This window comes from Marmota monax, unplaced genomic scaffold (genome assembly GCF_021218885.2).
Source record: "Marmota monax isolate L192 unplaced genomic scaffold, Marmota_monax_Labrador192_F-V1.1 WCK01_AAM20220418_F8-fsc00161, whole genome shotgun sequence".
Lineage (NCBI taxonomy): Eukaryota > Metazoa > Chordata > Mammalia > Rodentia > Sciuridae > Marmota > Marmota monax.
The window spans coordinates 2608135-2752313 of record NW_026693511.1 but is presented as its reverse complement, the minus strand read 5'-3'; the positions used below and the strand labels follow the sequence as shown (position 1 = coordinate 2752313).

The window sequence follows — 144179 nt, the reverse complement described above, 5'->3', positions numbered from 1 at the left end:
TTTAAAATGTGAAATATTAAGTTAAACTTAATTGTTCATTGATCTATTTCGTTTTTGCAATGTGATAAGGATTGAACTTTGTTTTCGCCAATGAAAAGCCAGTTCTCTCTATGCCATCTAATTAACTCATTCATTTTCCATCCATTTAAAGTACCATCTTTATCAGATGCTAAATTATCATTTGAAGTAATTATTTCAGTTTAGGACTCCATCCCTTTATTCTCTTAGTAGCCAAATGTGCCCTCATAACATAAGGGCTGGCAAATATCCCATAGATTCCACATCATTTCTAGGGAAGGACATTTAATCTAAGATGGACCAATAAGAGCCCTATTTGGGGCTTTTGTAATAGAAAATCATCATGTTCTGAGGGTTCCTGAATGTGGAACTGTCAATAATCCTGTTGAGAAAATGTGTTTGTGTAAAGAAAACAAAGATACCACATGGAAACATTTGAGAGATAGACGAGGTCTCAGTGTTGCATAAGACCAGAATATTGATACCTTTGTTAGATATCCCAAAGGACCTACACCATTGTGTTTATGTGTTTTCATTTTAGTAATCTGTCTGACTTTTGTTTCATTGAATTTTTTGTTTTTGCTCATGCCAAAGGGGATATTACTTGTTATTATGACTTTATGCTTTTAATAGAAAGCAATCACTTTAAATTTTTTGAAATTCTTCCCTCTGTGTTTTTAAAATTTATTTATTTATTTTAATTAGGTATATATGGCAGCAGAATGCATTTTGATTCATTGTACACAGTTGCAGCACAACTTTACATTTCTATCATTGTACACAATGTAGCATCACACCATATGTGCAATCAAACGTGTACCTAGGGTAATGATGTCCATCTCATTCCACCATTTTCCTGTCCCAATGCACCCTCCCTACCCTCCCTACCCTTTTCCCATTCAAAGTTCTTCCATTTCCCCCATGACTACCCCCTCCTTATTATGGATCAGCATCCACTTATCAGAGAAAATATTCTGCCTTTCGTTTTTGGGGATTGGCTTACTTTGCTTAGCTTATATTCTCCAACTCCATTCATTTACCTGCAAATGCCATAATTTTATTCTCTTTTAAAAGTGAGTAATAGTCCATGTGTATATGTACCACAATTTCTTTACCCATTCCTCTATTGAAGGGCATCTAGTTCACTTCCACAGTTTAGCAATTGTGAATTGTGCTGCTAAAAACATTGAAGTGGCTGCATTACCAGAGATGCTGTTTTTAAGTCTTTAGGGGATACAGGCCTAGGAGTGGGATAGCTGGGTCAAATGGTGGTTCCATTCCAAATTTTCTAAAGAATTGCCATACTGCTTTCCAGATTGGTTGCACCAATTTGCAGTCCCACCAACAATGTATGAGTGTGCCTTTCCCCCCACATCCTTGCCAACATTTATTGTTGTCTGTATTCTTGATAGCTGCCATTCTGACTGGTGTGAGATGAAATCTTAGAGTAGTTTGATTTGCATTTCTCTAATTATTAGAGATGTTGAACATTTTTTCATATGTTTGTTGATTGTGTGTATATCTTCTTCTGAGAAGTGTCTGTTCAGCTCCTTAGCCCATTTATTAATTGGGTTTATTTTTTTGGTGTGAAATTTTTTAGTTCTTTATTTATCCTGCAGATTAGTGCTCTATCTGATGTGTATGTGGCAAAAATTTGCTCCCAAATGTAGGCACTCTGTCCACCTCATTGATTGTTTCTTTTGCTGATAAGAAGCTTTTTGGTTTGAGTCCATCCCATATATTAATTCTTGATTGTATTTCTTGCACTTTAGGAGTCTTGTTAAGGAAGGTGGGGCCTAATCTGACATGATGAAAGTTTGGGCCTGCTCTTTTTCTTTATTAGGTGCAGGGTCTCTGGACTAATTCCTAGGTCCTTGATCCACTTTGAGTTGAGTTTTGTGCATGGTGAGAGATAGGGGTTTATTTTAATTTTGCTACATATGGATTTCCAGTTCTCCCAGCACCATTTGTTGAAGATGCTATCTTTTCTCCAATGTATATTTTGGCACTTTTGTCTAGTATGAGATAACTGTAATTATATGGGTTTGTCTCTGTGTTTTTTATTCTGTACCATTGGTCTACCAGTCTATTTTGATGCCAATACCATGCCATTTTTGTTACTATAACTTTGTAGTATAGTTTAAGTTCTGGTTTGTGATATCTCCTGCTTCACTCTTCTTGGTAAGGATTGCTTTGGCTATTTTGGGTCTCTCATTTTTCCAAATGAATTTCATAATTTTTTAATATTTCTATAGGGAATGACATTGGTATTTTAATTGGAATTGCATTCAATCTGTATAGCACTTTGGGTAGTATGGCAATTTTGACAATATTAATTTTTCCTATCAAAGAGCATGGAGGTCTTTCCATCTTCTATGATCTTCTTCAATTTCTTTCTTTAGTGGTGGTTTTCAGAGGTCTTAGACCTCTTTTAGAGGTCTTTCACCTCTTTTGTTAAGTTGGGTCCCAAGGTGTTTTTTTTTTTTTTTTGAGGCTATTGTGAATGGGGTAGTTTTCCTAATTTCTCTTTTAGAAGATTAATCAATGATGTATAGAAATGCATTTAATTTATGGGTATTGATTTTATATCCTGCTACTTTGTGAATTCATGTATTAGTTCTAGAAGTTTTCTGGTGGAATTTTTTTGATCCTCTAGGAATAGAATCATGTCATTGGCAAATAGTAATAGTTTTGAGTTCTTCTTTCCTATTCATATCCCTTTAATTTCTTTCATCTGTCTAATTGCTCTGGCTAGAGTTTCAAGGATTATGTTAAATAGAAGTGGTGAAAGACAGTATCCCTGTCTTGTTCCAGTTTTTAGAAGAAATGCTTCCAATTTTTCTCCATTTAGAATGATGTTGGCCTTGGGTTTAGCATAGATAGCTTTTATAAGGTTGAGGTATACTCCTACTATCCCTTGTTTTTTTAGGGTTAGAACATGAAAGGGTGCTGTTTTTTGTCAAATACTTTCTCTGCATCAATTGATATAATTATGTGATTCTTATCTTTAAGTCTATTGATGAGATGAATTATATTTATTGGTTCCCAGAAGTTGAACCAAACTTGCATCCATGGAATGAACCCCACTTGATTTTGGTACACAATTTTTTAAATATGTTTTTGTATGTGATTTGCCAGAATTTTATTGAGAATTTTTGCATCAATGTTTATCAGGAATATTGGTCTGAAATTTTCTTTCCTCTATGTATCTGTGCCTGGTTTTGATATCAGGATGATACTACTTCATAGAATGAGTTTAGAAGGAGTCCTTCCTTTTCTATTTCATGGAATATTTTGAGGAGTATATGCATTAATTCTTCTTTGTAGGTTTTGTAGAACTCAGCTGTGAATCTGTCTGGTCCCAGGCTTTTCTTGGTTGGTAGGCTTTTGATGGCGTCTTCTATTTCGTTGCTTGAAATTGATCTGTTTAAATTGTGTATGGCCTCTTGACTCAGTTTAGGTTGATCATATGCCTCTAGAAATTTGTTAGTGTCTTTGAGGTTTTCTGTTTTACTGGAGTATAAGTTTTCAAAATAGTTTCTAATTATCTTCTGTATTTCAATAGTGTCTTTTGTAATATTTCCTTTTTTATCACAAATTTTAGTAATTTAAGTTTTCTTCCTCCTTTTTGTTAGAGTGGCTAAGGGTTTGTGAATTTTATTTATTTTTTCAAAGAAACAGCTTTTTGTTCTGTCATTTTTTTGAATTGTTCCTTTAGTTTCAATTTCATTAATTTCTGCCCTGATTTGAATTATTTTCTGTCTTCTACTACTTTTGGTGTTGCTTTGTTCTTCTTTTTCTAGGGCTTTGAGCTGCAATGTCAGATCATTTTTGTTGTTGTTGTTGACTTTTTCTTCTTTTCATGAATGAACTCCATGCAATGAACTTTCCTCTTAACACTGCCTTCATAGTGTCCCAGAGATTTTGATAAATTGTATTGGAGTTCTTATTTACCTCTAAGAATTTTTTAAAAAATTCTTAGAGGTAAATAAGAAGACCCTGATGTCTTCTGTTATCCATGCATCATTCAATAGCATATTGTTTAGTCTCAAGGTGTTGGAATAGCTTCTAATTTTTATTTTATCATTGATTTCTAATTTCATTCCATTATGGTCTGATAGAATTCAGGGTAGTATCCCTGTTTTTTTTTTTTTTTTAATTTGCTAGACTTGCTTTGTAGCATAACATATGGTCTATTTTGGAGAAGGATCCATGAGCTGCTGAGAAGAAAGTGTATTCACTAGTTGATGGATGAAATATTCTATATATGTCTGTTAAGTTCAAATTATTGATTATATTATTGAGTTTTATAGTTTCTTTGTTTAGTTTTTATTTGGAAGATCTATCCAGTAGTGAGAGAGGTGTATTAAAGTCACTAAATATTATTGTGTTGTGATCTATTTGGTTCTTGTATTTGAGAAGAGTTTGTTTGACATACATAGATGCTCCATTATTTGGGGCATAGGTATTTATGATTGTTATGTCTTGTTGATGTATGAATCCCTTGAGCAGTATGAAATGTCCTTCTTTATCCCTTTTCACTAGCTTTGGTTTGAAGTCCATTTTATCTGATATGAGGATGGAAACCCCTGCTTGTTTATGTGGTTCATGTGAGTGGTATGTTTTTCTCCATCCTTTCATCTTCATCCAGTCTGTGGATCTTTTCCTGTGAGATGAGTCTCTTGAAGGCAACATATATTGGGTATTTTTTAAATTCAATCTGTCAGTTTATGTCTTTTAATTGATGAGTTTAGGCCATTCACATTCAGGGTTATTATTGAAATATGATTTGTATTCCTGGACATTTTGGTTTATTTTTGGTTTTTAACCTAACTTGGTTTCTCCTTTGATTGGCCTTTCCTTTAGTGCCACCCTTTGTGATTTTCACTGTTGTTTTTCTCCTCCTGAAATATTTTGCCTAGGATGCTCTGTAGTGTAAGCTTTCTCACTGTAAATTCTTTTAACTTTCTCACTGTAAATTCTTTTTAACGTTTTTTTTTTATTATGAGAGGTTTTTATTTTGTCATCAAATCTGAAGCTTAATTTTGTTGGATATAAGATTCTTGATTGGCATCAATTTCTTTCAGAGCTTGGTATATGTTGTTCCAGGATCTACTGGCTTTGAGGGTCTGGGCTGAAAAATCTGCTGAGATATGAATTGGTCTCGCCCTATATGTGTTGTGATTCCTCTCTCTTGTGGCCTTTAAGATTCTATCCTTATTCTGTATGTTAAGCATTTTCATGCTATGCCTTGGTGTAGATCTGTTGTAATTTTGTATATTTGGTATCCTGTAAGCCTCTTATATTTGGTTTTCCAATTCGTTCTTTATGTTTGAGAAATTTTCTGAAATTATCTTATTGAAGAGATTATGTATTCCTTTGGTTTGAATCTCTGTGCCTTCCTCTATCCCAATAACTATTAGATTTGGTCTTTTGATATTATCCCATAATTCTTGGATGTTCTGTTCATGTTTCTGACCATCTTCACTGTGTAGTCAACTTTATTTTCCATATTGTATATTATGTCTTCATTATCTGACATTCTGTCTTCCAAGTGATCTAATCTGTTGGTGATGCCTTCTATTGAGTTTTTTATTTGGTTTATTCTTTCCTTCATTTTAAGGATTTCTGATCGTTTTGTTGTTGTTGTTGTTGTTGTGTTGTTTTGGTTTCAGTATCTCTAACTCTTTCTTAAGTAATCTTTTGCTACCTGTATTTGCTCTCTTATCTCTTTATTGGTGTGATCAGTGGTTGCCTGTATTTGCTCTCTTATCTCTTTGTTGGAATGATCAGTTTTTGCCTGCATTTGCTCATTTAGGTCAATATTTAAATCACAGATCATTTTATTTATGTACATTCTGGACTCCTTCTCTAACATTTCATCAACTGTGCTGTCCATGGATTCTGTTATTATAGTATCCTGGTTTGTTTGAGGCATTTTTTTTTCCTTGTGTTTTTTCATGTTGCCTATGTGTCTTTCTTTCTTGCAGTGCAGATCTGAGGTATTACAGTTTCTACCCTATAATCTTATACTATCCGTGCAGTTTATCTGTACTTAACCTTGGTGTTGGGCTTCCAGTCCCTGTTGGTGACCATGATGTATACTCCTTCAACTATAGGTGGTCGGCAAAAACAAAGGTAACTCATGATATCAGTAGGGGTATTCCAAGATGGATGCAATTTCTTTCCAAGATGGGGCTGAAATCATGGGCCTTACACTGGCTTTGGGCTGCCTGTTTCAAGATGCAGCTGCTTCTAGACCCTGTCTGTAGTTGCAAGGTGGAGGCTACTGCGTGGGGAGGGCTATGGTGATGGCTGCAATGTCCCAAGATGGAGGTGGGTTAGGCCTGGGCTCCAATGGGCTCCCTCGCAAGCAATCCTGGGCTGGGCCTGAGCTCCAGCATGAGTCTGCCAGTTGGTGGTGCTGATCAGAGCTACCCTGAGCCTGGGTTCCCATGCAGGTCAGCAGAGATAGTTCTAGGCCAGGCTCTATATGTTGTTGTTTTTTTTTTTTTAATTTTTTAGTTGTGGATGGACACAATACCTTTATTTATTTATTTATTTTTATGTGGTGATGAGGATTGAGCCCAGTGCCTCACACATGCTAGGCAAGTGCTCTACTACTGAGCCAGCCCCCTCTATATGTTTTTGTTGTTAAATATATTATTTACATTCTACTTGTTAGTTCCCCAACCCCCTCACATAAAACAAATTGGCATTCTGATTGGATTTGCTTTAAGTATCAGGTATCCCCAAGGTAAAACATTTTCCCTTAGTGACCTGAGTCTTTCCTAGATCAGGACAGGTTTTAGGGATTTGTGGGGGCTAAGGCTTCAACTGTTTTCTCCCTCTTTAGGACTGGCCTTCTGTACTGCCCCACCATCCTATGGAGACAGCTCCTTGGGCCCTAGTCTTGTCTTCTCTCTGCCTAGTGGTTTTAGCATGTGTCTCTGTTTTCAGCAAATAGAAGCCTCAAGCAGTGGCTAAGGTATTTCTAGATTTTCTTTCTACCTGCTTAGAAATGTCTTCAGGCTTCCACAATTGGGCAGGTATGGAAAATTCTATTTAGAGCAGATGTTTCTACTCTGAATGTGGAGACAATTATGAGCACTCTCTTTGGGCTCTAACATTAACTTATTTGACTATCTGAACATTATTCTAACCCCTGCTAGGTATACCCTCTCACCTTAGTAACATATACTAACTAGATTCTCACTCTTGTTAACTAGCCAATAGCTTTTCAGCTGCTATCTAACTGAACCCAAGTATCTAGTACAGATGAATGGATGTAAGCAATCTTACAAGGATGAATAATGAGCTTATATTTCTCCCTCATCCTCTAGGGTTCTGGAGTCCCCACCTTTTCCTTTCTGGAACACATTCAAGGGTTTCATAACAGAAAATGAAGAAACACATTATTTATTAATTAAGCATACTACACCTAGCACCCTATAAACACTTCTATGTCGCGACCCCTCGCCGGCAAGGGAAAACACGACACAGGATTCTTCTTTCAGCAGTTTATTCAGGCCTTGTTTCATGTATCATCTTCTAGTGACCCCCCGCCGAGCGCCCAAGCACAGCCTAATAAAGTCTCCCGCATACCAATCCCAAGCTGCCACGTGGACCTTTCTCATAGGGTGGGAAGGGATTGCATGCCAATTCTCCATATTAGGAGTTGTTTATCACAGGCCACAGTGGAAGCCGGCGCCATCTTCTAATGGCGGCCACGGTCTAATTAGAATGGCTCACCACACTTCTATATAAACTTTTTGTTCTTATGTGAACTGCATCATTCTGGGGAGTATGCCAGTAGCTTTCATCATATTCTCAGAATAGTTGTTCTTGTCCACAGCCTAGCTGCACTAGGGAAGTAGGATGGGTTGCCAAGAGATTGAAGAAAATACCCAGAAATGGCATGTGAGACATAGGGTTTATTAAAACTTACTAACAGGGAGAGTCCAGTGACAGCCAGCTGAATGAGTAGCATTCCATACCCTGTCACTATGCAGGGAGTGCTATATAGCTCAAGCTATAGAAATGCTAATATGGTCAGTTTGTTTTATTTGTATGACCAGTATTCCAAGGGACAGCTGCTTTTGACATATATGCAGAAAAGAATACTTCTTACAGATAACATTTGCTTCCCAATTCCCATTTACATATGAGAAAGTCAGTGCTCCTTCAGATAATACTTATCTATATATTCTGATCTCAGCCCCACTTTCATCATTCCCTTGACTTGTCTAGAATTTTGGAAATGAAAAGGAGCATCTCAGGGACATGGTGTTTTGATGTACCTTCTTTTTCAAGGGTCATATAATAATCAATAATCCAAGAACAACAGCTCAGAAGAGACTCCAAGGAAATTCTAAGGTGTTCTGAGCTACCCTAAAATACCACTTCACTGCTTCTTCAATTTGCCCTGAGAGTCAGGTTTGAGAGTTAGAATTGAGGATCAGAGCTTCATTTTGGATTACATGATCAAATGTGGACAAGGCAGTTGCTCTATGGTAACTACTCAGTATCCATAAGAAGCTTATGTAGATGGCTTCCAAGGGAGTCCTTTTGACCCTTTCTTGCATGGTGATCTCTCTTGGCACAGGATAATGGAACATTCTCTCCATGGTGCACATAAGGCCCTTCTTTGTGAGCTGAGAGGTAAAGGACAAGATACCAGGTGTCTTTCTGCGTTAGTAAGAAAATTGCATCTTTGGGAAAGATAGCTTTTACACTCAAACTATTGTTGAGATTTTTCCAAAAGAAAGGGGTCACAAAGATTTGTTTTTTCAAATTGTAAAAGGAGAAATGCTAGAAAGAATCTGGCTGTTTATTGTATTACTCTTGTTAAGAGTTTCAAGAGAAAATTTGTCAAATCAGAAGAGATATTCTGACCTGGGTTAATTTTGTGTAGATAAAAAAACCAATATAACCCATGCATGGTGGTGTAGGTCTGTAATCCCAGAGACTCAGAGGGTTGAGACAGTAGATCACAAGTTCAAGGCCAGCCTCAGCAATTTAGTGAGACCCTAAGTAACTTAGTGAGACCCTGTCTCAAAATCAAAAATAAAAAGTAAGGTCCTGGGATGTGACTCAGTGATTAAGTGCCATTGGGTTCAATCCCCACTAACAAAAATAAATAAATAAAATACTAATATAAATATTTCAAGTATTATATGCTTTATGTGATATCTCTAGAGACTTACCAATGCCCCTCTGTGACAATACAGATGGTCTCTCTCTGACTTACAGTGGTTTTACTGTTGTTTTGATTTTCTGATGGTATGAAAGTTATATGCATTTTGTAGAAAACATACTTCAAGTCTGAATTTGTGTGTGTGTGTGTGTGTGTATCTGTGTGTGTGTTACTGGTGATTGAACCCAGGACCTCACACATGCTAGACAAGTGCTTTACCATGGAATTGCATCTCTACCCCACTTCCCATTTTTAATAGACTCTTTCTTAAAAAAAAATACTTTTTAATTGTCAATGGACCTTTATTTATTTATATGCAGTGCTAAGAATTGAACCCAGTGCCTCACACATACTAGGCAAGAACTCTACCACTGAGCCACAACCCCAGCCTATCTCTGGTCCTTTTTATTTTATTTTGAGACAGGGTCTCACTAAGTTTTTCAGACTGGCCTTGAACTTACAATCTTCCTTCCTCAGCCTCCTGAGTAGCTGGCATTACAAGCATGTACTTCAATGCCCAGCTCAAATTTGAATTTTTCTCTTTTCCTGGGCTAACAATATGCCTCAGAGAGGTAGCTAATCCCTCCTATCATGTGAGGATATAGCAAGAAGGTGTCATCTATGAGCCAGAAAGTAAGCCCTTACCAGACATTAAATCTTTCAATGCTTTGATCTTGAATTTCTCAGCATTGATAACTGAGAATTTTCTGTTTATAAACTAGCTGGTTTATGAAATTTTGTTATAGCAGCCAAGTGGTCTAAGACAATGTTGTACTTATACTAATGGTGAAGTAGTACCCATTGACCCAACCTATAAACTCTAGTGAAAGTATCACAAAACTAAAACCAATACATAAGGGAATGGAAGCAAGTTAGGACTAAAGAAGAGTCAACAAATGGAAGAAGCGAACAGCAATGGGTGAGTCTTCTATTTTTATAGCTTTTTTGCCTGTAGAGCTGATCTGGGGGATCCTGAAGCTCAGGTATTAACAGTCTTTCTGGCTAAACCAGAGGAAAAATATTGCGGCTTCCACAACAACTGTAAAGCAATAAAGGAAATCCAAGAAAGGAGATTCACAGGGGAGGAACTCCAAATTCTGCCCATAAAAATCAGCTGATACATCTAAATGACACTTAAATTATACATTCCAACTAGGCCACTTAGGCTGAACAAGGGTTTCAACTGTTGCCCACCATCTAAGAGGCAGAGTTTTGAATTTGAATCTAGATAAGTGAATAAATTATTAAGACAAAAATGGATAAAGTTCAGAGGAACAAAATAGAGCCCAGAGTCTCTACTATATATTCACAATGTCCCAATCACTAAACACATGAAGAAGAATAATACAAACCACTTTCACAAGAAAAGACAATAGAGGCCAATTCTAAGATGGCCAAGATTTTTACAGGTAAATTAAAGTTATTTCTAAAACTCTGTTCAAGGACATAAAAAGAAATTTATTCATAAAGAATGAACAAATGAGAAATCCCAGCATAGAAATATAAATTACAGAAGAAGAACCAAATAGAAATTCTAGAACTGAAAAACATATTATCTGAAATAAGAAATTTCAAGATGGAATACCATGGATCAGATTTACCTTCCTACCTGAAACAGCAACAGAAAGATAAAAAGTGTGAATCAATACATTTCATGACACTGGACATTAGGTGATGGAGGACAGATCCCTGAGATATGAAAACTAAATAAGTTCTAATATTATTGCAATTTTCTGCCTTGAGAGACTTTCCAGACCACAGAAAAGTGAAAGACATTCCAGGTAAAGTCAGACAGATTCCTGAGTTGAGAAAATTAAGCTGAGAGTACAGAGAGATGAAGATGGTGAAAGTTCACAGTGAAGTGTACTGTTGAACTACACAGAACACTAGAGATCTGAAGGCTTCCCTCATTCAGTAAGCAGCAGATAAGTTATAGGGGTATACTATAAACTCCAATTAAAATAAGAATTCCAGATAATAAACTAATATATGAGATATAATGGAATCATAACGATTCCAAAATGAAGCAGAAAAAGAAAAAAACAAGCAATAAATAAGAGAAACAAACCAAAATGATAGAAAATTATTATCATATCAACAATCACATTAAATGTGGATTATCCAAAAACTGCAGCTGCTCAGGAGGCTGTGTGGGAGGATCACTTCAGTCCAGAAATTTGAAAGTAGTCTGAGCAATGACTACCCTTATCTCAAAAATAAATGAGTAAATAAATAAATACATGAAACAAAACCTCTAATTAAAACTCATAGAATATCAAATTGGATATTTAAAAAGTAGGATGCAACTCTATGCTGCCTAAAAAAAATCAACATTAAATATAAGGACACAAATAGGTTAAAAGTAAAAAAGGATTTTATAAAAGATATACCAGCCTGAAGTAACTAAAGTATCAAACAGTAAATTTAAGGGCAAAGATTATTACTAGGAATAAAGAATCATTATGAAATCATCATGGAATCTCATCAAAAGGAAATAAGTCTGAAATAATTATTTTTTTTTTCCTATCCTCTACCATCCCCCCTCCCTCCCCTCCCATCTTCTCTCTCTACCCCATCCACTGTAATTCATATCTCTCCTTGTTTATTTTCCCATTCCCCTCACAACCTCTTATATGTAATTTTGTATAACAATGAGGGTCTCCCTCCATTACCATGCAATTTCCCTTTTCTCTCCCTTTCCATCCTACCTCATGTATCTGTTTAATGTTAATCTTTTCTTCCTGCTCTTCCTCCCTGCTCTGTTCTTAGTTGCTCTCATTATATCAAAGAAGACATTTGGTATTTGTTTTTTAGGGATTGGCTAGCTTCACTAAGCATAATCTGCTCTAGTGCCATCCATTTCCCTGCAAATTCTATGATTTTGTCATTTTTTAGTGCTGCATAATACTCCATGGTGTATAAATGCCACATTTTTTTTATCCATTCATCTATTGAAGGGCATCTGGGTTGGTTCCACAGTCTAGCAATTGTGAATTGTGCTGCTATGAACATCGATGTAGCAGTATCCCTGTAGTACGCTCTTTTAAGGTCTTCTGGGAAAAGTCCAAGAAGGGCAATAGCTGGGTCAAATGGTGGTTCCATTCCCAGCTTTCCCAGGAGTCTCCATACTGTTTTCCAGATTGGCCGCACCAGTTTGCAGTCCCACCAGCAATGTACAAGAGTACCCTTTTCCCCACATCCTCTCCAGCACTTGTTGTTGTTTGACTTCATAATGGCTGCCAATCTTACTGGAGTGAGATGGTATCTTAGGGTGGTTTTGATTTGCATTTCTCTGACTGCTAGAGATGGTGAGCATTTTTTCATGTACTTGTTGATTGATTGTATGTCCTCCTCTGAGAAGTGTCTGTTCAGGTCTTTGGCCCATTTGTTGATTGGGTTATTTGTTTTCTTATTGTTTAATTTTTTGAGTTCTTTGTATACTCTGGATATTAGGGCTCTATCTGAAGTGTGAGGAGTAAAAATTTGTTCCCATGATGTAGGCTCCCTATTTACCTCTTTTATTGTTTCTCTTGCTGAGAGAAAACTTTTCAGTTTAAGTAAGTCCCATTTGTTGATTTTTGTTATCAACTTTTGTGCTATGGGTGTCCTATTAAGGAATTTGGAGCCCGACCCTACAATATGTAGATCGGAGCCAACTTTTTCTTCTATCAGACGCAGAGTCTCTGATTTGATATCTAGCTCCTTGATCCACTTTGAGTTAACTTTTGTGCATGGCGAGAGGAGGGGATTCAGTTTCATTTTGTTGCATATGGATTTCCAGTTTTCCCAGCACCATTTGTTGAAGATGCTATCCTCCCTCCATTGCATGCTTTTAGCTCCTTTATCAAATATAAGATAGTTGTAGCTTTGTGGATTAGTCTCTGTGTCCTCTATTCTGTACCATTGGTCCACCCTCCTGTTTTGGTACCAGTACCATGCTGTTTTTGTTACTATTGCTCTGTAGTATAGTTTGAAGTCTGGTATCGCTATACCGCCTGATTCGCACTTCCTGCTTAGAATTGCTTTTGCTATTCTGGGTCTTTTATTTTTCCATATGAATTTCATGATTGCTTTATCCATTTCTACAAGAAATGCCGTTGGGATTTTGATTGGCATTGCATTAAACCTATAGAGAACTTTTGGTAATATCGCCATTTTGATGATGTTAGTTCTGCCTATCCATGAACAGGGTATATTTTTCCATCTTCTAAGATCTTCTTCTACTTCTCTTTTTAGGGTTTTGAAAGTTTTCATTATATAAATCTTTCACCTCTTTTGTTAGGTTGATTCCCAAGTATTTTATTTTTTTTGAGGATATTGTGAATGGAGTGTTTTTCCTCATTTCCGTTTCAGAAGTTTTGTCGCTGATATACAGAAATGCCTTTGATTTATGCGTGTTGATTTTATATCCTGCCACTTTGCTGAATTCATTTATTAGTTCTAGTAGTTTTTTTGTAGACCCTTTTGGGTCTTCTAGGTATAGAATCATGTCATCTGCAAATAGTGATAATTTAAGTTCTTCCTTTCCTATTTTTATGCCTTTAATTTCTTTCGTCTGTCTAATTGCTCTGGCCAGTGTTTCGAGAACTATATTGAATAGAAGTGGTGATAGAGGGCATCCCTGTCTTGTTCCAGATTTTAGGGGGAATGCCTTCAATTTTTCTCCATTGAGAATGATGCTAGCCTGAGGCTTAGCATAGATAGCTTTTACAATGTCGAGGTAAGTTCCTGTTATCCCTAGTTTTTCTAATGTTTTGAACATAAAGGGATGCTGTACTTTGTCGAATGCTTTTTCTGCGTCTATTGAGATGATCATATGGTTCTTATTTTTAAGTCTATTGATGTGGTGAATAACATTTATTGATTTCCGTATATTGAACCATCCTTGCATCCCAGGGATGAATCCTACTTGATCATGGTGCACAATTTTTTTGATGTGCCTTTGTATCCGGTTCGCCAGAATTTTATTGAGGATTTTTGCATCTATGTTCATCAGAGATATTGGTCTGTAGTTTTCTTTCTTTGAGGTGTCTTTGTCTGGTTTCGGAATCAGGGTGATGTTGGCCTCATAGAATGAATTTGGCAGAGCTCCTTCTTTTTCTATTTCCTGAAATAACTTGAAAAGTATTGGTATTAATTCTTCCTTAAAGGTTTTGTAAAACTCCGCTGTATACCCATCAGGTCCTGGGCTTTTCTTGGTTGGAAGTCTTTTGATTGCTTCTTCTATTTCATCTATTGTTATTGGTCTGTTTAAGTTGTGAGTATCCTCCTGACTCAGTCTGGGCAAATCATATGACTTAAGGAATTTATCAATGTCTTCACTATCTTCTATTTTATTGGAATATAGGTTTTCAAAATAATTTCTAATTGTCTTCTGTATTTCTGTAGTGTCTGTTGTGATATTGCCTTTTTCATCCCGTATGTTAGTGATTTGAGTTCTCTCTCTTCTTCTCTTCATTAGCATGGCTAAGGGTCTGTCGATCTTATTTATTTTTTCAAAGAACCAACTTTTAGTTTTGTTAATTTTTTCAATAGTTTCTTTTGTTTCAATTTCATTGATTTCCGCTCTGATTTTAATTATTTCTTGCCTTCTGCTACATTTGCTGTTGTTTTGCTCTTCCTTTTCTAGGGCTTTGAGATGAAGTGTGAGCTCATTTATTTGTTGGTTTTTCCTTTTTTTGAGGAATGACCTCCAAGCGATGAATTTCCCTCTTAAAACTGCTTTCATTGTGTCCCATAGATTCTGATATGTTGTGTCTGTATTTTCATTTATCTCTAAGAATTTTTTGATTTCTTCCTTTATGTCTTCTGTAACCCATTGATCATTCAGTAACATATTGTTCATTTTCCATGTGATGTAGGATTTTTCCTTCCGTCTTTTATCATTGATTTCCAGTTTCATTCCATTATGATCAGATAAAATGCATGGTATTATCTCCACCCCTGTATATTTACTGAGGGTTGCCCTATGGCATAATATATGGTCTATTTTTGAGGAGGATCCATGTGCTGCTGAGAAAAAAGTATATCCACTTGATGATGGTTGATATATTCTATATATGTCAGTTAAGTCTAGGTTGTTGATTGTGATATTGAGTTCTATAGTTTCTTTATTCAGCTTTTGTTTGGAGGATCTGTCCAATTGTGAGAGAGGTGTATTGAAGTCACCCATAATTATTGTGTTGTGGTCTATTTGATTCTTGAACTTGAGGAGAATTTGTTTTATGAACGTCGCAGCACCATTATTTGGTGCATAAATATTGATAATTGTTATGTCTTGTTGGTGAATGTTTCCTTTTAACAGTATATAATGTCCTTCCTTATCCCTTTTGATTAATTTAGTCTTGAAGTCAATTTTATTCGATATGAGGATGGCCACCCCTGCTTGCTTACGAGGACCGTGTGCATGGTATATTTTTTCCCAACCTTTCACCTTCAGCCTGTGTATGTCTTTTCCAATCAGATGTGTCTCCTGGAGGCAGCATATTGTTGGATTTGTTTTTTTAATCCATGTTACCAGCCTATGTCGCTTTATTGGAGAGTTTAAGCCATTAATGTTTAGAGTTACTATTGATATATGGTTTGTACTTCCAGCCATGCTTGATTATTTACCTTCTTCTTTTTTTTTTTTTTTTAATTTAGTTTGTTTCTCCATGGTTAGCTTTCCCCCCGCCCTCTGTCTTTATAGAGGCACTTCCCACTGATGGTTTTGGTTATTGTTTTTCATTTCTTCCTCGTGTAGTGTTTTGCTCAAGATGCTTTGCAATGCTGGTTTTCTGGCTGCAAATTCTTTTAGCTTTTGTTTATCATGAAAGATTTTTATTTCGTTATCGTACCTGAAGCTTAATTTTGCTGGATACAGAATTCTTGGTTGGCATCCATTGTCTTTCAGTGTTTGAAATACATTGTTCCAGGATCTTCTCGCTTTCAGCGTCTGTGATGAAAAATCCGTTGTTAACCTTATTGGTTTACCCCTGAATGTAATCTGCCTCCTTTCTCTTGTAGCTTTTAGTATTTTCTCTTTGTTCTGTATATTGGATATCTTCATAACAATGTGTCTTGGCGTTGGTCTACTGTGATTTTGTGTGCTCGGTGTCCTGTATGCATCTACAATTTGTATATCCGTTTCCTTTTTTATTTCTGGAAAGTTTTCTGTAATTATTTCTTTCAGCAGGTTACTCATTCCCTTGGTTTGAATCTCTGTACCTTCTTCTATCCCGATGACTCGTAGGTTTGGTTTCTTTATGTTATCCCATATCTCTTGGATGTTTTTCTCGTGGTTTTTAACCAGCCTTTCTGAGTTGGCTAGGCTCTTTTCAAGATGATATATTTTGTCTTCATTATCTGATGTTCTGGCTTCTACTTGCTCCACTCTGTTAGTGATACTCTCAATTGAGTTTTTAATTTGGTTTATCGTTTCCTTCATTTCTAGAATTATTGTTTGGTTTTTTTTTATAATCTCAATCTCCTGATAAAGATGCTTAACTTCTTCTTTTATCTGTCTATGTAATTCATTTTCAAAGTGTTCTTTCACTGTTTGGATTTGCTGTCTCGTATCCTCTTTAAGGTTCCATTCCATCTGTCTAAGGTATTCCTTGAGTTCTTTATATGACCATTTTTCTGCTGACTCTAGGTCCTCCTGAATATTTAGGCTGTCCTTCATTGTTTGTACTCCTTTTCTTCCTTGCTTTTTCATGCTGCTCATGTTACTTCTTGTTCTGTTTGACTGCTGAGTTACTGTTTACTCTTATAGATTTATTTGATGCTTGAGAGGAAAGATATTAGAAGGGAAGGGAAGAAGTCACTAAAGAGAATGAGAGTAGGCAGGTAGAATTCAAGGAAGGGGGAATAAGAAGATTGAAAAGAAATGAAAAGACAAAAGAAACAAGAATAACAAAGATTAGATAATAAAGAAAGAAAGAAAAGACGAAAAAAAAATTTTAACAAAAATAATAGTGATAATAAAAAATGAAAATTAAAATTAAAATAATAATAATAATAATAAAATAAAAAAATTAAAAAAATAGAAACATTGAAAAAAAAATTAAAGAACAACAACAAATAAAAATTGAAAATGAAAGAAAAAGAAGAAAAAAAAAGAAAAAGAAAAGAAAAGAAAAAATGATAATAATAATAATAATAAATGCAGTCCTAGCGTTCTATTAACTTCTCTTCCAGTAGGTGGAGCTGTGCCCACTGGGCCAAGCTTCTCCTCTCAATAGGTGGGAACCATTCACTGTGCAGCAGCTCTTTCTCCTAGACTGGGCGGGTCTCCAATCCTGAGTGTCTAGGGCCTTGTCTTGTGTTTCCTCAAGCCAGGCCGTGCTCACCTGTGGCGCTCACCACAATACTGGCTACACGCCAGGTCTGCTGCTCCTGGGAGCCCTGTTTTCATGAACACCTGGGCTCACTCTCCCTGTTTGCCTCCCTCAGACCCTAAGTTTGTAGAGCTTGGGGCTGAGATCCCCCAGCGAATTTGCTTGCCCTCCTGTAGCCACGCCCCCGGTAGCTGGTGCAAGAGCCCTCAGTTGTCAGCACTGGTGGGAGCGGTAGCCGGGAGTTCCGCGCCGCGAGTCCCGCGCCACTCCTGATTCCCTCGGTCTCAAGTCTGAAATAATTATGCATGAAATAACAGAACTTCAGAGTACACTAAGCAACAACTGATAAAATTGCATTATACTCCCAGATTTTAATACCACTTTCCAATTGATAGGACAATTAGTCAATCAGTAAGAAAATAGAAGATTTGAATAATGATATCTATCAAATTGTCTTAATGAACACTCCACCCAATAACAGCCTAATACATATTTTGTTAAAATATTCATGGAACATTTATTGAAACATGTTTTAGTCATGTTTAGTTCATTTATTGAAACATGTTTTAGGCTATGTTTTAGTCAGTTTTTTCACTGCTGTCCCCAAAGGACCTGATGAATAATTTTAGAGGAGGAAAAGTTTATTCTGGGGCTCATGGTTTCAGAGGTCTCAGTCCATAGATGGTCAACCCATCATGCCTTGGAGCATGAGATGAGGCAGAATATCATAGTGGAAGGGTGTGGTAAAGGAGAGCTGCTGGAAACATGGCACCAGGAAGCAGAGAAAGAGAGAGCTCTGCTCAACAAGGACAAGCTATAAACCCCAAAGGCACGCCCCTCCCCACCAGGAACCCCCCTCCTTGAGTCACACCCTACCTGCCTACAGTTAACACTCAGTTAATATCTATCAGGGGATTAATTCACTGATTGGTTTATGACTCTCATATTCCAATCATTTTGCCTCTAAACTTTCTTGCATTGTCTCATACATGAGCTTTTGGGGACACCTAATATTTAAACCATAACAGGCTATACTCTTTGTCATAAGATTAGCTCAATAAATTTAAAAGAAATGAAGTCATGAAAGGTACATGTTCTGACCACAATGGTATTAATAAAGGATATTGACATATTTGGAAACTAAACAACACACTTTAATAACACATGCGCGTGGTTTGGATATCTTCTCTAAAACTTATGGTGAATTTTAATTGTCAATGTAATGATATGGTGAAATGGGGACTTCAAGAAGTGATGAGGTCATTTTATTAATGTCTTAATAAAGGGACTTTCAAGAGTGCACTCTCTCTATGCTTCTATGTGAAGAAAAATTGTTCCTCCCTTCTGCAGGAAGCAGCATTCAAAGTGCCATCTTGGGGTATAGCCTGGACCTTCATTAGGCACTAATATGCCCGTGTCTTGATCTTGAACTTTTCTGTCTCCAGAACTTTGAGAAATATATTTTTGTTCTTTACCCAGTCTGTGGCATTCATTATGGCTGCACAAAATGTAAAGACTGATAGACCCAACCTGATATTTTCTTAAAATTGGGCATCTCGCCACAAAGCCATGAAAAGATAATTTCGGCTTTACTATAAATTACTGCAAATTCTGAACCTGCTTGGAATGCCTGCCCGTGCCTTGAACTCACCCATGCCTGGCTCTATGACCAGATAGCAACCCTCTCTGAAACTTTAGTGATGCCTCACAAATCTTGGCCTTCCCTGGCCAGACAACGACCCTCTCTGAGGCTCTAATGGTCCTCATAAATTCTGATGTTGGGGCCAGCAAAAAAATGTAAACTACCATTAGTGTGATGCTTGTCAGAGTTCTGTTATCTGTAACCCCCCTTTGTGTAACTTTCTAGGCTATAAAGCTGGGTTGCAGGAAAGCTGGGGTGCTGTCTTGTTCCCACCGTTTTGGGAGGGAAAGGCAGCCCGGCCGGTCAAAATAATAAGCTTGCTTTAATTTGATTTTAATTGGAGTCAGTGGTCTTTTCTTGCGTCCTGGTGTAACAAGACAACATATGTAGTAGGCAGAATAAAGACCTTCCAAGGATATTCATGTGCCAGTCCCTGGAATATTTGAGTGTGATTGGTTACATGGCAACAGAGAATTAAAATTGCAGATGGAATGCAGGTTGATAATCAGATGACATTACAATAGATTATCCTGGATTATCTGGATGATCCCAATATAATCACAAAATTCTTTGGAAGCAGAAGAGGAAAGCAGAAAAGTCAGTTTTGAGTCTGCGGGAAATGTAACTTTAGAATAATGATTAAAGTAACATAGTACCACTAAATTTTAAGGTATAAAAAGGAGTGATACAAAGGGATATAGACTGACAAAAAGTCTCAAAGACTAAATATGAGACAGCTTCTTCATCTGGGCATGGTAGTGCATACCTGAAATCCTAACAACTTAGGAGTTTGAGGCAGGAGGATCACAAGTTCAAGGCCAGCCTGAGAAACTTAGAAAGACCCTGTCTCAAAATAAAAAATAAAAAGTGATGGGGATTCAGCTCAGTGATCGACTGCCCCTGAGTTCAATCCCCAATACCAAGAAAAAGAAGGAGAAGGAGAAGAGTTTCTCCAACCTGATAAATAGCACCTATGACCCAGGCACAGTTGGACATGCCTGTAATCCCAGAGGCTTGGGAGGCTAAATCAGGAGGATCACAAGTCCAAAATTAGCCTCAGCAAATTGATGAGGCCCTAAGCAATTTAGCAAGACCTTGAGTCTAAAAAAAAATATATAAAAAAGGGTGGGAATTTGGCTCAGTGGTTAAGTGTCCCTGGTTTCAATATCCAGTATAAAAAAAAAGCAGCTCTTATGAAAGACATATCATATTAATTGTGGCAGACTGAATGCATCCCTCTAAGGTTATTACAAGACAAGGAAGTTCACTCTCACCACTTCCATTTAACATTGTACTGGAGGTTTTAGTTAATTCAATATTACAAAGAAAATAAACTGAAAGTGCTGGTTTTTGTTGTTGTTGTTGTTGTGTTCCTTCTGAAATTGGTATTGGCAATGTTATAATATTAAGAAATGAGACTTAAAATGTGATTAGCCCATGAGGACTGCTTTCTTGTTGTCTTAGTTTATTTTAGGCTTTAAAATAATAACTGAGACTGGGTAACTTATTTTTTAAGAAAATAAATTTATTTCCCACAGTTCCAAAGGCTGAGAATGCCAACATTAAGGCTCTGGCATCCATTGAGGGATTTCTTCCTGCATCCTTACATGCTGGAAGGCAGAAGGGCAAAGAGCATTAACACTGTGTTCTTACATCACGAAAGAGTGGGACAGTAGCTAGCTAATGCTGGGTGAAGCCACCTTTAAAAGGGCCTCACTCCCATTAACGATAGAGCTCAGCCTTTATAAAGACTCCATCTCTTAATACTATCACATTGGCAATTCCTAAATTTTGACAATGTATTCAAATAGAAATGAGATTAAGGCCTTTATAAAAGAGGCTTCATACAATGTTGGCTTGCTTGCCCTTTAACCTTCTGCCATGTGAGGACACAGTGTCTTTGTTCTCTGGAGGATTCAGTTAATAAGGCACCATATTGGAAGCAGAGAATAGAACTCACCGGACAACTGAACCTGCTGGCACCTCTTTTCTTGGACTTGCCATCCTCCAAAACTATGAGAAAATAGATTCTATTCTTTATAAACTACTTCATCCCAGATATTTTATTGTAGAACCATAGACTAAGACAGAAAGTATTCACATTGAAAAGAAATAAAATTATCTTCATTTATAGATATTCTTCATTCATAGAATCACATGATCATTGTGATTCTGCTGATTTCTAATAAAATTCAGGGGAAAATATGCTATAACTAATCTACATTGTACAAAGTTTCAGGCTATAAGATCAATGTATAAAAATTTAAAAATCAAAAATTTTCACATATTTGTCAACATATTTTCCAATTTTCAAATTATAGCCATCTCTATCATGTGAAGTGATACTGGTTTTCATTTGCTTTTCCATAATGTAGAGCACCTTTTTTATGTAATGCCAATGAATAAGTAAAAACATAATATGAAAATACAGTACCATTAAGTAACAAAGCACAGGAAATGCTTAGAAATGAATCTTATAGAATGTATTTATACTATAAACTATAAAATAGTGGTGAGAAAGGTTCTAGACTTAAGGAAAAGAAAATTATATGTAAACTGTTTGATAGAGTACAAGAATCAATATGTTAAGATGCCAATACTCCCCAATTTATTTCATCAAGTTTTAAAAAAAATTGTGCACCAAAGAACACTAAAGGGACAAGAAAACCCACAGGGTTAATATCCAAAATGCATGAAGAGCTACAATTCACCCATAAAAAGGCAAACAACCCAACTAAAAATTGAGTGTAGGATTTGAGTAGACATTTCTTTTTTTTTAGTTGTAGATGGACACAATATCTTTATTTTATTTATTTATTTTTATGTGGTGCTGAGAATCGAACCCAGTGCCTCACATATGCTAGGCAAGTGCTCTACCAGTAAGCTACAGCCCCAACCCCATGAGTAGACATTTCTTCAAGGAAAGTTAATGATGTCATAAAAAGGAACTCAACATCACTAATCCGGGAAATTCCATTCAAAATCATAATGAGACACCACTCTACATATGCATTAGGATGGCTGTTATTTTTAAAAATTCAAAACAAAAAAAAAACAAGTCTTGGCATAGATATGAAGAAAATTGATCCCTGTACATTGCTGGTAGAAATATAAAATGCATCTTCTGTGTAAAACAGTATGGCAGTTCCTCAAACAACAGCAGCAGCAAAATCTAAACATGAAATTAGCATATGAAATAACAATTGCACTTCTGTGTATATACCCAAAAGAACTAAAAGTGGAGACTCAAGAGATATTTTTACAACAATGTTCATAGCAACATTATTCACATCATCCAAAAGGTAGAAACAACCCATTGCCCACTGAGGGTCAACAAATTATGGTGTATATATACACAATGTAACAACCTTCAACTTTTTAAAAGAGTTAAATTCTGACACATACTACAACATGGACATAATATTTTGATATCATTATACCCAGTGAAATAAACCAGATACAAAGAGGCAAATATTTTATGGTTCTATTTACATATGGTACCTAGGATACTCAAATTAGTAGAGATAAAAATAGACTAATGGTTACACAAGGGCTGAGTGGAGAAGGGAATGGAGAGTAATTGTTAATGGATTTGGAGTTTCAGTTTGGGAAGATGAGAAAGTTCTGAAGATGGATGAAGGTAATGATTGTACAACAATGTAAATGTACTTGAGGTACTTAAGAGTAGAATAGAATGGTAAATTTTATGTTTTGTATGTTTTGCCACATGTAAAAAGTACAGATGAATAACTATAAATCTTGCTAAAATTTAAAAAATGCTAGAGTATCTGTATTAAGTTTAGACAAAGCTGACTTCAAAGCAAGGAAAAGAATTAGTGACAAAGAGGAGCATTATATAATGACAAAGGAGTCAATTTTCCAGAAAGGCATAACAATCCTTAATCTTTGCTCACAACAGAATGTAAAACTATATGAGGCAGAAACTGAAAGACTGCAAAAGGAAATAAATGAACCCATTATTAAAACTGGGGACTCCAACACTCTTCTATTGTAACTGACCAACCCAGAGACAGAATCAGTGAGGGTATAATGGGATTGAACAGTACCCTCACTCAATTATATCTAATTAACATTTATACAATATCTCATCTAACCACAACGGGATATACATTCTTTTCAAGCTCACATGGAACATTAACCGAGATAGATTCCATTCCAGCAATAAAATAAACCTTAGCAAATTAAAAGGAATACAAGCCATACAAAGCATATTCTCAGACCAGAATGGAACTAAATTAGTAAATTAGTATGTAGCCAAGGCTATGAATTGGCTATGTTATGGTTAGTGTAGCCAAAGTCAGAAACATTCTGATTCAGTGTATGCACTAAAGGTTATAAACAGTTGCTTGTGATCATGCACCCACTTATGTAATCTGTTGGCAGTATGTCTTCTTTGTCTGGCCTGCATATAAAAAAGGATTATGGAAAAGGCTCAGGGGAATAAATGGAACTGACAGGAGCTAAATGGAAATGGCTGGAGCTTAAGCTGGAGGCAGTTGCCACCTCTGAATAAAGCATGTTTACTATCCTAATTGCCTCTTGCATTATCTTTCATCTGCCAGGATCCCAAATTTGTTTCCCAGACCTGACAACACTATGCAACTCCTAGAAAAAAATGTAGGGTCAACACTCCAACATGTAGGCTCAGGCATTGACTTTCTTAATAGAAACCCTGAAAGTTCAGGAAATCATGTCAAGAATTAATAAATAGGATGGCATCAAATTAAAAAGCTGCACAGCAAAGGAAATAAGTGTGAAGAGAAAACCTAAAGAATGGGAGAAAATACTTGCTAGCAACTCTTCTGACAGAGGATTAATATCCAGAATATATAAAGAACTCAAAAAACAACACTAAAAACCCAAATAACTTGATTAATAAAAGGCGAAAGATTTATACGATCTGAAGAGAAACCAGAGTATATAACTTGATTAATAAATGGGAAAGTGAACTAAACAGACACATCTTCAAAAGAAGAAATACAAATAGCCAACAAACACATTAAAAAATGTTCAAAATCATTAGCAATCAGGAAAATGCAAATCAAAACTACATTGAGATTTCATCTCACTCTAATTAGAATGGCAGTCTTCAAGAATACAAATGATAATAAATTCTGGTAAGGATATCAGGGAAAAGGTACATAGTTGGTGGGACTGCAAATTAATAAAACAACTTTGGAAAGCAGTGTGAAGATTCCTCAAAAAACTAAGAATGAAACCACTATATGACCTAGATATTTCACTCCTTGGTATTTATCCAAAAGAACTAAAATCAGCATACTATAGTGATATAGGCATACCAATGTTAAAGCAGCACAATTCACAATAGCCAAGTTATGGAAATAGCCCAGGTTCCCATCAATAGATGAATGGATAAAAAAATGTGATATCTATACAAAATGGAGTTTTACTCAGCCATAAAGAAGAATAAAATGTATAAAAATTGAGGAACATCTTTTTAAGTGAAATAAACCAGACTCAAAAATTCAAGGGTCAAATGTTTTCTCTCATATGTGGAAGCTAGAGCAAAATAAGGAAGGAAAAGAGTAGTCCTATGAAAATAGAAGGAAGATCAGTGTAGTAGAGTAAGGATTGGAAAAAGGAGGAACTGCAGAATTAAATAAACCAAATTATGCTATGTTCATATGTGAATATAATAGTGAATTTCACATTATGTATATCTATAAAGCAATGATTAAAAAAACTAGAAATAAATAGAAGGATTAGAGTAGAGGAAAGGGAATGGGGGAGGAAGAAGGGGAGGGAAAAAGGAAGTAGCAGGGACTGAAATGGAGCAGATTATTTTCCATGTATGTATGATTACATCAAAATGAACCCCAATAGTATGTACAATTATAATGCACTAATAAAAATATTACTTTAAAAGGCTGAATAATATTCCCCTAAATGTATATGCTACATTTTCTTTATTCAGTCACTCACCAATATGCACTTTGTTGGCTGTTTTCTTACAATTGTAAATAATTCTGCAATAAACACATGAGTGTAGATATCTTTTTAAGATCTTGATTTTAATTTCTCTGGATATGTATCCAGAAGTGGGAATAGTGAATCATATGTAGTTATATTTTTAATTTTTTCAAGAAACTCCATATTATTTTTCACAACGACTATACTAATTTATATTCCCACCATCAATGTAGAAATGTTCCCTTTTCTCCACAAACTTGCCAACATCTATTATCTTTAATCTTTTTGATAGTAGTCTTTCTATCAAGTATAAAGTCATATCCCATTTCCCTGATGATTAATTTGCATTTCCCTGATGATTGGTGATGCTGATCATTTTTCATATACCTATATTTATATGTCTTCTTTAAAGAAATGTTTCTTCAAGACCTTTGCCTATGTTTTGCTTCCTGATATTGAATTATAGAAATTTCTTAAAATTTTTGGATTTAGTCACTTATCAGATATACAGATTACAAATATTTTCTCTCATTCTACATATTTACTTTTTAATTAATTAATTTTAATTAATTCTATTGATGGTTTCCTTCGCTTTGTAGTATGTTGTAGTCCCACCTGTGTGCAATTTTGCTGCCTAGGCTTTTGTTATCCTACCCAGAAAATCACTGCCAAGATCAATGTCAATTTCTCAGTAAATGGAAGGACATGGAGACTATTATGCTTATGGAAAGAAGCCAACCCCCCAAAACCAAAGGTCAAATGGTTTCTCAGATATGTGAGTGCTAACACACGAGGGAGGGAGGGGAAGAATTGAAGTTCAGTGGATTAAACAAAGGGGAATAAGGGAAGGGAGGGAAGATAGGAATAGGTAAGGCAGTGGAATGAATCTGACATAACTTTCTTATGTATGTATATGAATACACCACAGTGACTCTAACTATTGTGTACATCCACAAGACTGGGATCCTACCTAGAATAATATATACTTCATGTCTGTATAAATATGTCAAAATAGACACTACTGTTATGTATAATTAAAAAGAACAAATTAAATAAAAAAATAAATTTTTAAAAAGATCATCAATGTCAAGGCACTTTCCTCCATGTTTTCTTCTGGTAGTTTTTGTTTGTTTGTTTTGGTTTTGTGGACTGATCCCATGTATGTTTTACCATGAGTTATATCTCCAGTCCTTTTTGTTTTGAGACAGGATCTCACTGAATTTGCTAAAGCTGGCCTTGAATGTGTCATCCTCCTGCCACAGCCTCCTGAGTTTCTGGGATTACAGGTATGCACTACCACTTCTGGCCTCTTCTAGTAGTTTTATAGTTTTATGTCTTACATTTAAGTCTTCGAGGGGCTGGGATTGAGGCTCAACAGTAGAGCGCTCACTTAGCACGGGCAGGACCCGGGTTCAATTCTCAGCACCACATAAAAATAAAGGCATTGTGTTGTGTCCATCTACACCTAAAAAATAAATATTAAAGATGAACAAATAAATAAGTCTTCGATCCATTTAGAGTTGATTTTTGTGTACTGCATAATTCAAGGGTCTGACTTCATTCTTTTGCATGTATATATCCAATTTTCACAACACCATTTGTTCAGGAAACTATTATTTCTCCATTGTGTATTCTTGGCATCCTTGTGAAAAACCGGTTGACTGTATATGCATGGTTTTATTTCTGGGCTATATATTCTGTTCCATTGTTCCATATGTCTGTCTTTGCGCTAGTATCATACTGTTTTGTTTGCTATAGTACCATAAAATATATTGAAATCAGGAAGTATGATGTCTCCAGGTTTGTTCTTTCTCAAGATTACTTTGGTTAGTGTGTCATGATCGAGTGAGATTTATTCCTGAGATGCAAGTTTGGTTTAACATATGCAAATCAATAAGTATATTGCACCACACTAACAGAATGAAGGTTAAAAATCACAGGATCACCTTCATAGATGAAGTAAAGTCATTTGACAAAATTCAACACTGGTTCATGATAAAAGCCATGCACAAACTAGGTATAGGAGAAATATAACTCAACATAATAAAGGTAACATGACAAGTACACTGCTAACATTTTCCTCATATGAAAACTTTTCCTCTAAGATCAAGAATAAGAGTAAATTAAGAAAATAATCCCATTTACAATGGAATAAAAAAAGAATAAAATAGTTAGAAATGAACTTTCCTGAGTTATTGAGAGACTTGTACACTGAAAACTACAGAACATTGATGAAAGAAATTTAAAAAAAACACAACCAAGCAGAAAGACATCTTTAACTCCATAGATTATAAGCTTAATATTGGTTAAATGTTCATACTACCTAATGTGACCTACAGATTTAATGCTATTTCTCATCAAAACTCTAGTGACCTATTAAAACAGAGGTTTCTTTTGTCTGTTTGTTTTTTGCTGTTTGGTCTTTTTGTTTGGTTGGTTGCTTGGGGTTTTGTTTTGTTTTGTCTTTCTTGGTACTGGGTTTTGAATCCAGGGCCTTGCATATGAAGGCAGGTACTCTACCACTAAGTTATACCCTCAGCCCTTAAAACAAATAGAAAAAGAATTGCCAAAATTCACATGGCACTCTATGTGCCTGTGAAAGTTTGGCTAGTGGTACACTGTCCCAGGAACCCTGACCATCACAGTAAACTTGCCTCAAGGTGATTACACCAATCAGATCTGGCTCAGAAATCATCCTAGGAAAGCTGCTGCCCACTCTGTGGCTTCTGTGACAGTTGACATTATGACTATAGGTTCACTGATACCGCTGTTCCCTCTCCTCCCATTCCCCAATGGTTGTTCCTCTAAACCAGAAACCTCAGCCCTGCCTGGAAAACAAGAAATGTGGAGGAAGCTGTTCCTTTTTGGACAGTGTCTCCTCTCCCTACAGGAATTTCCTGAAGATTTCAGAAGATGACTCTGGAAAGGAGTCCATAAAATGGACCATCGTAGGTTTTCACGTGTCCAAAAATGTATGGAATTGAGTAGATTTTGTGTAAGGGTATACAAGTACATTTTTCTGAACATGCATTAAATTCTGCAAGAAATTTGTAAATTTCAATAAGTTAAGAACCACTTTCTCTAAGGATATCCTAAGTAATCTCTGGAACATTTCTGGATGATTTCAGCGAGAATCTCTGAGGACCACTGGTGCAAGTACCAGAGTTTAAAGGCCAAAGAACCTGGAGCCTGATGTTCAAAGGCAGCCGAACAAAACACACCCCAATTCAGAAAGAATAACAGAGAGAAGTAGTTCCTTTTCTTCTGCTTTCCTGGTCCATCTAGGCCCCTAGTTGATTGAATGGTGCTGTTCACATTCAAGGTGAGTATTCACCCTGGTTTCACTGATTTACATACCAATGTTTTCTGGAAACACCCATATAGATACATCCTGAGTGCTTTACTGTTTCTCCAGGAAGCCTCCAATCCAGTCAAGTCAACACTCAAAATTAACAATCACACTATCCTTTGTTTTTTAGCACTTTCTTATTTTCTGGCACTACAAGATGTTGCAGGCTTGTCATACATATATTTCCTGAGCCAACCCTAGAGTCAGCCATTTTTCTAAGGAGCCCTGGTTTCCTTTTTTGGAGAATGGTATTAGAAACCAAGATCTAGGAACTGGATGAACTCATTACTCTAAGGTTTTGTGGCGAACAAAGCTAGACCATAATACACCACACCTCAACTTAAGGCATCAGCACGGTGTTTATCCCTGCATTCCAGTCTTGCCTTCTTAATTATTTGTGACTTCTTTCTCCAACAGTGAGAATTCTGGCTGTCATCAAACAATGTCCATTTACTTAACCTCCATATAAAAGTAAAGCAATTTTTCAAATACATGAAGTGCATGTTACATGCACTCTTTTGATGAACATACGTATCAACAAGAGTACAGTGTTTTTGTAAAGTTCCTTTTGTCTTCCAGTTTTTAGCCAAGATATTTTTTGAAGTTACAAAGTTCCTTTTTGCTCTTTCCCTTTTATGGAATTATGCCATACATTTAGAATTTGAGTAGATTATTTGTCATTCTGTATTCCATCCTGATATACTCAGATATCCTGGTTGATTTTTAAATTTTACATATGTTAAACTTCATTCTTCTTGATGTATACTATGTAGGTGTTATGGGGTTAGAGTCATGTATTCACTACTTCAGTACAATACAGAACAGTTACATCTCCTTAAAAATTTCTCTGTGGAACCAGAGAATATATTGGAAATTCTTCTGTGAAATTTTGGCACAACTGGGAGCAAAGAAAATATATAATTATTAGGAAAGGAAACATAGTCAAGAGGAGTTTGGTTTGAAGATAAGAAAGATGCCACATGGTATACGATGATGGGAATAGTCAAGCAAAAATGGCAAAATTGATAATATTTGAAAAACTGGCTGGAGCATTAAGAGATAATGAGATCCAGCATCTCGTTGCAGGATTTCTTCACAGCAGTGGTTCAACTATGGTGAAGAGGTGGGCAGCAGAGGCAGATGAGTGAAATCTGGAGGAAATCTGGAGGCCTCTTTTGATCACTTCCATTTTCTTATCAAAGCAGGAAGCAAGGAAGGTAGAGATGGAAGAATTGAAGACAAGGAGGAAAAAGGATGGGAGATTGAATAGATCATGTAAAAACAGAATTATTAAAATGAGGATGGCAGGCATGGTTCTGTTTCCCACCACTCATGTTTCATTTCATTGTTATAGCACAGAATAGAATTGGATTTATCCAAAAAATAGGAAAGGAAGAAATTAAATTATCACTGTTTGAAGATGTTATGATTTTGTACCAAGAAGATCCAAAAAACTCCAACAAAATACTGCTAGAGCTAATAAACAAATTTAGTAAAGCAGCAGGTTACAAAATAAACATATAAAAATCAATAGCTTTCCTATATATCAAAAGTCAATCTGTTGAGAAAGAAATCAGAAAAACAATTCCATTCACAATACCCTCAAAACAAAATACCAAGGAATAAATCTAACCAAGGAGGTGAAAGCCCTCTACAGTGAAAACTACAGAATACTGGAAAAAGAAATTGAAGATCTCAGAAGATGGAAAGATTTCCCATGTTCATGGATAATTAGAATTAATATTGTTAAAATGGCCATACTACCAAAAGCAATATACAGATTCAGTGCAATCCCTATCAAAATACCAATGATGTTCCTCATAGAACTAGGGAAAAAATTCTAAAATTCATTTGGAAGAATAGAAGACCCAGAAAAGCCAAAGCAATCCTAAGCCAAAAAAGTCAATGCTGGTGGCATTACAATACCTGACTTCAAATTATATTACAGAGCTATAGTAACAAAAACTGCATGGTACTGGCATAAAAATAGACACAGAAGAGTGTTACAGAATAGAAGACATGGAGATATACCCACACATCTACAGTTATTTGATCCTTAACAAAAGTGCTAAAAACATACATTGGAGCAAAGACAGCCTTTTAAACAAATGGTGCTGGGATAAATGGTTATCTATATGGAGAAGAATGAAACTAGATCCTTATCTCTCTCATTGCACAAAAATCAACTCAAAATAGATCAAAGACTGAGGAATGAGAGCAGAAACTTTGCAACTCCTAGAAGCAAACATGGTGTCAACGCTCCAGGATATAGGCACAGGAAGATTTTCTCAATAGGACCCCTAACGTTCAGGAAATAACACCAAGAGTTAATAAATGGGATGACATCAAATTTAAAAGCTTCTGCATAGCAAAGGAAACAATTAGGAATGTGAAGACAGGACCTACAGAATGGGAAAAATTCTTTGCTAGCTACTCTTCTAACAGAGAATTATTATCTAAAATATATAAAGAGTTCAAAAAACTTTACACTAAAAAATCAAATAGCCCAATTCATAAATGGAGAAATGAATTAAACAGACACTTCTCGAAAGAAGAAATACAAATGGCCAAAAAATATATGAAAAAAATGTTCCACATCATTAGCAACTAGGGAAATGCAAATAAAAACTACACTGAAATATCATCTCAAACCAGTCAGAATGGTAGTCTTCAAGAGGAGTGATATTGGCCAAATTATCTTGATATATTATGCATGGTGTACTGTACAAATATGTAACAACAAATTCCATCAGTATGTACAACTATAAAGCACTAATAAAATATGAAAAAAGAATTCAAATAATAATAAAAAATGGAGAGAATGGAGGAAAAGTAACATTTTTACACTGTTGGTAAAAGTGTTAATGTAGTACAACCACTTTGGAAATCAGTATGGAGGTTCTTCAAAAGACTAAGCATGGTACTACCATATGATCCATATAGACTATACCTCAGTATTCATCCTGAAGAATTAAAGTCATCATATGACAGTGATACATGCATACCAATGTTTATAGCAGCACAATTCACAATAGCCAAACTATGTAACCAGCCTAGGTGTCCATTAACAGATTAAGATAAAGAAAGTGTGAGATATAGTCACAATGGAGTTTTATTTAGTCATAAAGAAAAATAAAATTATGTCATTTTCAGGAAAATGAATGGAACTAGAAACCATTATGTTAAGCAAAATAAGTCAGACTCAGAAGGGAGTTCTTTCATTTGGAAGCTAGAGAACAAAAAGGAAAAAGGTGGGAAATCAAAGAGAGATCAATAGAGGGAAAGGATCAAGGGGAAAGAGACAGGGAGGAAGGGGGGGTATGCTGGGGAGTGATTTTGGTTTAATTATATTGTTATATTGTGTGCATGTATGAATATGTAACAAAAAATCCCATCATTATGTTCAATTATAATGTACCAATAAAAATGTTAAAAATAAATAAAAGAATTTTATTTATCCAGGGCTCCCATCTTACCAAGCAGATGATGAAGTAATGGGGAGGTGTGTGAGTTGAGGAAGTATGCAAGAGACCAGTGCCCATGATTGGCCATCAAAAATGATTGGTCATCATCAATCATTCAATTGATGCATCAGCACTGGACTTTAAGCTAGCCTGCTGGAGACAGAGAAGTTATTAAGGCAGGATGAAACAATGAACAGGAAGTAAGATCAGATTGGAGGTGCTGGTAAAGTAATAGAAATTTTGGTTCAGGGCAATAGATGAGGTAGCCTGGAAAGATAGGAGGTAGTGGTGCAGATTAGAATGCCACAGGGGTTGCAGTCCTCATATCTGTCAAGTATGATGGGATGAAGGCGGGGAGTGAGAAGCTAAGGTAAGGCAGAGTACAAGAATAGGCTTCCTGGGCCCAAGAAGATGTTAGAAGGATCATCTACCTGTGTACTGAAGTCTCCAAGAAGAAAGAGGGAATAATGTTGGAGGAGTTAAAACATTCCAAGCTCTTCATATATAAGGGGAGTATGTGTCATGTTAGCCTCCCCAGAACAGCACAGAGTGTAAAGTGCAGGGTGAATATCTGTAAATGCTGAGTCTGACAAGCTCACTGTGAAATGAAATGGAGTATGGGGGTCTCTATTATTAGAGTGAGCCTAGTTATGTGGCATAGAATTGAGTCCCCAGGTGCACTGGTGCAATCATATTGAAAAGAAACCCTGCAAGACAAGAGGAAGATACATCCTCTGACCAAACTTTCTAAGTTTAGCTGAGACCAGGATTAAAGGGACTCAAAAACATTTCCTCAGGAATGGGTATGGCAAAGCTGCGCACAAAGACAATTGCAGAATGCTGCATTCCTTCAAGGAAAATCCTTTTTTCCAAAAAGAAGGGCGAAGCAATTCAGGCCGGGGCCGTTTATCCTTGTTCTGAGAGTCTATCGGTCCCGGCAAAAGAGGGCAATAGAGATCCAAAGAACTAGAGGAATCCTTCCCTGGCTCTGCCGTCTCTAAGGACAATGAAATGGACGCCAAAGGAGTGAAAAATCCATTCAGTGAGTCGGCGGCTGTGGGACTCAAGGCTTTCGAAGGGTACTGACACGGTGACTAGGTGGACTAAATGTACCCACTTCCGCCTTTCGTATAGCACTGTAGCCCGGGCCTTTGTCTGGGATTCAAGCACGCGCGACATCCTCCACTCCGCACTGACACGGCGGGACATGCGGTTCAGCAGAGTTTCGCCCGGGCGGGGCGGAGCGCGGCTGGGTGGAAAGAACCACGCAGACGGCGCTTGCGCTCACACTCAGCCAATCACAAGACTTCCTTCCGGCATTTTCCTCTGAAATTGGTCCCTCTGTAGATATCTTTCTTCTGTTTCTTGTTTTCCACCCGAGAGCCAGCGGGTGGTGCGAATTTCCGTTTCCGGTGGCGTCCATGTGGAGCTGAGGAGTAGCAGTTGTGAACCCGGTAACCGCCGCGGGTTCGGGTCGACGAGTTTGAGGGCTCTGGGTCTCTGGGAGGATACTGAGTCGAGATCGTGGTACGGTTCCCCCGGGCAGTCTTGTGCTCTGAGGTCATTGAGGAATGGCGGAGTGAATTTGGCAAAAATCCCGGACCAGGAGGGAAGGTGGCAGGGAATGGTAGTTTCGTGGCAGGATGGTCCCAGCGGCGACCTAGAGTTTATCCAGCTTTCCAAAAAAAAAAAAAAAAAAAAAGAGGGAGGTAGGAGGGAGCCCGTACAAGTAGGATAAAATTTACTTCTCTGGCAGTTAGAAAATATGCCCGTCTAGCACATGCAATTGGACGGCCATTAAAATATTTTAGACGTTTTAGTTTAAGTTAGAAATTAAAATTTTAGTTTAAGTTAGAAAACCATAAAATCAGTTGATGTCTAGGCTTGAGCTGTCCAGTATGTTAGCCACTAGCCGCATATACCTATTTAAATTTGGAATTAAATTTATTAAAATTTAGATTCTTTTTTTTTTCCAGTTTCCCTAAGTATATTTTCCCATACAGTAAAACTTGTGGCTTACTGTATGGGAAAATACAGATAGAGAATCTTTTCTTTTTTTTAATTTTTTATTGTTGGTGAGAATCTTTTCTTTTCTATTTTTTTTTTTTTTTTTTTTTTGTGGTGCTGGGGATTGAACCCAGGCACTCTACCAACTGAGCTATATTCCCAACCCATCTTTATACAGGAGTGGACACCTCTGATATTGACAGGACACTTAAGATGAATAAAATTTAACAAACATAAACGGTATCCTTAGCAGAGATAACTGTTGTGATTTATGGCGTAACCGAGAGAAGTGAAATAGAGGGTGGTATTAAGTAGTTTCTGCACCTGTTGGTTGAATAAATGCATCATCTTTTCATAAAGAAATAAGTGGAATTAACTGTACAGGCACACCCCTGCCCACCTCCTTGCCTTCATTGTAAAATACTTCCCCCACCTTTCCATCCCATTCTGTATAGTTATTTGTGAGTTGATAAATAGCCACTATGGAGTCGAAGGATCAGAAGAAACACAGAAAGAAACACAGTGGGCCCAAAGCTGAGAAGAAAAAGAAACGGCATCTGCAGGATCTTCAACTTGGAGATGAAGATGATGCCCGGAAGAGAAACCCCAAAGCTTTTGCAGTTCAATCTGCTGTGCGGATGGCTAGATCCTTTCACAGGTATGTTTCTCTGAATTCTGGTGGTTCTTCTATTCTTTCTTAGGTGGTGGGAGACAATATTTGGCTTTCTGAGCTTTGAAAGACACCTGCATGCCATGTCTTACTAAAACATGAGAAGCCTTTCCCATAGAAGCAGCCTTGCCTCCAGCATCTGCCCACTGTGGTTATTTTTGCCCAAGAAAAAAGAATTTACAGAATTTAATTTATAATTTTTTTCCCTAAGTTTTAACAATCTGTGATGTTATGTGCATTTCCCCCTAAAAAATTTTTACATAATTCTAAAATTGTAACATTAATACTAAAGTAGCTTTATTTAGGGAATCCTTATTGAATGCCCACCAGTGTTTTTAAAACATTATTTAATCAAATCTATCAACAGCCTTAACAGATTAAGAATTATTTTTGTCCTTAATGAATAAGAAAACAGGTTTTACCTCCTCCATCACATAACCAGTAAATACAACAGTCAAATTGATCTCCAAAACCTCTGCTTTTATTTGTTATGACACACTGCCTCAGTGTTTATCTTTTGTTTTCTTTTAAACTATTAAATTTAACTCTTAAAACGATCAGATTTAAGATGTATTTAATTTTCAACTCACTTTACTTTTTTAAAAATTTTTTAGTTGTCTGTCGATGGATCTTTATGTGGTACTGAGAATTGAACCTAGTGCCTCACACACTTTATCACCGAGTTACAATCTCAGCCCCTCAACTCACTTTACTTTTGAAGTCATCCTGTTACATCTTTACTGAAAGCAGTTACTTTGCTTGGGGTGAGAAGTTAATAAGTTAACAACAAGTTAATTGTATCCATGTATTTTTTCTGTTCTCTCTATAAAATCTGTACTTAACAAAGTTCTAACCTTTATTATTTTGAAAGTGAATTAATTTATTTTTACAAATAGGACTCAGGATTTAAAGATCAAAAAGCATCACATTCCAGTGGTTGATCGAACTCCACTAGAGCCCCCACCAATAGTGGTAGTGGTGATGGGACCTCCAAAAGTTGGAAAGAGCACTTTGATACAGTGCCTCATTCGGAATTTTACCAGGCAAAAGTTGACTGAAATCAGAGGCCCTGTAACGATTGTGTCAGGTAGGTTTTGCTGCCACATAGCAGGGGTTGTCACCTGAGTGACATACATATCTTTTTGTTTTCTTGAGTAGAAATTGTTAAAGTAATATTGTCACATTGTATTCTTTCTTTTGTGCTGATTTGATTGTAGCTTCAGAAAAGGATAGGTTCCTAGAGATAATGATATATGTGTACACCTTACCTGATTGCTCTGTTAGGTTTGCCAAGTGTTCCTTGGAAAGGCTTAGCAGGCTTAGGTAGGCTGGTCAGGTAACCATGGGCATTTTTTTTTAACAGGTAGTAAGTACCACTGTGCACATGCACACCCACTTTCCCTCTTAAAATTCATTCTTGTGGAAGTGAAAGACATTTTCTTTTTTCCCTTTGATACGTTGGAATGATAGTGAATTTTCCAAGTGGAAAATAAAATAGCAATGGTAGAATCTGAAGTGTCTTACAACAATAATATAGTTAGGCCTTTTTTTTTTTTAATATTTATTTTTTAGTTGTAGTTGGACACAATACCTTTATTTTATTTATTTATTTTCATGTGGTGCTGAGGATCAAACTCAGGGCTTCGCATGTGCTAGGCAAGCAGTTCTACTGCTGAGCCACAACAACCCTAGCCCTAGTCAGGCCTTTTAACTGGAAAATAATCATTGTTCCATGGATTTTTCTGTTGCATTAGATTTGAGGATGTTTTAACTGTAGTGATCAAGTTAGAGTAATTGGCTAAACAATAGGATCATAGTTATCATGAACTCTGTCCAGTCACAATTTTACCTATTTGAACATTTTCATTTATCTGGGTAAACTTGGTATTATTTTAAAATTAAAGAGAGAACATGACAAATCAAGGTGGGATGTATTTTATTTTGCCAGTTTTCTCACATAAAAATGAACTTCTAGCATATTCTTATAAATGTACTTGTTATATTAATGGATATAGTTAAAGCATTATAATTAGTTAGTGAACTAATTAATTACCTTTTCAGGATTTTTTAAAAGTAATATGTTCATTTTTTTGCTTATAGGTAAAAAACGCAGACTCACCATTATTGAATGTGGGTGTGACATTAACATGATGATTGATCTGGCCAAAGTAGCCGATCTGGTAAGTTAATAGGGGCAGCCTGGGTTTCTGATGAAGATTTACAAAAAATGTCATAAGCTATTTATCCCATGTTGAAAGGGAGAATATTTTGTGATTATTAAATCAGTAAATGTGATTGAATTAATAATTGTTATTCTAATTATTACTAATAATTGTAATTATTGCTAATAATTGTTATGATAAAAATGGTATGCACTTGATTAAATGCATTTTAAGATCTAAAAGCAAACCACAGAATGGGGGAAACTTTTAATGAACATAGCCAATAAAAGCTCATTAGTGTAAATATAAGTGTGTATGTGTGTGTGTACCTTTGTTCTTAGTGTTAGTGTTAGACCTTTGTTCTTAGTGATTATGGTAACATAAGTACATGGATTGCCCTAATGAAGCGGTCATAATTTATTAATGGAAAAACTAGACATTTAATAATAAGAATGTGGAAAACCATCTTCAATTGTATCTGGAAAGTGATAATGTTCACTATTTATGATACTCGGTTGACTGTCTTATTAACTAGCATGATAGGATGACATGACTGTTACTTTCTTTTTTTCCCCCCCAAATTCAGCTCTTTCTGGAGAATTGTTTATTGACAAAGATACAGATTTTGTCCTTTCCCCTAGGAAGACTCCTAAAATAATATTAAATACAAGTAACACAGATTTTTAAAACCAGGCCATTTTAATTTCAGAAAATTAAATAGCATCCCCATTTTGAACATGTAATGCTACCAATAGTAAAAATAAATATTTATTATCAACACAAAGTAGTATAAATTTACTAAACCTTGTGTTTTGAAATGATTGAATTAGTACTTTCCTAATTAAACATGCCTATTAAAAAAGAAGGCTTTTGTGTAAATCTTGTTAAGATTTTTTAAAAGGATTACACATTTGGTAAAATATTCAAAAGTGTACTGTAGGATTCAAACATTCATATTTTCTCTTTCTTGGCTCTGTCCCTGGTATCTTAGTTTACCTCAGAAGAGTATCTTTCCAGATACATTTAAACACATGTGTAACCATTTATAAACAAAAATGGTAGTTTATTATATAAATTACTCTGTGCTTTGCTTCTTCACATAATATATGTGGATGTGTATAATCAGTAACTTTTATAGCTCAACCTTATTCTTTTTAATGTAGTATTCCTTCTATGGATGTACCATAATTTAACCTGGGACTTATGTTGATTATTCCACTCTGGGTTGTCAGAAAGCTTCTTAAGTCATGTGGAAAAGGCCTACATAATACATGGATTTGTGTATGAACATGCGTATGTGGATATTGGGGGTGTAATACAGACTTAGTTCACGCAGATGGCAGCTGAGTGACTGTTTGCTACCTTGTCTTCCTGATTTTACAACCAGCTACTTGTCTTTTGGTACACTGTGGGGTCAAATGGGTGTCAGGATATTCTAATATTTGATAGCCATCCTACCCATCTTTGCCTTGTTCCATTGTCATTGGAGAACTCTTCTTGCAGATTCTAGTCTGGTGTGTGCAGTGGCTGTGTGCCTGCTCACAACACTTAGTAACCTGCCTTTGTGTGATTTGTGCACACAAAGATAAGCCTTGTGAATGTTAGGCACATCCCATACCATTGAGCTACACCTCCTTACCTGTTTGTGTTTTTTGATATTTTTAGTTAGCTACAAAAAGATGAGAATAAAATAGAGTCAATTTATCAATTGAAAAAAAATGATTTCTGAGTAATTGAATGATACCAGTTAACATGCAAGATAGAACTTTTCTGTTTCATACTTCCTAGCCAAAAAAAAAAAAAAAAGGTTGATATCCCCCCCCCCCCCCCCCCATGAGACAATTGAAGCTGTTATCACTTTGCCCACTTTTTGGATGTTAAAGACAAGTGTTTGCCTTCCTTACAAAAAACTTCATTTCTTGAAGTCAGGATTTTTGTAAAAGGGCCATATTTGGCCCAGCTTTTTCTGAGTTCTTTCTCATATATTTGGATTTTTGAGATGTAAATTTACGTCCTGACAGGTATATCCAGTCAGAGGGTGCTTTCACTGTCAGAGTGCTTCCTAAGGGCCACTGAGTTGAGTCTAGTGCAGAAATCACATTTTCCTGCAAAGGGCTAAGGAATACGTATTTCATACAATTGCTATGGCTGCTATTTAACTCTGCAGTTGCAGTGCAAAAGCAACTGTAGATGGTATGTAGATGAATTAACGTGGCTATGTTCCAGTGGCACTTTAGTTACATCAACAGGTGATGGACTGAATTTGGCCTGTGGGCTATGTTTTGCTTACCCCTGCTTTGAGAAATTTTATATTCTGTTTTTAGGTTCTCATGCTTATAGATGCCAGCTTTGGGTTTGAAATGGAAACATTTGAGTTTCTGAACATCTGTCAAGTACATGGCTTTCCTAAAATTATGGGAGTTCTTACCCACTTAGACTCCTTCAAGCATAATAAGCAACTGAAGAAGACAAAGAAGCGATTAAAACACAGATTCTGGACAGAAGTCTACCCGGTAGGAAGAGAAATTATTTGAATTAATCCTTTTAAAATATAACGAAGGGACATTAATAAACATCTTTATAGGCTTGGCTTCCTGAGTATCCTTTATGCATCTGTTCTCAGTCCCTGGACTATTTCCCTTCAGAGAATCTTTAATCTGGGCCCCTTATCATATTTCATTTGTCTCTGTTATCTGCCATAACAGGTAGTGTCTGTCTTATTTATGGGGTCATAATTTAAAGCACAGTAGAAGTTTTCCCTAATGAAGGACCAGGAACTGCAACTTTTGTCTTCCTTCTGTGACTCTTCAGTCAGAATCTTTTTTCTGCCTGGGAGTCTCATTGTCCTCTTTTTGCCATGCCCAGATAGATGCCACTACTTGACTGGAGAGCAGTCTCTTCCTACGTATCCCTTATACAACAAGTCCTGAAGAAGCCCAGGCAGGCTCTGCAAGCATGAGGATACTGGATTGCCAGTGGTCTCCCTTCTCAGGATTTTGTCTTATTTAGGGCCTTTATTTTGGCACCATATTGACCAGAATTTAACTGAAATTTAATTTTCATATATATTTTTTTTTAATATTTAGGGTGCGAAACTGTTCTATCTTTCTGGAATGGTACATGGAGAATACCAGAACCAAGAGATTCACAATCTGGGCCGTTTTATTACAGTTATGAAGTTTAGGCCTCTCACATGGCAAACTTCTCATCCTTATATCTTGGCAGACAGGTAAAAATAAATGTAAACTTTTTCCCCCAGTCCATGTAAAATTTAAAGCTAAAAAGGTTAGTAAAACAAAACTGTAATAGTGCTTAGTTTTATTTTTCTAGGATGGAAGATTTGACAAACCCTGAAGATATCCGAACAAATATCAAATGTGACCGAAAGGTGTCTCTTTATGGTTATTTACGAGGAGCACACTTGAAAAATAAAAGCCAAGTTCACATGCCAGGTATCCTCTTTCTTGTAGAACTCTTGAGATGACTTCATTTCTCATGAAAATTGAAAAATGTCCAAACAATTCTGAGCTACTTTGCCATAACCTGGGTATGCATCAACTAGCAAATGTGTTAGTGGATGCTGGTGTCATCTAACTAGAAAGGTACAGTTCTACTATTGAATAATGCTCTTTACAGAATCCTAAGCCTTTAGACTATGGGACTTTTTTTTTTTTTTTTAAATGGTTCTGGGGCTCGAACCTAGGGCCACATGCATGCTGGGGAAGCATTCTACCACTGAGCCACATCCCTAGCCCCAGTCTGTGGGACATTTTTACTTTAAGTTAATACTGGTTGATTTCTAGTCAGCTGAAGTCACTTCCTGGGTTCTGTCTTCTAGGTGTAGGAGATTTTGCTGTGAGTGATGTCAGTTTCCTCCCAGATCCCTGTGCTCTTCCTGAACAGCAGAAGAAGCGCTGTTTAAATGAAAAGGAGAAGCTGGTTTATGCACCTCTTTCTGGAGTTGGGGGTGTGCTGTATGACAAAGATGCTGTCTATGTTGACCTTGGTGGCAGCCATGGTTTTCAAGCATCGGTAAGAGGAGTCTTTACTCTGAACTCTTTCATTCTTTCTGAGCTGCTTTTTTTATGATAGTAATTAATGTATTTTGTTTTTATTTGTTGAAGCTTCTTCTCCTTATCCACACTTGTAATAAAGGTCCAAATGCATATTTTATATATGTAGAAGAACATCAGGCAGTTTCAGTTTACCAAGCAGAAAGGAAGAATCCTGACTTCCTATGGGCCAGTGTGGCACCTCTGTACAAACAAGTGTGTTTTTCCTCTCTTTTTGGTGTTTTTCTCATTCAGAATGATCTGGTTCTGTTTTTTGAGATTTTATTTTTAGTTTCGAAATGGGATTTTTATTGAGTTAAGATAGTGCTTTTCAGCCAGGCATGGTGGCACACACCTGTAATCCCAGCGACTTGGGAGGCTAAGACAGGAGGATTGCAAGTTCTAAGCCAGCCTTAGCAAAAAGCAAGGTACTAAACTCAGTGAGACCCTGTCTCTAAATAAAATACAAATAATAGTACTGGGGATGTGGCTCAGTGGTTGAGTGATCCTGAGTTAAACTTCTGGTGTCCCCCCCATCCCCCCACCCCTGGCAAATAAAGAACAGTGCTTCAGAAGCACTGGGACCTACGGTAACTATTTAGATGATATACTCTATGAACTTAGAAAATTTTAATGAAGGTGGGAATTAATTTCAAGTGTTATCTTTGACAGGAGGAGGCAGGACCCACCAGTGAATTGGTTCAAAGTCTTATCACCGCACATTCCACTATTGATGCCAAGATGGCTTTAAGCAGAGTGACACTTTTTTCTGATTCTAAACCTCTGGGGTCAGAGGAAATAGATAAACAAGGGTAAGCCTACTTTTTCTAGTTTTAATTATAACAATCATATTACCCATCGTTCTGCCATCATAACACAGTTTTTGTTTTGGTGAGATTCAATCCAGGTTATTTTGGTTTGCTTTGTATATGTGTGTGTTTTTCAGGTACAAGACATCACATGGAAGTATTTTCTCAAAATGAAATTCAGGATTTATTTTCAACAGAAAGAATCAGAATACTCATGAAATACCACAAAATCTTTTCTGTAGTTTTCTTTTAGAGACCTGAGTTCACTTAGCTTTCTTTTGGTGACTAAAATTCTAGAGCAGAATCAGGGAGCTTATTCATGTGCTATTCAGAGCCACACATTTTGTCTCTGAATGTTTTGCTTATATTGCATTGTATCTTTGTAAATGAGGTCCCCTAATGTTATGGCTCATTTGAATTATTCTTTATTTAGACCCAGTAAGGAATTTATATACCTTCAAACATAGTGGGTATTTGCTAAACATTGGTTTTGTTGTATTGATTTATGCCTTTAATTAATCTGAAAATGATTGCGATTATCTAGTATATTATTTGTTCTAGTGTGTATAACTATTTAGCATCTATTAATACCTGACAGATTAAAAAGTGTTCACTAAGCCAATTTGGAAAGCAGTATGGCGATTCCTTGGAAAGCTGGGAATGGAACCACCATTTGACCCAGCTATTCCCCTTCTCGGACTATACCCAAAAGACCTAAAAAGAGCATACTACAGGGACACAGCCACATCAATGTTTATAGCAGCACAATTCACAATAGTTAGAATGTGGAACCAACCTAGATGCCCTTCAGTAGATGAATGGATTAAAAAAATGTGGCATTTATACACAATGGAATATTACTCAGCACTGAAAAATAACAAGATCATGGCATTTGCAGGCAAATGGATGGCATTAGAGCGGATTATGCTAAGTGAAGTTAGCCAATCCCTAAAAAACAAATGCCGAATATCTTCTCTGATATAAGGGGGGTGACTCAAAATGGGATAGGGAGGAAGAGCATGAGAAGACTACCACTAAATAGGGAAGAGAGATGGGAGGGAAAAAGAGGGAGAAGGGGAGTTGCACGGAAGATGGAAGGAGAACCTCATTGTTACACAGAATACATATATGATGTTGTGATGAGAAAAAGAAAAAAAAAGTGTGTCACATTAGATTGGATAGAGAAAGGATGGGAGAGGAGGGGAGGAGTAGGTGGGATAGGAAGGGCAGCAGAATAGAATAGACTATGATTGATGTATGTACATTCCATGTATGTATTATATGTCAAAATACATTCTGTCATGTATGACTAAAAAAAATAAATCATATGGTTAAAAAAAAAGTTCACTAAAACATCATTGTTATTATAATCTGTTGTAATTAACTGTTTTCATTTTTGTGTATTATTTTTGTCATCCATGTTTGTATGGGTGCTGTTTTTTAGCATATAGTTATAATACATGTAAATTTTAATTTCTAAATCCCAAATATTTCCTTGTTTATATAGTCTTGGTATAGTCATCGTTTTGTTACTATTGGTGTATTTTGACTTACTTATGGTGTGATTTAAATTGGTGTTTATTCATAGTTTTATATGTAGTACTACATTAAATAGCTTCATATAGTTTTTATTTTATTCTGTGGTTTTAGCATGTTAATGATTCTGTACCAGTTACAGCATAGGTCACTTGAAAATGGCAATTTTCTTAATCTGTCATTCTTTTACATGTATTTGCTGACATTCTTTTAACAAAAAGCTTTTACTTCTTACTTTATTATTTCACTGTCACTGTTGATTAATGAACTTTTGTTTTTATTTCATGTGCTACTGTTTTATTGCTGTCATTATTCTTTCCAATGCCTATGTTATTAATAGATTAGATCACAGGAGCATTCAGTCTATCTCTGCTGTCCTTTTGGCACATCCCCATTAGTCTTTGAGCGTGTCTTGCTTTCTGATACAAAAAGATGAACTAGGCTAATTTTGTTCTCCTTGGACCTGGAGTCAGCTATTTCCTTAAAGAGCATCTATATCTCGCTTAGAAATTTATCAGTCTTTCAAAAGATCTACTAAATATTAATTTCTGTTTGAACGCATTTTCTAAAAATTTAAATAAATAAATACACATATATATATGTGTGTGTGTGTGTGTGTGATAATAATTTAATAAAATTTAGTTTGTACGTATAATTACATATTATATTGTGTGTGTGTGTGTATGTATATATATATGTATGTATGTATATATATACACATACAGGTTTAAAAAGGTTATCTCTTTTTTCCTTCCGTAAGTTCTTTGTAAGTGTGTTGTTAGAAAACTGTTCATGAGTTTGTTCATTAGCTATTCCAATGTTTATCAAATCATTTTTTCCTATGCTGTGTCATCTTAAACTTTTCCTTAACATTTTATATTTATTTGTATTTTTATTGGCTTTCTTATCATTTCTAGATTAGTCAATTACTGTACAAATTGTTATTTTGTATTTACTTGGTAATTATAGGCTGTGGATGCCAAAAGAAGAAAAGCAAATGGATGTGAAGACTGGTCGAGTGCGTCGCAAAGCTGTTTTTGGAGATAAGGAAGATGAGTCTGGAGATAGTGATGATGAAGATGATGAAATGTCTGAAAGTGACAGGTCAGAAAATGGCTCTAGTGATAGTGAAACAGAAGAGGAGAAAGATGATATTGAAATGACTAAGTATATGACTATTAAGGGTATCAAACGGCAGAAACTTGAGCAGGAGGAAGACAGTGAGGTGGATTTGCCAGCATTTGCTGATAGCGATGATGACCTCGAGAGGAGCTCAGGGGAAGAAGGGGAAGCAGAGGAAGCTGATGAAAGCAGTGAAGAAGACTCTTCTGCAGAAGAAGAGAGGGATGTTTTAGAATCGAAGGCTGTTGGAGAAGGTGGTGAAGCAAGACTATTGCCAGATACTCATTGCAATGACCATTTGACTCTAGAGAAGTCTTCACCAATTAAAAAAGCAGCCCTCACCACTTCTGATTCTGGTCATTGCACAGCTGAAGAGGCATTTCCTTCTGAAGATGTATCTGAAGAAAGCTCCTTACTCAGTTCAGAGGAGGAAGACCCAGAAAATGGAGGGGCTATTAGGGAAAAGCTTGCAAAACCTTTGCAAGTGGGCAATGGGCAGAAACTGGAATCTGAGAACATAATTGATGAGACCAGTGATATTGAAGATTTACTTAAAGAGGATGATGATTACAAGGAAGAAAATAACTATTCCATTGAAACTTCAGGTAAATAACTGTTCCATGATAACTTCAAATATGCTTAAATTTAATTGCTTTTTGAGACTTGGTACTTAAAATTGTTGCTGTCAGTAGAATAATAATACTGTTTGGAGATTTTTTTAACTGTTCAGATGTTATGGGTTTTAGAATGAATGAGTTGTGAACTTGAAGCAGCAAGGACAAGTATACAGATGTAACTGGATATTGACATTGACCTTTTAGGTGCCCTAAAGTGGAAGGAAGACCTTTCCAGGAAGGCAGCGGAGGCCTTTCTAAGGCAGCAACAAGCAACTCCAAACCTTCGAAAACTTATTTATGGGACAGGTAAAGAACTGTGATTCAGAGCTACAATGTTTTATTTTCTTAGATTATTTCTGAAGTGAGTATAAGGCAATTGGTCCATAATTCTTGGCTGTCACATTTTATATTTGGCAGATATTTTTAATAATTACCTCATGAAGACCACAAACTGGTCATACAAAATAGATTGATATGTTTGCCATAAAAATTATATTGGGGATACAGTCCATTTTATCATTTTATAAAGTGCTTCATGAGAAGTTTTGTGTAGAATATAATGCCAGGTAAATATTTCTGCCAGTAAATTTTTTTTTCCTTAGACTGAGAATCTTATGTAATGCATTCTGTTCTTCCTTTTGCCCTTCTTCTCTGATTGTGTTTTGTTAAACTTGTATGTTATTTTTGGAAAAAATAATGCAGAAACAAATATAAAATGATGAGATTTACATTGTGCTCCCCTGTTGCTACATGATTGGACATTGGGCTTGGAGTATTGAATTGGAAAGTTGGTGTTTACTGAGTTTGATTTAGATTTTCTTTAAGGACTTTTAGTGACTAGAAACTCAACATTCCTCCCCAAAACTCTTCCATAATAATTTAAAGCTCGCCTTTAATTTCCTTTCTTTTCCCCAACCCCTAGTATTCTCACTCCTCAATGGTCTATTTGCTCCTGCGTTGTAGGAGAGAAGAGTCCTCCAAATATGGAGTGTGGTGGTTTCCTGGGCTTTTCTTCATTTGTGACTGTCCTGCTCTTGGTAGCTGATTGACTCAGGGCCATCACCATACCTACCACAAACAGGGATTCCCAGTTCCCTGATTTCTGAGATGTGTGTCCTAACTGGTTGAAGATTCTGAGTCCTCTAGAGGTGAAGTGTTTGTTCTTACCTTTTCCTCTTGGTGCTGTCTTTAGTAACACAGGATAATGAAGATGAAGATACCCGAGAAGAGCTTGGAGGGTTGTTTCGTGTCAGCCAGCCTGACAGAGGGTGTAAACATAAGGCTGATTCTTTGGACTGTTCCAAATTTCTTGTGGAGGCACCCCATGATTGGGATTTAGAGGAGGTAAGGCTGAGTAATTATATTTAATTTAGGAAGGAATTAGGATTACTTAAGGTATAGCTGGGTGGCAGATCACTTGCCTAGCATCTGTGAGGCCCTGGTTTGATTTCTAACACCACACACACACACACACACACACACACACACACACACACAACTAGTAAAACAAAACAAATTATAATGAAAGAATCAGGAATTTGTCCTAGAAGAGCATTATCTGATTTTAGTATTGCTTATCTGTTTTTGGCGTCTTACTTTTATGAGTTAAAACAGGTCATTTTTAAAAATGTTATAGTGGATATTTTATACATTCTGAGTGATTACATAAGTTCTGAATTTAGTTAACGTTTGTCATAGAGAAAAAGAAAATGTTCAACTTACAGTGTGAATAGTAACATTACTCTTTCTTTGAAGCATTGTATACAAATTTTTATACATTTGAAATATTTTGTGTGTTATGAGGATATACTTAGTGTTCTAAGTTTACATTTATGGTTTTTGCTCTGTGAAACTGATGAATGTTCTTCCCCCAGTTCACCTGATAGTATTCTTCTATACCAATTTATAGGAAACCCAGAGAAGACAGCCTGATTGAGTGCACACAGGGAAGCAGTGCAATCCAGAATCTGTGAAATTCTACATATCAGTTACTTGGTGTCTTCAACAAATAAAATGTAAGGAAGGAGATGGGATGAGGGAGAATTGCAGATTGAGAGATTCAAATGACAGATAAAAACAGCACTAAAAACGAAGTGAAGCTATACTGCAGTGTTTACTGTTGCAAACTTTGAGGATGAAATTATGAAGAAAAGGAAATAATCACAAGTCTGGATGTGGTTTCTTCCACAAAAGGAAGGAGACTATGTATGACAGGGCTGGAATTATACTGGAATTTATTTGGTTCTCAAACTTACCAAGGCTTAATCTCAGATTCCCCCTGGCCCCCACCTTATTCTCTCTTTTTTGGAATGTTTTTTAGATCTTCCCAAGGCTGGCTTCCTATCATTCAGTTTGATTGTTGTTGTTTTTTATTTTTTTAAATCAGTTTTTAGAATGATTCTCCAAAGGTGATTATTTTAAAAACTTAATGTTAAGAAGTCATGGACTTACAAAGAGTTGGTTTGCTTCCATTCTATTGTACCGGTTATCTTTACTGATGATCATACCTTTAATTAAGTAAAAATTTAAATAATTTAGTTTAAATAGTCAACATCGTTACAGTTATAGGCAAAGCATCTAGAAATTTGATAGGATTTAGGTTTGATTTGCTTAAATGTCACCTCATATTACTGTATTATATATCACTGAATGAAATTTTGTTTAACCAATTTTATTGGTAAAACTTAATAGAGATTGAAAAAAGCATGTAAAAATATTGTTTAACAGTGAATTCTTAGAAGGTGAATACTCCTGTGGCCACCACTTGGGTCAAGAAATCAAGTTTTGCTGCTCTCCAGTATGACTACCCCTGTTGTATTCTCCTTCCTTTTGTGGAGGGAACCACATCCAGACTCACAATTTTTCCTTTTCTTTCCAATTTCATTCTCAAAGTTTGCATCACTAAACATAGTTTAGTTTCACTTGGCTTTTAGTGTTGTTTTTATCTGTCATTTAAATCTCAATCTGTAATCCTTCTGCCTTCCATGACTTATTTTCCTTACATTTTATTTGTTGAAGAAGCCATGTGTTGATATACAGAATTTCTCATTCTGGATTTTGTGGATTGTATTTATTGCATCCCTCTGTGCACTTAATCAGGCTCTACTCCTCTGGGTTTTCGATAAATCATATCATTAAGAACTTTCTGTCATGATTGAAATGCTCTGTGCATGACTGTCCAGTGTGTCTACTTGTGGCTATCCAGCACTTTAAATGTGACTACTGAGTAGAAGAATGTAGAAGAATTACATTTTTGTGTTCAATCCTTTTTTTTTCTTCTTCTTTTGCAGTGCTGGGGATTGAACCCAGAGCCTCATGCATGCTAGGCAAGTGTTACACTATTGAGCTACATCTCCAGCCTTTTTAATTAAGTAAAAGATTAAATTTAATGAAGACTAAATAAACTAATTAGATGAGTTTAAATAGCTACATGGTTATAGCTACCTTAAAGACAAAATAGTCTATAAATTTGACAGAATTTAAGTTTTTATTTTTTGGTAGCCCCATTTCCTATGTGGTAACATTTTTTTCATTAGAAAGCAAAGTCTGGCTGGCTTTTTCTCCTTGATGTTAGCAGTGTAGTGCCTAGGACCATTAATTACTTAAAGCTGTGATATGGAGATTCAGTTATTTCTCTTTACTAGCTGGAATAATTATATAAAGAAAGACTGACCCTTACCTACTATTCGGTTACCTGTTTTTAAAATGCTTGATTTTTTTGTTGTTTTGTTGTTGATCAATTTTTAGAGTGATTCTCCAAAGGTAATTTTTTTTCTTTTTTTGTGTGTGTGGGAGGGGTTAATGGGAATTGAACTCAGGGGCATTTTACCACTGAGCTCATCTCAACCTTTTTTATTTTTTATTTTGAGGCTAAAGCTGACCTTGAACTTGTGGTCCTCCTTTGTAAGCCTCCTGAGTCATTGGGATTACAGGCATGCACTACTGGGCCTGGCAACTTTTATTTATTTATTTTTTAATATTATTAAGTCATGAATTTAAATATAGTTGATGTGCTTCATTCTTTATTGATGTTCATACTTATACTCTTTGTGACCCATGGAAGACTCTTAATATTGGCTTTATATTTAACATGCTCTTAGTTTTCTTAGTTGGCCTCTTTGCTTTCTGATGGGTCTAGTATTTTGTTCATTTCTGATGCCAGATGTGGAATCAACCATAAGTGGTAATTTATTTTAGTAGAAAATGGTATTTTAACATAACAATCTCATCATAAAAAAGCTTATTACTGTAAGTTGGTCATTGTTTCAAGGTCATCCCAGTGGCTAGAGCTAGAATTCATACAAAGATTTTCAGTTCGTTTTAGGATTGCATCTTATGTCTATATCCATTGTCCACTGGAGAATTATCCCCTGGCTGAGTCTGAAGTTTTTAAAATTTAAAAATCATATCATTATTCATTTGATTTGTCCCTTATTGCACACAGAACAATGTCAGAATAGTATCACATTACTATTAATACGATTATAGAAAAATATTCTTCCTCTCATATATTCACTTCTCTTTCAAAAGTGTATGAGCTATTTACATGCCTACCAGCAGTGTTTGTGAGTTCTGATTTATTCAAATCATCACCAATGCTTGTTATTATCTATGTTTTTGAGTATAGCCATCTTCAAAGGTGCAAAGAGGTATCTCACTGTTGTATTGATTTCCCAGATAGCTAATTAGGTTAAACATTATTTCAAGTGCATATTGGCCATTTGTGTATATACTTTGAAGAAATAATCTGTTGGTGGGGTTTTTGTTTTGTTTTGTTTTTTTTTGATACTAGGGATTGAACCCAGAGGCACTCAACCACTTCAATCACTGAGCCTCATTCCCAGTCTTGACCCCGCAATGTGCCCTTTTTATTGAAATTTTTTGAAACAAGATTTCTCTAAATTGCTTAGGGCCTTACTAAGTTGTGGAGGCTGGCACTTGTGATTATCCTGTCTCAGTCTCCCAAGCCACTGCAATTCCAGGTGTGCATCACTATGACTGGCTTGTTCATATTTTTGGCCTATTTTTAATATTGGGTTGTTTATTGAAATAATTGTTTATATATTCTGGATACCAGTCATTTATCAGATACATGGTCTGCAAATATTTTCTCCCATTCTATAAGAATTATGTTTTTAGACAAAGTAACTTTGTGGTAACAAATAGCAAGACCAACTTGTAAAATGCTCTCACTGCATTGCCTTAGAAACATTAGTACACTTTGCAAATTAAAACTGTAAATATCAGTTGCTTATGAGGTCAGTAGACTAATAGTACTTACCCTTTCTGCTGTTTACTGTTGTAACCTTTGTGTTTTACCTCTTTGGTTATACTGTCAATGTCAAAAGTAATCTTACAGACCCACTTAGATGAGAATATCCATGAAAGTATTTAAAAGCAAGTTGTTGCCTAGTGTTTCTCAACAGCAGTTGTTTTGTTGAGTGATTAGAACACATCAACTAAGTGCTGTCTTTTCTATATAAGGTAATGAACAGTATTAAAGATTGCTTTGTGACTGGGAAGTGGGAAGAGGATAAAGATGCAGCCAAGATATTAGCAGATGATGGTAAGTAAGGGCTACATTTTTTTTAATGTCTTAAATTATAGTCAAGTTGAAAATAATAGTTGTGAATGCATTGGGGTGCACTCCCAGAAGTTATGGGTGATACACTGGTTTTTCCTTTCATGATGATTTTCTTTTCTCCCCTTGGTTAATCAGTTTGTTAGTTATGGACCCTAAAGAAAAGTGAAGAATTTTCTGTCAATTTTATTAAAAGTAGATTTTTGTGTATGAAATATGTAACATTTATATTTGTCTTTTGATCATTTGGAAAATTTTGAATAAAAAGTACCTATCAGTACCATGCTACTCTAGAATTCCACTAACCTTAAAAAAACTTTTTAACCTTCTGAGATGTTTCTATCTAGTCATTTAAGAATTATAGAAGTGTGTGTGTGTGTGTGTGTGTGTGTGTGTAAACTTTAATTATAAATATACATAATAAGTTTTACCATTAAATGTTTTCAAAGATTTCATTTTTATGATATAAATATGATACTATAATCCAAGTCAATTTTGTTGACATTTAGCAATTTTGTACTTTGTTCATACTATAAAGAACTCTTCAATGGATATCTTCAAATTAACTCTTGGTTCATGTTTTGTTTTCGTAAGATAGACTCATAAATGTTAGAATTGATTTGTTTTTATGGATCACAGTTACAAATTGATTTTTAGAAAGTCATTCTTATTTATGTGTCTGAGCAGTACATCTACTGCTTTCATTAAGCGCCGAATAGCATCTATAAAAATTTTTGTTAAATTCGGTTTTTTAAATTACTCTTAAGTAAGCAGTTTTGTATAACTCTTTATATTTTTACTGATTTATAATACCCTTCACTTATTTCAAATTATTTTGTTTATTGTCAGTTAATTTTAAAATTTTGTTTAATGTTACAATAAATTTATTTCAAAATATTATATAGTTAAATCTGTTAGTCTTTTGGGAGGGAAATTATTTTCATTAACTCATTAAGTCCCAAGTTTTGAATTCTGTGACTGTTTCAGTAAAATTGATAGGTTCATTAAAATAGGTTGGAAATCACAATCTACAACTTATGTATACTATAAGTGTAATATTGCTATATTATCATATTATGTAACTGTACATATAATATTATATGATTATGTATTATATAAAATAAGGTATATAAGTTTCTATACGTGTTCTACATGGAGACAGTGGGACAAAATGGGTTATTATCAACAGAAAATCTTTTTGTATTACTGCACTAACTGGGACAGTTCAGCAGCTTTCCATTGCTAAAAAAGACTTATGTGACACAAAATGTTAGTGCTTTCAAATTTGCAGTACATTTCAGGAAAAAGATGCAAAATGGCAATATCAGTATAGGCTGCCATCCAGCCTGAGGTCTTCTGAGGCCAGATGCAGTATCATTTGTCCCTCCTTTGAAAGTTGTAGTTGGACACAATTTCTTTGAACACAAAAAGTCATGGTGGGACTTCTATTTGCACTAATCAGAGGTCCTTGCCTTGAAGAAATTTAGCAAAATAGCTCAGGCTAATTAATTCCAGATCTTTGGAAAGAGCCCTCACAGCACAATTACTGAAGTGCTTAAATCTTGTATGACTGACCCTAGAATTGGATTTATAGTTGCATTTTGTACATTTAACTGGAACTCAGATAAGGATCAACTTAAATTTTATTTGCAGATCATGATTCTCTATTACTGTTGAGAATAACGTGGGTTCATGGTGTGTTCTTAAATTCTGTATGTGTATGTCTAAGGCCAGTTATCGGCAGTCTCTTCTTTTTTATTGACCTCTTTATTCTTCTGTTCCTATTTTCTCCATTAAATATCTTTATTATACCTTTGGAAATCTAATAAGGCAATTTGCTTCATTTTATAAATTGCCTTAACATTCACAACCTTTAGTTCAAGTAAATTAATTAAATTAATTCTTATTTAATTTTTATGTTTTTGTCAAATAAAAATAACAACAGAAAAGTCAAAGTAATGGTATAATAAACACAGGTGCCTACTACCTAGATTCAGCAATCAATTTATTTTTGCTATGTGTGCTTTTGGTTCTTGTGTACATGATTTTCTAAAACATTTAAAAACACAGCAAATCAAGAACTCTGAGGCACCCTGGGGGATATTCTATAGCTATAATATCTTATCTATGTAGAAAATTAATTATAATAATGACCTATCATGTAATTTAAGCCATGTTCAGGTTTTCCCAGTTAATCCCAAATGTTTTTAAGTCTGCTTCTTTCCCTCTTAGTCTCTGATTAGGTTTGTGCATAACATTTTGCTATTGTCTCCTTAGTCTTTTAATCTATATCAGGTGCTCACAGAATCTGGCTTATAGCTAAATCCAGCTACCACCAAATAGATAACCTGCATACTGAGAATGGATTTTATATTTTGGGGGGCTAAAAAAAATTCCCAAATAATATTTTATGACAGCCATATTATGAAATTCAATCTTCATGATTAAAGTTTTATTGGAACACAATCACATGTATTTGTTAGTAGCAGTTGAATGGTTATAGCAGGGACTATATAGCCATTAAGCCTAAAATATTTACTCTGATTGTTCATAGAAAAAAAAAAACTTTGGTAACACCTGAGCTAGAGCAATACCCTAACTGCCCACCTATCCTTTTATAATGACAGTTGACTTGGAAGAGAAGCATTCCATTGTCTTGGGAAATGGCCCTAATTCTAGATCAGTTTTCTTATAGTGCCATTTAACTTGTTCTTTCTTTCTTAAAATGCCTGTGAACTGCATGTTAGAATTCAAGCCTTGCTTAGATTCAGGTTAAGCATTTCTGGCAGATGAGCATATATATGTATCTAGAACGTGTTCTTAGAGGTTAATTTTAGATAATTCTGGTTTTTAGTGTCTTCTATGATCGTTAGTTTATTTTATAGTTGTAATTTTTGTGTTTATTTTTTAACATTTTCATAAGTTATTTTTGATTTTTTTCAATTCTTTTATTTTCTTCATAATTAGAAAATGAAGTCCAACTTTTAGTTGTATTACTTAGTTTGGGGATTAGAAAATTTTTTTTTGTTTTTGTTAAACAGCACACTTTTAAAAATTTGAAATATAACTTAATGTTCAGTTGAGTGAAATTTGACAGTTTTATATATGCCTATACATACCCCCTGAAGCAAGCTAAGAAAATATCTATTGCCTCAGAAAGTTTGCCTGTATATGTTGATAGTTAACAGTCCAACCCTTGCCCCTGGGAATCTCTTATGGATTTATCCCCACAGATTTGTTTTGCCTGATTTTTTTTTTTTTTTTTTGCTTCATACTAATACATCAGACAGTATATATTCTATGTAAATAAACTTTATTGAGATATATGCTTCATAAAAGTAGAATATGTTGGTATTAACAATGTAGTTTTGTTAGCTTGAATAAATATACCTACATACCATTATTAAAATTAAGAAACATTTTCATCACCACACAAATCACTTTTATGTCTCTTATAGTCAGTCTCTACTGCCCATACCACCACCAGCCCCAAAGCAACCAGTGATCTCTAGATTAAGGTTGTCTTTTTAGAATTACATAACAAAGTATACTGTTATCTGTTGATTCTTGAACCTTAGCATAATGTTTTTGAGATTTACTCATTGTAATTTGTTTTTCTTATTACTAAGTAGAATTCTGTTAACACGGCTATGCCATAATTGCTTAAGCATTTTCTTTTAATAGTCTTTTAGGTTGTTTCCAGTTTGAGGCTGTTATTAAGAACATGATTATATTATAATTATACTAATATATAAGATAAATTATGATTTTAAATCTATTTTAATACACATGTGTCAATTTCATTGAAATATTTGAAGAATTGAAAACTTGGTATTCAATAAGTTAAGGCTGCTCTGAACATTTGTATATAGGTCTTTTAGTAAAAGCTAGTTTTATTTCAACTTGATAAATATTTAGGAGTGGAATGCTTGGCCATAAGATAAATGGATGCACAACTTTATAAGAAACTGCATCTGACTCTACTTTTATTGTTTGCTGACAGCTTTTAAGCGCCCCCTCCAATTCTGAACCATGCCTGGATAAGCCCATAAAGAAAGCCCAGTGCTCCCTTTTTGGCACCAGCAAGAAATTCAAACCATTTATATCTGCTGCTCCCCTAAAACTCCACTCTAAAATCACCATTAAAACCCTAAGATATTCTGCTTTCCTCCCAGCTCTTCCAAGCCATGTTTGAACTAATTCAGTAAATTTGCCCTGCTTTCCTTAGAAAATCACATCGTGAGTTGTAAATTTCCCTATACTCCTCCTTGCTACAGGTGTGCCGTCATCATTCTCAACATACAAACCAAAATAATGTTATTGAGCATCTTTTGTGTGCTTTTTAGCCATTTGAATATCTTATTTTGTGAGATGTCCTCTCAAGTCTTTTTTCATCTCCAAAAAAAGTTTATTAATATGATTAAAAACATTTTCATGAATAACAAAGTTTCTAAACGTGAAAGAATATCAGTGGCTATACTTTACAATCAATATTTTGAATTGAATGGATAGCTTTATTGCCAGTCTTCATTTTATTAAAAACAATCCATTTATTGGCTCCATGAAGTCATGACTATTTCTTTGTTTGGGAATGAATTCCAACTGCAATTAAGTATAAAAAATATCTTCCATCATAACTGGAGTGTGACCTATATTCAGAGTTGGGTTTTTGTTTTTAAAAACATTCCTTTTACACACTACAAAAAAAATAATTGGTATTTTGGCTTTTCAACTTCCTACATGGTATTTAGAATGGCAGTCCCCAAAGGTCCTCCCATCACATAATTGTGAACCCTCTTCTGAAGGGTAGATCCTGGGGTAAACTCTGAAGATTTTGGCCTCCAGAAGTCTATACTGGTTTGAGTACAAAGACAGCATCATTTAAAACATAGTAGTCATTATACATGTCACCTTTGCATAGGTATGGAAGTCTGGTGAAATCTTCAATGACAAAACCAGCTTTTCTGAACACCTCAGGCAGGCTTTCACTTGTTCTTCCCAATTCTGTCCCTTGATTTCCAAACTTTCTGATGGTTTCTCCCACCTGCCATTGTTTTCCGCATAGGGATGAAAGGGCAGGACCTGGTCAAGGATGACTGTGCCTCAGTTGGCTCTAAGATACTTCATCAGAAAAAAGTTGGGCTGATCACTGCAGTCTGACAAATTCAAGCAGCGATGACAAATTACAGGAACCCTGTATTCTGTCATTCTTTGAGTTTAAGCACTCTGTTTCTTCTTCTGAAGCAGCTGTATCATAGTTTCAGAGAGTTCTGTGGCATAGATTTCTTCAAAATGAGGGCCCATGATTTTTGTGACTTATCCCTCTCCCATACCTAAATCAAGAAGTCTGTGGGTTTTCCAGTCTGGATTAGTTTTAAGCAGTCTCTAAAACTGATCTGATGAGAATACAAACACTGAACCTCTTCCTAGCAACCCATTGATAGATGTTCTAGACATGAACAGGCTGAAAACAGATGAATGATCTATAAGCCAGCCCAGTTTCTCAATGCTGTTGTTTGAGAAGATCTGTGTTCCTTGATAAAGGTAATTCTGAACAGATAACCTTGAGTGATTCACATAATTTCTCCCTATTGCACACATACCACTGATGGTTGTCCTTTCTGCCACCCACAGCCTCCTCCAGCCCCAGCCGCTTGTCATGTTCATGTACTGGGGCTGGTGATCGGGTTTCACAGCATCCATATCCTCCACAGTAGCCACAAGGACGCCAGGCTCAGGGCACAGCCAGCCCACCAACAGTCACATCGGGCATGGCTGCTTGCTGGAATCACCACTGGCTCTGGGGTGAGGAGGAGGAAGTGCATGCACCATTATGCCTGGCAATTTACTTTCTTTCTTTTTTTAAATATTATTAAGTCATGGATTTAAATATAGTTGATGTGCCCCTTTCTTTATTGATGCTCAAACTTATACCCTTTGTAACTCATGGGAGACTCTTCATGTTGGCTTTATGTTTGATATGATCTTAGTTGATTTTTTTTCTTCTTTTTTTTATTTTCCTGTTTTCAATTTTGTTGATGTCTGCTCTTAGCTTCATTAATTCTGTTCTGCTTGTTTTAGATTTATTTTGCTTTTTTAATTTTATTAAATTATTGGTTTGAAACTTTTTATTTTAAAAATTTTAGTTAGTAACACACATTCATTATGTGCTAATGTGTGAAAGGGTTCACTGTGGCATTTCTACACATGCATATGTTGTACTTTGATATGTCTACCCTCCCTTTCCACCTCCCCCTCTGCCTTCCCTTTGATCTCCCTCCCAGTGCCTAACAGGACCTTTTCTTTGTTTTTACTTTTTTTTAGCTTCCACCTTTGACAAAATTATGCAATACTTTTCTATGTCAGGCTTATTTTGCTTAATGCGATATCTTATAGTTTCATTCATTTTTCTGCAAATGACAGGATTTTATTCTTTGTAGCTGAATAATACTCTATTGTGTATATGTTTTGTGTGTATGTGTATATATATGTCCACATATACACACCATATTTTTCTTTATGCATTTGTCTTCCGACAGGCACCTAGGCTGATTCCATGCGTAGGCTATTGTGAATTGTGCTGCAGTAAACATAGGTATGTAGGTATCTCTTGTATGCTGACATCATTTTCTTCAGATATATATGTAGGGTTGATATAGCATGATCATAGGGTAGTTCTCTTTTTAGTTTTTGGGAAACTATACTGTTTTCCATAGTGGCTGTACTAATTTAAATTCCCACTAACAATATAAAGGCTCTGTTTTCTGTTTTCTCCCCATCCTTGCCAGCATTTGTCTTTTGCTTGGCTTTTTTTTTTTTTTTTTTTGTACCAGGGATTGAACCCAGGGCACTTAACCACTGATTTATTTCCCAGCCCTTTTTATTTTTTATTTTGAGACAGAGCCTCACTAAGTTGCATAGTGCCTTGCTAAATTGCTGAGTCTGGCTTTGAACTCGTGATCCTTCTGCCTCAGTCTCCCAAGCCACTGGGATTACAGGCATGCACCACTACCCCCTGCTTAATATCTTTCTAACTGGAGTGAATCTACACTAGATGGAATTGCATGTAGTTTTTGTTAGTTTTGGTACCAGGGACTTAACCCAAGGGCACTTTATCACTGAACCAGAGTCTTGCTAAGTTGCTTAGGGCCTCACTGAATTGCTGAGGCTGACTTCAAACTTGTGATCTTCCTCCCTCAACCTCCAGAGCCACTGGGATTACAGGCATTTACCACAGTGCCTGGCTCAGTATAGTTTTGATTTGCATTTGCCTGTTGGGCTTTTGGCTTTTGGGGATTTTTGTTATTGGTTATTTTTACTACATTGGCCATTTGTACTTTCTCTTTTATAAAGTGTCTATTTGGATCATTTGCCAGTTTAATTGGATTGTTTTTTGTTGTTGCTGGTGAGTGTTTTGAGTTCTTTTTTTATATTTTTTATGCCATCTTTTGGTTTTTTATTTTTATTTTTATTTATACATGACAGTAGAATGTATTTTGATAGAATATACATACATAGAGTGTAACTTATTCTATTTAGATTCCCAGTCTTGTGGTTGTACATGATGTGGAGTTATCCACATCGTGTATACAAATACAAGGCTAGGAAAGTTATGACCAATTAATTCTATTGCCTTTCCTTGGTTTCCCTTTGTCTAATCTAATAGACCTCTATTCTTCCCCTCCACACCCTTTTCTTGCTATAGGTTAGCATCCACAAATCAGAACATTTGGCCTTTGGTTTTTTGGGATTGGCTTATTTCACTTAGCATGATATTCTCCAGCTGTATCCATTTATTGGCAAAGGCTATAATTTCATTCTTAGTTAGGGCCAAGTGGTATTTCATTGTATATGTATATCATTTTCTTTATCCATACATTCATTGAAGGATACCTAGGTTGTTTCCATATCTTGGCTATCGTGAGTTGAACCGCTATAAACATGGATGTGGCTGCATCACAGTAGTATGCTGATATAGAAATGCAGTTAATTTATTGGTATTGATTTTAAACCCTGCTACTTTGATGAATTCATTTATGAGTCCTAGGAGCTTTTTAGTAGAGTTTTTTTGGTCTTGTAAATATAGAATCATCATGGGCAAATGGAGATAGTTTAAGCTCTTCTTTTCCCATTCATATCCCTTTAATTTCTTTTTTTTGTCTGATTGTTCTGGTTAGGGTTCCACAACTGTGTTGAATAGGAATATTGAAAGAGGGCATCCCTGTCTTGTTCCAATTTTTAGAAGGAATGCTTTCAGTTTTTCTCCATTTAGAATGATGTTCACCTTGGGTTTAGCATAGATAGCTTTTACAATATTGAGGTATGTTCCTACTATCTATAGTTTTTTAGTGTTTTGAGTATGAATGGATGCTGAATTTTGTCAAATGCTTTTTCTGTGTCTGTTGAGATACATGTGATTCTTGTCTTAAAAGTCTAATGATTTGGTGAATTACGTTTATGGATTTCCATATGTTGACCTAACCTTGCATCCCTGGGATAAACCCCACTTAATCATGGTGCACTATTTTTTTTTAATACATTTTTGTATGTCATTTGCCAGTATTTTATTGAAAATTTTTTGCATGAGTGTTCATCAGGGGTATTGTTTTGAGGTTTTCTTTCCTGGATGAGTCTTTGCCTGGTTTTGGTATCAAGGTGATACTAGCTTCATCGAATGAGTTTGGAAGGGTTCCTTCCTTTTCTATTTCATGGAATAATTGGAGGAACATTCGTGTAAGTTCTTCTTTGAAGGTCTTGTAGAACTCAGCTGAGAATCCATCTGGTCCTGGGCTTTTCTTTTTTGTAAGCTTCTGATGGCATCTTTTTTTAGTTGTCAACAAGCCTTTGTTTTATTTATATGTGGTGCTGAGAATTGAACCCAGTGCCTCATACATGCTAGGCAAGTGCTGTGCCACTGAGCCACAATCCATCCCCTTCTGATGGCATCTTCAATTTTATTACTTAAAATTGATCTGTTTAAATTTTCTATGTCCCCTTGATTCAATTTGGATAGTTATATGTCTCTAGAAATTTGTCAATGTCTTCAAGATTTTCTGTTTTATTGGAGTATAGATTTTCAAAGTAACTTCTCATTATCGTCTGTATTTCAGTTGTGTCCATGGTGATATTTCCTTTCTCATCATGAATTTTAGTAATTTGGGTTTTCCCTTTTTCTTTGTTAGTTTGGCTAAGGATTTATCAATTTTTTTCCTTTTCTTAAAGAACCAACTTTTTGTTTAATCAATTTTTGTTTGTTTGTTTGTTTCAGTTTCATTAATTTTAGCTCTGATTTTTATTGTTTCTTGCCTTCTACTGGTTTTGGTGCTGGTTTGTTCTTTCTTTAGGGCTTTAAGATGTAAAGTTAGGTTATTTCGTGGTTTTTATCTTCTTGTAACGAATGAGCTCAATGCAGTTAACTTTCACCTTAGAACTTCCTTCATAGTGTCCCAGAGATTTTGATGTTCTTTTGCTATTCTTATTGACATTTAAGCATTTTTTTATTTCATCCCTGATTTCTTCAACAATCCTTTGGTCATTCCATAGTGTGTTATTTAATTTAATTATTTTTAATTTCTAATTTCATTCCATTATGATTGGATAGAATGCAAGGTATTACCTCTGATTTTTTTTGCATTTGCTAAGCGTTGCTTTGTGAACTAAGATATGGTTTATTTTAGAGAGTGTTCCATGTGCTGTTGAAAAGAAAGTATATTCATTTGATGATGGATGAAATAGTCTCTATATGTCTTTTAAGTCTAAATTATTAATTGTATTTTTTAGTTCTTTAGCTTCTTTATTTAGTTTTTGATTAGAAGATCTGTTGATTGGTGAGAGAGGTTTGTTGAAGTCACCCAGTATTGTGTTATGATCTATTCGATTCTTGAGATTAAGAAGGATTTGTTTTATGTATGTAGATGCTCCATTGTTTGGTGCATAAATGTTTAAGATTGTTATGTCTTGTTGAGATATAGTGTTCCCTTAAGTAGTATACAATGGCCTTCTCCCTTCTAATTAACATCAGCTTGAAGTTCACTTCATCTAATATGAGGACAGAAACCCCTGCTTGTTTTGAGATCTATGCTAATGGTACATTTTGTTTTGTTTTGTTTTGGACACAGGACTGACCACTCATACACACCAAGGACAGAGGCAAAAAGCAGACTTATTGTCAGGAACCTGACACAGACTGTCTCTGCACAGTGAAAACAGCAACACTTCCTTGAGCATTATTTTTCATAAGTCAGAACCTAGACTGTGCATTAGGGGCAGGTTTAGCCCTTGTTAATGAAAGTGGAGAGCAAACTTTAAGACCCCAAAAACCACAAAGGAAAAGTGGGGGTCAAGCGGGGCAAGCACACTGTCATTAAGTTCTTAAAACTAGCAGCCTCTGTATCTACTCAGGAAGTAGACTAGAATCTGGAAGCATTTTGGTCAGGGTGCAGGTGGGTGTGGATGTCAGCTTCTGTGTGAATGGACTCTTGCAGGAAGGCGGGGGGCAGGGAGTATAGGGTGAGATGTCTGAGCAGAATGAAGTCAGCTTGACTTAACTTCTAAATCAGCCCATAGTTACATTAACAGGCTAACAATGTAGTTCTTCCCTTTTCTGGATTTCATTTTAGTTTTTGATTTCTTCATGAAATATTTTGTTGGGAATGTTTTGTAGTACAGGCTTTTTTTGTTATGAAGTCCTTACTTTTATCATGAAAGGTTTTTATATCATTGTCAAATCTGAAGCTTAGTTTTGCAGGTATAGTATTCTTGGCTGACATCCATTTTCTTTCAGAGGTTGTTCTAAGCGCTCCTATTTTTAAGGGTCTGGGTTTAGAAATCAGCTGAGATCCAAATTGATTTCCCTCTAAGTGTTACTTGAGTTTTATTCTCTGGCAGCTTTTAGCATTCTATCCTTATTCTGTATGTTAGGCATCTTCATAATAATGTGCCTTGATGTGAATCTGTTGTAATTTTGCACATTTAGGGTCCTGTAAGCCTCTTGTATTTGATTTTTCCATTTTATATTTTAGATTTGAACAATTTTCTGATATTATTTCATTGAAAAGATTGTGCATTCCTTTGATTTGTGTCTCCTTGCCTTAATCTATCCCAATAAATCTTAAATTTGGGCTTTTCATGTTATCCCATAATTCTTGGAAGTTCTATTCATGGTTTTTTAACATCTCTCCATGGTCCATTCTATTTTCAAGATTATGTATTTTGTCTTCATTGACTGAGGGTCTGTCTCCAAGTGGTCTAGTCTGTTAGTGATGCTTTCTGTTGAATTTTTAATTTGGTTTATTGTTTTCTTCATATCAAGGATTTCTGTTTGGTTTTGAAGTGATCTTTTGCTACCTGTATTTGCTTTCTTACATCATTCTTTACTTTGCAGATCAGTTTAACTATGTACATTCTAAACTCCTTCCACTGTGCTGTGCTGTTATTGGAGTATCTTGGTTTGCTTAGGGCAATTTGTTCCCTTGTTTTTTTTTTTTTTTAAGAGAGAGAGAATTTTTAATATTTATTTTTCAGTTTTCAGTGGACACAATGTCTTTATTTTATTTTATGTGGTGCTGAGGATCGAACCCAGTGCCCCGCGCATGCCAGGCGAGCGTGTTACCGCTTGAGCCACATCCCCAGCCCCTTTCCTTGCTTTTTTATGTTGTTTGTGTGTCTGTACCTCACTGCTTAGGGGGAAACAAATAATTATAACAACCAATGCAAACAATTTACAGCATTAAACTAAATAGTTCCTACTATGACATCTATAGTGTTAATTATCTCAATAAACCAAAATTATATGATCAGATATTGCCTATAATAAAAGCAGCAAATTTGCAAAAGGTTTACATTTTCAAATGGTGTGCAGGGAGAGAACAGAACTGATATAGGATGTGATGATTATGAGGGAGGAGGAAAGACAACAGAAGAAAAAGATTAAAGGAAGAGTGAAAGAACACTAGAGATTGGCTGTGAGCAGAAGAAAAGAGAATCAAGGGAAACAGGAGAAAAAATATATGTAAAGCAAAATTTAAAAAAATAATAAAAATAAAAGAATACAAAACAACTAAAATATACTAATCAAACATCCTAGTTCACAAAAAACTAATCCATGTAAAATAAAATAACTGGCTTCAAAGATGCTAGAGACAGGAAGAAAAAAAAAAAGAGACTGTATAAATGTCCATATACCATTAAGGTCACAATTAAATAGTGAAAAAGAATTAAAAAGAAAAAAAAATCTTGATGAAAAGTTAAAGAATTCTTTCTGTTGAAGTTCAGAATATTTTCAGCATCTCTTCTTAGCAGTTTTAGGTAAGGTTTTCTGGAGCATGATGTTCCACCCTCTGGATTGCTGGAGTAAGAGAGGTAATCCCATAGGTAGAATTCCTGGAGACAGGGTTTGGGGGTAAGTGGGCTCTAGGCTCCAGTCTGTCTGGAGACTTTAAATCAGCATACCTCCAGCACTTGCTGATCACGCTGGAGGACCTTACCCCAGGGATCTCTCTTGGGTTCCTCGTGTGTAGAGGACCCAATTCTTAGTTCCCTACATCACCTATAGACTCCACATTTCTTGGTCTCAGGTTCAGTCTCCAAACAATTTCTCCCACCCCACCCTTCCAAGTTCCCAGGCAGATGCATCTCTTCCAGCAGGTCCTGCAAGCAGTCTGATTTGAGGGATAGAAGTTGGTAGGTTTCTATGACCAGTTGTGACCTGTGTAAACTTCTCTCCACCTTTGATTTTCTTCTGGTCACTTAAACATACTCTTTGTCATGCAGTATGTGTTTACTAGGCCTGTATTTCAGGCCAAACTCAGATTTGCCTGGAATCAGCCCCCATTGCAGCAACTGCAAAATGGTTTCTTCCTTTGTCCTCTGCCCACCACCTAGAGAGATGGCACCTTCTTTCCCCACACATGGATATTATACAGCGCATCTTTCAGATTTGCCAGGCAATGTCCTTGATTTCTAAAAGCTCAGACTTGCCTTGGGCTTCCCCAGAATGTGGGTTCCTTTAATTCTCTTATCCCTCCACTGTACTCACAGTGGGACCTCTCTGGTTACAGCTTCTGGCTTGGCTGTGGTAGCAGCTGTGCCGCTGGGGATTTCTTCCTTATTTTGTTATATCCAAACTTCTGAGTGCCTGATCTGCTCTGAATGTCCAGTTTTAAATTCCAATAAAGTCTCCCAACTTTTTTTGTTCACCTACCTTGCTGAGAAGCTGCCTGTCGGTTTTCTTGGTTTTACTCCATGGAATAGCCAGGAACGTGACCTCCTCTATTCTGCCATCTTGAAAACCTCCGCCAGTCTGTATCTTAAAGAGTTAAGATCATTTATATTCAGAATTATTATCAAAAGAAAAACATGTGCTTGTTCCTATCATTTTGTTGATTTTCTTTCGATTTTTTTGAATTTTTTGTGTATGTTTCTTTTTCTTTTATTAATCTTTGAAGTTTGTTGGTTACTGTATTGATTAATTCTCAGTTCTTTCCTGTTTCTTAATTTGTGTTTCTGTTCTTCCTCTTCTGGGTATAAGGTTTTCTTAAGCATTTTCTGTAATGCTGGTCTAGTGGTTATAAATTTCTCTTTAGTTTATGCCTGTCTTGGAAAATCTTTATTTCTTCTTCCATTCTGAAGGATAATTTTGTTGGGTGTAGTAATCTTGATTGATAATTATTTTCTTTTAGGGCTTGAAATATCTTGTTCTGTACCCTCCTGGCTTTTAGAGTTTCTACTGAGAAGTCTACTCTTAGTCTAATGTTTTTTCATTTAAGTGTGACTTGCCGTTTCTCTCTTGCAGGTTTCAGTATTCTTTGTTTGCTGTGTACTTTTGGCAATTTATTATATGTTATGGAAAAGTTCTTTTCTGGTCATGTTTGTTTATTTTAATTTGAGATTCTAACTACCTCTTAACACCTGGATGGACATCCATGTTTTTGCCAAGATTTGTAAATTTTTTGCTTTTATTTTACTGAATAGGTATATGCCCTCAGCATGTAGCTCTTCTGCCTTCAGCATGTCAGTTATGTATATATTTGATCTTTTTGTGATTTCCCAAAGATCTCATATGTTCTCTTAATTCATTTTTTTAATTGTTGCCTGAATATAATATTACAGTAGAGTTGTCTTCAAGCTGTGATAATCTTTCTTCTGCTTGATCTCATATGGTGTGGAACCTTTCAACTGAGTTTTTTCTTATATGATTTATTGAGATTTTTCTTTCCAAGATTTCTTTTTGGTTCTTAAAAATCTCTCCATTGAATTGCTTATTCATATTCTACATTGTCTTCCTCAGTTCATTTTGTTGTTTATTTGTATTTTCCTGGATTTCATTGAGCTTTAATAAAAATCATTCTTTTGAATTCTTTGTCCAGTATTTCATCTACTCTGATATCTATGGAATTGGGAGCTTTAGGATTTGATTTTTTTTTTCATATTTGTTGTGTTTCTATGTTGAGATTCGTAAATCTATTAGTGGATATCTTTTCTACTTTAATGACCTAGATAAGAAATTTTCTCCTGATGGTGTGTCTTGGGGCATCAATTTTTTGTGTAATGTTGACTTTATTTTCAGTTGGACACTGTAGTGTAATTTCCCTTTAACTTTCTTGGTTGTGATTTGTGTTTGGACACAGAGCATACCATGCTGAAAATCAGAGAAACACAGTGTCTCTGTAGATGTTGCAAGAGTAAGGGAACTCCTGACGATTCAGGCAAATGTGATATAGGCAACAGATATGTGATGTTTTACCTCTGTGGTTAGTCCCACAATTAGAGTGGTATTTTTGTCAGGAGTTGGGTATTTCTACAGATACGTTTGATAGTAGCTCTGTTACTTAAAAGTGATTCTGACGCTGATTGCTGTAGTCCTGTTAAAGAGCCTAAAGCTCTTATCCTCTGATCATTGGGAGAGGCTAGGGCTGGAATCACAGCTCACCCTCTGTGGGATGCAGTTTCAGTCTTAGCAGCTCTATGTGATCTGACCCGGTACAGCTGCATTGAATATATAGGACCCTCAAAGATGCCAATCTTTGTGTCTTTTCTCTCTGCAGCTACTGTGGGGGTATCTGCTCAGGAGCTATACTTCAGCCTCTAGCTATGCATGCCCGGGAAGGGGTCAACCGCTGGGAGCGTATATTCACTCTTTAGGTAGAAGTGTTCACCAGAATTCAAGTGGAACTGGGTCTAAGTGGCAGTGTTGTTTAGATGTCCAATGTGCACAAGGCCCTGAGCTTAATCTGTAGCACTAAAAGGAAAAAGAGAGAGAGAGAGAGAGAGAGAGAGAGAGAGAGAGAGAGAGAGAGAGAGAGAGAACAACAAAAAGAGTAGAACTAAATAGATAAATAAAATAGATGAGAAAGAATCAAGAGGGGGAAATGATTAAAATAGAAATTAAAAAGAAAATAAAAACTTTTTTTAAAAAACGCAATTAAAGAAATTATGTTTCAAAAATACTAATAAAAGATAGAACAGATTTAACACAATTCAAATCAAAATCCCAGTGGCATTCCTCATAGAAATAGAAAAAGCAGTCATGAAATTCATCTGGAAAAATAAGAGACCCAGAAGAGTGAAGCAGGTGACATCACTATACCAGACCTTAAACTATACTACAGAGCAATAGTAACAAAAGCAGCATGGTATTGGCACCAAAATAGACTGGAAGACCAATGGTACAGAATATAGAACACAGAGACTAACCCACATGATTACAGTTATCTTATATTAGACAAAGGCACCAAAAGTATACATTGGAGAAAAGATAGTCTCTTCAACAAATGGTGCTGGGAAAACTGGAAATTCATATGCAACAAAATGAAATTAAACCACCAAGTTACATGCTTGAGGGGTGTTGTGGGAGCCAAGTGATCTGCAACCCTCAATCCTGGCACCCTCAGACCTGGCCCCAATATCAAACCACATGTAGCTGCTGTTGCTCCCAGTTACAGAGGACAGGTTGGCTGAAACTAATTCCAGAGGGCATTGCCCTCCACTTTCCTCCTTGTTACATTACAGCCTGTGTTCCCTGTGACATAAAACTATTGTGGGTTTGTGTTAGAGACATTCCCCCAAGCCAAGAGTGTTTTCTGTAGTTGTTCTCTGCCCAGTCAACTACAGGTCACTGTTTATCTGTAGGATGCAGCCTTCTTTGTCATGCTTTGCTGTGGCTCTTTGACATTTACTCCATTGAAGGGGAGAGTTTTCTTCTCCTGACTGAGGTGCCCAGTGCTAGAGCTGTGGTATAGTGTCTGGATTTCACCCAGTTTTGTTTTCTGTGCTATCTATTTCCAGTGGTCACCCACAGCCACTCAACTCAAGCAGTTACTCTCCTGTTGCTTTGTTTCTATACTGTGGAGCAATAGTATAGAAGTGCTTCTGGGTGCCTCTATACCACCATTTCCCCTCATACCACCTTTTCTCATTTCTAATGTAAATATTCAGTGCTTATGAATTTCCCCCTTAGCACTGCTTACTATACCCCATAAATTTAAATGTGATATATTTCTATTTTCATTACATTCTGTGTGGTTTTGTATTTCTTTTGGGACTTCACTAGTTTGATTGCATTATATTATGGTAATATATTTTTATGATTTCAGTTCTTTTAAATTTGTTGAAATATATTTTACTGTCTAGAATTTACTCTGTCTTTATAGATGTTCTGTTGGTACTTTAAAAAATTGTACTATTAGTGGATGTTCTATAGATATCAGTTAAATTCTGTTGGTTGACTATATTGTTCAGATAGTCTGTATCCTTGCTGATTTTCTTCCTAGTTTTAACAAGTGTCATATAGACTAATGTTGAAGTCACCAAATATGACTGTGGATTTTATCTATATCTACTTTCAGCTCTATGAAGTTTTACTTCATATATTTGAGGTTCTGTTATTTGGCTCTTCTAATCTTTAGACTTGTTATATCTTGGTGAATTGATCCTTTTATCATTACATAGTTTTTGTAGTCGCTTTCATTCCACCCATTGGTGAAGGATGGATGGATCCCCACCTCAAATAGCAGAAGATCGCTAAACATATAACACCCAGCATTTTTCAGATAATATGAAAAGCAGTTTTTTGTCATGTATACTTCAAAGCTCAGAGGAGGATGACATTGCACACTGTGCAGGGCCACACAGGGGTTTTGCTCAGGACCAGCTGAATGGGTACCTGAACTGAGGGGGGCAGACTTTATAATATCAAACGTATAGGATGACCATTGTTCCTCTGGGAGGGTGTCATTGGTTTGTTTGAATAAAATTGTGGATGTGTGGTCAGGTGATGTGAAATATAGGCTGAAGTATAGCTGGCCTGGCTCATAAGAAGTCATGTGGAGAACCTTTCCTACTGGTACAGGGTCCTTCATGGCTAAATCTTTGGAATCCTGGGAAGCTCATCCAGGGCAACACATGAAAGTTTAAGTCTTAAAATGCAGCAGTAAAGACTCTCTATAGCTTTCATAATTTTTTTTTGAAAATTTTTCTCTGATAAAATTATTCTGATAATTTACTCTGAAGTCTTCTTCAGAACATATTAATGGAGCCAAAATTAATGTTTTACCATTGGAACACTTCTATAATCCCAGTTACTTAGGAGGCTGAGGCAAAAGGATTACAAGCTTGAGGCCAGCCTTAGCAACTTAGCAAGGCCCTGTTTCAAAATAAAAAATTAAAAGGGTTGATGTTATGGTTTAGATGTGGAAACAGTACAAAGTTTGGAGGAGAAATGATTGGCTTATCTGGAGAATGGAGTTTCTCTCCTTCTACCTGCCCCTTGTTGTCTATGGATTGTGACCTCTGAAACCATGAGCCCCCAAATAAACTTTTCCTCCTCTACAGTTGTTCTGGTCGGGTCTTTCAGTCATAGCAACAAAAAAGCTGACTAAAACAGTTGGGGAGGAAACTCAGTGGTAGAGTGCCCTGGGTTCAATCCCCAGTACCACTAAGAAGTAATTTATTTAAAAAAAATTAATATCACACTAAATATAATTAATTAATGTTTACATTACTTTTTCCATCCTTTCATTATCCTTTTACTTTCAACTAATTACGTTACCAGGGGTAGGTCCATCTGCTTTCCACTCAAAAGCAGTACTTGGGAGATGAGAAGTAGGAGGGAAATCAGGTTTATTAAAAGGCCAACACTGAGAAATTGGAAGGGAAAATTATCATCCCCCCAAACAAAGACTGTCTTAGGGAACTCAGGGGCACAAAAGGGCTCTTATAGGGCAGTTAAATGAGGAGCAGGAGGGCAAAAAGCAGGAGCACTATGTGCTGAGCCACACATCCATCCTCCAGTAATCATCTCAGTCACTCAGGGATGTTTTTCTTTCTGTTCTGCCAGAATGTCCCTGTGGTAATAATTGACCTTCAGTTCTGTTTTTGAGTAGTGGGGATTGGACCCTCGGGGTACTTTTACCACTGTGCTACATCTCAGCCCTTTTTATTTTTATTTTTTAGTGGGTACCAAGGATTGAACTTAGAGGCACTCAACTACTGAGCCACATCCCCAGCCCTATTTTGTATTGGTTAAGCACCTTCCTGTTGCTGAGGCTGGCTTTGAACTCAAGATCCTCGAGCCCTGGCCACCGCACCCAGCTCTGCCCTTTTTATTTTTTAATCTTGAGACTGGGTTTTACTAAATTGCCCCAGCTGTCCTCAACTTGAGATCTTCCTGCCTCAGGCTGCCAAATTGCTGGGATTACAGGTGTGCCATCGTACCCGCTAGTTTCTGTAATTTTTTTAGGCAAACACATTATTGTCCCTGCAAGTTAAACATTATTTCACTGTTTAATTAAAGAATAAGATTATCAAGACCTTGGCCCACATTTTTGATGCTATCTGAAGACCATCAGATATTCTGGTTTCCATAAATCTAGAGGAAAGTTACTGATTAGTAAATTTTTTATGACTCATATCTTTCTAGTTTCTTTTTCTAGGAATAGCTAATCTTGCAATTTGAGATATAGAACGGGGGGAGGACCAGAAAACAACTTTTACTGGAGAATGCTTTTAACCTATTAGTTTCGTCCTCTGTGGCAAAGCTAGTGAGAGACTTACGTTGGTCAGCTGTGTGACCTATAGTTGAGTGCTTTTAAAAATGTCAGCTAAAAGCAAGGGAAGCCAGAGGGTTTGTTGAGGTTCTTCTATGGTTATGTCATTAAATTTGAAGTGAGTTTCTTGTAGACAGCGTATTGCTGGGCTGTCCATTTTTCTTCTATCAGTCTGTTTTTGGGTGTGTTTATATCATTTATATTTAAGGCACTTATTTATATCTAATTGCTTAAATCTGATGTTTTGTTTCTGTTTGTTTCTTTTCATTTTGATGTATTTATGTTTTTAAGGGCATCTCTCTATAGTTTTTTTGTAGTAGTTGCACTGTATATCACAGCGAGCATTGTAATATTAATAGCCTAATGGTACCAACATTTTAGCACTCTGATTTGTGGAAATCTTTCTTCTATTTGGGTTTCTTTACCTTCTTTATTATTAAATATCATTGCCTCACCGGGCACCATGGTGCATGCCTATAATCCCAGCCACTTGGGAGGCTGAGCCAGGAGGATCAGGAATTCAGAGACAGCCTCAGCAACTTATTGAGGCCCTAAGCAACTCAGTGAGATCCTATATCTAAATAAAATACAAAAAGGAGTGGGGATGTGGCTCAGTGGTTAAGCACCCCTGGGTTCAATCCCTGGTTCCAAAAAAATAAATGAATGATTTTTTTAAATATGCCTCAAGTATTATATAGGGTTAAATTTTTTTGTTTCAGTCATCAAATGCGAGTCTAAAAATTTATGAGGAGGGTAGTCTCTTGTATTTATCTATATTTCTGATCTTTTTATTGTTTTCTCTTTTTTCCCTAGTAGTCCCATATTCTTCCTTTTATAATTTCCTTTCTGCTTAAGTACTTTCCATAGCCATTTTTTACAGGTAAGTCTACTAGCAACAAAGTCCTGTAGTTCTTTGCTCTGAAAATGTCTTCTTTCTCTTTATTTCCAAATAATAGTTTCACTGGATATAGCATTCACAACTGACAATTTCAGAAGAGAACTATGCTGTCATTTGAATTACTGTGTCCTTACACATATTCTGTCATTTCTTTCTGTCTTCTTTCAAGATTTTGCCTTTTTGTTTTCAGAATTTTAACTAGTGTGGATTCCTTTAGGTTCATCTTGAGGTTCATTTGGCTTCCTGAATCTATAAGTTTATCTTTCATCAGATTTGGGGAGCTTCAGTTGTTACAACAAAGCCTCATTTACGCAGATGGTGTAAATGGTGGTTGTATGGTTCCATGGATACTTGTTTATTTATTTTCATGCTGTTTTGTGTCTGTTGTTCAGAGCAGGTGAATTCGTTGCTCAGACCTCAGCAATCCCATTCTCTCTCCTGTCCTCTACTCTTAACCAATGTTTTTTTTTTTTTTTCTTGTTTTTGTAGATTTCAGTTCTGCCATTATCATTTGATTCTTAGTTTCTTTGCTGATGTTTTCAGTTTTTTGTTTGTTGTAGGATTTGTAGTTGCTTATTGAAGCATATTTAAAATGGCTGCTTTAAGAGGTGAATCAATAATTCCAACATCTGATTCATTTTGAAATTGGTATCTTCAGTTGTCCTTCCACATTAACTTATAATTAACCTTGTTCAAGGAATTACAGGTGATTTTTCTGTTGTCTCCTGTACATTTTGGTTAATAAATTAGAAGATGGGGTCCTATGTGATTTTCACAGGCAATCAAATAGTTTAGGTTTTATATGCAGGCCCTGGTGCTTTGTGACTGTGGTTCCAATAATAACTTAATTTCAGAGCCGTTGTGATGCTATTTTGGCCCACTTGGTTTATCTGGTATCTTTCAGTCTCCCCACCTGTCCTTGCTGGTATTGCTTAAGGTAATGGGAACTGCCTCTGGCTAAACCACCAGTTGTAGTTAGGTAGGGGAAGGTTGTCTTGGCCTGTGGGACTGATTTGCTTATTTAAGGGAGGGAAGAGTCTCCTTTGCTGGTCTTGCCTAGCCACATAGTGTTTTAGAGTGAGGAGGGGAGTCTCAGGCCTGGCAGAATTTTCCTTGCTGGTAAACTTCAGCCCTCTAGATATCTTGGTGGAGGAAAGAAGGTTGGTTTAGGTCCTTTAGGGAAGGAGAACACTTCCCCCCTTGTCATTATTGTCAATGGGACTCCCAACTCCCTTGCCAGTGCTTCCAGGTTAACCTGCTGTTGCCAGCAATATCTCATTTGATCTGGGGAAGAGTGAATCTGCCTGGGCCACTTTTCTGTTGCTGGATTGGGGGTTGGGAAACACTGAGCCCAGGGTCACCTTTCTGTTGGGTAGGGTCTACTGAGACACTTACCCACCAAGACCAAGTCATTACTCTAGTCCAGGACTCCCTGACCAGCCTCTTTCTTTTTACCTTTCATAGTTCTTTGATTGTCTCTTGTCTCCTGCATTATGTCTGGAGTTTATGGTGATATGTAGTCCGGAAGAACAGAGAGAAATGTGTTCTCTTCTCCAGACTAGAAATCCTTGGTGGTGGTTTAATAATAACTACATTAAAGGAAGATTTGACATCTATATGTTGAATCTTCCTTTCCAAACCAGGGACATAATTTATTTATCCAGTAGTGTGTACAATACCTTCTTTCTTGGGTTGTGTTTAAGAATGTAAGGCCTGTGTAGTACTGAAAACACTCTCTTGTATGGAAAGGATTGGCTGATTATGTTACTCCTTTGTCCATTGGTCACATTTTAAAGTTATTTTATTTTTAAAATAAAGTTTCAGTCTATTTCTTGTTAGGTTTATGCTTGGGATCTTTTATCCTTTTTTTGTGTTTATTACAAGTAGACTCTTACATGATGGTAATACCTTTCTAAGTGTTTCAGGTTATTTATTTTTGAGAGTAGGACCTGCAACTGAACCCAGAGCTCCAAAAAAGAACAAATGGATGAATGAATGAATGTTTCTTGTGGGCTCAGTTCTGTTTGGGGCTCTACTTTTGCTCTAATTTCTGTAGTTTATGTAATCTAAGATTTTCCTTCTGTGTGTGTTACATAATTATATTGTGTTAGTTATTTTCAAGACTGTTTCACATGCTACAGTCAAGCTGTGACTTTTCTATTCACTCTTTGAACTGATGGTTTTGGAGTTTTGCCTTCATGGCTATGGCTGCTACCTCTGAGTATCTCTCACAGAGAGTCCATTCCCTATACTGGATTAATAGCTCTTGACTGAGATTTTGAGGTAAGTACGTAAACAGATGAAGAAATACAATTAGAAAAAAAAAAAAAAAGCATATGTGTAGTGATAGAAACAATCAGAGTAACATTTGGAGGATAGTCAGCCTGGAACTGGATGGCGCTAGTGTTATACACGAGCACATTTACAGAATAGCTATTTGGTGGTTCTTTTTCCAGAGGAACTCTATGGTGACTTTGAAGACCTAGAAACAGGGGACGTTCATAAGGGAAAACCAAGCCTGGATACTCAGGTATGTCTTTGACATGGCCACTGTCAACTTAATCTGTGTAACTTATAGAACAGATTCCTTCCTAAAACTGTGGGCATATGGGTGCAGATAAAAGGTTGTTTATTCTCAGTCTTTTGGATGACAACTACTAACCTTTTGTTGTAGTCACTTACCAAATTCTTTATGATTTTTCACTCATGCAAGTTTTAGCCTAAGTGTTCCTCCCTACACCTCTTTTTGCCATCATTCTCCTCTTCTTAAATTTAAGTGTCATTTTCAGAAAACAAATTCCCTGTTATCCTGGAAATTTCTTTACAACAGTGTCTGGAAGTATCTGGACTAAGGATATTTGCTTGTACTTTTATTCATGTTTGGCATTCCCAGCCAGATTAGGTAGTAGCAGTTAATTGTAATACAGACAACTGCCTCCTGTGGCGATGTGTTGTTTAGATCCAGAGGCTATGTTTTGGTTTTATATTGTTCATGATGATCAAAACTAAGATATTTGCAACTCAGATTTTTTTTTTTTTTTTGTCTGCTTAATGAAAAGATCTCCATAAACTACATTTTTCTCTTCTGGAAATTTAAGGTTGAAGATGTAGAAGAAGGCGTTAAGGAAGAAACTGACCCCAACACAGAGGAAAATGCCAAGAAAAAGCACTTGGATAAAAAGAGAAAATTGAAGGAAATGTTTGATGCAGAATATGATGAAGGAGAAAGCACATATTTTGATGATCTTAAAGGAGAAATGCAGAAACAAGCACAGGTAAGAAAACTCAATTCCTGTCAGCCTCCTTCCAAGGTTGTAGATGTTGTTTGGTCTCTCCTCCTTGTGCTTTTCTTTTGGACTCCTGGGTTGAGATATGGAAGAGTATGTTTATTCATGTAGTCATCTAATTGTTTTCTAAGTTCACCAGAAAAATATCGGAACTTCTTTTGCACCAAGCATGAGGTGCTGAGGAAGAAGAAATGACCAAGACATAGTCTCTGCTTCTGAGGGTATCATGTACAGTGATTTGAGACAGTATGTTCATTTAAATGCAAGCATAGATTTCACATTTCGAATTATTGCTTCCCATTTTAATGAATAGGTGATATGTGGCTTATGCAAACACACATGCTGTCCAGGGGAGGTTTTTGGGAAACCCATGTTCGTTAGTGTTCAGAGGGTATTTTGGGTGAGGTCAGAAACAAAAACAAAGGAAGTATGTGGAACAAAGAAAAGGATATAATGTGACCTTCCTGCCTGTGGGTGTTGAGTAGGCTATTGAAGGGAATGATCTCATGCCAAAGGAGACACATTTAAATGAGGACAAAATTGACCACTGGGTTTAGAATTTGGAGACCTTCAATGACTTTGGTAAGCATTTTCTTAATGTGGTGGGTAATGGTCCAATTTTGGTGGCTTTAAGAGTAGAGGATCTAGATTGCAACTATATGAAATTTTTATGGAGTTTTGATGCCGAAGGAAATGGAAATTAGGACAGCTATTGGTGGAGGAAGTGGAGTTAAAAGATCTTTTTGGAGAAGAGAAATAACAAAGGGGTGATCTATTGGAATAAAGTCCATCAAGAGTGGATGGTATATGGTGTGCAAGTGTTTGGCATTGAGCTGTACCAGAGCTGCCAATGGAACTTGCTACAATAGTGGAATTGTGTATCTGTTGGCTACCCAATATCATGGCTGCTGGGCACTTGTTGATATTGACTATTTGTAACATGGCAGGTATAACTGAAGAGCTGGATTTTAAGTGTCACTTAATTTTATTAGCCACATGTAGCTATGCTACTGAACAGTACAGAGTTACAATAAAAGGCCTCATGTGAAAGTAAACCATGGGAGAGGGTTTAGTATGTGGAAGTTCTAAATTACTTGGTTTTGGAGTGAATTCAGAGATAACCATCAGTTGAGAGTGAGAATAAGGGGAAGAGGGGGTATTGGATGTTTGAACACGGGGGAAAGTATGAAATAATAATTTATAATGAGAAGAGAAGTTGTGGGTTGAGGAAGCTGCAAGCATTTGCCAACCAGCATCCAGGGATCTTTTCTGAGTTGTTTGTATTTATTGTGCCTTAGGGCAATGGAGAAGAACATAGTTGTGGCAAATCCTAACCAAAATGTAGGGGTGAAATGTATCATTTTCAATTAGAATAGTAATCTGTCCATGGTTCTTTTATGTAGGAGTTGCTCTCTTTTTCTTTTTTTTTTTCTCTTTTTTTTTTGCTGTAGAGGTTCAAACCCAGGGCCTGTGTGTGCTAGACAAGTGTTCTACTACTGAGCTAATTCCCCAGTCCCTAGGAATTGCTCATTTTAAAATTTAATCTTAAATGTTTATGAAAGATAACTGCATAATGGAGTTTTACTTTTTTCTCCCTCTCATATATAGCTTAACCGAGCAGAATTTGAAGATCAAGACGATGAAGCCAGAGTTCAATATGAGGGTTTTCGACCTGGGATGTATGTTCGAATTGAGATTGAAAATGTCCCCTGTGAATTTGTGCTGAATTTTGACCCCCACTATCCAATGATTCTAGGTGGTTTGGGCAACAGTGAGGGCAATGTGGGATATGTGCAGGTAGGTACCTATGCTTGCGTGCTCAGCAACCAAAGTTCTTTGGATGTACTCTGCATAATTTTATCAAACTCTTCTCCCCTTAGATGCGACTGAAGAAGCATCGTTGGTATAAGAAAATCCTCAAGTCCCGAGATCCAATCATTTTTTCTGTAGGGTGGAGGAGGTTTCAGACAATTCCACTCTATTATATTGAAGACCACAATGGAAGACAAAGGCTTCTAAAATACACCCCACAGCACATGCATTGTGGAGCATCCTTTTGGGGTAAAATGTTGTTAGAATAACTTGTTTGTAAGGATAATTTAAACTTTTATCATTATAGTTTTGTTCTTTTCGTTTTATGAAATCCCAATTCATAAGATTTTTCTTTTTGGGGTATTTATGTAAAATGGAATCCCAAATTTATGGCTCATTATTTTTGTTGTTGTTATTCTCTTAAGGTCCTATCACTCCACAGGGAACTGGATTCTTGGCAATACAGTCTGTTAGTGGCACAATGGTAAATATCTTGGATATTTTATAGATTATGTTCGAAAAGTATATCTTGAGTATGGATTTTGTACATGTGAGTTGAAAATAACTCATGTTTAATGTATATTAAATTTCTCTTTGCTTTTGATCTTTCTAATTAATTCTAAGTAGGGTATGGAAGGAGAGGAGAAGGAAATAGAAGAATTACAATGGCACTTGATGACATTTCATGTTTTTATGCTTTGTTTGGATTTAATTTATCTAAAAAGGTATTTAAGCAGTGCTCGTCATGTGCTAAACACTACATTAAGTTCTGAGGATACATCATAACTAGTTAGACTTAAAACTACCCTGTAGAAACGTTTGTTAGCAAACACAGGCTTCATTGGACCAGTCAGAGCATGTTTTATTGGCTCATGTAACATCAGAGAAAACAGAATAATGAGCAGACGAAATCAACTCTGGAGATCCAAATTTTAATTTCTTAAACATTACAAATGAATTTTCCTTTTCATTATGTTACTAAGAAAGAAATCACCATGAAAATATTTGAGTTGTCATTTGTTTGGCATGCCAGTATTATAGTTTTAGGTTGCTTTTGTTAAAATTCTGTTTTGCATGTTCAGATGTTCTCTTGATCTTTCTTAGCTAATTGTAAGTAAAATAACTTGTAATTTTGTAATTTATTACATCGCAGAGAATTATACTCTTACTGATGAATTATTCCTATATTCAAATTTTGGGGATTTCTTTTAGCCTGATTTCCGGATAGCTGCCACAGGAGTTGTCCTTGATCTAGATAAGTCCATTAAAATTGTGAAGAAATTAAAGCTGACTGGTTTTCCATATAAAATTTTCAAGAACACTTCATTTATTAAGGTCTGTATATCTATATATTCAAATTTATAAATATTAAAGGAAGAATGAAATACAAGTTGAGTATTCCTTATCCGAACTGCTTGGAACCAGAAGTGCTTCAAATTTCAGATTTTTTTTTATTTTGAAATATTTGCATATACACAATGAGAAATCTTGATGATGGCATCCATGTCTGAATACAAAATTCATTTATGTTTCATTGTATGCCTTATACACATAGCCTGAAAACAATTTAACAATATTTTTAATATGCCTGCATTTTGTCTACAACTTGTCACATGAGATAAGGTGTGGAATTTTCCATTCATGTCATTTCAGTCCTCAAAAAGTTTCAGATTGGGGGTTTTCGTGTACTTCTGAAATATAGGCTTAATGTTTTCAGAAAAATATTTTAAATCTTTTATAAACTTGATTTTTATTTTATTTATTTTACTTTAATTTTTTTAGTTGTTTATATTGGTCTGTGTTACTTAAGTATGCTTAAAAGTCTTAAGGCTAAGCCCAACAGGTGTTTAGTTTAGGCTATTAATATTTCCATGTGAGAGTATCACAGAATTCATACTGAAAATGTGTAATTTCAACCACTGGATTTTGCTACCTTTCTGGTTTATGGTATGAAAGGAAGTTTATCTAACAGTTCGTAGAAAAATAGACAAAATCATTTACAAGAAACTTGGCAAGGTTTCATAGAAATGGATGTATTGTTCTGCAATATTTGGAGAGGTTAGTTTGAACATCATTTATTGAAACTTTCATTATTGGGGGTGTTTCCATTAATTAAGATGATCGTAAAATCAGGAAATGGTACCACCAGGATTTGTTTAGCTCTTTTTTTTTTTAAGTGCCTGAACCTATTTAGTGACAGGATGTAAACTACAGTTCAGCCAGCAAGACACCAGCATAAAGTTCTTCTTTTTTACAAAGATGCCAGTGATGAACATGCTAACGAGCCAGCAGTAGAATCTTCATCAGTGTTATTTTGGAGAAAATAGAGTTGTGTTCTTTTTGACATATCAATGAGTTGTTACTGTTTTCTTAACCAATAATGCATTTATGAACAGAGATAAAGTATGTAATTTTATGTGTATGTATTTTTAATTTTCTTTTGCCTGTAGGGAATGTTTAATTCTGCCTTAGAAGTGGCCAAATTTGAAGGTGCTGTGATTCGAACTGTCAGTGGAATAAGGGGACAGATCAAGAAAGCACTCAGGGCTCCAGAAGGAGCTTTCCGGGCTAGCTTTGAGGATAAGTTGCTGATGAGTGGTAAATATATTTGTGGTGTGTTTATTATAACACTGTGTTTCCATTCACTTTTTTTTTTTTTAATCTCTAGCCAGTGTTGATTAGAGGTTGGAGTTTGAGTCTAAAGAAAGTCCAAATCAACTCCAGTTCTGCCCAGTTGAAGCAGCTTATACAGTTGCTGATTCACATTATGTCTAGAGCCTCTTGTTTGTACCCAAAGATTAGTGATATATAAGATTAGTTCACTTGATGAAGTCTCTTTTCAAATGCTGTGCAACTAGGTAGAAAAGTTTGGGGTGAATATTTTGAGATTTTTATTGTTTGTTTGGTTTTGTTTTTTTTCAAAATGGTTATGAATTTTCTTTTGAAAATGTTAATTTCCTCTGGTTTCCAGATATCGTCTTCATGCGAACTTGGTATCCTGTCTCTGTCCCAGCCTTCTATAACCCAGTAACATCTTTGTTGAAGCCAGTTGGTGAGAAAGACACCTGGTCAGGAATGCGGACAACAGGTCAACTCAGGCTCGCTCATGGTATCAAACTAAAGCCAAGCAAGGACTCTCTCTACAAGGTACAAGTTGTGCATGTATGCATCATTGAAGATGTTTTGTCTGCTCACCGGACAAGGAGTCACACAGATGCTTTTGTATATAATATCTTAAGTGCTTTCAATTTTTCAGATATGAAGTCTAACATTAAATTTGATCAAATATGTATATTCATAAATGTTTTGAAAAGGAACATGGGAAATGGTACTAGCGGTTTACTCTAGATTGTAAACAATTTAAACTTTTTAAAAAATAAACCTTATTATGTAATTTGAGGTTTATAATAGGATATGTATAGATAGTAAAATGTTACTATACATTTTAGTAACCATAGCCATTCTTGTGTAATAAGAACACACATCTATAACAATAGATTTGTTAAATGTATTTAACAAAAAATCCAAATACATTTTTATAACTATAATTCTTCTGTTATATGTTAGATCTGTAGACTTAATCATCTGACATGTCAGTCATTTTGTATCCTTTGACCTACATCTTTTCATTTCCTTTTACGTTTTTTATGTCTTTAGAAAAATATTTGTTCAGGTCCTTTGCCAATTTTTAAATTGTTATCTGTTTTTCTGTTATTCAGTTGTAAGAGTTCTTTTTTTAGTACTGAGGGTTGAACTCAGGGACACTTGACTGCTGAGCCCCATCCCCAGCCCTATTTTGTGTTTTATTTAGAAACAGGGTCTCACTGAGTTGCTTAGCACCTCATAGTTGCTGAAGCTGGCTTCCTGTCTCAGCCCTTTGTGTTGACCCCTTATAAATACATAGTTTGCAAATATTTTTTTCGTAGTCTATAGGTTGTCTTTTCGTTTGTTGATATTTTTTTTCCTGTGCAGAAGTTTTTTGAAAAGTTAGGTATAGTCTCACTTGTTTATTTTTGCTCCTGTAACATGGGCTTTTGGTGTGATATTCCAAAAATAATCATTGCCAGCACCAATGTTAAAAAGCTTTTTAGCCTCTGTTCTCTTTTAAAAGAGTTTTAAGGTTTTAGGTCTTATATTTAAGTCTTGTACCATTTTGAGTAGAATATTGTATATGGTGTAAGATCGGGGTTCTATTTTATTCTTTTTCATGGGGAGATCCAGTTTTGTAGCACTGTTTGTTGATGATATTATCCTTTCCCTTTGTGTTGTCTTGATTGTCCTTGGTAAGAATTAGTCGACTATATAAATTTAAACTTATTTCTGGGCTCTTTTGGTCTTTATTTGTATTCCAATACCATACTGCTTTGATTACCATACCTTTATAATATAATTTAAAATCAGGAAATGTGATGCCTCCAACTTTGTTTTTTCTTTCTCAGTATTTTTTTGAATATTGGTTGTTTTGTTTCTTTTGTGATTCCTAAGAATTGTGGGATTTTTTTAATATGTTTTGTCTACTTCTGTGAAAATCCATTGGAATTTTGAAAGACATTGCATTAACTCTGTTTATTGTTTTGAGAAGTTGGGATATTTTAACAATAATTCTTCTGACTTATAAAAATGGGATGGCTTTCCCTTTATTTCTGTCTTTTCCAAATATTTTACTTCCTTGGTTAAATTTTTTCTTAAGGCTTTTTTATTTTGTTAATGCCATAAAATGAATTTTTTTTTTTTCTTTTTCAGGTCATTATTTGTGTGTAGAAATGATACCAATTTTTACATGTTGATTTTTTTTTTTTTTTTTATCCTGCAACTTTATCGAATTCATTTATTCTAATAGGATTTTTTTTTGTAAGATCTTTGAGATTTTCTATGAATAGCATTTTTTCATCTGCAAGTAGAAATATTTGGGGTTGGGGCTGTAGCTCAGTGGTAGAGCACTTGCCTTGTACGTGTGAAGCACTGGGTTCGATCCTCAGTAACACATAAAAATAAATAAAGGTATTGTGTCCATAAAAATTTTTTTAAAAAATAAAAATTACTACTTTTCCTATTTGGATGGCTTTTATTTCTTTTTTCTTTTTAAATTTTTTTTTAGTTTAATGATCTTCATTGGCTTTTTTTTAATTTATTTTTTAGTTTTCAGCAGACACAGCATCTTTGTTTGTATGTGGTGCTGAGGATTGAACCCAGGCCGCACGCATGCCAGGCGAGCTCACTACCACTTGAGCCACATCCCCAGCCCTATTTCTTTTTCTTATGTAATTGTTCTTTCAGGTACTTCCAATACTGTGTTGAGCAGAAATGACAAAGAGTATAGGCATCCCTGTCTTGTATGGATTTCTCATAAATAGCCCTTATTGTATTGAGGAACTTTCTTTCTATACATTAACTTTTTGAAGTTTTTATTAAGAACAAGTGCTGAACTTTGTGAAATACTTTTTCTGCATCAAAATGATCGTTTGAGCTGGGCGTGGTGGCACATGACTGTAATCTCAGTGGCTTAGGAGGCTGAAGCTGAGGCTGGAGGATCAAGAGTTCCCAGCCAGTCTCAGCAAAAGTGATGTGCTAGGCAACTCAGTGAGACCCTGATTATTTTCTTTACAGCTTAATAACACATTTAAAAAAAAAATTGCTTGTTTTGATCCAAGATATTCAGTTGTTTTGAAATAGAGGGTGATTTAGGGTTTCAGTCTGTCATTCTATCAGAACTAGAAGTCTCACAGACATTACTTTTCTATAAAATAGGAATAAACCTTTGGTTCATCTTGCATGAATTTTTTTTTGGTACCCGGGATTGAACTCAGGCACTTCGACCACTGAGCCACATCTGCAGCCCTATTTTATATTTTAATTAGAGACAGGGTCTCACTGAGTTGCGTAGCACCTCACTTTTGCTAAGGCTGGCTTTGAACTCCTGATCCTCCTGTCTCAGGCTCCCAAGCTGCTAGGATTACAAGTGTGCACCACCATGCCTGGCTATCTTGCATGAATTTTTATTGAAATATACTCAGAATATGATATCCTTATCCAGCCTCTATTGCTCCTGCTTCTTTGAGAAGATTTCTCTGAATTTCTTAATTCTAAAGCAGTTATTATTTCTGAACAGAGAATATTGAATGTTACTGAGTATGATGTCTTTAATAATAAATTTAAATACGTAAAAGAAAGATTTTTCTACATAGTTGAAAGATTTTTCTTCATAGTTTACTTTTGGTAAAGGCCAGTGGCAAAACTTTGAACTTACTGACAGTATTTCTGAGGCAATTTTAATCATTTTTCTTAATTAAAGCATAGAACTTAGACTGCTTTGAAAATTCAGAGTAGAGAATTTTACCTTCATCTGTTTTAAATCTTTTCTGTATTCAGCCAGCCTTCCATCAGAAACAGAATAAAGTTAAACCTCTTGGAATCCGGAATGGGGATACTTTGCTTATTAGTGCAAGAACTATGTCCTTAAATCCAGAGAGTTAAGAAGAAAAGATAGGTAATCTCAGTGCCCCCAAAATATAAAATTCTGGATTTTCCCTCATAAGAAACTTTGGATTGTTTCATCTACTTTTTACTCTACTCATCTGTTTTTTAGTCATTGACTTTAATGGACATTTTATATTTTATTTAATATATTTTTGCACATTGGTATAACAACAGCTATATTTTTGTTGTTTCAGACAAACAGGAAATAAGGAAATGTTGAGATCCCATAGAAGATACCATAGAAGTGGAACAATTGTAAATGTTAACTATTTGGCCTACAGATACGCATGTGCACTGAGGCCATCCATATTTGATGGGTGATCAGATCCTGATTTCTGTGGTCAGCAGACTCTGTTGTCACTGATCTTGTGGGAAAGTCAAAATATTGAGAAGATATTATGCAAAAGTTTAAATATACATAGGTCATAATTTAAATGTGTCACTGTCTTTTGTTTTTCTTTTCAGCCAGTCCTGAGGCAAAAGAAACATTTTAATTCACTGCACATTCCAAAAGCCTTACAAAAGGCCCTGCCATTTAAGAATAAGCCCAAGACCCAAGCAAAGGCAGGCAAGGTGCCAAAGGACAGGATGAGACCAGCAGTTATACGTGAGCCTCATGAGAGAAAGGTACTGTTGACAAGACAACGTATTGCATATTTCATTTAGAAACGAAAGTAGTGTTTTCCATAGCACAGTTAGCATTTCTACTGCAGTCTCAATTTTCATCAGGAAAAGATAAGGGCCAGAGTTACTCAAGGCCTTAGTTGGAGGAAGGACCAGTGTCCATTTTTGCATTCTTTGATTCATTAATGCTCTGCCTTATGTGTTTGAATTGGGAATAATACATACACTGGTTAACCACTCTGCCTTAGCTAGTTGCACATAGTATCCAGAGGTGGTTTTGTGGTATCTCCAAGTCAATTGTGATTTCCTAGTTCAGGATGGATTTTCACTCAGTTAACATTCAAGTCATGGATCTAATCTAGTTTTGATACTGTTGGCTCATATGTTGAGGCCCCCTGAAATGTAGGTCTCATGCCATAACGGTAAGACTGATCTGATGCTCACTGGGTTTTGTCTTTGTCAGATCCTTGCACTGCTGGATGCTTTGAGCACAGTGCACAGCCAGAAGATGAAGAAGGCTAAGGAACAGCGGCATCTGCACAATAAAGAGCACGTCAAATTGAAGCAGAAGGAAGAGGAGGAGAAGCTGAAGCGACAGAAGGACCTAAGGAAGAAGCTTTTCCGAATTCAGGGTCAGAAGGAAAGAAGAAATCAGAAGTCTAGTCTGAAGGGGGGTGAGAGCAATTGAAGTGACATTTCAGAATGGATAGACCATCTTTTGGATCTGTACAGGTGGATGGTTTCAAATATTATAGTGCTTGTAAATAACAAGAGACAGGAACCCAAGAGAGAACTCCTAGTTGAATACATCACCCAGACTGTGCCTTTAATAGGAGAAGTGAAGAAGACAGTGCTGGTAGGGCATGTGTACCCTCTTAGCATCCAGTTATATAAAGATTTAAAGCACTGTAACTTATTGGCATGTGAACTGTTTCTTATATCTGTCTCAATTATTTTGTGCTACAGAAAATATTAAAATAATTTTGTGTTAATTTTGATTTAGTAGTTTTCATTAGGTATGAATGCCTGAGAGTTGCTTGTGAATAATAGCTTACTCTATTATCTTCATGATAAGTCTTCCAGGAGGGGGAAAATTTATATTTGAATTCTCAGCTTTAGTGTAAAATTTTAGAGAAGGGTGTGTGATTGTTTTTGAGTTTTGGGTTTTTATTGTTTGATGTATTTTTTAGTCATTGACTCTAATGGACATTTTATATTTTATTTAATATATTTTTGCACATTGGTGTAACAACAACTATATTGTTTTAGACAAGGTACATATAGGAAATAAGGAAATGGAATGTACTGATGAAGCTTCTTGTACTGTGCTTATGCATTACACTATGTAACTATATTTATAAGTTTTCATATCATCTTTGCAGAAGGGTCATGCTAATCATCTCTTGTATTGATTCAGTTTTAGTTTGTGCTGCTGATATGAATACCATGTTGCCTTTGAAAACATGTGGGCCAAAGAAAATTCACCTGGGGCCAACTGCTGAGTTTTCTGGCAGAATTTAAGTAATCGGCTTAATCTGGTAGGTTCTATGAAAGCCTATAGCTATCAGTGGGAAAGTGCTAGGTCTTTTTTCTTCATGATAAGTGATGGGATCAAAATAAGTCCTAATGTGCCGGGCTCAGTGATGCACTCCTATAATCCCAGCAACTCAGGAGGCCGATGCAGGAGGATTGTGAGTTTAAAGCCAGCCTCAGCAGTGGCAAGGTGCTAAGCAACTCAGTGAGACCCTGTCTGTAAATACAAAATAGAGCTGGAGATGTGGCTCAGTGATAGAGTGCCCCTGAGTTCAATCCCCAGTACAAAAAAAAGTCCTAACATTATGTATAACTAAAAAGAACCAATAAAATTTTTAAAAAGTGATGGAACTGTGAAAATTCTGCCAAGACTGCGTCAGCCTGGGAAACAACAGTTGGAATAAGCCTGTACCCTTCTGAGGAACTCTAGTTGTATATTTTTCTCTTTTCCTAAGGAGTAGTTGGATATGTCATTGTGCTAATAAAATACTTTAATTTCTGTTGTCATGTGGCATAATTAATCTCTTTTAAAATATGAAACTATAATTCAATTAAAAAAAGCATTCTAAGCCATATCATGTTTTTCAGTTAAGTATTTTTACAAGGTCATCCAGAGAGACAAAAACCTAATTTTAAAAGTGTCTCATAGTGGTAAACTTGTTCAGAGTGAGCATTGCAAGTAATATACTATATATAATTGTTTAGTCTCTTATATTTTAACCAAACGAGTGATGTTCTTTAGCCATAGAGTAAAAGAATGTTTAAACAGTTGCAGATAATTGTCTTAAGATAGTGTATGTGTGTATAATATCTGCTAATATTAAAAATCTGGGCTTATATTTGGAGAACAAAAGAAATGAAAAGTTCACATATCAAGAATATTTAAAATTTAAGAAACCTCTCAGGCTAGGATTGTGGCTCATTGGTGCAGTGCTTGCCTAGCATGTGTGAGACCCTGGGTTCGAATCTCAGCACTACATATAAATAAATAATATGAAGGTCCATCAACAACTAAAAAACAAAGAAGAAACCTCTCATTTGAAAATTACCATGAATGTTCTTTTTCTTGTAGAATATTTAGAATGTTTATTGGTTTTGATCCCGACAGGCTCAGTCAATAAGATGTGCATAATTTTTATAACTGAAGTTTGCATTCATTTTAGAGGAAGGTAGTGTAGTTAAGTAGGGACTAGCCTGAGAGAGTTTAAAAATTTACTTTTCAACATTAATGTCTTAGTCACTTGATACTATTAGAATACTTTTTACAAAAGTGAATTCTATCAGAATGTGAGTTTCTGTGAGAGCAGACACTGGCTTGTTTACTTTCTCAGCACTTAGAGTCAAGCCTACATAAAATAAGTGCTTAATAAACAAACATCTGCTTGGAATGATAAAGAAAAGATATTTCAGACAACTGAAGTTGCTATGCAAAGTATGCCCTCACCCTCTAAAATATGTTAAGATTTTTAATAGAAACCTTTCTTGCATGGGCTCTCTTCTGATGAAGAGGTCCACAGAACAGGGCAGAGGAGAGTGTGGCTGCAGAGTTGCTAATCAAGACCTCCTCCGGAGACCAAGCAGGAAGCAGGTCTGATTTTATTGTGCAGTTACCATGTATATATATTCAGGCAGTAGCTAAGCAGATTAAAGGCAGTCACCAATACAATTTCTGGGCAACTGTCCTTGCAGCTACCAGTCGAGGACTGGGCCATGGAGCAAGCGCAGGGACTGCAACACATGGCTTCATGCCCAGGGGGTAAGTGATTTGCCGCCTATGTGCCTAGCCACTCAGATGCCCTTAATGTATGCCATGTATGTAGTACTCCATGCACTTTTCCCCACGCTTTCTCAATTGTATTAAGCTTTATAAATTATAAAACATTCTTTTTTGTTATAAGATACTGCATTTGACAAAAATTGGGAATTGAGGTAAGCCACTCATTTTTATACCTATCTTTTTAGTATGCACGTGTGGTTGTAGTTTTTGTTTGTTTGTTTGTTTGTTTTTAAACTAATTTGGCCTAAAGTGCATATAATATTCCATACCAAACTGTTAGATATCTCTGGTTTCCTCTCAGTGTAAATGCTAGATTGTTTCTTTTTAAACACATGAACTTTCTTAATTTGAAACTTCTATAATACTATTTGGTGACATGCCACCATTTTCAGAAACAAATGCTCGCATGAAAAAAAAAAACAAAAAACAGTCTGTAATTCAACTTTTTGAAGGCTTCCGAGTAAAAATTGATAGATAAAAGTTTTTGAGGTCCTCAAAGTGTAAAGATTTTGTCACATAACCTTCACTATAAACTAGATGGAAAAGAGTCACATCACTGAAAAGTATTTCCTCTTGCTGTGTAGTCCTGCCAGCTGATATGTTACTTTGTTGTTTCATAATGTTATGTGAGTGAAAATAGTATGTAGTTCCTTGTAACTAGCTACTTCGACTAAACATAATACCTTCAAGATGTATCCCAGTTGTTTTATCAGTGGTGTGTTCCTTTTGATTGCTGAATAGTATCTAACTATACAGATTACAGTTGTTTATTCATTCACCAATGGACAGACACTGAAGTTCTTTCCAGATTTTGGTGATTATGAATATATGCACTGTAAACATTTTTTGTAGAGGTTTTTGTGTAAATATAATTTTTCATTACCCTGTAACAGTGGTTCATTCACCTTCTGAATATAGCCCTTGTGAGGCTTATTTTTTTTTTAAATGTTTTTCTGTCTTTTGCCCTTTCCCCCTCCCTAATAAGATTAGGGAGACAGGGTTATCTTTTCTTACTCTAATTGCCCTTGAACCTACTACAGGAAGGAGATGACTGCTGAGGATTTGGGGAGTGAATATCTCCCAAATTAACAAGTGAATCCTAACAAACCATCACAGTGCCTTGGACCCCCCCTACCAGAGCACACCTGGAGTATAACCCTTGAAGTGTTCCTTTAAAACCCCCCCTGTCCCTCCTGATGGAGAGAGTCACAGCCTTTAGGACAGGAGTCCCTGTGTTTCTCCTTTGCTAGCAAAGCAATAAATCTTTTTCCTTTTTCTCAAAACCATGCCCTCATTATTAAATTGGCACTGGGGAAAAGGACCAAGTTTTTAGTTAAAATCCCAGGGTAATACTCAGAAGTAGGACTTTTAGAACTGTCTTACCATTTTCCAGAGTAGCCATATCATTTTGCACTCCCATCAGCAAAAAATGAGAGTTCAAGGCTGCCTCTTCCCCAATACTTGGTCTTGCCACCAGTTTTTTTAGCCATTCTAGTGTGTATCTCATTGTGGTTTTAATTTGTATTTCCGTGATAACTAATAATGTCAAGCATCTTTTCACATTTCCACTAGTGTCTTCTTTGGTGAAATTTATGTTCAAGCCTTTTTACGCACTTTTAATTTGAATCATTTTCCAACTTGACTAGTGGATATTTTTCCTATAGTGCTGAGGATTGAACCCAGGTCTTTGTGCATGCCAAGCAGTCTTTACCACTGAGCTATAACCCTGTTCCCTTAAGAGTTCTTTATATATATTGGAATATTCACTTTGTAGGATATGTAGTTTGCAAATATTTACTCCCAACATGTAGTTCCCAAGCTAATTTTGTTTTGGTAAACCTTGTTTTTGCTTTAATGGATTATACATTTGGTGCCACTCTATGAACTCATATTCTAACCTGAGTCATGAAGATTTTTCTCCTAAAACCTTGCATACACACAAACACAGAGAGAGAGAAATACACATTCACCTATGTATACATGTACAAATGTATGCATACCAAATAAGGAGGAAATACTACTAAGACAGTTACAGTCCTTGATTTTGTAACTGGTCACATTGTCATATGACTACTTCTTCCAGTTCCCATTCTGTGTTCCCTTTCCTTCAGCAAACTAGAGCTGGTCATGGTTCTTTACCAGTCTGCAGCCTTTTTCCTGATGGCCCTGGACCATTATAATCCTGCATGATTTTGGTTTACTATTTTTCTAGGTAGAAGTCGTTTCACTGGCTTCCACCTTGGCTTTTCCCCCCATAATAAATAGCCTTCACTCTACAGGGAACCAATGTAGGGGGATTCTCCCAGTTGCTGTGTGTATCTTTTCCAATTATGCATTGAAATAATCACAAGATAGGTTTACATACTGTGAGACAGATCTTGAGCTAAAACTCATTTTATTGCCTGACTTTCATAAACCTTGATTCTGAGAGAGACAGTGACATTTTGGGTCTTCTGAAATTAGTTTTAGTTCAGGACCAGTATCTAATAGTCCCCCAAAGATCTGATTGTTTCCTCTTCTCTAAAGCACAGTTACCCTGGTAAACAGCCATAGGTTCTTCTGGGGAAGACTGAGACAAAGATTTAACAAAATAGATTTTGGGCAGTGTGCCATGCGTTTCATCAAGGGGACTTTACCTCTGTTATAGCCTGAATGTAGATGTCCCCTCAAAATTCATATGTTAAAACCTAAGTCCCAATATAATGGTATTAAGAGATAGGGACTTTAAGAAGCAATAAATCATGAAGGCAGCATTTAATGAATGGGATTATAAAAGAATAGAGGGAGCTGCCTTTCCCCTTCCCATGTAAGGTGCAGCAAGAGGTGACAGCTATGAAGTAGAGAGTGAGACTTTACCAGACACTAGATTTTCTGAGAACTTAATCGTGGATTTCAATAAGTTACTCAGACTGAAACATTCTGTTACATTAGCAGGAACAAACTGAGGCAACCTGCCGCAGTCTGGCTGGGCACAAAATCACGAGCCACTCAAGCAGGAACAAACTTTATTTCTGAAACTCCCACCAATGCCACGCACTCTCCCGGGAAATATGCCAAACCACACATGCAGCGTTCTCCCGGGCCACACTACTCCAACAGACAAATCCCTCCTCCGGAAATCCCTCCTACCGCACTTCCCCAACCAATGGGAACTCTCCGGGAGTCCCGCTAGAGCTCCAAAGTAGCAGGCCAAGGCAGACAGCAGGGGTCTAATAGCCATTTGAATGCAGATCTTAAAATAATCATATCATCTCAATGGCTTGCTGGCGTCACCTTTCAACCAAAAATGCCATGCATCATTACTACTTGGATATGGCTCTCAGCATCTCCCCCCTTCTGTTTAATTAAGCAACAAGTAATGTGGCTTAGGGACCATGCCTTTCAACCAAAAATGCCATGCATCATTACTACTTGGCTATGGCTCTCAGCATCTCCCCCCTTCTGTTTAATTAAGCAACAAGTAATGTGGCTTAGGGACCATGCCTGTTAGGTTGTCCAATACAACATATGGTCCTTACCCGTCATCGGATGAGCTGACCTCTAGGCGTCAGCCTCCTGTCTTAGGTTGGTACCACTGCAATTGGATCATACCCTTCACGGACTACCGGTCTAGCATACAGCCATACTTGTGGATAGGCCTATATACCAGTGTGGGGGTGAGGTTCATTGCCTTACCTCTGTTGGCCCCCAAATTTGGCCTTGGTGCCAGTGGGGGGGGGTGAGGTTCTTTGCCTCACCTCTGTTGGCCCCCAAATTTAGACCATCACTAGTAGAAGGGAGGAGGATACAGAAATGCCACGACACCAAGCCAATTGACGGCTCCTTTGGAAAAATTGCATCACTGGTGACACATCAGCAAAGATACGCCAGCACTACCACAATTCGCTGCATCAGATGCCCTTCAATAGATGAATGGATTAAAAAACTGTGGCATTTATACACAATGGAGTATTACGCAGCACTAAAAAATGACAAAATCATGGATTTTGCAGGGAAATGGATGGCATTAGAGCAGATTATGCTAAGTGAAGCTAGCCAATCCTTAAAAAACAAATGCCAAATGTCTTCTTTGATATAAAGAGAGCAACTAAGATCAGAACAGGGAAGAAGAGCATGAGGAAAAGATTAACATTAAACAGAGACTAGTGGGGGGAGAGAAAGGGAGAGAGAAGGGAAACTATGGAAATGGAAGGAGACCCTCATTGTTACACAAAATTACATGTAAGAGTTTGTGAGGGGAAAGGGGAAAAAAAAAAAAAAAGGGAGAGAATTAAACAACAGCAGATGGGATAGAGAGGGAAGATGAGAGGGAAGGGGAGGGGGGATAGTAGGGGATAGGAAAGGTAGCAGAATACAACAGTCACTAATATGGTATTATGTAAAAATGTGGATGTGTAACCGATGTGATTCTGCAACTTGTATTTGGGGTAAAAAATGGGAGTTCATAACCCACTTGAATCAAATGTATGGAAGATGATATGTCGTGAGCTTTGTAATGTTTTGAACAACCAATTAAAAAAAAAAAAAAACAGATAGCTCACAGTGCATACAAGTGATACATAGTCCAGGCAAGTTCTGCAAGCAGTTCAAAGTGGAGGAATCTATCAATATGTCCATTTCCTCCCAAAATAAATCGACTCCTTGATTGAGCATTACTTGTTATTATTCATTGATGCATCAGTTTATACAGTTTACTGTGATAGCTATCAAAGAAGCTGTAGTTTGGTTTTATCTTTGTCTTCACCGGCACTGGGATGAAGGTAGGAATTCTGACAATGATGGCTAAAAAAAAAAAATTATGTAACATTCCAACAGGCACTAAGAAAACAATTTCCTGAACAATTTACATTATTCTGAACAGAATTATTAAATATAATGAGAAGGAAAGGTGAAAGTAAACAAACAGATCTGTTAACCTCCTTATTTGTTCACATATTAAAACAATCCTCAACAGCTGTTTACCCAATTAAAATTAAACCATTTAAATCACTTGAATAATAAAATAATATTTGGATCCATTTTTTCATGAGCGCTCCTCATATATATCTATGGACATACGCACATACAGACATACAACACAAAACACAAGTGTGTACACATAACATATAACACATAAGACAATAGTAAAGGCCTTGTAGCTTACACAGGTGAAATCTCCATTGCAATGTTTAAAAACTCCACTGTCAAAAAATAAAACTGATCAGAAAAACATTAACCTAGGTTTGTATGAGCTCAAAATATAAACTAGAACTTTATGATGTGGGAAAAGGCAATAATAAAATAGATATTGAAAAAAGCATCCTGGTTAATCACTGTCGCAGATGTAAGAATAGCCATGCTGGAGCTCTGGATATCAGCTGTTATGGATTTGAGTCAAATCATCTTCTTTTTGGTCTGTAGAAATCACTTTGGTTAGTCTCTCTCGAATCCAAATCGGTTGCTGTTCTCCCTGTGGAAATACACAAACAGAACCAAGACTCCAGACAATCACTGGGTCAGGACCTTTCCATTGTCCTGTTAGAATATCCTTCCAAAGTACCTTAGGCTTATGTACATTTTTTGGATACATATGTCTTTCCGCAGCACTAAGTCCTGATGAATCCAAATTTAAAAAGTTTAGAGTAAAAAGTGTTATTTTAAGTTTATCTTTGGGGGATATATACCCCTTTCCAATTCCCTCTTTTTGCTTTAATAAGTACATTTTAATAGTTTGATGAGCTCTTTCAACTATGCCTTGTCCCTGTGGATTGTATGGAATTCCTGTTATGTGAGTAATGCCAAATGATGAGCAAAATTGTTTAAAAGAGGTAGAAGTATAACCAGGACCATTATCTGTTTTTAGCTGTTTTGGAACGCCCACAGTGGCAAAATTTTGTAAGCAATGAGCTATAATATCTTTAGTTTTTTCTCCGGCATGAAGGGAGCCCATCAAAAATCCGGAAGAAGTATCAACTGTAACATGCAAATATTTTAATTTTCCAAATTCTGGCAAGTGTGTGACGTCCATCTGCCAAATATGGTTAGGTATCAGTCCTCTAGGATTGACTCCAAGATTAACTTGTGGTAAAAAGGTCACACAATTTTGACATTGTTTTATTATATGTCTGGCTTGTTCCTTAGTTATTTTAAAACGCTTTTCTAAAGTATTAGCATTGACATGGAACCTTTTATGAAAATTTATAGCTTCTTCTATTGTGGAGAAAATATGTATGTCATGTGTAGATTTATCTTCTAAATCATTGCCCAAACTAAGGGCTCTAGGCAATCCTGTATGTGCCCTGATATGTCCTATAAAGAATGGATCTTTTCTGTCCCAGATTAGACTTTGTATAGTGGAAAACAAAGAGAAAACAGTAGAGGAAGGGGAAATCCTACCAGCATCTTCAAGGGATACTATAGCATTAACTACATATTGACTATCAGAAAATAAATTAAATACATTATCTTTAAACATCACAAAAGCTTGTAATACTGCATTAAGCTCTACCTTTGAGCTGATTGTTTGGGTACTAAAAATGTAAAAGTTTGATCAGGGGTAACTACTGCTGCTGTACCATTATTTGACCCATCAGTGAATATATTTGGAGCATTCATTATAGGGGTTTTTCTTGTCATTTTTGGAAAAACTACAGGATGCGAAGGCCAAAAAGACAACAAAGGATTAGATGGTAAGTGATTATCAAATGAAACATTAGATTTACACATGATTATTGCCCAAGTATTTAACTCATTAGCTAATTCATCAATTTGATCCATAGTATATGGAGTAATAATTTTATTTTATTTTATTTTATTATTATTATTTTTTTATTTCTATGAAGAATGTCATTGGGATTTTAATATGAATGCAATAAATCTGTATACCACATTAGTAGTATGGCCATTTTGGCCATGTTAATTCTGTTTATCCAAGAACATGGGAGAGCTTTCCATCTCCCAATATTTTCCTAATTTCTCTTTCAGTTGATTCATCACTGTTGTATAGGAACACAATTGATCTATGGGTGTTAATTTTGTATCCTGCTAGTTTGCTGAATTTATTTATGACCCTTCGAGGTTTTCTGTTGGGGGTTTTTGGGTCTTTTAAATATAGAATCATGTCATGGGACAATAGGTATATTTTCAGTTCTTCTTTTCCTAAACATATCCCTTTGATTTCTTTCTTCTATTTAATTGCTCTGGCTAGAGTTTGAAGGATGATATTAAATATAAGTGGTAAAAGAGGGAATTCTTGCCTTGTTCAAGGTTTTAGAAGAAATGCTTTCAATTTGTCTCCATTTAGAATGATGCTGACATTAGGTTTAGCATCTATACTTTTACAATGTTGAGGTATGTTTCTACTATCCTTAGTTTTTCTAGTGTTTTAAACTCAGTGGGTGCTGTGTTTTGTCAAATGCTTTTTTTTGTATCTATTGAGATAATCATATACTTCTTGTTTTTATGTCCATTGCTGTGATGAATTATGTTTATTTTTTTTTTAAATTTTTTATTGTGGGTTGTTCAAAACATTACAAATTTCTTGACATATCATATTCCACACTTTGATTCAAGTGGGTTATGAACTCCCACCTTCACCCCATACACAGATTGCAGAATCACATCAGTTACACATCCATTGATTTACAAATTGCCATACTAGTGTCTGTTGTGCTCCGCTGCCTTTCCCATCCTCCACACTCCCCCCTCCCCACCTCTCCCCTCCCCTCCCCTCCTCTCTCTCTACCCCCTCCACTGTATAACCCTGAGGGTCTCCTTCCATATCCATGCAATTTCCCTTCTCTCTCCCTTTCCCTCCCACCTCTCATCCCTGTTAAATGTTAATCTTCTTCTCCTGCTCTTCATCCCTACTCTGTTCTTAGTTACTCTCCTTATATCAAAGAAGACATTTGGCATTTGTTTTTTAGGGATTGGCTAGCTTCACTTAGCATAATCTGCTCTAATGCCATCCATTTCCCTGTAAATTCTATGATTTTGTCATTTTTTAATGCAGAGTAATACTCCATTGTGTATAAATGCCACATTTTTTTTATCCATTCATCTATTGAAGGGCATCTAGGTTGGTTCCACAGTCTTGCTATTGTGAATTGTGCTGCTATGAACATCGATGTAGCAGTGTCCCTGTAGCATGCTCTTTTTAGGTCTTTAGGGAATAGACCAAGAAGGGGAATAGCTGGGTCAAATGGTGGCTCCATTCCCAGCTTTCCAAGAAATCTCCATATTGCTTTCCAAATTGGCTGCACCAATCTGCAGTCCCACCAGCAATGTACAAGTGTACCCTTTTCCCCACATCCTCACCAGCACTTGTTGTTGTTTGACTTCATAATGGCTGCCAATCTTACTGGAGTGAGATGGTATCTTAGGGTGGTTTTGATTTGCATTTCTCTGACAGCTAGAGATGTTGAGCATTTTTTCATGTACTTGTTGATTGACTGTATGTCCTCCTCTGAGAAGTGTCTGTTCAGGTCCTTGGCCCATTTATTGATTGGGTTGTTTGTTCTCTTATTGTCTAATTTTTTGAGTTCTTTGTATACTCTGGATATTAGGGCTCTATCTGAAGTGTGAGGAGTAAAGATTTGTTCCCAGGGTGTAGGCTCCCTATTTACCTCTCTTATTGTTTCTTTTGCTGAGAAAAAACTTTTTAGTTTGAGTAAGTCCCATTTGTTGATTCTAGTTATTAACTTTTGTGCTATGGGTGTCCTATTGAGGAATTTGGAGCCCGACCCCACCGACTGTAGATCGTAGCCAACCTTTTCTTCTATCAGACGGCGCGTCTCTGATTTGATATCAAGCTCCTTGATCCATTTTGAATTAACTTTTGTGCATGGCGAGAGAAAGGGATTCAGTTTCATTTTGTTGCACATCGATTTCCAGTTTTCCCAGCACCATTTGTTGAAGATGCTATCCTTCCTCCATTGCATGCTTCTAGCCCCTTTATCAAATATAAGATAGTTGTAGTTTTGTGGATCGGTTTCTGTGTCCTCTATTCTGTACCATTGGTCCATCCACCTGTTTTGGTACCAGTACCATGCTGTTTTTGTTACTATTGCTCTGTAGTATAGTTTGAAGTCTGGTATCGCTATACCGCCTGATTCACACTTCTTGCTTAGCATTGTTTTTGCTATTCTGGGTCTTTTATTTTTCCACATGAATTTCATGATTGCTTTCTCTATTTCTACAAGAAATGCCGTTGGGATTTTGATAGGCATTGCATTAAACCTATAGAGAACTTTTGGTAATATCGCCATTTTGATGATGTTAGTTCTGCCTATCCATGAACAGGGTATATTTTTCCATCTTCTAAGATCTTCTTCTATTTCTCTCTTTAGGGTTCTGTAGTTTTCATTGTATAAGTCTTTCACCTCTTTTGTTAGGTTGATTCCCAAGTATTTTATTTTTTTTGAAGATATTTTGAATGGAGTGGTTGTCCTCATTTCCATTTCAGAGGATTTGTCGCTGATATACAGGAATGCCTTTGATTTATGCGTGTTGATTTTATATCCTGCCACTTTGCTGAATTCATTTATTAGCTCTAATAGTTTCTTTGTAGAGCCTTTTGGGTCTGCTAGGTATAGAATCATATCATCTGCAAATAGTGATAATTTAAGTTCTTCTTTTCCTATTTTTATGCCTTTAATTTCTTTCGTCTGTCTAATTGCTCTGGCCAGTGTTTCGAGAACTATGTTGAAGAGAAGTGGAGAGAGAGGGCATCCCTGTCTTGTTCCAGATTTTAGAGGGAATGCCTTCAGTTTTTCTCCATTCAGAATGATGCTAGCCTGAGGCTTAGCATAGATTGCTTTTACAATATTGAGGTATGTTCCTGTTATCCCTAGTTTTTCTAGAGTTTTGAACATAAAGGGATGCTGTACTTTGTCGAATGCTTTTTCCGCATCTATCGAGATGATCATATGGTTCTTATTTTTAAGTCTATTGATGTGGTGAATAACATTTATTGATTTCCGTATATTGAACCAGCCTTGCATCCCAGGGATGAATCCTACTTGATCATGGTGTACAATTTTTTTGATATGTTTTTGTATCCGATTCGCCAGAATTTTGTTGAGGATTTTTGCATCTAGGTTCATTAGAGATATTGGTCTGTAGTTTTCTTTCTTTGAAGTGTCTTTGTCTGGTTTAGGTATCAGGGTGATGTTGGCCTCATAGAATGAATTTGGAAGTTCTCCCTCTTTTTCTATTTCCTGAAGTAGCTTGAAAAGTATTGGTATCAGTTCTTCTTTAAAGGTTTTGTAAAATTCTGCTGTATACCCATCCGGTCCTGGGCTTTTCTTAGTTGGTAGTCTTTTTATGGTTTCTTCTATTTCCTCAATTGATATTGGTCTGTTTAGGTTTTCTATATCCTCCTGACTCAATCTGGGCAGATCATATGACTTTAGAAATTTATCTATGCCTTCACTATCTTCTAATTTATTGGAGTATAAGGATTCAAAATAGTTTTTGATTATCTTCTGTATTTCTGAAGTGTCTGTTGTGATATTGCCTTTTTCATCCCGTATGCTAGTAATTTGAGTTCTCTCTCTTCTTCTCTTCACTAGCATCGCTAAGGGTCTGTCGATTTTGTTTATTTTTTCAAAGAACCAACTTTTAGTTTTGTCAATTTTTTCAATTGTTTCTTTTGTTTTGATTTCATTAATTTCAGCTCTGATTTTCATTATTTCTTGCCTTCTACTTCTTTTGCTGTTGTTTTGCTCTTCTTTTTCAAGGATTTTGAGATGAAGTATGAGATCATTTATTTGTTGGTTTTTTCTTTTTTTAAGGAATGAACTCCAAGCAATGAATTTTCCTCTTAGAACTGCTTTCAATGTGTCCCATAGATTCCGATATGTTGTGTCTGTGTTTTCATTTATCTCTAAGAATTTTTTAATTTCCTTCTTGATGTCTTCTATAACCCATTGATCATTCAGTAACCTATTGTTCATTCTCCAAGTGATGTATGCTTTTTCCTTCCTTCTTTTATCGTTGATTTTCAGTTTCATTCCATTATGATCAGATAAGATGCATGGTATTATCTCTACTCCTTTATATTGTCTAAGAGTTGCCCTGTGACATAATATATGATCTATTTTTGAGAAGGATCCATGTGCTGCTGAGAAAAAAGTGTAACTGCTTGATGTTGGGTGGTATACTCTATATATGTCAATTAGGTCTAGGTTATTAATAGTGTTATTGAGTTCTATAGTTTCCTTATTCAACTTTTGTTTGGAAGATGTGTCCAGTGGTGAGAGAGGTGTGTTGAAGTCTCCCATGATTATGGTGTGGTGGTCTATTAGACTCTTGAACTTGAGAAGAGTTTGTTTGACGAACATAGCTGCACCATTGTTTGAGGCATAAATATTTATGATTGTTATGTCTTGTTGGTGTATGGTTCCCTTAAGCAGTATGTAGTGTCCCTCTTTATCTCTTTTGATTAACTTTGGCTTGAAATCTATTTTATTTGATATGAGTATGGACATGCCTGCTTGTTTCCGAAGTCCATATGAGTGATATGATTTTTCCCAACCTTTCACCTGCAGCCTATGTGTGTCTTTTCCTATCAAATGCGTCTCCTGTAGGCAGCATATTGTTGGGTCTTGTTTTGTGATCCATTCTACTAGCCTGTGTCTCTTAATTGGTGAGTTTAAGCCATTAACATTTAGGGTTATTATTGAGATATGGGTTGTTCTTCCAGCCATATTTGTTTATTTCTGTTACTAAACATTGTTTGTTTTCCTCTTTGATTATTCCCCCCCCCTTTACTGTCCTACCTCCCACTGTTGGTTTTCATTGTTATTTTCCATTTCCTCTTCCTGTAATGCTTTGGCGAGGATGTTTTGAAGAGATGGTTTTCTAGCTGCGAATTCTTTAAACTTTTGTTTATCGTGGAAGGTTTTAATTTCATCCTCCATCCTGAAGCTTAATTTCGCTGGATACACAATTCTTGGTTGGAACCCATTTTCTTTCAGTGTTTGAAATATGTTATTCCAGGATCTTCTAGCTTTCAGAGTCTGTGTTGAAAGATCAGCTGTTATCCTGATTGGCTTACCCCTAAATGTAATCTGCTTCCTTTCTCTTGTAGCTTTTAAAATTCTCTCCTTATTCTGTATGTTGGGCATCTTCATTATAATATGTCTAGGTGTGGATCTCTTATGATTTTGCACATTCGGCATCCTGTAGGCTTCTAGGATTTGGGATTCTGTCTCATTCTTCAAGTCTGGGAAGTTTTCTTGTATTATTTCATTGAATAGACTGCTTATTCCTTTGGTTTGGAGCTCTGTACCTTCCTGTATCCCAATGACTCTTAAGTTTGGTCTCTTAATGTTATCCCATATTTCTTGGATGTTCTGCTCATGGTTTCTTAACAGTCTTGCTGAGCTGTCTATGTTCTTTTCCAGTTGAAATACTTTGTCTTCATTGTCTGATGTTCTATCTTCTAAGTGTTCTACTCTGCTGGTAGTATTCTCCATTGAGTTTTTAAGTTGGTTTATTGCTTCCTGCATTTCTGGGATTTCTGATTGCTTGTTTTTTATAACCTCTATCTCCCTGTATAGTTGATCCTTTGCTTCCTGGATTTGTTTGCATAATTCGTTGTCGAAGTGATCTTTCATTGTCTGATTTTGCTGTTTAATGTCTTCTTTGATACTCCAGATCATCTGAAGCATGTATATCCTGAATTCTTTATCTGACATTCCATCTGCTGCAGCTGTTACCTCTTCTAAAGTTGCGTTGAACTGCATTGCTTGTGGTCCTTTCTTTCCTTGTCTTTTCATACTGCTTGCGTATCTTTCCTGCAGGCGCGGGCGGCGGCTCTGCTCTCTCCTTATTCCAATTGGGGTGTCGTGGCTACCACGCCGGCAGGTCACTGGGCCTGTTCTGGGAGCTGGCGGTGGCTCTGTTCTGCCCCTACTCCAATTGGGGTGACGAGTGTACCACACCGGCAGGCTACCGGGCCTGATCTGCCGGTCGGTTGCAGGTTTGTCTACCCTGCAGGCGCGGGCGGCAGCTCTACTCTGCCCCTACTCCAAATGGGGTGACGTGTCTGTCGTACCGGCAGGCCACTGGGCCTGTCCCGCTGGTTGGTCGCAGATCTGCCCACCTTTCGGGCACGGGTGGAGGCTCTGCTCTGCCCCTACTCCAATTGGGGTGTCGTGACTACCCCGCCTGCAGGACGCTGGGCCTGTTCCTGGCATGGGAGGCGACTCTGCTCTGTCACTACTCCAATTAGGGTGGTGTTTGTACCATGCTGGCAGGCTCCTGGGCCTGATCCGCCGGTCTGTTGTAGGTCTGCCTACCTTGGAGACGTGGACGGCGGATCTGCCCTGCCCCTCCTACCACGCCTGCGGACCCCTGGGCCTGATCTGCAGGTTGATCACTGGTCTGCTCACCCTGCGGGCACGGGTGGCGGTTCCACTCCGCCCCCACTCCAATTGGGGTCACGTGACCACCACACCGGCAGGGCCTGATCCGGGCGTGGGAGAAGGATCTGCTCTGCCCCTACTCCAGTTGGGGTGACGTGTGTACCACACTGGCAGGCCACTGGGCCTGACCCGCCAGGCTGTCACAGGTCTGTTTACCTTGCAAGCGCGAAGGGCAGCTCTGCCCTGCCCCTCCTACCACGCCCATGTACCACTGGGTCGCGGGTCTGCCCACCTGGCGGGTGTGGGTGGCAGCTCCGTTCCGCTCCCTCTCCAATTGGGGTCACGCGGTCACCACGCTGGCGAGCCGCTGGGCCTGCTCCGGGCGCTGGCGGCGGCCCGGCTCCTCCCCTCTGGCTCGAGGACAAATTGAGGAGACTCGGGTGACTGTGCCTCACCCCCCCTACCAGGAGACCAACTGCTTATGTCACCGCTGGTATTGATGAAGATCTCTCCTCCGCCGCTTTCTGCTGACATCAGATCTCTGCCATGTTGGTATCCTATGCGAATGGCAGCATTTCGTTCCCCTTGCCGGGCAACCAAAGCAACAGGTGAGTCCTGACCGGCCCTCAGCAGGACCCGGACCGAGACGCAGTTTCCGCGGGCTCCTAGCCCCGGTCCACGGAAGTTCCGGGAGCCGGAACTCGGCCGCTCCGTGCTCGGTGTAAGCTCCTATAAGTGTAAGCTCCAAGAAGCAGTCCCCGTGGGCTCAGTTCTGGGAGCCGGAATTCGGCTGCTTAGTGCTTGGTGTATGCTCTGATAGTAGCAGGGTCCAAGAAGCAGCCTCCGCAGGCTCCGCAGCCCTGAGCCAGGGCGGTTCCGGGACGGTTCCGGGAGCCGGAACTCGGCCGCTCCGTGCCCGGTGTAAGCTCCTATAAGTGTAAGCTCCAAGAAGCAATCCCTGCGGGCTCAGTTCCGGGAGCCGGAATTCGGCTGCTTAGTGCTTGGTGTATGCTCTGATAGTAGCAGGGTCCAAGAAGCAGCCTCCGCAGGCTCCGCAGCCCTGAGCCAGGGCGGTTCCGGGACGGTTCCGGGAGCCAGAACTCGGCCGCCCCGCGCTCGGTGTTCGCTCCGATAAGATCAGATTCTAAGAAGCACCCAGGCGCTGAACCCTAGCAATCTGTCTGCAAGCCGCAGGTGAATTGCAGCCTGAAATTACCTGTTCTATGGCTGAATGAGCTGCGGTCAGTCGAAAACAGGGAAGGTGACGTCAGTTTACCAACATGGTGGCTGCTGGCCTCCTCTGTGGTCTGACCGGTGTGGAGAACCAAGATGGACCGCTTCCTTCCCCCCGTCTCGAACCCAGAATTCAGCCCTGAGTACGGTGCTTGCGCGGCTGGCAGAAACTGCAGCACTGTAACCCTGCGTCTCTATCCCAGCGCGCGCTGCAGACTCTAGCCGCGGGGCGATTTGCTGAATAAGCAGTGTTACCTTCCGTGCGACAAACCTCTCGCGTTTGAGTCCCCGTAGCCGATCCTCGTGCGATGGAAATCCTTCCTCCAGGTTCCGGAGCACCCCACTATTGCTGGAAATTCCTAACAAGATATCCTTTAGCCGTCCTGACTTGTCATACTCCCACACAGTGAAGCAGCACACGGGGGTAATGCACTCCCCTCGCCGCCATCTTCCTTCTCCTGGAGTAATAATTTTATTGGGAGAAATTCCAACACTCCCTTTGCTGCTTTTATTCCTTTGAGTATTAATTGTCCTACAGTCTCAGGATACCTAGTAAGAATAGTGTTAGGAGAATAAATGTATCCACAATAATGGACCTTCTTGCCAAAATACCCCTGTAGGAATATTTTTTGTTGGTAGTACAATAAATAATAAAGGCATATTTTCCATATATGTTTCAATGATTTTTAATGCCTTTCTTCCTTCAGGCGTTAACATGCGGGGTGAATTTGGATCTGATGGACCTTTTAGGATATCAAATAAAGGTCCCAACTCTCCTGTTGGTATGCCTAGATAAGGCCTTATCCAATTTATGTCTCCCAATAACTTTTGAAAGTTGTTAAGTGATTTGAGTTGATCTACTCGTATTTGAATTTTTGGTGGACGGACCATGGTTGAGGATAATAGAACTCCTAAATAATTAATTGGAAGATTTAATTGTACTTTATCTATTGCTATCTCTAGATTATAATTTTTTAATAAATTTGTAAGTGTGGCATAACATTCTAGCAATGTGTTTTTATCTTTATGTGCCAATAATACATCATCCATATAGTGAAATATTTGTAGTTCAGGATTTTGATTTCTAAGTGGCTGGATTGCTTTGTTAACATAAATTTGACACATAGTTGGACTGTTAGCCATCCCTTGAGGGAGTACTTTCCATTCATATCTCTGATCAGGACCTTCATGATTTAGTGCAGGGATAGTAAATGCAAAATGTGGACTATCCTCAGGATGAATTGGAATTGCAAAAAAAACAATCTTTAATATCTATAGCTAAAACATACCAGGTTTTTGGTAAAGCAGACAATTGGGGAATCCCTGATTGAGCAGGTCCCATAATAACCATCTCATTATTAATGGCTCTTAAATCTTGCAATAATCTCCATTTACCAGATTTCTTTTTAATGACAAAAATGGGAGTATTATGGGGAGATACGGAAGGTTGTATATGTCCCTCCACTAATTGTTGTTTGACCAGGTCATGGGCTACTTGTATCTTTTCTTTAGTCAGGGGCCACTGAGGAACCCATACTGGTCTTTCTGATTTCCAAGTAATTTTGATTGTCTCAGTGGCCCCTTCTGAAAACCCAATCCATGTCTATTTATTCCTTGATCTATTTGAATTGGTGCTGCTATACCTTGTTCTTGTTTTGCTAATCTTTTTTCTTTCCTAAAACCTTGTCTAGCCCTAGTAGTGTGCGCATTAGGATTGATGTTATTTGTTAATGTCAAACCTAATTGATCTAGGACATCTCGTCCCCATAAATTTATAGGAAGATGATCCAATACATATGGCTGTATAGTTCCTTCACATCCTTCAGGATCCTTCCAATCTAATACCATTGCACTTCTATGGGGATTAGTCGCCACTCCTAGGCCTCGAAGCGTTTGAGTGGCTTGTTGTAATGGCCAATGTTTTGGCCATTCTTGACGAGATATGATGCTAAGGTCAGCACCTGTGTCCAGTAGCCCATTAAATTCATGTCCTTGAATATTTAGATTTAGCATGGGGCGAGAATCTAAATTTAAAGACAGCATAGCCCAATCTACACCTGTGGAGCCTAATCCCCCGGAACCTCTTTCTACAGTACGACTGGAAAATTTATCATGTAGGCTGGGTATTATTAATAACTGTGCTATTCTATCTCCTGGTGAAATTACTGATATACCTCTTGGAGAACTAGCTATAATTTTTATTTCACCTTCATAATCGGGAGCAATTACCCCAGGACTTATCATAAGTACTTTTAGTGTAGAAGAACTGCGTCCCAATAATAAGCCTACTGTTCCTTGGGGAAGAGGTCCTTTTACTCCTGTGGGAATGATTTGAACTCCCATCTCTGGAGTTAGTACTGCTCTGGTGGAGGTGCAGATGTCCAACCCTGCGCTTCCTCTGGTTTGTCTGATGAGGGATTTAATGGATAATGTGTCTTGGGCACTACCCTGATGGTGTTGTTGGGTTCCTCCATTGCCCCGTATATTTGTGGTTGTGGGCCCCGGAGCATTGGGTCCCCCAGTCCGTTTGTTTTGCAATGGAGCCTGATGCCTTTCTCCATGATATCGTGAGTAAACACTTGGTCCTTGTCTGTTTTTTGATAACAGAGTACCCTCTATGTTAGTTTGAGAACGGCATTCATTAGCCTAATGTCTCCCTTTATGGCATCGTGGGCAAATACCCGTTATTCTATTCCTTTGATATCTAGTTTTGTTAAACCCTCCTCTTATGGGGCAACTCCTTTTAAAATGTCCTGTTTGTTCACAATTGTAGCATGTTTTTGGCCTGGCATCTAAAGCCTGTTGTACTGCAACTGCGAAGACTTGCCCTTGTTCATTAATATCTCTACATAATTTAATATATGTATTTAAATCTTCATGTCTCCATGGTCTAATGACCTCTCTGCAGTAATGATTTGCTTGGTCATAAGCCAGTTGTTTTATGAATGGCATTGCTTGTTCTGTATCTCCAAAAATTCTGGCAGCTGTTTGAATAAGCCTATCTACAAATTCAGTGTAAGGTTCATTAGCTGTCTGTATTACCTTAGATAATTGACCTTGTAAATCTCCATGTCCTTGTAAAGTCTTCCATGCCCTAACTGCGTCTGCAGCAATTTGTGCATATATAGCAGGATCATATTCAATTTGTTGCCGTTGACCCTCATAAGGTCCTTTTCCTAACAACATATCTAGATTTCTTTCAGGGTAGCCAGCTGCTGCATTTCGCCTAGCTGTCTCCATGCAAAATTCCTCATTGACAACCTTCCATAACAAATACTGTCCTCCATTTAGCACAGATTTACACATGTTAGCCCAATCTGCTGGTGTCATGTCCAAGTTGGTAATGGATTCAGCCATGCTTACAATGAAGGGTGCTTGTGGACCATAGGTTGTTACAGCCTCCTTTAATTGCTTCACTGTTTTGAAATCTAAAGCACAGTGAATTCGTTGCCCTCCTGCCTGCTCAAGTACAGGGCATGCTAATGTTTGAGGTCCTGCCTCAGGATTCCATCTATCAACTATGGGGGTTGAGGGCCACTCAGCTGTCTCTATAGATGGAGCTGTTGGTTGAATTCCGCCCTCTGGTGATAGAACAGAGTTAGTAGCAGCCACCTCTTGTAGCTTCCCTCCTGATAGCTGTTTGTCCTCTAAGCTTTCTTCCTTTAAATTTTCTTCCTCTATCTGACTAGCCTGAGAGACCTTCTCTTTTGCTTGATCTAACATGTTTTCTACCATAGTCTGGACCTCTAACAATTTACTTAACACTCTTTTGGTTTGTTTTTTACTAATTTCTAATCTACTATAAAGATAACGCAACCCAATAAGATAGCATAAAACAAAACCGAAACAGAATGAAACTAAAACGGAACAAAAAATCGTATCAATTTTCTCTTTCTCAGGGCGGGACAACTTCAAACCTTGAGCCAACCATTTTTCCCAGTTTGCCTGAGAAAGTTCTAGGGATAGGCAGCTTGAAACAAAAACAAAATAAATCAAAACAAGAACACATTGTTTTTTGAAATGGTCACCCATTCTCTCGCCTTCCCTCAGGGGCGAGCAATTTTGCTTACCTCTGAGCTTCAGGCATCCCCCGCACGGGCCACCAATTGCCGCAGTCTGGCTGGGCACAAAATCACGAGCCACTCAAGCAGGAACAAACTTTATTTCTGAAACTCCTGCCAATGCCACGCACTCTCCCGGGAAATATGCCGAACCACACACCTGGCGTTCTCCTGGGCCACACTACTCTAACAGACAAATCCCTCCTCTGGAAATCCCTCCTACTGCACTTCCCCAACCAATGGGAACTCTCCAGGAGTCCCGCTAGAGCTTCAAAGTAGCAGACCAGGCCCAGGCAGACAGCAGGGTTCTAATATCCATTTGAATGCAGATCTTAACATAATCATATCATCTCAATGGCTTGCTGGCGTCACCTTTCAACCAAAAATGCCATGCATCATTACTACTTGGCTATGGCTCTCAGCAGCAACCTCCCTTTAGTCAAAGGGTACTAGATGTCTAAATGGAGGCTGAAGTTTGGGAATTGAGTACCTGTGACTCTTTGTTTTCATTCAAGTAAGAGTTATGTTTGCTTGACCTAGAGAATTTCTGCTTAGCTCAAGAAAGAATTTAATAAGCTTCCTATTTCATTTCTAAGGACAGGGACACAATGATCAACTAGGCAGTAGGATAAGTCTGCATGAGTCAATCTATTCTGATCACTACTTCACTCATTACAGTAACCTTACCTACCTTGCCTGAATCAGTTAAGTGCTGCCACTTGTTCTCTGACACCACAGGATCCAATTATGGTCATTGTATTTAGGTTTTCCAATTCAATGACTGCAATTTCCACTATCAGGTCTGACTTAAAGAGAACTCTTCAAGGATGGCAAGGCTCCCCTCACAAATTTATTTCAGTCATGGTGAATCATGTCTTCTAAACCCTCTGTGTGTGGATGAGTAGGTGTACTCTAACATCCACATCGCCCTAAGCCTTTTAATCCCTTCTTTTACATTAAACCATGACAGGTCCAGCATTTTCAACTCTCTCAGGCTACAATATTACATGCAGAATCTCTGCTAAGTGAACATAAATTTGGCTGATCCAACTTTGTTTCTTCCATCATTATCCCACAGTCTTAGTATCTATTCCTATACACATTTCCTGATTGTATAAATTAGTGAGCTCCAGTAATTCTTTTTTTTTTTTTTTTAATTTTTTTTATTGGTTGTTCAAAACATTATAAAGCTCTTCACATATCATATTTCATACATTAGATTCAAGTTGGTTATGAACTCCCAATTTTACCCCAAATACAGATTGCAGAATCACATCGGTTACACATCCACATTTTTACATAATGCCCTATTAGTAACTGTTGTATTCTGCTACCTTTCCTATCCTCTACCATCCCCCCTCCCTCCCCTCCCATCTTCTCTCTCTACCCCATCCACTGTAATTCATATCTCTCCTTGTTTATTTTCCCATTCCCCTCACAACCTCTTATATGTAATTTTGTATAACAATGAGGGTCTCCCTCCATTACCATGCAATTTCCCTTTTCTCTCCCTTTCCATCCCACCTCATGTATCTGTTTAATGTTAATCTTTTCTTCCTGCTCTTCCTCCCTGCTCTGTTCTTAGTTGCTCTCCTTATATCAAAGAAGACATTTGGTATTTGTTTTTTAGGGATTGGCTAGCTTCACTAAGCATAATCTGCTCTAGTGCCATCCATTTCCCTGCAAATTCTATGATTTTGTCATTTTTTAGTGCTGCGTAATACTCCATGGTGTATAAATGCCACATTTTTTTTATCCATTCATCTATTGAAGGGCATCTGGGTTGGTTCCACAGTCTAGCAATTGTGAATTGTGCTGCTATGAACATCGATGTAGCAGTATCCCTGTAGTACGCTCTTTTAAGGTCTTCAGGGAAAAGTCCAAGAAGGGCAATAGCTGGGTCAAATGGTGGTTCCATTCCCAGCTTTCCCAGGAGTCTCCATACTGTTTTCCAGATTGGCCGCACCAGTTTGCAGTCCCACCAGCAATGTACAAGAGTACCCTTTTCCCCACATCCTCTCCAGCACTTGTTGTTGTTTGACTTCATAATGGCTGCCAATCTTACTGGAGTGAGATGGTATCTTAGGGTGGTTTTGATTTGCATTTCTCTGACTGCTAGAGATGGTGAGCATTTTTTCATGTACTTGTTGATTGATTGTATGTCCTCCTCTGAGAAGTGTCTGTTCAGGTCTTTGGCCCATTTGTTGATTGGGTTATTTGTTTTCTTATTGTTTAATTTTTTGAGTTCTTTGTATACTCTGGATATTAGGGCTCTATCTGAAGTGTGAGGAGTAAAAATTTGTTCCCATGATGTAGGCTCCCTATTTACCTCTTTTATTGTTTCTCTTGCTGAGAGAAAACTTTTCAGTTTAAGTAAGTCCCATTTGTTGATTTTTGTTATCAACTTTTGTGCTATGGGTGTCCTATTAAGGAATTTGGAGCCCGACCCTACAATATGTAGATCGGAGCCAACTTTTTCTTCTATCAGACGCAGAGTCTCTGATTTGATATCTAGCTCCTTGATCCACTTTGAGTTAACTTTTGTGCATGGCGAGAGGAGGGGATTCAATTTCATTTTGTTGCATATGGATTTCCAGTTTTCCCAGCACCATTTGTTGAAGATGCTATCCTCCCTCCATTGCATGCTTTTAGCTCCTTTATCAAATATAAGATAGTTGTAGCTTTGTGGATTAGTCTCTGTGTCCTCTATTCTGTACCATTGGTCCACCCTCCTGTTTTGGTACCAGTACCATGCTGTTTTTGTTACTATTGCTCTGTAATATAGTTTTAAGTCTGGTATCGCTATACCGCCTGATTCACACTTCCTGCTTAGAATTGCTTTTGCTATTCTGGGTCTTTTATTTTTCCATATGAATTTCATGATTGCTTTATCCATTTCTACAAGAAATGCCATTGGGATTTTGATTGGCATTGCATTAAACCTATAGAGAACTTTTGGTAATATCGCCATTTTGATGATGTTAGTTCTGCCTATCCATGAACAGGGTATATTTTTCCATCTTCTAAGATCTTCTTCTACTTCTCTTTTTAGGGTTTTGTAGTTTTCATTATATAAATCTTTCACCTCTCTTGTTAGGTTGATTCCCAAGTATTTTATTTTTTTTGAGGATATTGTGAATGGAGTGTTTTTCCTCATTTCCGTTTCAGAAGTTTTGTCGCTGATATACAGAAATGCCTTTGATTTATGCGTGTTGATTTTATATCCTGCCACTTTGCTGAATTCATTTATTAGTTCTAGTAGTTTTTTTGTAGACCCTTTTGGGTCTTCTAGGTATAGAATCATGTCATCTGCAAATAGTGATAATTTAAGTTCTTCCTTTCCTATTTTTATGCCTTTAATTTCTTTCGTCTGTCTAATTGCTCTGGCCAGTGTTTCGAGAACTATATTGAATAAAAGTGGTGATAGAGGGCATCCCTGTCTTGTTCCAGATTTTAGGGGGAATGCCTTCAATTTTTCTCCATTGAGAATGATGCTAGCCTGAGGCTTAGCATAGATAGCTTTTACAATGTCGAGGTAAGTTCCTGTTATCCCTAGTTTTTCTAATGTTTTGAACATAAAGGGATGCTGTACTTTGTCGAATGCTTTTTCTGCGTCTATTGAGATGATCATATGGTTCTTATTTTTAAGTCTATTGATGTGGTGAATAACATTTATTGATTTCCGTATATTGAACCATCCTTGCATCCCAGGGATGAATCCTACTTGATCATGGTGCACAATTTTTTTGATGTGCCTTTGTATCCGGTTCGCCAGAATTTTATTGAGGATTTTTGCATCTATGTTCATCAGAGATATTGGTCTGTAGTTTTCTTTCTTTGAAGTGTCTTTGTCTGGTTTCGGTATCAGGGTGATGTTGGCCTCATAGAATGAATTTGGCAGAGCTCCTTCTTTTTCTATTTCCTGAAATAACTTGAAAAGTATTGGTATTAATTCTTCCTTAAAGGTTTTGTAAAACTCCGCTGTATACCCATCCGGTCCTGGGCTTTTCTTGGTTGGAAGTCTTTTGATTGCTTCTTCTATTTCATCTATTGTTATTGGTCTGTTTAAGTTGTGAGTATCCTCCTGACTCAGTCTGGGCAAATCATATGACTTAAGGAATTTATCAATGTCTTCACTATCTTCTATTTTATTGGAATATAGGTTTTCAAAATAATTTCTAATTGTCTTCTGTATTTCTGTAGTGTCTGTTGTGATATTGCCTTTTTCATCCCGTATGTTAGTGATTTGAGTTCTCTCTCTTCTTCTCTTCGTTAGCATGGCTAAGGGTCTGTCGATCTTATTTATTTTTTCAAAGAACCAACTTTTAGTTTTGTTAATTTTTTCAATAGTTTCTTTTGTTTCAATTTCATTGATTTCCGCTCTGATTTTAATTATTTCTTGCCTTCTGCTACATTTGCTGTTGTTTTGCTCTTCCTTTTCTAGGGCTTTGAGATGAAGTGTGAGCTCATTTATTTGTTGGTTTTTCCTTTTTTTGAGGAATGACCTCCAAGCGATGAATTTCCCTCTTAAAACTGCTTTCATTGTGTCCCATAGATTCCGATATGTTGTGTCTGTATTTTCATTTATCTCTAAGAATTTTTTGATTTCTTCCTTTATGTCTTCTGTAACCCATTGATCATTCAGTAACATATTGTTCATTTTCCATGTGATGTAGGATTTTTCCTTCCGTCTTTTATCATTGATTTCCAGTTTCATTCCATTATGATCAGATAAAATGCATGGTATTATCTCCACCCCTGTATATTTACTGAGGGTTGCCCTATGGCATAATATATGGTCTATTTTTGAGGAGGATCCATGTGCTGCTGAGAAAAAAGTATATCCACTTGATGATGGTTGATATATTCTGTATATGTCAGTTAAGTCTAGGTTGTTGATTGTGATATTGAGTTCTATAGTTTCTTTATTCAGCTTTTGTTTGGAGGATCTGTCCAATTGTGAGAGAGGTGTGTTGAAGTCACCCATAATTATTGTGTTGTGGTCTATTTGATTCTTGAACTTGAGGAGAATTTGTTTTATGAACGTCGCAGCACCATTATTTGGTGCATAAATATTGATAATTGTTATGTCTTGTTGGTGAATGGTTCCTTTTAACAGTATATAATGTCCTTCCTTATCCCTTTTGATTAATTTAGTCTTGAAGTCAATTTTATTCGATATGAGGATGGCCACCCCTGCTTGCTTACGAGGACCGTGTGCATGGTATATTTTTTCCCAACCTTTCACCTTCAGCCTGTGTATGTCTTTTCCAATCAGATGTGTCTCCTGGAGGCAGCATATTGTTGGATTTGTTTTTTTAATCCATGTTACCAGCCTATGTCGCTTTATTGGAGAGTTTAAGCCATTAATGTTTAGAGTTACTATTGATATATGGTTTGTACTTCCAGCCATGTTTGATTATTTATCTTCTTTTTTTTTTTTTTTTAATTTAGTTTGTTTCTCCATGGTTAGCTTTCCCCCCGCCCTGTGTCTTTATAGAGGCACTTCCCACTGATGGTTTTGGTTATTGTTTTTCATTTCTTCCTCGTGTAGTGTTTTGCTCAAGATGCTTTGCAATGCTGGTTTTCTGGCTGCAAATTCTTTTAGCTTTTGTTTATCATGAAAGATTTTTATTTCGTTATCGTACCTGAAGCTTAATTTTGCTGGATACAGAATTCTTGGTTGGCATCCATTGTCTTTCAGTGTTTGAAATACGTTGTTCCAGGATCTTCTCGCTTTCAGCGTCTGTGATGAAAAATCCGTTGTTAACCTTATTGGTTTACCCCTGAATGTAATCTGCCTCCTTTCTCTTGTAGCTTTTAGTATTTTCTCTTTGTTCTGTATATTGGATATCTTCATAACAATGTGTCTTGGCGTTGGTCTACTGTGATTTTGTGTGCTCGGTGTCCTGTATGCATCTACAATTTGTATATCCGTTTCCTTTTTTATTTCTGGAAAGTTTTCTGTAATTATTTCTTTCAGCAGGTTACTCATTCCCTTGGTTTGAATCTCTGTACCTTCTTCTATCCCGATGACTCGTAGGTTTGGTTTCTTTATGTTATCCCATATCTCTTGGATGTTTTTCTCGTGGTTTTTAACCAGCCTTTCTGAGTTGGCTAGGCTCTTTTCAAGATGATATATTTTGTCTTCATTATCTGATGTTCTGGCTTCTACTTGCTCCACTCTGTTAGTGATACTCTCAATTGAGTTTTTAATTTGGTTTATCGTTTCCTTCATTTCTAGAATTATTGTTTGGTTTTTTTTTATAATCTCAATCTCCTGATAAAGATGCTTAACTTCTTCTTTTATCTGTCTATGTAATTCATTTTCAAAGTGTTCTTTCACTGTTTGGATTTGCTGTCTCGTATCTTCTTTAAGGTTCCATTCCATCTGTCTAAGGTATTCCTTGAGTTCTTTATATGACCATTTTTCTGCTGACTCTAGGTCCTCCTGAATATTTAGGCTGTCCTTCATTGTTTGTACTCCTTTTCTTCCTTGTTTTTTTATGCTGCTCATGTTACTTCTTGTTCTGTTTGACTGCTGAGTTACTGTTTACTCTTATAGATTTATTTGATGCTTGAGAGGAAAGATATTAGAAGGGAAGGGAAGAAGTCACTAAAGAGAATGAGAGTAGGCAGGTAGAATTCAAGGAAGGGGGAATAAGAAGATTGAAAAGAAATGAAAAGACAAAAGAAACAAGAATAACAAAGATTAGATAATAAAGAAAGAAAGAAAAGATGGAAAAAAAATTTTAACAAAAATAATAGTGATAATAAAAAATGAAAATTAAAATTAAAAAAAAATAATAATAAAATTAAAAAAATTAAAAAAAATAGAAACATTGAAAAAAAATTAAAGAACAGCAACAAATAAAAATTGAAAATGAAAGAAAAAGAAGAAAGAAAAAAAAAAGAAAAAGAAAAGAGAAAAAAAAATGATAATAATAATAATAATAAATGCAGTCCTAGCGTTCTATTAACTTCTCTTCCAGTAGGTGGAGCTGTGCCCACTGGGCCAAGCTTCTCCTGTCAATAGGTGGGAACCATTCACTGTGCAGCAGCTCTTTCTCCTAGACTGGGCGGGTCTCCAATCCTGAGTGTCTAGGGCCTTGTCTTGTGTTTCCTCAAGCCAGGCCGTGCTCACCTGTGGCGCTCACCACAATACTGTCTACACGCCAGGTCTGCTGCTCCTGGGAGCCCTGTTTTCATGAACACCTGGGCTCACTCTCCCTGTTTGCCTCCCTCAGACCCTAAGTTTGTAGAGCTTGGGGCTGAGATCCCCCAGCGAATTTGCTTGCCCTCCTGTAGCCACGCCCCCGGTAGCTGGTGCAAGAGCCCTCAGTTGTCAGCACTGGTGGGAGCGGTAGCCGCGAGTTCCGCGCCGCGAGTCCTGCGCCACTCCTGGTTCCCTCGGTCTGGTTATTGCGTTCACAGGAGAGCTGGGAGTGGCCCTTAAGGTTTCCCCCGCTGTGTGGAGAGAGATGGCTAGGGGATTACACACCTGTCGCGCTGGTTTCACTGCAGTTATCTCCTCCGCCCATGACGCCATTTCTCTGCCATGGTGATATCCCATGCAAATGGTGACCGTTTGTTCCCTTTGCCGGATGACCAATGCAACGGGTGGGTCCTGACTGTCTCTCCCAATCCCCGTTTCAGTCCTGTGGCCACTGCCTATGAAGGCTCGGTTGGCTTTTACCTCTGTAAGTTCCTAAGGGCCGGCCAATTATTTCAGCGGGATCGTTAGTGCTGAGTCACATGAAGCAGGCGAACCGGAGCTTAATTGCCTCCGATTCGGGCTCTGTGTGTGTGTTCTGAGGGGCCCAGCCTGTACACCCCAGATCCACGTCAGCTCAGCATTGCCTAGTGATCCTGAGCAAACAGCATTTAGACAGTTTACGGCTCCCTATGCCCTCACAGTTGAAGATGTCAGAGACTTGATCTCTCTGCGCCTGCCACCATGTTACATCTCCTCAGTAATATTCATGTTGCCCTTACAGCTTCCTGGCATAAGCAAGTTCTTGGGATTATACAAACTGCTGCTTCTGTTTCCAGTCCAGATTTCTAGACATGAAACCCTGCCGCCGTCGCCTCCGTCTCTGGGCCGCGCTGACGAGCGCCGCGCTTGTCTGCGCCCGTAGCAGAGCCGCCCTGGCCTCCGCAGTTCTTCAGCCCGGTGCCAGGCCCCAGGGACCCAAGCGGCTGCCGCCGCGGCTCTCCGTCCCCCTCCTCCGGAGCACGGGTCCCCTGGCAGGGGGGTGCAGAACGACCCCAGAGCAGGCTCTGCCCGAAGGTGCAGCGGCGAACAGGCCACAGAGACGCTCGAGGCTGCAGTCCAGCCTTCGGAGGACAGGGCTCGGCACGCAGCCCAGCTGCAACCTCTAGGTGCGGCTGCCGGACAGTGTATACAGAGCCATCAAGACAGCAAGCAGAAAGCAAATGGCGGCTCCCGCGGAGTGGATTTTCGGCACAGAAACCACAGCCCCGCCAGCAATCCCAATCCACTAACTCTCCCTGTATAAAAAATATTCAAAAAAAAAAAAAAAAAAAAAAGGGCGGGGCGCACTGAGCTTTCTTTGCCTCGGGTACTTACAATCCACTGCTGATTGCACATTCAGCTTCTCCGCCCGGAGCGAAGCGAAAGAGGAAGCAGATGGGAGCAAAGCGCCCGCGGCTCTGAGCAGCCAAGCGTCTCTTTTTCGATTTCTTTGTTCTTCCTGCTCCTTGGCAAAGTGGTCCACTACAGATTAACGGTGAAAGGAGCTTTAACAGACTGTGCGAAATCTCTATTAAAGCCGCTGCTTTGAGCACCACGCTCAGCACTTCAGCAACCCCCGTACGCAGCGGCCATCTTCTCCCAGTAATTCTTTTGAATTGTAGTTTACCTCCTTCTTTTAGGGGCCTGCTAGACCCCAAATTATTTATAGGTCTAGAAGCAAATAGGAATAGTGAAGGTGGGTCCTGAGGAGACTCAGATTGTCTTGTATGCAACTACTTCAGGGGCTGAATTATTACAGTTTCCTCTTGCAATATAGGGCCAGTGCTCCCAAATGAGGGTAGGGAGGCCTATTCTACTGGCAAAGGAGACTTATCAGAATTTAGGACTTCATGTCCCCAGCTTCATCAGAGTCTTCCTACACATCCATTTCCATTCCAACTGTCACGACCCCGTCTCCCCCATTCCTTCCTAACCTTAACAGTAGAAACCCACTTTGTAAGGCTGTGAGTTTAACTTCATTAAATTCACACATTCACAGGATAAGATTTTGAGTTTGATTTTCAGCAATCTTAGTCCTGTGCTACAGGAATTAAGGGTCGGCTGGAGGGAAAACATGGGGGTTTTCAGATTATTTGTATGTCATTCGATATGAGGATTTGAATACCTGAGCTTATCTTTTCCTTTCCCCATTTTGTCCAGTGACAATAGAAGAAATCAGCTGATCACATTATATTCATTAGTTTTAATTTTAAAAATATTTCCAAGTAATAGTATACATGTGTAATCCAGATCCTTGTTTCTTAAAAGTGGTACTTCTATCCAAGTGATATTTTGTGAATTTCTATAACTAGATAAGGCCAGGACTATCAGTGTTCTCTTTGCTACTGGAAATAGTTATTAGTATACCTAATCAGACTAGAGACACAATTCTAGAAACCCCAGAACTTATCCAGAAAACTCATTCTCAAGATTCTGTTCCTTTAGACCCCTTCTTGGATCTACTTTGCTTGGGTCACAGTTCTACCTATCAGAAAATAAGGTACCTGGGGGCCACAGGGGTTTGGGAAATGAGAAATGGATTAAAGAATAAAAGGAGTTTCTTGCATTCTGGGTTTTGGAAGGGGGCTATTTTATGCTCTCCAGCCAGATCTGAAGGCTTCTTACAAGCTCTGTTTTCACCATGAGCACAGGCTGGGAGATCTCAGGGAAGGGAAATTGGTAAAACTCAGTGACAGCTCTGTGAAAATTTGAATTATGTTTCTTTTAAAATACCTGCAATTATTTGATTTTAAAAGTCCTCAAATAGCTTCTCCATGCTTACTGGCCTATATTTATGGTGGCATTCAACTGAAAGGTAAAACATGCTTAGTCTGTTTCCCCTAAACTGAAATTCTCCTTATTTAGTTTCCTCAAAATGAATTACTATGAATAAGATCCCTTCACCATGTAAAAATGTTTATTATCTTTAAATAAATATAGATTTATATAAAGTTGCAAAGAAGTTTCTGTGCCCTTTTCCCAGCTTTCCCTAATGCTAATATCTGGCATAACTAATAGGAATATCAAGAAATTGACATTGGTACAACCCACAGAGTTTATTCAGATTTAATGAGTTAGTGCTGTACTCATTTGTGTATATGTGAATAACTCTATATAGTTATGTATAGTTTTGTGTACCTACCACCATAATCATGATACACTTATCATCACAACAAGGTTTCTTCCTATCACTTTATAGCCACATGACCCTCACCCCCACCTTCCTTAACCCCTAGAAAAGACTAATCTGCTTTCCATTGGTGTAATTATGCCATTTCACACGTGTTTTATATATGGAATCATGTAGTATGTATTCTTCTAAGATTGACTTTTTTTTCACACAGCATGCTTTCCTTCAGCATCGCTGCTATATCATTAGTTCCTATTAATTTGTGATAGTAGTCCATAATATGGATATACCACTCACCATTCTCCATTAAATGACACCTGAGTAATTTCCAGTTTTTCACAGCTACAAATAAAGCTGCTTTGAACATTACATATAAGATTCTGTGTAAAAGTAAGTTTTCACTTCTCTGTTATAAGTGTCCAAGGTTGTATTTTCTAGGTTATTCTGTAAACTCTATTTTAGTTTTTAAGGAGCTACCAAACCTTTTCCAGAGTGGCTTACCATTTTACATTCTCACAATCAATGTTTGAATGCTCCAGTTTCCTCTGCATCCTTGCCAGCATTTTATGTTACCACTTTTTTAAGCCATTCTAATAGATGTGTGATAATATCTCACAGTGGTTTTAAGTTGCATTTCCCTAATGGCTAATGATGTTGAACATTTTTTCATGTGCCTATGTGCTGTCTGAATAACCTCTTTGGTCAAATATCTGTTCATGTCTTACACATTTTTAAACTGTATTTCTTATTTAATGTCATTCTGAGATTTCTGTTATTCTAGACATAAGTTCTCCATCAGATATGTGATTTGTAGATATTTTCTCCCATCTATAATTTTTCTTCTCATTATCCTAACAGGATCTTTGGCAGAGATAATAATAATAATAATATCCCAATTTATTGATTTTTCCATTTATGGACTTTAGATGCAAAGTCTAAGGAACTCTGCCTATACCTCCTGGTCTTGAAGATTTTCTCCTGTGTTTTTTTTTTTTCCTGAAAGTATATTTTCACATTTAAATCCATAACCCTTAAATTAAATATTATATAAAATGTGAAGCTTAGGTCAAGGTTTGTCACTTTTGCCTGTGATGTCTGAGTTTTTGAGGAGTACTTGTTGAAAATCCTATCTCTTCTCTACTAGGTTGCTGTTGGATTTTTGTGAAAAACTGAGCATATTTCCATGTTTCTTTCTGTGTTCTCTGTTTTTGCATCATTGATCAACATCTCTATCATTTCCCCAGTATGATTACTGTATGGAGTAAGCTTTATTGGCTAGAGTGATTCTTTCCATTTAGTTGTTATTGTTCAAAATTGTTTTGGCTATTCTAGAGCCATTTCCCTTTTACCAAATTTTTTTATAATAATTTAAGTTATTAAATTTTAGAATATACACACACACATGCACATAATACACAAAAAATCTTGTAATTTAGATAGGAATTATGTTAAATCTACTGGGTGATAACTGAAGGCAAGTAGGGTGTGGTTGGAGGAAGTGGGTCATTTGAGATGTGCCTTTGGGGTATATATTTTATATCTGGCAGTGAAGTCTCTCTCTGCTTCCTGGTACCACGTTCCCAGTTGCTTTCCTCTGCCTTACTCTTCCACCATGATGTTCTGCCTCACCTTGAGCCCTGGCTGTCAAGGCTGTCTGTGGACTGAGACTTCTAAAACTGTGAGCCCCCCAAATAAACTTTTCCTCCTTTAATTGTTCTTGTCAGGTTTTTGGTCAGCAGTGAAAAAGCTAAAACAGATTTATACCTATTTTTTCTTTTGGAGCACTTGTAAATAGTATTGCTATTTTTTATTTTAGTTTCACTTGTTCATTGTTAGTACATCAAAGTGCAGTTTGTGTGTTTGTGTATTGATCTTGTGTACTGTGGCCTTGATGTTCTGATTAGATCAAGAATGTTTTTATATATTCCTTGGGGTTTTTTTCCCCCACTAGATGATCAAGCCTTGTGCAAATAGACTGTTTTTTTTTTATTTTAAATTTGCACATTTAAATTTTTTCCTTGCCAGGCACCAGTAGTGCATGCCTGTAATTCTAGCAACTCAGGAGGTTGAGACAAGAGCATTGCAAGTTTGAGGACAACTTCAGCAATTTAGTGAGGCCCTAAGCAACTTTATTAAGACTCTGTCTCAAAATCAAAAATAAAAAAGGGGCTAAAGATGTGGCTAAGTGGTTAAACACTCCTAGGGTCAATCTCCAGTATAAATAAATTAATATAATATAATTAATATAATATAATATAATATAATATAATATAATATAATATAATATAATATAATATAATATTTCTTTTCCTTACCTTATTGCACTGGCTAGGACTTGTAGTTCTATATTGAATAAAAATGGTAAAAGGCTTTTGCGGGGAAAACATTCAATCATTCATCATTAAGTATGATGTTTGTTATAGATTTTTATATACACTTTTTATGAAATTGAGGAAATTTTCCTCTATTATAAGTGTGCTAAGAGAGTGTATCAAGAATACATTTTGAATTCTGTCAAACTTGTTTATAGATCAATTGATATGATCATATAATTTTCATTTTTAACCTTTTATATGGTAGATCACATTGATTTTTCAAATATTGAAACAGCCTTGCATAACTTGAATAAAATTCCTCTTGATTGTAATCTATTATTCTTTTTCTACATGGCTGAATTTGATTTGCTAATATTTTCTTGAGGAATTTTTCATCTAATTTATGAGCAATATTGGTCTGTAGTGTTCATTCTTCCCTCTCTCCCTCCCTTCATTATCTTCTGTGTGTCCTGTTTAATATCAGTACAATTCTGGACTTATGAGTCAGGAAGTGTTCCCTCCTATTCTATTTTCTGGAAGAGATTGCATAAAACTAGTATTAATTGTTCTTTAAATATCTGAGGGGTTGGGATTGTGGATCAATGGTAGAATGCTTGCCTAGCATGTGTGAGGCACTGGGTTCAATATAAATAAATGAATAAAATAAAGGCTCATCAACATCTAAAAAAATTTTTTAATGTTTGATAAATTCTCCAGTGAAACTACCTGGGCCCCTATATGTCATGTTCAGAGACTGTTGATTATAAATCCTATTCATATAATGATTATATGATTATTTGGGTTGTATATTTCATCTTTTCTGAGCTCTGGTAATTTGTGATTTTCGGTTAATTGGTCCATTTTTTCCCTAGGTTGTCAAATTTATGAGCATAAAATTATTAATAGTATTCCTTTTTTTCATGGCTACAGTATCTTTTGTAACATTCTCTGTTTTGTTCCTCATATTAGTGATTTGTGTGTTCCCTCTTTTTGTGTTTGTCAATCTTGGTAGAGGTTTATCACTTTTATGAATAAAAGTGGAGTGAGTGCCAGGATACCTGGGCAGGTTGGCTGACAGTACCGGGAAACTTCTTACTCCCTACTGTGAGGGAAAGTCAAATCACAACATCCAGACTGCACCCAGGTTAGAAGGACAGGGAAGTTTCTTGGGGGCCAGAGTAGCCCCATAGAAATGAGTAAAGAGGAACTAGATTTCTGCCCTAAACTCTGCCCAGAGAAGCCACCTGCCTTGAAATCCATCTGGAAGGTATCATCTTGGTTCTAAGGGTCTCTACCAAGGATAGTTAGCCTCCATATCTGTAGGTTTCATATTCCAGAAGTCAATCAACCACAGATAAAAAATATTTTAAAAAATTGCAATTGTATGGAACATGTGCAGACTTTTTTTTCTTGTCATCATTCCCTAAACAATATAACATAACTATTTACATAATATTTATATTGTATTAGGTATTATGTATCATATATCATCTAGAGATGACTTAAAGTATACCAGGAGATATGTATAGATTAAATACAACACCATTTTATAGAAGGAATTTAAAGCATCTTTGGTTTTGGTGTCTACAGGGGTTCCTAGAGCCAGTCTCCTGTGATAATATGAGATAATTGTATACCTGACCAGTGAAGATGGCTGACTTTCCCCCAGGGAAAGAGAGTGGCCAATAGGAGATACATGAAAGGAGAGAACACATGGGAGAGGGAAAGATCACAAGCTGAACAATGGAGGCAGCAAATGAACATTTAAGAAAGGAAAAAGCATTTCCATATGCATGAAACATGTCCACAGGAACATAATGCAAATGTGATGCTAGAAGAAGCAGTTATGCAGGAACAATATAAGTAGAGAAATGATGAGATTTGTGGGAAGGCTGAAATAATAACTGCATGAGGTGGGAGGTCAGGCTGGGGAGCACTTCTAAAAGGGACAAGCCAAAGCTAAGAAAAAGAAGTGATTATGTTTATCTAATGGAAGAGCCAGAAAGAGATAAGAGGAAATATCTGAAAAAAATGACTGTACATTTTTTATAATTAAGAAAAGACATATGCTTGCTTGCCACACTTTGGTAGCACACCCTTCTGCAAAATTTGCCTTGCTGAAGTGCTGAGTGACTTTTGAGTATGTGCCTGCTTTCTTGTGGCACCCTCATATTTCTAACAATCTTGAGGGCTCATCTGGGATAATTGTGTCATCCAGGGATCATGGAGAACCCTTCCTTAGAGGAATGTATTCCATTGCCTTGTTGTGGTGGCCTCAGAGTTGGGGGTTGTGGGGGGAGGAATCTGCAACCCCTGAAGCTGACAATGAACTTGAAATAAAAAGTTGATTGACAGTGCATGGAAAGGGTCAAAGCAAGCACCACAGTGACCAATTAATCCACTCAAGGGCCAAGGTAGGAGGTTTTTTTTTTTTTTGCACCTAGTAGGTACTTTATTTATATTTCAGTTTATACTAAATTTTTTTTTCACTTAGGATATCTCTTAATTTATAAATTTGGTAGTTCCAAACTTTTGCAAAAAAATAAAAACAATTTCTGTGTACATGTCACCTAAGTTCAATAGCTGTTAACATTCTGCCATTCCTATTCCATCCATACTTCTTCCCACTTATACTAAAACATCTGAATAAATGAAAGCACCTCTTTCACATGGGCACAAACATCACATAAACAGACATATATGTATATCATCTGCCAAATAGGAATCTATTCTTGACAAAGAAGTACTTCCTTGTGGTTGAGACATCCTGGAGATTATGTGAGTGTGACTGAGATGTGAGTGCAAGAAACTTCCAAAATGGGTGGTTAAGCCTCTATTCAGAAACATCAGACCACACCCAGGACTGTGGGATGGGGAGAAGTGCAAGAAACCTCCAGTGGGGGTCTTGAACCTTTAAATAAAAATTCCTGCTGGCACAGGAAAAGACACTGAAATTCCCCCAGATAGACTTCTGGGCCTTAAGTTAAAATATTGGAAAGATAGTCACAGAACGAAAGGAAAAAACATAAGATTATAAAATACTGTTGTTTTATTTGGACTCAGGAACCTATATTAAAGCCTTCAGTAATTTGGCCAAAGTTCTAGGCAGATAAAATTGGATATGTCCATTATCAATAGAACATGTAAATGATAAAAGGTGGTCAGAAAGAGATAGATTATGCTCTTTATTAGAAAGGGGGGCCTATAGTCCTCTTTACTCTTAAAATTACTAAAAATGAGGATAACACTGGTAAGATTCAGAAGGAAGAATCAAATGAATGGGATCCCTTAAACTTGTCTTCCTCCCGGAATGTTTCAGAAGAGGGCTGAGATGAAACAGAGCTGGCTGCAGTGGCTTTTGCCCTTCCTCCAGCTTAGTACCCTTTCCTGCCTAGACTAAGAAAAAATCAGAACGATGCAAATAGGATATCCAAAGTTTCCTCTTTCCCCAGGGAGAGAAGAAATCTGGCTCATTTCCCTCCCCATCTACTCTTTATATTTTATGCCAGGTTCTTTTGGGAGGGGGAGAAATTGGGTTACTTAGCTAGCTCAGAGGTGAAATATTTAAAATGGGAATTAAAGTCTCTGTTAGAAACCAATTAGACCAATTCCTTGGCCCTCAACTTTATACCTGGACCAAGCTTATGTCCATCTTGACCATTTTATTTCCTGGGGAGGAATGGGGAATGACTCGGAGAGCAGTGATGGCAGCTTAGGAATGTGAACATCCTGCCATATCTGAGATTCTACCTGCCTATGTACAATTTTCTAAATTTAGAACCCTGCTGAGGTAATGATCATGAAATACATAGGGACACATGAGATTTTAGAGATTTGTTTGTAAAGGGAGTAAGGGAGACAGTCCCTTGATCCTAAAACATAGGCAAGGCTTTTGATATAAAACAAGGGCCAATAAAGGGCCAATGAAAGTTTTGAATAGATTGAAGGAACTGATGAGAAAATATTATGGATTAGATGTTGATGACTCTCTAGAGCAAGGAATGTTAAAACTATACTTGTGACTAAGGGCTGACCTGATATTACTAAAAAACTACAGAAACTAGAAAATTGGAAGGATACAAGTTTAGAGGAATTATTGAGGGAAGCTCAAAAAATATATATAAAGAGGGATGAAGAGAAACAGAAAAAACACTAAACTATGTTCTCCATCATAGAACGAGTAACCCAAAGAAAAACAGGCCCTAAAAATCAGAGACAAAGGTTCCTCACTCAAGATACCCTAAGAGACAACAGACCAATAAGGGACTGGGGATATAGCTCAGTTGGTAGAGAGATTGCTTTGCATGTATGTGGTCCTGGGTTCAAAAACCATGAGAGGAAAAAAAATTATTTTGGACTGGGATGTAGCTCAGTGGCAAAGGGTCTGCCTTGCATTCGCAAAGCCCTGGGTTCAAAGAGCCCAGTTCCAAAAGAGACCAAAAGAAAAAAAAATCAAACAAACAAAAAAACAAAAACCTGGACCAAAAGACCACAGAAGGAAAAAGGAGAATGTTAAAGTAATAGTCTAATATTCTTTCTTTAAATTTTTTGTAGTTGTTTTTTATTTATTTTTTAGTTTTAGGTGGACACAATAACTTTATTTTGTTTTTATGTGATTCTCAGAATCGAACCCAGTGCCTCACACATGCTAGGCAAGCGTGCTACCACCTGAGCCACATCCCCAGCCCTTTTTGAGGTTGTTGATAGACCTTTATTTATTTATTAATTTATATGTGGTGCTGGGAATCAAACCTCACTCATGCTAGGCAAGCGCTCTATCACTGAGCCACAACCTCAGCCCTATTCTAATATGCCTATATGCTATCAATGGGGAATAATAATTCTAGGCCTAGGTACAGGGAAAGGAAATGGAAAGATACTATATATACAAATCTTTTCCTTGAAAGCTTTTTCCTCAGTAACTCATGGACTCCCACATTTTTTAAACATCTGGACTGAAACTAATCTGGTCCAAAAGGGCACTGTGCTCTGATATAGGTTCCTTGTTCACCTTTCGGGTAATTATGGCTATATCATATTTTTTCAGAACCTCTATCTTGTTTAAGCTCATGGTTTTTATGGTGAATTAATGTTTTGTCCTCTAAATTAATGTGTTTTGTTCCAATAGTCTTGCTTTGTCTAACTGGAGTTTTAAGCCCTCTATTAGTTTTAATTGCTGTCTTTATTCAGAGGTCAGCTATTCAACGAAAAGCGATAAAATCTTTTTTGGGGCTGGTTTTATGTATATTTGTGCACACTTGTGTATGTTGTGTTTACATATGTGTTTCTGCCTATACATGGTATTCATGGTAACAAATTAGCATATAGATTAATGAGAGCTCATAAATGTAGAAAAAAGGGTCCAAATGCTTTTTTAGTTTATGTGACTTAAACCTTCAGGAAAATTTTCATTTTAAATTGATTAAATAGATAAGACTAAAGTTGTCTTTTAAATTACTAACCCACATGTTTTTCCAGGAGGCTAGCCAATCAAGAAAATATTAGTTTCCATAAAATGTTTAAGGTGCAATGTCCCCATTGCTTTTAAGGATTTTCCTTTGATGGGAATAACTGACTTAAAATGTTAACTAGACTTATTTGATACCTTGGTATATGTAAATAAGTTTTAACATAAATGGAATTAATCTTCATAAATATGTTTGTTAGAAAAGACATCTGATTAATTTTTAAAGTTAAAATACTAAAACAGCAACTGCTACATATAAATTCAACTACCCTGGCTTCTTGAATGCTATGACACTATATTTGGGTCTATTAAATGTGTTTTTATAAGTTGTTGGTAAATGGGAAAACAGTTTAAGACTGCTTTGTTTCTGGGTGTTCATAGCAAGATTACTAAGAGTTAAAATCCTAACAGGTATAATGCTATATGCAAGATGTAGAATGTTCAAGTAAGTTGCAAAAGTTTGTAGAAGGTAAATCTCAAAAAATTCCTATATGAGATTAAGTTGGCTATAATCAGCACAGCTTAAGTTATTCAAGTTTTTTTTCTTCAGCTCAACCTTTAATATGCTAATTCTCTATATTTAGAAACAACAAAGGCTCCTTAAAACATTGATTTGCTTCTATTATGATAATTTCTTGTATCTTTTAGGTTTTATTACCTAGGGAAACTAAGCCTTAAGGGATTAGGGTTTATATCTGTTTTAAGGTCTTAGATGATTACTTTATAAGTAGTTAAGTAAACAACTGTTATTTTAGGTTATTACAACATAAATGACACCCCAAATATATATGTGTATATATGTGTATATATACACTTATAATATGTGTATATGTGTGTATGTGTGTGTGTATATATATATATATATATATATATATATATATATATACACACACACACATATATATGTATATATCTGAGAACTGTTCGTCCAACCTTTGTGTGTTAATGTACAAGTTTGTAAAATTATATTTTATGGAGGGTTACAAGCAAGTGTAACCTTGTCTCTAAGTGATGTCTCTTTCTTTTTATTTATTTTTTATTCTAATGTGTTATATATGACAGCAGAATGGATTACAATTCATATTACACATATAGGACACAATTTTTTGTATCTCTGGTTGTATACAAAGTATATTTACACCATTCTTGTCTTCATACATGTACTTAGGGTAATTCCACCATCTTTTCTATCCCCATGTCCCCTCCCTTCCCTTCCTACCCCTTTGTCCTATCTAGAGTTCGTCTAATCCTTCCATGTTCCCCCTTGCAACCCCACCACGAATCAGCCTCCTTATATCAGAGAAAACATCTGACATTTGTTTTTGGGGGGTTGGCTAACTTCACTTAGCATTATAATTATTCTCCAACTCCATTCATTTACCTGAAAATGCCATGATTTTATTCTCTTTTGCTGAGTAATATTCCATTGTGTATAGGTACCACATTTTCTTTATCTATTCATCTACTGAAGGGCATCTAGGTTGGTTCCACAGTTTAACTATTGTGAATTATGCTGCTATAAACATTGATGTGGCCATGTCCCTGTAATATGCTGTTTTTAAGTCCTTTGGATATAGACTGAGGAGGTGGATAGCTGGGTCAAATGATGGTTCCATTCCAGGTTTTCCAAGGATTCTCCCATACTGCTTTCCATACTGGTTGCACCAATTTGCAGTCCCACCAGCAATGTATGAGTGTGCCTTTTTGCCCACATCCTCACCAACACTTTATTGTTGTTTGTCTTCATAATAGCTGCCATTCTGACTGAAGTGAGATGATATCTTAGAGTAGTTTCGATTCTGCATTTCTCTAATTGCTAGAGATGATGAACATTATTTCATATATTTATTGATTGATTGCATATCATCTTCTGAGAAGTGTCTATTGGCCAATTTATTTATTGGGTTATTTGTTTTTTTTGTTGTTGTTGTTGTTACGGTTTTTGAGTGCTTAGATTAATCCTAGAGATTAGTGCTCTATCTGATGTGTGAGGGGTAAAGATTTGCTCCCATTCTGTAGGCTCTCTATTCACCTCACAGATTGTTTCTTTTGCTGAGAAGAAGCTTTTTAGTTTGAATCCATCTCATTTATTGATTCTTGGTTTTAATTCTTGCACTATAGGAGTCTTATTAAGGAAGTCAGGGCCTAATCCAACATGATGGAGATTTGGGCCTACTTTTTATTCTATTAGATGCAAAGTCTCTGGTTTAATTCCTAGGTTCTTGATACACTTTGAGTTGAGTTTTGTGCATGGTGAGAGATAGGGGCTTAATTTCATTTTGTTGCATATGGATTTCCAGTTTTCCCAGCACCATTTGTTGAAGAGGCTATCTTTTCTCCAATGTATGTTTTTGGTGCCTTTGTCTAATATAAGATAACTGTAATTATGTGAGTTAGTCTCTGTTTCCTCTATTCTGTACCATTGGTTGATCAGTCTATTTTGGTACCAATACCATGCTGTTTTGTTACTGTTGCTCTGTAGTATAATTTAAAGTCTGATATAGTGATGCCACCTGCTTCACTCTTCTTGCAGAGGATTGCTTTAGCTATGCTGGATCCCTTATTTTTCCAGTTGAATTTCATGACTGCTTTTTCTATTTCTATGAGGAATGTCATTGGGATTTTTATTGAAATTGCATTAAATCTGTATAGTGCTTTTGGTAGAATGGTCATTTTGACAATATTAATTATGCCTATACATGAGTAAGGTAGATCTTTCCATCTTCTAAGGTCTTTGATTTCTTTCTTTAGCATTCTGTAGTTTTCATTGTAGAGGTTCTTCACCTCTTTTGTTAGGTTGATTCCAAGTATTTTATTTTATTTTTTGAGGCTATTGAAACAGGGTAGTTTTCCTTTCAGAGTATTTGTCACTGATATACAGAAATGCCTTTGATTTATGGGTGTTGATTTTATATTCTGCTAATAAGTGCTCTTTTTTATACATTATATCTGATATAGAAGGGCTACTCTGCCATTTGAAGACCTGGCTTATATCTGTTTGCTTTGACCAAGTCTATTTCTCATCATCAACACTGTTTCCTAAACATTTAAGATATTTAAAGTTATATTTTTATTTTTGTCAGTGTTGCTAACATATACAGACCTGAAATTATAATTACCCTACACTATGAGTTCTAATTTTTTCTTTCAAAGTTAACTTAGTTAATATAAGGACATTGGTGTAACTGTAATACTAATTATTACTAGCTTTTTTGTGCATCTTAGATGTATTTGTGTTCTCTAAGTATACCAGTCTTTTAAATGTGAACCTTAGGAGTGCATTTTACCAAGCCTGTACTCTCCAAAACAAAGTTGTCTGCAGTGGTAGTCTCTTTCAGACTTATATAAATTTAATTGGGAATTTATTTAATGTTTTGTAATTGGATAAAATAACTTGTCATTAAATGATATATAAAGATTTTGTGTTACTCTTTACACTGGGATGATAATTTAAATATATTTTCAAAAGGTAATCAGGAGAGCCTGATTTATTTAAAGGTTGACAATACAGAACATGGAAACATTTTTGCCACTTTCTCCACAGAAAGAAAGTTCAAAGCTCTTTTAGCTTTTGTTTGATTCATGTTTCAGATGTAATATTGTATTATGTTAACTGATATTCATATAGACTGAGGAAGTATATATGAAAAATTTTTAAATAATATTTAAGAAGGAGGCAAAGATCAGCTTCAGAAATTGTGGAATTTTTTTTGTTCATAGCTATTATACAAACTGAATATGTTTTTGCTCTTTTTAACTTCATTTTGTATTTCCCTGTTAGTGTTTAACAAAAGTACTAACAGAACAATTTGAATTATGTGAGATAATAAGCCATCACATATAGGACAGACAGGATACAAAGCTGATTTTCAGTACTAATACTGACCCCCATTAAATGGAAGGGATAACTATAAAATTATAGTCATTGAAGTTAAAACTCAAGACTTGTGAAACTGGCATGCTGGGTGTTTACAACCAAAACCTGGGGACCAATGTCAAGGAAGTAAAAGCACCAAGAAAAACGCATACAATATTTTGGCCTTTGCCCTCTATGGTCAGCCAGGATCCAGGGAACAACAGGACTCCTCTAAGGGTCATGCAACTCCAGTGAGTCAACCTCTTTATCCCGAGAGATCTAGAGGATAGGAAGACAACTAATGCACAGTCCACAAAGAGGAGGGTCATTGGAGAGGAAGAATATGTTCCTAATGTTTCCAAGAGAAGTTGCATGTGATCAGCAAGATCCTGACCCATCCTAGCAGATGGCATTACTGATAGAGAAAAGCTAAAGGAGTCAACAGGCTTCTTACAAGTTCCTAAATAGTGATAACTGACAAATCCCAGTTGATTCCTAATAACAAATAGGAAAAAGGCCAATTTTCATGTTTTGGTCTTAAACACCTGGCAGGAGAGTATAATCAAAAAGCACAGTCATATATGGCCATTTAAAAGAAAAGAATGATTCTTCTAATGTAACTTGAGATGTACATTTTGTCTGTCCTCTCAAAAGTAAGTAAAACTAAGAGGTTATAAAAAAAAATGGCTTTTATATAGAAGCGTCTGATAAATATCACAAAAAGCTCTGTCAGAATCTCAAGGTTGTTCTGAGTTGATTTGAGACCTGTGTTTTTTTCTTTTTCTCCCTGTTATAACTTATTATGAACTGCTACTCAGACTACTCCTCTGGAGTTTACAATTCATCACTTCCAGCCCAGCAACTTTGATTTTAATCAAGACCTGGAAAGCAAGCTTCAGTTTAGCTGGGAAGGAACTTACAAGTGTTCCTGATCACCAGGATGGCTATTTGAACTCCAAACTGCTAAAAAGGGAAAAATTCATTACCATAGGTGAGGAGTGCTCTTCCACCTCAAAAAGTTAAGGTGGCAAGGATGGATGACAATACCAAAGGACACAAGAACAAACATGAGAATGAGATCAAAAGGTATAAAAAGAAAAAGGGGGGACTTGTGAGAAATAGAAAGTTCAGTGGTCCATTTTCAGAATATAGTATTTAATGTTAAATATGAAATTAGAATGTAAGATCCAATTGAAGCCATTTTGAGCTTCCCAATGTGTATTATTTAATGTTAATTTATAATATATTATTATATATTAATATTATAAATAATAATATTTAATATTTAATTATAAAATAGTCATTTTAACTATAACCCTAGCCCTTTAAAATAAAGATTGAAAAAACAAGTTAATTCTCAACTAGTGTTTTCAATCTTTATTTTTAAAAAGTTAATATGTGCATTACAGAAAACAGAAAAACAGCAAAGTTATTTAGCCACAAGCAGCTTCTAGATCCTGGGTATGTCACAACATTACATTTTTTGTGATTGAGATCATAGTGTGTGTTGTGTTTTTTCATACATCATGAATATTTATCAGGCACATTAAAAAATTCCAAAGTTACATGAGTATTTTTGATAACCAAGAATATACTACCCAATTCAATCTGTTAGAAAAGGATTGTAATTCTGCCTTTCTTGGGGATAAAAATTCCACTGAAGACAGAAATGACAACAGGTCTCTAGAAAGAAATACTGGCAGAGTTACAATTAAAATACTGCATTCCCTTAATGCTAAATTTAAAATAAGATATAAGTAACAAAGTACACCAACCATAGTGTTTCTAAGGGAGTTCATTATCAGATTTCTACTATTAAAATATTAGTAAGGAAGTTCCCAGATGCACATGCATTATCGGCTCCCATAGACACATAGATCTGAGTACTTGATCCCATCTCTCCTGTGCTTCCTACTGCCCTTCTGCCTCCAGCCTAATGAACAAGTCCTGATGCACATTGCCCAGAGGTGTAAAAATACCATAAGAAAAATACATTTTTTCTATACATTTTTTCAAATGATTCTTACACATTGGCTATTTCACTAGCTCTAACCTTTTAGAGCTAGTTTTTTACATTGTCACCTTAGGATCATTAACAAAAATAAAGTGTACTTTACCAAAACATGCACATATGACCTAAGGTTATAATCTAAAACTGTCTTCCAGATAGGAAGATCCCAGCAAAGAGCCCTTCCTCTTCTACTTCCTCTTCACCATTCCAGTGACTAAGTTCAGGACTATACCTAATTCCAAGAAGTAGATTAACAAAAATCACCCTAGGAGACAATTCTTCCTAAAAACTAACAAAAGGACATTTGTATAGGGATTATTATTATTATTATTTTTGCTTAGGATTTTCTTGAATTTTATTATCAAATCTCTACTATAGAAACACTAAACAAAAGGGGAACATGAGGGTAAAATATCACTAGAGACGCAGAGCACAGTGGTTGGGACACGGCCTCTGGAGCCAACCTCAGCTCTACTCCTTACTAGCTCTGGTCCTCAGCTGGGTTCCCCAACATTTCTGCCTCGGTTCCCCATTTGTAAAACTGGGGTAATGGTAGTACCTAGTTAATGGGATTAAACAAGTTAATATCTGAAAAACATTTAAAACAAAACGGCAAATGATAAGTGCTATATGTATTTGAAGAACAAAACGAAAACATCTTAAATTAAGTGGGTTAATTTCTCCATGGGCCTCACAGGTCCTTATCCATATATACATTTTTTAGATCTGTTTTAGTAGATATCACTCACAATTCTATGTTCTGTTAATTCCTTTGTGTTATGTACATTGAAGCCATGTCCAAAGTTATAATTTATAGTGATTGTCTAAAACAAATTAAAAACTACCACCCAAGGAGGGAGTCATGAGCAGTGACAGGCAGTGGACCCTGGCCCCCAGGTGGTGAGTGTCACCTTCGACCCACACCACCCTCACCCTTCCAGGCTGCACCCTTTCTGCCCTCAGTGATCTCATGCACTCATCTTGTCTAAGGAGGTTCATCTTGACCAACAGAAAACCCACACTCAAAACTATACTATTTCCTTTCCTGAACCAGATTAATATCCCATATTCTACCCCTTAAAGGGCACCTAAACCCTGCCCTTATAAAAGCAAAATCTATCTGCATTTCTGTAATTAATTATGCATAAAATGGTGTTATAAAGATTTCCACCCAATATCTCAGCTCCATGAGAAGTACATTCCAGTCCAACATGGCTCTGCACGAGCTCCCCCACCCCACACGACAGAGCACGCGATCACAGAGGTGGGAGCACCTGCTGAAAGGTGCCGCCCCCCCCTCCACCAGATCCTCAAGCACAGGCTCCTGGTGGGCTGCGTGAGGAGTCCAGAGCTTCCTTCTCTGTGTTGATATGAGGCTGAAAGGGCTGATGACTGCAGACACCCTTTCCCGAATTTTCTCATTCAGGGATTATTTTGCTACTTCTTTTTTTTTTCACATTTTATTAACTTTATTGGTCCTTTAAAAGTTATACATAATAATAGGATTCCTTTTGACATAATTATAAAAGTGTGGAATATAATTTGTTTTAATTCAGTCCTCAGTATTTCCAATTTCCCTCCTCTCTTCCCTCCCCCTGTTCCCTCCTCTCTACTCTACTGATGTTTCTGCTATTTACTTACAGTTCTTTAAAAATTTAGTGTCTTGCGGATGTACATGATGGTGAGTTTCACTGTGGTATACTCATATGTGTACATTGGAAAGTTATGTCAGATTAATTCTACTGTCTTTCTCTATCTCATCTTTCCCCTCCCCTTCATTCCCCTTTGTCTACTCAACTGATGTTTTCTTCTTTCTATTCTTTTATTTATCTTCCTCCCTTATATTGGATAGTTTTGACTTTTTGAGCTGACTTATATCACTTAGCATGATAGCAAATGCCATATAGTTATTCTCCTTTATGGCTGAGTAATACACCATTGTGTATATATACCACATTTAAAAAATACATTTATATGTTGAGGGGCACCTCAGTTGGATCCATAGCTTGGCAATTGTGAACTGTGCTGCTATAAACACTGATGTGGCTCTGTATACTAATTAATATACTATAAATATAATATAGTATAGTACACTAATTTTAAATCTTTTGGATATATACCCAGAAGTGGGATAACTGGGTCACATAGTAATTCCACTCTTAGTTTTTTGAGGAATCTCCATACTGATTTCCAGAGTGGTTGTACAAATTTGCAGTCCTACCAACAATGTACAGATATTAATGTCCTATCTAAGGAGCAGGTGGTAAAGATTTTCTCCCATTTTGTTGGCTCTTTCTTCATACTCTTAATTGTCTCCTTTGTTTTGAAAAAACTTTTTCATTTTATGCCATCCCACTTCTTGATTTTTTATTTTATTTCTTGTTCTTATGCCATCTTGTTAAGGAAGTTGCTCCTGGTGTTGCTTATGGAGGGGGTCTTCCAATTCCGTTTCAAAAAATCACTTCCAAGAGTCAATTCTTTTATGATTTATGATTTTAAATGGGCATTGACTAGATGTGTTACTTTTCAACTCTAGCATATGTCGACAACCTACATTCAGATGTCCACAAGTAGCAAAGTTCTCTTTTAAAAGGGGTGGTGGTGGGGAGTACAGAGCAGCGTTTTCATGTTATACACATAATCTTTCTATAAAAGGAAAGTAAATCTTTCTAAAGGTGGTGGGCATTTCTCACTGAGCAAATGTGGTGTGTTACTTTCCTTTAGAAGATCAACCAGCCATTATGAAGACAAACAACAAGTGTTGGCGAAGATGCAGGGAAAAAGGTACACTCATACACTGTTGGTGAGACTGCAAATTAGTGCAGCCAATCTGGAAAGCAGTATGGAGATTCCTTGGAAAGCTGGGAATGGAGCCATCATTTGATCCAGCTATTCCTCTTCTCAGACTATACCCAAAGGACCTAAAAACAGCTTATTACAGGGACACAGCCACATCAATGTATATAGCAGCACAATTCACAGTAGCTAAACTGTGGAGCCAACTTAGATGTCCTTCAGTGGATAAATGAATTTTAAAAATGTGGCATTTATATGCAATGGAATATTACTTAGCACTAAAAAAGAATAAGATCATGGTATTTGCAGGGAAATGGATGGCATTAGAGAAGATTATGCTAAGTGAAGTTAGCCAATCCCAATAAAAACAAATGCTGAATGTTTTCTCTGATATAAGGGGGGTGACTCAAAGTGGGGCAGGGAGGGAGAGCATGGGAGGAAAATTACCTCTAGATAGGGAATAGGGGTGAAAGGGAAAGGGAGAGAGAAGGGGAATAGCTAGGATGGTGGAAGGAGATGGTCATCATTATACAAAATACATGTATGAAGATGTGAATTTGGTGTCAACATACCTTATATACAAAGAGAGATATGATAAATTGTGGTATAAAGGTGTATTAAGAATTGTATGCAAAAAAATAAGAGAGCTCATGTATAATGGCATAATTTGGCGTGAACATACTTTATATACAGAGTTACGAAAAATTGTGCTGTGAATGGATAATTATGAATATAATGCACCCCACTATTGTCATGTATGTAAGAAATAAATTAAAAAAAAAAAAAGACCAACCAATCGCTGAGGACGTCACTCACCTTCCACAACTATTAGGGCTTTTATTGTCTTTATGGGTGTAAGCAAAAATAATCAACACAGTTTTGGCACCATTATGAAAACACAAATAACCCTGACAGAAGCAGGCCTCAAATGGATCAGCAAGCTTTCCTTTATTCCACAGCGGAGTCAATCAGGCACTACTGGACGGGCTCATTTTCTAGATATGAAAATGGCCTGCAGTTACAAAAGGGGTTTGAGTTTTATGGTTTACAATGAAGGTAATTTAGTCATTGGAAACTGCAGATGTGTTGATTTGGACAGTCAGGAAAGAAGTTGTAAAAAGCCCAGAACTCACTGTCACTGGGAAAACCTCAGAACTTGGTGTTCATTGCTTATCTTCTTTCTCTGGGACCCATTGTTACCCAGAACTTCACTATTTGCTTTTCCCCTTCCAGAACTCATGGGCAATGGAAAAGGGTAAAAGTTCAGGGCCCAGCATTTCAGTCTATGCCTCCTCCCTACAGGACCCTTTGTGGTTGTGAAGGGATGGATGTTTGATTTTGGTGGAAATGCTGGGGATGAACCCAGGAAGGGAGGAAAGTTTGCTTTTTTTCGCTGGGGCTCATTGTTACTGGGAAAGGGTTTATTGGAAGAAGTTTATGTTTGGCTAATTTCTCTGCCTCCTCAGGAGCCACACCATCTTTCCATTTTTCCCAGGTCTTGTAGAAATATTATTTTCCATAACCCTTCAATGGGGACCAGGTGAGGTCTTGTCACCTGGCACAGGGCAGTCACCCATCTGTGCAATTCCATCATCTAAAGCGTTGGAGGAGCTTGCAGGGGTCAACCTGACTTCTTGGGCCCTGGAAACCCCCATGACCCTGAGCTATTTCTGGCAACCCCAGTTCTTCCCTCCAACCATGCAAAGGTGCTGCAACCTCCCTGGCCAACCAGACATGTATGTGTACTTAAGGCTACAAATTTTCTCCTGAATACTGCTTTGTACATATCCCATAGATTTTTATATGTCATCCTTTTATTATAGTTTGTTTCTAAAGAGTTTTTCATTATAGTTTTTATATTTTCTTTGGCTCATGCTACCATCAGCTTTCTCCTTTCTCCCTTTTATCTTGTTTATGATAATTAATTTGAGAATACAAATTTCCCTCTAATACCAATTTTGTTGAATTTCATAATTTTAGTATATGATACCTCATTACCCTTGAGTTCCAGACATTTCATAATTATCATTGTGCAAATTTGTTTCCAAAATGTATTCTTTTTTCTCCAACAGCTGAAGCCAGCAAGCTAGCCAGGGGAGGCCTGAGGCTTCAAGGCTTGGCCTGGCAGCAGCAGCAGCAGCAGCAGCAGCAGCAGCAGCACAGGTCCCAAAACTGCAAGGGCAGAAGCAGATGCCAGCGGTAGCACCCTCTGCTCCCAAAAAGCTATTCCAGGTTCCTTTCCTCCCCACTATGCAGGAAGTGTTTATTTCCCCATGCCTACTAGTGGTGAATGGACACACGACTTTTCATTTTTGCCAGTCTGGTGAGCACAAGACACATTTCATTATTGTTTAAATTTGCATTTTAATCAGATAACTAGAGAGTTTCAGCATCCTTTCATGTGTTTACTGGGTATTTGGTCTCGCGTGATTTGTCCTTCTTTACCCATTTTTCTGCAGGGTTGGTTGCCTTTATTCATAGAAGCTTGTTACATGATTTCTGCATAAATCCTGTGACTGTTGGTAAGTGTTAAAAATATATTTCCCCTAGCATAACACTTGTCTTTTAACACATCCACAATGCCTATTTTTTTTTTGGTTCAAAGAATTTAATGTCCATAAAAACAAACCTAATATTTTTCTGTATGGATTTAAAGTTTTATTTTTTGCTTGAGCAAGTCTTTCCTGCCCCCTAGTCATAAAAATGCCCTTCTATTTTAAACACCATCCTATCATAAAAAAAACTTTGTATGCATTTTTTAAATTTTTAACTTTTATTCTTTAGCTGAAAAATATTTTAATTAATAATTATTAAAGTATCATTTTTCTTAAAATTGTTTATTACATTATTAATATCGACATTATTTATTTACATGTGTTAATTTGCATAAGTTTAATTGAATTGTTTTGAAGTACTATATGAATGTATTCAGTTTGTAAGCATCCTGACAATACAGAAATAGAGTGAAAATATGCCACACTTTCTGTATCTTTTGTAGGTGTGTGTGCTGGGGAAGGGTGCTGGGGATAAACCCAGGGTCTTCCATATGCTGGTCAAGTGCTCTACCACTGAGCTAAACATCTCCAGTTCCACATTTCCTCTCAAGTCCCTTGTCTTCTCCTGGCCAGTAACAAGGCCAATCTCTCTCTCTAGACATACATATATGTGTCTACATATTATTACTTTCTTCTGTGTGGTGTCCTTTTTTATATTAAAAATAAAAATCATACACACAGAAAAAGGATGGTTCAGAAACTTACTATTTGTGTATATGTGTAGTTCTGGGTATGGAACCCAGGTCCTTGCTCATGGTAGGCAAGTGCTCTACCACTGAACTACACCCAGCCCAGAAACTTCCTATTGACTCCTAAGCATCATAGGGTATCTTCCCATGTCATTGCTGGGTGTGTGATCCTTGTTCAGTTTGTTTATCTTATAGATAGACCCAGAAGCTTTCCATTTTCTCCTGTGGCTTGGGATATCCAGAACACAGCTATCCCCCGTCTCTGGAAGCTGATGGAGCCACTGAACACCTTTGGTTACTTTTCTAGTCTGTCCTGGGTTTCTTGTGCTATTCAAGTTTTATGTCTCCTGTTAAGCCAATTTTGGCAATTTACGTATTTCTAGAAAATCTTCCATTTCATCTAGAAAAAAACAAAATCTACAAGAATGCAGCTATACCTTACTACCTTCTTGTGGTTTAAAACACCCCTATACATCTATGGTTGTGTCACTATTTTTAACCTAACATTTTCAATTTTTGCCTTTTCTTGTTTTCTTTTGCTCTACTTCAAGAGATTTATTTATTTATTTTATTTTTTGTGGTGCTGGAGATTGAACCCAGGGCCCTATGCATGCGAGGCAAGCACTCTATCAACTGAGCTATATCTCCAGTCCCTATTTTAATAATCTTTTGAAAGAACAAGTTTTGAATTTTATTTGTCAAATCTACTTTTATTATGATGGTTTTAAAATGATATAAGTTCATTTCTTATTTTTTCTTTTTAGGAAAGCTGCTTGTGCTATTTCCTCAGCTTATACAATTTTATATTTCTTATGTTCAAGCACATGTATGTATACTTAAGGCTATAAATTTTCTCCTGAATACTGCTTTGTACATATCCGATAGATTTTTATATGTCACCCTTTTATTATAGTTTGTTTCTAAAGAGTTTTTCTTTATAGTTTTTATATTTTTTGGCTCATGCTACCATCAGCTTTCTCCTTTCTCCCTTTTATCTTGTTTATGATAATTAGTTTGAGAATACAAATTTCCCTCTAATACCAATTTTGTTGAATTTCATAATTTTAGTATGTGATACCTTATTACCCTTGAGTTCCAGACATTTCATAATTATCATTGTGCAAATTTGTTTCCAAAATGTATTCTTTTTTCTCCTCATCAATACAGTATTTATTTGTCTTCCCTTTGTCAAAAACCCTGAGCCAAACACTTCCCCAGACTCTCGGGGGAGGAGGTATAGGAAAAGGGACATATAAGGGAGGCAAGACACTGGAGAAAGAATGAGAGGTGGAGACTGCTTCCTCACATGGCAAAGAGTATGAGAAAGGCCACCCTTAGGCAGAAGAGCCCCATGGCCTCTGAGAGGGCAAAGCCCAGAATGGCATAGGAGAAGAGCTGTTGCTTCAGAGAAGGATTCCTGGTATAACCAATAATAAGGCTTCCAAATACAGTTCTAATCCCGCTCCAGAGCCAGTCACCCCAACTGTGGCAGCCCCAGCCTCAATGAATTTGTCTGCTATGTCAATGTCCCTTAGAAGCTGTGGCTAGGGATAAGTGAGGTCAGGGAATGTAAGACTGCCAAGCTGCTGAAGCTCTCATATGTCAGTGTCTCTGGTCAGTTCAGCACCACTGCAGATAAACAATGTGGTTGGCTCAGCAGCTGAGAGGTACTCTTGACCAAGGAATGAGTGGAGAGGAACTTGGAACAGGCATACATTTGCATGAGGTGAGTGGCTGTGGCAAGAGAGTTTCTCCCAGTGCAGAGAAGACAGAGAGCTCCAAAATGTATTAACATTGTCTTTTTAAATGTTTCTTTCCAATTTTATTGCAACCTCACGAGAGAATATGATTTGTATAATATCTTGAGGTTTCCTTGCCCATCCTTACAATCAATTTTTCAATACACAATATAGAAACTTGAAAGGAACACATATTCTCCATTGGATATGGGTTCATATTTCTCTGTAAAAATGAGTTTAAGATATTCCAATTTTATCTTGTTTTATAGAGTCTCACTAAGTGTTTTGTTTGTTCAGATCTTTTGAGCTAGTGAATCTTTTCATACATTCTGGATGTTTTTCTGCTTATTAGGTTTATAGATGGGGGAATGGAGACAAGCCTGGTATCTGTTTGTTCAGGACTGGTGAATTTTCAGTTGCCTTAATTGTGCCTTTCCGGGTAAGCTCCCTTGCCTATCCAAGCAAGTGCAGTGAGGCGCACGTCAGATGCATTTCCCTTGAGTTGCCGATGCCATCAGAGGGTTCCACCTATTTGTTTTTTGCAGCTGAGGCACTGCCTAGTGTACTAATAATGATTGACTATGTCAGCTGGCTTCCACCTGGTGAGCCAGCCCATCCTGTGAAGATGAGCCTACAGGTGTGGAATCTCTCCTTCAGAGATCTTAAGTCCCCCATGAATTTCTGCTCTGATGGTGTCTAAGGTCCCTTCCCAACCCTGGCCCTGCACAGAAATAACCCTGTGGACTTGCTTTCTTCCATTATGGTTTTTACAGTGCCCTGGATCCCTTGCACTGTGTCAAACCCCAACTTCCTCATTTCTTCACTCGGATGTCCCACACTGGCACATTCCACTTGTGCTCTTCCCTGAGTTTTATGGGAAGTGATTCTGTGTGGCACTAAGAACATGATGTTTTTTTGAAAACAGGAATTTCAGCAGATATTTGCATACCCATGTTCATAGCAGTATTATCTACAATGGTCAAAAAGTGAAAGCAACCCAACTGACTATGGATAAATGAATGGCTAAGCAATATATGGTTATACATACAATGAAAAAATCATTCAGTGTTAAAAAGGAAGGCAATTCTAACACATGCTGCAATATGAATGAACCTTGAGGACATTATGCTGAGTAAAATAAGCCATTCATAGAGAAAGAAAATAGAATGATGGTGGCCAGGAGTCAGGAGTTGGTGTCTATTGGGTGTGGACTTCTAGAATGATCAATAAGTTCTATGGATGGATGATGGTGAAGGTAGCACTATGGGAATGTACTTAGTGCCACTGAATTATACACTAGAAAATTGTTGTAAATTGTATGTTTTGTGTTTTTTTTTTCACAATTTAAAAATCATGCCAGCTCTCATCTGTCAAATTGAAGTTGTGTGTATCCTGAATGGTTCTAGGAGTTAATAGGGCAGAACTCCTACAGAAGGTATGGGCCAAGGCTCAGATTACCACCCAGAGGCCATGTCTGTGCACTTGTCTGAACCCATCTGTCTTTCAGTAGTGCTTTGACAGCTATTCCTCCCTCAGGAGCCTCAGCACCCACTTTTGTTCTCTCCCCTGACTTTCAATAACCTTGACCTTGGAGACTTAGCTTTAGGGTTGTCCCAATCAGGGAATCTGTGTGTCCTGTCCCATGTCTTTCTCTGCACCATGTAGATGCCCATCCTAATCCTCGGAACACTCCATTGCACCTCTTTTTTCTGAGACATCTGCTTCCTGGTTGGATTTGAAAATGCAGGACAAACCTTCAGTTGTGACCGACAGAGGCCAAAGCAGCTCCTTCCAGGGCCCTGTGCTGTAATGCACAGTCTGCCAGCATTGCTGGGAGCCAGGGCTGGTGGTGACATCCCTGGGGCAGTAGTGCTGCTTTTCAACCTGGGAGCTGACTAGACACCACCCTGGGTCCCACATGTGGTGTGGGACAGCAGATGCAGAGGGATGGACTCAGGGTGTCTTCTCTCAGGTGTCCTGCTCTTCTCATCTTTTATAAAATAAACATGAGAGCATCAGGGCTCTGACACCTTGTGCCTTTGTGGGGGGAAGCAACATCCATTCCCCCCAAAGGATGAGGAGGGAGAGAGTGGTGCGTGTGCCTGTGAGTGTGCCAGTCTGGGTACAGCCACATGTGAGAGACCATGCATGATACCTTTGAAGGTTCTTGTAAGTGCCTGCATGTGCCTGTTCTTGTGAAGGTGTCAGTATATGTTCAGAGGACAGTCCCAGATCTCAGCAATGTTGGGTGACTTTTTTTGGTCTCAGGATCCTGGGGATTAAGGGGTGGAAACAGTCCTTTCTCTGTGTTTTCCCCACCCGCTTTTCTGTCTCTAGGTGGCCATTTGAAAGCTCTTTTCACAAGCTGCTCCAGCTCCTGCCAACCAAGGCCCACCCTCTCAAGGCCCTCTTCATGGGAAATTACATGCAGTGGCCATGAGGTGGCGCCACAGACAAGCGCCAATTTGAGGGAGGCTTTTGAGCGACCTGACCCAGACCTACAGTGACCCACTAGAATAATTGTTAGTCATAACAGTTACTGTTTATTTAGTGCTTACACTCCCAGGGTTGACACATGCATTTCTCATCTCATTTCTCCAATATTTGGAAGTTTGTCTTTTAAAAAATCTGTCATTTAAAAACACCCAGCTGAACTAAAAATGTACTAGAGATTTGAATTTTGCCAGTCCCTAGTCCTGTGCCTTTTGAACGTGCCTTTGACCCTGAGGTTCTCTAACATAAAATATGTGTTTTAAGCATAACTGTGTGTATGTGTGCATGTGTGAACATGTGTGCAGGAGTATGGACATGTGAGAGTGTGCACGTGTGCATGTACATGCCCGTTTAGAATTGAGGACTCAAGAGGAAATGCTTCCATTTACTGCTCAGGAGAGAAGCTGCCACCCAGATGCAGCCTAAGGGTCACATTTTGGGGCATAGGGTTGAGGAAGACCAATTTTAGTAAGGACCACTGAAGGTGGGACTAGGGCACTCCTGCACTTCCTCCTACACTTCAGGGGAGTTGAGGGAGAGTGTGGCCAGGAAGATAGAGAGTGACAAAGGGCATGGGGAGAATCAGAAGCATTGAGAAAGCCCCAAATCATCAAGAGGATAGCTTGGTGACTAGATCATCCCTTAGGAAGAAAGCTACCCCAGGATTGTCTTTGCAGGGGCCCACAACATGGACAAACAGGCACATAACCATGGTGGTGACTCAGGCTCCCCTTGAAATGGAAGAGACGGGTTATTCAGCAAGTGGGGTTGGGACCGCTAGTTATGGTACTCCACTGAGCATATATAAAGTCACTGCCCCCATACTATGCTTTAAAAGAAATTCCATATGGATTAATATCTTAAATGTAAGAAAGCGAAAGAGGTGGTTAGTTTGGGGCAATCCCAGGAATCAGGAGTGAGGGAGCAAATACAGGAAGGTAAGCAGCTTCTACGTGGAACTTCTGAGGACCAAGCAGAACATGCTGACAGCTAGTAGAGACCCTCCTCCCTCTGTGCCCAGGAGCTCCTCTGAGGTGTAATCTTGCATGTCCAGCCCCTGAACCATCAAAGAAATGCTCTGGTGAGGTACAGCAATTGAAATCCTGGCCTTGAGTACAAGGGGCACCCACCGCAATGGTTTGGAGTAGGGAGAAATTCTCAGTCTCCAAGACACAGGAAGCTAAAGGGTCAACGGAGGATTCCTGGAGTTGCAAGGCAGGAAAAAAAAAAAAAAAACAAGTGAAGAAGGCAGTGAAAGGGGTGCGCATGGAGGAGTAGCCCAGCAGCAGGCCCAGTTATAGCTGGAGTCCTGCCAGGGATGGAGGCCCATGGCAAACTGCCCTCACAACCACCAGAGGGTGATGGAGCTGCTCTGTGTCTTTGGATATCTTCATTTATCCTTGCATTTGTACATTTTGTAACGAACCTAATGAGAAACTCATATATTTTCTCTCCATAGTCAGCACATAAGAATATAGAATTATCTTCCCTGGGAACGTTTATACAAAGTATTCTTGCAGAAGAAACTAGGAGGCATGGTTGTGGGATATTGATATCGTATCTCTTGGTTTTTGTGGATTGGATTAATAGGAGTTGTGTCTCAAGAATACTGGGACTGCAAAGTAAAGGAGCAGATCTGTGGGTTCCCTTCTGTTCAGGCACTTACTCCCACTGGAATGGTTCTGTCTTGTCTTCTAAGAAGTTCAGCTGCAGCTGTTATCATTTTCTGGTGCTTTCTTACGCCAGGCTCTGTGTTTAGTGCCTTACCTACATTCTCTTACTTTGAACCTCAAAGCAAGCCTATTATTATTCCCATTTCACAGGTGAGGAAAGTAAGCCTCAGAAAGGCTAATAGATGCACCAAGTTTCCTTAACCAGGAGGCCATAAACCAAGGTTAGGCCCAAACTGCGGACTCCAAAGTGTCTATCTGCATGTTCTGTGTCATGTATTCTCACTGCTGGAGTTTTCTGTTCTCAAAGCCTTCTTCTTGATGGGCTGAGGCACGGATGGGGAGCTGGAATGCCCTGCCCAGCATGCCAAGCAGGAGTTGGTATGAAATGGTGGGCTCAGATCCTAATCTCCCTGTGGCTTTGTGGCTTTTTCTAGGCTTCTTCCTGACCTGTAAAATCAACAAGGCTTGTGACATGGGGCCATGAGGCAGTAAATGGGGACATAGTGTGTCAGGGGTCTGCACAAGATCTCTGGGAGGGACTGGTCCTGGTCCATGTACATTAGTACTGCCTGCTGGCTCTGTGTTGCTTTCTAGCCCAGGTAATGCAGCCCTTAGGTCCTGTTGCCTCCCATCCTGAGTCCCAATATGGGACTTTCCTCCATCCACTATAGCCCTGGTTGCCCTAATTGAGCCACACTTCAGCAGCTTCCGGAAGCCCTATTCTCCAGGGAGATTTGATTATGTCCTGGTGGTGTGACCTTGTTAATGCAATCAGGAAGTTTTCTCAAGACTTCAGCTGCTTTGCTGGCAGCCAGGCCCAGCTCTCAGGGCGTCCACACTGCTCAGTGCTCACAGCTTCTCTCCAGGCAGGAAGGGCCCCAGAGACCCTCCAGCCACCAGGCTGCCTCTGACAGGGAGAAGCCTGCATCAGGCCAGTGTTCACTGGTCTTTCTTGTCTGCCCTCTTCCCTTCTTTAGCTCTGATTTTATTCAAAATCATTGAGTCTGCATCTGCTTGGAAAAAGCACTTAACAATGAGGAATCAGCACTTTGCTGAATACTCTAGAAAGTGGCCATTTTCCATCAAGGTTAGGCTCTTAATTGAAATTTTTAAGAGAAGAAATTTGGGGAGAATCCAGAAATTCTCTCCATTATGTTAATAGAGTGAAATCAGAGGTTGAGAGCTGTATTAATACTGGGGATTGTCTCCCTAGGATTTTCCAGGAAATATCAACATCAGGTGCCGGAGTTGCACAGAAGAGGACTGATAAGGCCAAACATTCCAGGAGATAGATACAAGGAGGCTCTTTGGCTGTCCTGCCCCACCCCCAGCCTGCACCTAGGATGATCTTGAAGGCCGCTCAGTTTTGAGAAGCTGGAAAACACCCCAACAGGGCCTTCTAGGCAGAGTGAAGAACAATAGCACAGCTGGGAAAGGTGGGGCAGGGAGTGCAGGGAACCTCCAGGGTCTGGGGTCTAAGTTTCCCAGCAAGGAAGGGCAAGGTGGAAGGGATAGGTGCAGTGCTTCTATTATGTCATTGATGGGGGTTGGGGTCTTGGAGGGCTAAATTGCCCCTAGCAGGCAGGGCTGAAAGGGAAGGAGGTGCTGGGGATATAACAGGGTAGATATCACAGGCTTCCAGGAGGACCCAGCTGGCAGGAAAGCCCTTCTTGTGCATCCTAGTGGCTGGAGTGTGTCTGGGTGTATCCCCTGCATTTTTCTGACACAAGTGTCCTTTCCTTGTGGGGTTCCCACTGAGCTGGCTTCAGCTGACTTGGCCTCCTTATTCTTTGCAGTCTGGATGGTGTCCTGCATCTGCTTGGAAAAAGCACTTAACAATGAGGAATCAGCACTTTGCTGAATACTCTAGAAAGTGGATAGAAAGGAGATGCCCATTGATTTCAACTGTCCTCTGCTTCTTGAAACCTAGGTTCTGGACCCAGAAAAATGTCATATCACTGGCTTCAGCAGAATCCTATCCCATAGCCTCATAGTTTGACCATGCAGAGTGGCTATCGTGCAAAGAACTCGCATAGGGCTTTGGAAATCTCAGGAGACATGGGACATGAATAGTGATGGTGACTTCCATGTCATCAGTGACTTCCACTGACCCCTGCTCTTCATGTCCCACTCCTAGCTTTTCTGGCTGTTTATTGACTTGGAGACTCCAGACTAGAAAGGAGAGGTGAAATTTTGCTTTCCTTGTTGGTTAAGAGGTAGTTAGAAAAAGCATCACCCATGTTTCCAACACTGCATACCAGAAGCTTTACATAGCACCAAATCCCTGTAACAATCTTGCCACTTTTGCTCCATCACTTTAGGTGACTGGAGGATAATGGGATTCTCAGAGGCTTAGTGATGGGCCTGAGGTACTTTTCCCCAGATGACTTGTTCTAGGTGGCACAAATAGCAAGGAGCCCTGACCAACAGGCCAATCTCCCCACATCATGTGTCCCATGTCATACCAAGGCTCATGCTGGGAGAGTAAAGTGCTGGCGACATCCCTTTTCTGTTGCCTACCTGAGACCTCTGGTGCCATATGGTAACAAGGACCTCTGTTCCCCCAAAAGGACCAGGACCTTTGAGCAGGCAGCAGGTATCCATCCCACCTCCTGGCCACTGAGGGAGAGGCCACTTGCTGCTCTTGCCATTTTACTCCTTCATACCATTTGTGCCCATCACAAAATGAAAACCAAGGCTCTGTCAGGGAACCAGGAGTCTTGACTGCCATCCATTTCTGACTGCATTCAAGCTTGAATTTGTTCATTAAATGACCTACCTTGATTATAGTATGAAGTTTTCTTCAGAAATCCGTCAGAGAACCAGAACCTAACATGGCTTTTTGATGAGGTTGGGATGAGATTAGGCCACATAAAGGTAACCAACAATTGGAGACTCTGGGATGTCTTCAGATCTTTATATGTAACAAAAGATGATAATGCATCTCTTGGAGTCAGGTTAAGAGAACATTAGTCTTTCCCACAAATGATTATTGCTTCTTGTCCTGGATCTCCTTTTTACCTTGGCTTCCAGGAAGCTCAGTGGCAAGTTTTAGTCTCAACTCTAGTTCTACTTTTCCTGGGCTGGTTCTCTGGTACAACCCCTGGTCTCTCTCTCTCTCTCTCTTCTTGAAAGGGACAATAATGGGACATTTTTTCCCAACATTTTTCCCCATTATTATTGATTGCTGGACATCTTTTCTGGAAAGAGGTTGGGCATAAAGAGTGAGTAAATAAAGATGGGATGTGACAGGGCTTTCTGCTAAGGATATGGGTTGTGATGTGTGATATGGAAGTAAGAGAGGGAACCCTGTTCTTCAGGGGTGAGCAACAGGGAGAAGGTGAAGGAGCACACATCTATGACCTAGGTACCTTCTCCCCAAATTTGGAAGCCACTGTAGGTGCTGCCAAGCCTGGCTGGGAGTGGTCTATGGAGGCAAACTTTGCACACTTGTGTCCAGTACCTGGATACCTCCTTGTACTTTATTCCCACTGAGAACCCCTTTTTCTTGGGAGCTTGTTCAACACCTGGAGAAAATAGGTCAGCCAGTGTCTGGGTCTTCCCAGATCTACTGGCCCTTCCTGATTGAATCAGCTGACACAGAGCCCTGG

The 144179-nt window shown here is 37.4% G+C and overlaps 1 protein-coding gene and 2 pseudogenes across 2 annotated transcripts; 1 reads left to right on the top strand and 2 right to left on the bottom strand.

The window, feature by feature from the left end:
• Positions 1–33239: 33239 nt before the first annotated feature.
• Positions 33240–84674, top strand: Bms1 (BMS1 ribosome biogenesis factor). 2 transcript variants are annotated; one of them, XM_046458419.2, is made up of 23 exons: positions 33240–33393; positions 34402–34604; positions 35513–35703; positions 36717–36796; positions 39103–39291; positions 39865–40007; positions 40109–40230; positions 40617–40810; positions 41503–41642; positions 44145–44902; positions 45119–45220; positions 46107–46258; positions 50399–50480; positions 72893–72966; positions 73535–73711; positions 75332–75520; positions 75604–75784; positions 75961–76019; positions 76748–76870; positions 77986–78133; positions 78507–78682; positions 82478–82639; positions 83100–84674. In XM_046458419.2, the coding sequence occupies exons 2-23, from the start codon at positions 34429–34431 to the stop codon at positions 83322–83324; spliced, it is 3843 nt and encodes a 1280-aa protein (XP_046314375.1). In that variant the 5' UTR covers positions 33240–33393; positions 34402–34428; the 3' UTR covers positions 83325–84674. The 2 variants fall into 2 exon arrangements, with proteins under 2 accessions (XP_046314375.1, XP_046314374.1); XM_046458418.2 differs by having other exon boundaries at positions 33328–33466.
• On the bottom strand, positions 55345–56261 carry LOC124102212 (protein-L-histidine N-pros-methyltransferase-like; annotated as a pseudogene).
• A 51291-nt stretch (positions 84675–135965) lies between the features above and the next one.
• LOC124102189 (ATP synthase F(0) complex subunit C2, mitochondrial-like) lies at positions 135966–136380 on the bottom strand (annotated as a pseudogene).
• Positions 136381–144179: the final 7799 nt, after the last annotated feature.

Bases quoted from the DNA above. Each gene is read 5' to 3' on its own strand.
- Bms1 (XM_046458419.2), top strand. From the start codon at position 34,429: ATGGAGTCGAAGGATCAGAAGAAACACAGAAAGAAACACAGTGGGCCC. The intron at 39,292-39,864 runs GTAGGAAGAGAA...TTTAATATTTAG, and splicing joins TCTGGACAGAAGTCTACCCG to GGTGCGAAACTGTTCTATCT. The intron at 76,871-77,985 runs GTCTGTATATCT...TTTTGCCTGTAG, and splicing joins AGAACACTTCATTTATTAAG to GGAATGTTTAATTCTGCCTT.